At 43.4% G+C, this 144,179-nt stretch overlaps 1 protein-coding gene across 8 annotated transcripts in view; it reads left to right on the top strand.

Annotated features, from left to right (window-relative positions):
* The first annotated feature begins 143,616 nt into the window (after positions 1-143,616).
* Positions 143,617-144,179, top strand: part of ZNF507 (zinc finger protein 507) — a 51,853-nt gene continuing 51,290 nt past the window's right edge. For all 8 annotated transcript variants that reach the window (XR_001854902.3, XR_005062202.2, XR_012126978.1 and 5 more), the window contains exon 1: positions 143,617-143,778. The gene's annotated coding sequence lies outside the window, so the exon portion shown is untranslated. The remainder of the gene's footprint in view (positions 143,779-144,179) is intronic.

Below are 144,179 nucleotides of genomic sequence, written 5' to 3'. Positions count from 1 at the left end.
TGCTGGAAACCTACTCAGGGATACCCAGGTGGCAGAATACAGGTCTGAACCCAGGGAATCCACTTCAAAATCACCCAGAACATGAATCAATAACCTGCTGTCTCACAACACACCTATATGCACATCAGTGAAAAATACACAGATATCTTATGTTGCAACCTACTTATTTTTCAAACATCAATATTTCTTGGTCTAATTCCACAGGTCCTTCCACATCAACTCATATAAATCAACTTCAGTTTTTTAACTGTTATATAATATAATTTACTGTAATTTAACTTTTTATTTATGTGTATATTTTGGTTGCTTCCAGCCTTTCACTATCTATAAGGATACAAAGAACATCTTTAACACAATTCCCTACACATTTTTGTGAGTTTCTCCTGTTTTTTCTTGATCATATGACCAGTGCATTTTTTATTTCAACAGGTACTTCCAATTCTAAATTATCTTCAAAATCTCTGGGCTAATTTATACTGAAGCAAAGTATGAGAGTGCTTGGTTCTTTGTATCCTCTCCACAACTGATACTATCAGGTTTTCTTTTTCAGTGTAGGTGAAAGATTATTTGTCCTTGAGTAATTGTTTTGGATGTCCTTCACAGCTAGTGAAATTGAGCAACTTTTTACTTTCTTTTACAGTTCCTCATCTATGAATCGCCTTTTTAAATTTTTTATTATTTTCCTTTTGATTTAATAGTCTTTTCTTACTGATTTGTAAATTGCTAACATTTATTTTGGAGTAATCCTTTGTCTATTACAAATGTTGCAAATATTTTCTACCGTCAGGAGCTCTTATGTGCTCTTTTCATTTGTTTACAGTGTCCTTTATCATATAGAAGCCTTGTTTTATCTGCACAAGCTTATAATATTTTCCTTGGCAGATTATGTACTATTTTTCTTTCACTACATATCTAGGTTTTGTTTTTGTGTAACATCTAGCCCTTTAGTCCCTCTGGAATTTACTTGAATAATGCAAAGTATGATTTTACTTTTTTCCAAATATTGACTAATTTTTTCACGTGATTTATCAAATAGTCTACTCTTTCTCCCGCTAATATGAGATGCCAATTTTTTCACAAACAGACACAAAGGGATCTGATTCTGTACTCTTGTACCATTGTTCTAGTTAAACCTTTAGCACCAGTGCCATTCAATTTTGGTTAATAACAGATTTACAATGTGTTTTGATATTTAGTAAGGCAAGTGCACTTGGGTTTTTTTTCCTACATTGTCTTGGTTCTTCTCATCCATTTCCTCTTCCATACAAATTTTATAATCATCTTGACAAGTTCCATAAAAATGTTGTAGGATATTGAATTTATAGATTAATTTATGGAGAACATATAACTTTGCAATGTTAAGCTTTCTTATCCAAAAATAAGACACACAGTTAACCTTTAAACAATGCAGGGGTTAGGCATGCCAACCCCAACACAGTTGAAAATCTGTGCATAATGTATAATTTTTGACTCCTCAAAAACTTAACTACTGTTAGCCTACTGTTGAATTTATCATAGTACATGATAAAAAAGAAACTAGTATCTCCATATATTTTATGCATTTATGACATAACTTTATCTTATTTTTTTCACTATTTCTAGACTATGTGGTTCATCTGCAAGTTTCTTCAAATTGTCACAAATCTCTAAAATTTTTTCCAATATCTTTATTGAAAATATCCACATATAAGTGGACTTATGCACCCATGTTGTTCAAGGGTCAAGTGTACATAATCTATTTATTCAGTTCTATTATGCCCCTCAATAATATGATTTTATTCCTAGATATTTTATAGTTTTATAGTTTTCATTATTGTGTGAATTGGGTAAATTGTTTTCTACTATATTTTCTAATGAGATAATACTGATATATCAAAGCTATTGGTTTTTATATGTTTATTTTGTATTAGACCGCATGTAGTACTTTATTATGAGCTCTAATGATTTCTCAACTGATTACCTTGCACTTTCTAGGGAGCTTGAATGCAAAAATCCAAAATAACACTATCATCTCTTCCTTTTCAAGATTCACATGCCTTCTGAATTTTTTCTTGTACAGCATTAGCTAGGATACAAGAATGAATTCTATACAATATTGAAAACGGAAGTGTTAAGAATCCTTGTGTTCCTTATGTTTTGAATGGAAGTATTTCTGATAATTTTACCATTGCTATAGATTTGTGGTAGATATCTTACCTTGATAGTAGAAGTTTTCTTCTATTTCTCATACACAAGAATAATTGGGGGACTGTCATAAAAGACTAATTTTTTAAAAACTACATTGACTTCTGTTATGATTTTAATATCGAAGATATACTGCAATTGAAGAATTAGTTGAGTATCTTCTCAATTTATAACATTAGAATTGTCTTATTTCTCAAGTATATGATAGAACTAAACAGTAAACCCCTCTGGCTTGATATTCTTTACAAAAGTATTATATTTGACAAACTTTCTAATCTCTTTAATAGAAATTGGTATATGACTATATATATATATATATATATATATACATAGAAATTTTCTATGACTTCTAGAGCTAATTTTGGTAATTTTTTAAATAAAATCATACATTTCATCTACTTTTTCAAAGGTTTTTATATTAATTTTATATTAATATAAAATATTATAAAATTTCATTCCCTCTGTATCTCATTCATGATGCTGTTAATACTATTTTCTTAATAAAACTTGAAGGTTTTTATTGATCAATTCTAATGGCTTTGTTGTTCTTGTTTATTGTATTAATGTCAGTTTTTATCTTTATTACTTTCTTCTACTTTCTGGAGATTTGTATTTTGTTGTTGTTGTTGTTCTTTTTCTAGTATCCCAAGTATTATGCTTGGTCCATTTGATTTCAATTTCCCTCATTTTCTAATGTATGCATTTAAGTCCATAAATTTTCCTCTGATTTCTGCTTTAGCCACATCTCACAGGTTTTAATATTTAATGCCCCATTGATTATTTCTAAATAGATTGTAATTTCCACTTTTGATTTCCTTATTAACACAAGCTTTCTGTAAGTGCTTTTATATTTATGAGTAGAGAGATTTATTTTCTCTCTCCTTTAGTTGTTATTTTCTCATGGTCAGTGAATGAAGCCTATATGATCTCTGTTTCACAGAATTTGCTCAGACTTGCTTTGTCCTAATACATTATCGATGTGTGTGAATAGTTTACATATGTTTGAAAATACTCTGTATTATAAGTTTGCTAGTACCAGGTTTCTCATTATGTCATTTAAATTCCACATGTCATTATATTTGTCTATCTGAGTTACTTCTTCAAAAGATGTGAAATTTTTCTTGCTATGATTACAGGTTTTTCAGTTCATCTTTGTATTTCTATTTGTTTTTGTTTAATGTTTACTAAAGCTACATTTTTTATGTCACTAGGTGACAATTACTACACCATCTTGGTGGATTTTGTTAACAATATGAATTCCTCTGAATACTCTTTAATGTGTCCCTCTGACTTAAAAAGGTGCCAAAATCACATTACAAAATTTTAATGCATTTAGTCTTATTTCTTGACTCTGTTTCTCTCCATTGATTTAAGTTATTATTTTGGAGCCAGTATCACACTTTTGTCCATTGTGGCTTTGAAAGTTAATTTGTTGCTAGATAGATAAACTACCGGTTGCTCGAGCATGTTCATTCATCCATATTAACTTTAGATTTGTCAAATTCCCAATAAAATCCAATTTAAATATTTTCTAAAATAGAATTATTTATAAAGCAGTTTGGGAATATCTTTATGTACTTAAGTCTTTCACATGAGCCTCATGAAAATCTTATTTCTTTCACATGTATCTAACCCACTTCTTAAGTTCTTTTGTTTTATATTTTTTATCCTCTCTATAAATAGAGTATTTTTCTTTCCCTCTCATCTCTGTTCTTATTAGTTTGATATATAGGACATTTTATTGATTTCTATGTATGTTTTATACCTGGACATATTACTTGAACTCCTTTATGTGATATAGGAGCCTTTCAGATGATGTTCTTGGGTTTTTTCAAATTATCCTAAGATAACAATAATTTTGATGTTTAATTCCAATGTTTATTCCCCAATTCCTTTTATTATTTTGACTATAATGGTCATTGTGTAATTGCTTTAGACTTTGTTTTGTTATTATAATAAGAAAATTTTCCATTTTGAGTATGGTACAAGCTGTCATTTTTCAGATAATCTTTTTCATGTAAACCAGGATTTCTCAGACTTGGCACTATTGCTATTTTGAGCTAGATAATTCTTTGTTGGGGGTTGAGAAGAGAGACTGTCCTGTGCATCATAAGTTATGTGACAGCATCCCTGACCTGTACCCACCAGATACTAGTAGCATCACTCACCAAGTCATGACAATCAAAATTGCATCCAGGCATTGCGAACCATCTCAGAGGTGACAAAATGCCCCTGGTTGAGAAACACTAGTGTAACAAAGTTTCCTTCTATTCCTGTTTTAATTATAACCTTTGGTAGGACTCAATGATGAACTTTACCAAATATCTTTTGGGCATATGGTTATATATTTTCCTCCAAAGAGCTACACATGTGATAAATCTTTAATTACATATTTCCTAATATGCTGCCATCTCTACAACAGTGGAATAAGGCCCTGATGATCAAGGCATAACATCTTTTAATACAAGTTTAATGTTCTTTCTCAAGACACCTTCTATTATTTGGAGTCTTTTGTGGTACCATATTAATTTTAGGATTTTTTTCTATTTCTGTAAAAACATGTGTCATTGGAATTTTTATAGAGATTGCATTGAATCTGTAGATAACTTTGGGTAATATAGACATTTTAACAATACTAATTCTTCCAGTCCATGAACACCAGATGTCTTTCCATTTATTTGTGTCTTCTTTAACTTCTTTCATCAGAATTTTATAGTTTTCAATGTACAAGTCTCTCACCTCCTTGGTTAAGTTTATTTCTAAATGCTTTATCTTTTTTGCTGTTAATGTAAATTAGACTGTTTTCTTAATTTCCTTTTAGATGGTGACTTTTTAGTGTATAGAAACACAACCAATTTTTGTATGTTGGTTCTTTACCCCACAGCTCTGCTGAATTTATTTATTAGTTCTAACAGTTTGTGGAGTCATTAGGTAGGTTTTCTATATATAAGATCATGTCATCTGCAAACTGGGACAATTTTACTTCCTTTCTGATTTAGGTGTCCTTTATTTCTTTTTCTTACCTAATTGCTCTGTCTACAACTTCTAGTACTATGTTGACTAGAAGTGACAAGAGTAGGAATCCTTGTCTTGCTCTTGATCTTATAGGGAAAGCTTTCAGTTTTCCTCTGTTGAGCATTATCTTAGCTTCAAATTTGTCATATATATCCTTTATATGGGGTATATTTCTACTTTGCCTAGTTTTATCATGAGAGTATGCTAAAATTTGTCAAATGTTTTTACTGCATCTATGAGATGATCATTTAAAATTCACACTTTGTTCTATTGATGTGGTGTATCACACTGACTGGCTTGTGTATGTAAACCATCCTGTTTCCCAGGGATAAATCCCACTTGATTATGGTGTGTGATCTTTTTAACATGCTGGTGTATTTTGTTTGCTAGAATTTCACTGAGGAACTTCATATCTATGTTCATTGTGGATATTGGCCTATACATGCTGGAGGCATCACACTTTCTGATTACAAAATATATTACAAAACTTCAGTATTAAAGCAATGTGATATAGGCATGAAGACAGATATATATACCAATGGAACAGAATAGAGAACCCAGAAATGAACCCACATATATACAGCCAACTGATTTTGATAAAAGTGCCAAAACTCCAAAATGGCGAAGAAATAGTCTCTTCAACAAATAGTGATGGAAAAATTGGATATCCACATGCAGATGAATGAAATTTGACCACCTTTTTTACACCACACATAAAAATCAACTCAAGCTGGGATAAAAATTTAAACATAAGACCTGAAACTACAGAACTCCTTGAAGAAAACATAGAGGATAAGTTTCATGACATTGGTTTTGGCAGTGATTTCTTGGATTTGAAACCAAAAGAACAGGCCACAAAACCAAAAAATAGAAAACTGGGACTACAACAAACTACAAAGCTTCTGCATAGCAAAGGAAACAATCAACAGAGTGAAAAGATAACCTACAAAATAGGAGAAAAAAACTGAAAACCATCTATTTGGTAAGAGGTTAAGAATCTGCTATAGCTCAATAGCAAAAAAAAAAAAACAACCCAACTGAAAAACATACGAAGGACTTAAATAGACATTTCTTCAAAGAAGACATACAAATGGCCACAAAGTATATAAAAATGTACTCAATATCACTAATCATCAAGGAAACAGATGAGTTGGTACCACAGTGAGATATCACCTCACACCTGTTAGGATGGCTATTATCCAAAAAACAGATATGTTAGTGAGGATATAAAGAAACTGCAACTTTTATATACTGTTGGTGGGAATGTAGAGTGATGCAGCCACTTTGGAAACAGTTTAAAAACTAAAAATAGAACTACCACGTGATCTAGCAATCCCACTTCTGGGTATTTACCCAAAAGAATTAAAATCCAGATCTCAAGGAGCTATCTGTACCTCCATGTTCCTTGCAACACCATTCACAATAGCCAAGATATGGAAACAACCCCAATGCAGTCAATAGATGTATGGATAAAGAAAATGTAAAACATACATACTATGGTATATTACTCAGCCTTTAAAAGAAAGAAAACCTGCCATTTGTGATAACATGGATAAACCTAGAGGACAGTATGCTGAGTGAAATATGCCAGATATAGGAGGACAAATAACTACATGATTCCACTTATATGACGTATCTAAAATCATCAAACTCATAGAGGCAGAGAATATAATGGTGGTTGCCAGGCACTGGGGAGGAGAAAATGGGGATTGCTGTTAAATGAATATAAAGTTTCAGTTATGCCAGATGAATAAGTTCTAGAGACCTGCTGTACAACATAGTACATATACTTAACAATACTGTACTTTAAAATATATTAAGAGAATACAACTCATCTTAAATGCTCTTAACCACCAAACACACACACACACACAAAAGAACACAAGGAAATTTTTGGACCTGATGGAAATGTTTAATACCTTCGTTGTGATGATTTTATCATATACATATGACCAATCTCATCAATATGTATACATTAAATGTATGTAACGTTTTATATCATTTATATCTCAATAAAGCTGAGATAGAGACAGAGACAGAGATGATAGCAATACAGTCAGTATGCTCATTTTTTTAAGACTTTTACATCTATGTTTACATGTGAGGTTGACCTGTAGGTTTTATTTGTTTACTGCTTGTGTTGGGTTTGGTATAAAATTATGCTTGTTTTATAAGGTGAATTGGGAAGTTTCCCATCTAGGATTATTAGCATGAACATCCTCTATCCCTTAAGAGAGTAAATGGTTTCCTATACAGTCATATGTTTTAACATTTTCACTTCCTTGTCATTCAACTATTCCACAATTAAAATTCATAATTTAAAATTTTCTAGAAAACTTATCTAATTCAAAAAATTTTGTTAATAGATACTATATTTTTTACCATTTTAAAACATTTTAAATAAATGAACACTTCTCCTTTTGTATTTCGAATGTTGTTACATGTGCTTTCTCACTCTGTCTTACTTGAATAACCTCTCAAATGTCCTTCTCCAGTTCTCATTCTTAGGTTTGTCTCTCTGCTATTTGTTTTCAATTCACTCAGTTATGTTTTATCTTTCTATGTATATTTTGTTGTTGTCTTTATGGTTTATTATGAGTTTTATGCTTAATCACTTATTTTTATTCTATGTTAATAATGCTGGTATTTAAGGCTATGTGTTTTCCTCTAAGTACAGCTTTAACCAAATACCATGAGTTTTTTAATATATGGTGTTCCCATTGTGATTATTTTCTAATTGGTCCCTAAATATAGATTTGACTTCCTTCTGGACCAATAGTTATTTCTGAGAGGTTTTAGTAATTTTCAAAAATTGCTAATCAAGGTTTTTAATTACCCTTTTTTGTTCCTTTTGAAAAACAAGATACCTGTCTACTTTTTGTGGATTGGAATGTATTCATTTTTTCTTTATAGTCAATATACACTATGCATTTTGTGAATATGTCATGGGCTATAATATAATCTCTCATTTTTAAAAAAATCTGAATTTAAGAAATCACTTTATTATTTAAAATCATCTACATCCTTAGAATCTTTGACTACAGGATCTGCTAAATACCAAAGAAAATGTCTTAAATTTTTTTGGTACAACTGTGACTGTCTCCATGTACTCTAACAATTTGCTTACCATATTTCACTATAATGTTATTTGTTGTAGATGGAGATGACTGGCTCCATCTACCAGACTGTAAGCCCAATGAAGACGGGAATCAAATCTGCCTTCTTTAACTTTGAAGTACCAGCTTCTGACCCAATATTTTTTAAACAAATAAGAATAACTTAAGTTAGAGTTTCAGAGCAATGTATACGCCCTTCATCAGTAAAAATAGTTTTTCTGCTATAACTAACATTTTTACCCTCAGTTCTACTTTGATGCCAATATTCTGTTTCCAAATTGTCCTGGTTTGTTTTACCTGATATATCTTGTATATCTTATTTTTGCAGGTTTTTTAATTGTTTTTTTGTGTTTCATTTTCTTCCTTACAGTTGAGTTATGAAATCTGTTTTCTTTGTGATGGTCATCAATAAACAGTGATCCAGTTTAGAATTCAAGTAGTAAATGGTTTTAAAAACATTTTTTAGAAGCATTTTTTAATCCCTATATTTAACTCCTGTATTTTTCTAATTTTTAAAGTCAGAAAGGAAATTGAGTCCTCCGGTTCTCCCTCTTAGCACATTGTGGTTGACACATTTTTATTCTCTTCCTCCAGATTCCATGACACTGTTTCTTCTCCAAGTCCTCCTTAGACATTTATTAAATAAACTGGGATTTTATATTTGGATTATTATTAATTTTTGCATAATGTGACTTATCTTCACAAGTTAATTTTTAATATTTGAATTTAGTTTTTCAAACACATCTCAATTATTTAGACCAGCACTTCCTAAAGCATAAATTATGCCTTGAAGCTTATCCCGCCTCTTCCAGGCAAATAGCTGCGCCTTTATCTTCCTACCCCCACAGTCCCTGGGCCACACTGGGTGCTGTGAGAAAGACAGAAATCCCCCAGGCAGTTCCAATTTTCCTTACAGGTCAGGTGGCTCCAGTGCCAAAAAAGCAGCCCTCTGAGAATCATGCTGTGTTGGGGCTGAGAACAAAGCACACAGGGACTGGTGAAAACATGGGAGGGGTCTGGGCAGAGCCAATGGTGTCTGCTCCATCAACACCCCAGGGGCAGCACCAGGCAGGGGCAGCGGCCCTCAGGAGCCCTGGCTGGGCTAGGCAGAATGAGCCAGCTTCCCCTGGTTCCAACAGCACACCCCATCCTCCTCACATGGCCTTTGCATTGTTTCTTGTGCAGGAAGTGAAAGCGCTGAAAAGGCCACACTTGGACTTACTGTCTTTGCTGGACTTTGCATCAATTGTATCTCCATTAATGGGCTATTAGATCACCTGCACAACACAGGAAAGGAGACCTCTTCTAAAATTTGCACATGAAAAGTGAGCGTGTCAGACGCAGGATGTGTGGGTACTGCAACCACGGAGTTCACCACTTTATTAAAATTGTGATTGTTCACGTAAAGACTCAACCAGGTCACATATTAATAATTATCACTGACAATCTTTAACATCAGCCCAAGCCCACAAGTGAGGCAATATTACATCTCCCGCTCTCATTTATCTTACTGCTTATGGCCCCTCTGTGGTCAGCACACTGCAAGCTTCACGCACATTTAATTACGTGCACATCATAAATGTAGCTGACAAGGCAGAGACTGCCTGGGGATGCTCCTGGCAAGGGGGTCGCTGTGGAAAGTACAGAGTTGATGCACCCCACAATAATGTGGGGTGGAGACCACTTCTCCACATTGTCTCTCTGCAGCTTCCGTGGCCCACCCACTGGAGAGGGACAGGTGGGTTGGTGCTTGGTCCCGGGAGCCCCTTTACCTCTTAGGGGCATCAGCCATGTCATCTTAAAACCTAAGACCAGCCCATCTTCTCTCCTGTCCGCTCAGCTCTGAGAGTACCTTAGTTAATCTCTGCCATGTATTCACCTGCTCCAGGTGGAGGCAGTGAGCCTCCACCTCAGAATCCAGGGGTCCAGGAAGCCCACCCTGGTCCAGCCACCAACCCCAGAGTCCCCAACCCAAACCCCTCAGTTCAGCAGGGGCAAAAGACAGTGAGGGTGCCAAGGACACCCCAGCACTGGACTCTTCTCAGGCAGTAGCTTTCCACTAAATCAGAAAAGAAGAGCCCTCCAAAGCCAGGACTCTGCCTTTGCTTCCTGTTAGCCACCATCCTGATGTGATGGCCACTGCATGGCACTTTTTAGACCTTGCCTCTGTGCGTGGGGACCTGACCATAACACGTGTCAGAGCAACCATCCTCAGAGGGGCTGAAGTGGTTTTCTCTACTGCCCCAGCAGGCTCAGGTGGAGAAGACAAAGCGTATAATAAGGGGTGAGCAGTGAAGGAGCTCTGAGGAGGAGGCTGAAAAGTAGCTATCATGTTGGCAGATAAATTCTACACACAATTATTCATTCCTAGCCTCTTGACATGTAGATTAATGAGTTTGATAACCCAGGCTTCTAAGAAGTAGATTCCACTCTGTTCCCCGGCTTTCTCCCCCTTACCTACAAACAGCACACAGGTCTATGGAGAAAAAAACAAATCGATACATTTGCAGTAGCCGTCACTGCTTTTTGTGATTGGAGCCCTATGTCAAAAATATGATGTGTATTCTCAAAACTGCCTCTCCTTCCCAGCCTAGGAGAAGCCAGTAGTGGCGGGCAGACGCTGCAGTGCTCCGCGGGCCTCAGACCTTGGCCTTTGTTTGCATCCGGGACATTCTAGGTGGGCTGGGCATGGAGCATTTCCAGCTTCGACCCCTAGGGGAAGGCCTGGCCTGTTTGTTGACTGATAGGACGCTAACCCACAGGCCACTGCACGCTGGACTGGAGTCCTGCTGGATGTAGCACTATCTGTCCCCACGTGGCACCTAGACAAACTCACCAGTAGAGTACGGTGGGAGGAGAGAGCGCACCGGAGTGAAACACACACACTTGCAGCCACTCCAGGCGCTTTCTTCAGGACTGGTGAATGGCACGGAACACTGGGTTTTATTCCTCCAACCCAGATGAGTTCAAATTCTTGCAAAAGGAAGTGGGTCCACTGTATGCATTTATCATCATGATTTGGGTCTAATGCCGTGACTGTGCCACCCCCAACCAGGAGTGGGTAAAAGCTTGGAAGATGTATTTGAATTGTCGAAAATATGTTCTTTTGCTGTCCTCATTACCCATCTGGCAAAAACATGTCTAGATCCTAGCACATTTTATTTACTCTTCATCATCATAGGTGTTTATATTCTAAAAATAACACGTGCTTTTTGCAACAAATTCAAACAATACCGGAGGAAGCAAAATAACAAAGCTAAGTGTTTCTCCATGCACCTAGGATCCCAGTGGCCAGGGACACTCATGGCTAAGTTCTGCCTGGGTACCAGCTGAGCACATTCAACATCTGTGGGATCTTTCTGGATGACATCGGGGAAGGCGGTTTGGGGGAGGGGGAAACATTAGCACAGGCATTCTTCAAGGCGCTTTCTTTTATCCTACAGGTATGGGACTGAAAGGAGTAGGAATTCACCCAGCTGGGAAAATCCACAGAGATCCTTGATTAGCGACATGAACTAGCTTAAGCATCTATGGAGAGGCAATTGAATGTCAGCATAGCTTCCATCCTGTTTCTAAAGAGGCAGAGAGAAGCTGTGTGAAGAGGGTCAAGTCCCTGTCCCTATTCAAGCAGCCTTTGAGGGGCAGGCTCAAGGTCTCTCAAGAGCACAGAGGCTTGGGGTTAGCATCACCAGGTCTAGCAAATAAAGACTCAGGATGCCTGGTGAAATTTGAATTTCAGATAAATAGCAAATTAGATTTTAGTATAAATATGTCCCAAATATGCATGAGACATACTTAAACTTTTTTAAAAGTACTATTACTAAATAGTATACTAAATAGTAATAGTATACTAAAATAATAATTTTTGTTACCATATCCCATGTAAATTTGAGACCTATTTATGCTAAAAAATGTTTAGTTACCTGAAATTCAAATTTCACTGGACATCCTAAATGTCATCTGGCAGTCCTATTCAGGATGTCCACACGAAGCTGCTCAGGGCAGACCGAGAATGTGACCGGGGAGAAAAGAGCAGAAACAGGCTCCAGACTGAGAGCAGACCCACATAGGAGGGAGCGCCCTCCACCCTCTGCCCAGCCTTGCCTCCCTGTGAGCCCAGAGCCCAAATCTCTGCAGGCAAACATGGATCCTGACCCTGGGTGGATCATAATCCCCCAGGCTGGATTCTGGGACATGAAATATGAGAGCCTAACCTCACAGGGACGGGATTCTCAGGTTGGATACTAGGGCAGGGCCACGAGAGACCAGGGTCCCCCCAGAATTCTCCTGAAAAATCCCTTCTTGCTCCCAGAACACCAGAATACAGAACCTCAGCACCTCACCACAACCTGGCTGGAGCTTTTTCTAGAAGCCAGAGAGGCTGGGAGGCCCTACTCTCTCACTTGGCCTGGCAGCAATCCCAGAACAGAACAATGTAATGTGCTTGGTGCAGGGAGGGTTGGGGAGAAAAGCCAGCACTGCTTCCTTTTTCAGATCAGTTATGGCCACACTGACTCATCTTGCTTCATAGACCAGAAAGTCTCACATCTTGTTGCTTCTTAATCATATGGAAATCTAAATATAGACATGTCTACAGAAGGACAAGCCTGAGAAAACGGGTGTCCTCATTCTCCCAAGGGAATGCTTGCTTTTCAATATTTCCTTCTAAGTTGTGAGTGCTAGGCTGCCAGCAGGAACAGGTTCAGGACAGTGTCCTGGGCAGTGACCTTATCAGGGTGGACAGTGGCTGCCTAGCAGGGCCACAGTGGCAGCTCAGATGTGGCTCCAAGTTGGTGGCTGCCCTGGGTCCCATACACTCTACTTACTCCCTACTGGACAAATACCCAGCATGCATCCCACTGTGATAGTGGCTTGGTGACAAGGACACAAGGCATCTTGGCTGCATTACTGCAGAACTCTCTGGCCAAATAAGCTTTTTCACTGCCTTCGGCCCCCGAGCATCAGCCTAAGGCTGCAGGCTCCAGAGACTGTTCCTGCTGGAAGTCCTGCTGAGCCCAGCTGCCAGTAGGGTGTGTAAGGCACCAGTGTAGCCTGCCACTAGGGAGCCAACAGAACCCCGGCAGCAATGGGCTCTCCCGCATTCTGCATCTGCATTCTCCCTCCCTTCACTCAAGTATGGGAAAGAGCATGAAAGAGGCCTCCTGTTAAGAAATACTCAAAATCCTCCAGGAAGGGTCTCAAGGCCCAAAGGTTCCAAAGCTGGAGCAAAGTCACAAATGGAGCTGTGCTGAAGAGAGCACAGATGCAGACGGGACGACCATTTAAACAGTCCCAACAGACGGCAATGTGCCCGTGAGAAAACTTTTAGAGGAGATCAAAGTCTAGCCACTAAACGCCTTTCCAAAGCACAATGGTCAAACTGCGCAGTGAGAATAACAAGACCAGGGAGATGGACCAACGCCAGGCCTTCCGCAGAGCAACACGAATGAGGGCACAACCAGGACTTCACTGCCCAGCAACTGCCTGGCCCGGTGAAGCAGGCAACCTGAGCAGCAGGACCTGACAGAGCCATCCCTGTGTCCGTGTCATGCCCAGAACATGCTACAGGTGGCCTTCTGGCCTCCTGCAACTACACACCAAAACTCGGCAGCGCACAAGCCTCACAGCCCACAGGCTTACTTAGTTTGTACAGTTTAAACTAATTGCCAATATTTAAATATCCAGATTTCCCATTTCCCTTGAAAAATCAGATCTTGCAATACCGAGCCTGTATCCCTCCAAGAACATTTGTTCCCTTAGACGGGGCATGTGCCTGACAGGTCCCTGTGGTCCCCAAATTCCCAATCGCCTAACACCTGTTCTGTGGGGCACCAGGACAGCTCTGCCTTTGGCCCCCAAGGACCACAACAGGAACCAGGCAACCTCTGCCCTCCCCAGTGGTCTCTCCTACCTCTCAGAAGAACCATCATTCCAGGCCATAGTCACAGGCTGGCTTCTCCGTACAGCCCTCAAGGCCTGGGGTTTACCAATGACAACCCCAATAGTAGCATCAATTAATAAGGCAAATGACTCCAGAGTCTTGGAAAACATCTAAAAAATAATTTAAGTGGAAGAAGCGCTTTAGACAAAACTGGAACAACGTCATGCTCAGGGCCCAAGGCAACAGTGAAGGCATGAATTACAGGCCCATTTCACAGACAGTCACTTCCCCAGACTCTGTTCTTCTTAGCTTCCAGGATGAATGGTCTGCCATCAGGGGTGGAAGGAGGGACGTTTCATCAATGTGTTAAGTGCTGAAGGGGGAAAAAGTTGTGATTGGCTGATTTAGGAATTGGGATTCTGGGCAGAGCTTTACAAAAGGATAATGTATCTTTAAGCCTAGGTGCCCTTCAGGGAATGTATTGGATAAATGTCTTCTGAAAAGCCTGTAAATATTCCATCGCCTCACTGTCATTACTACCATGAAATGATAATGAAGCATGAAAGAAATATAATTCCATATTCAGATGACAGCATTAGCCTCCATAAGCAAACTGAAATATTTATTAGTAAAATGTTCGGTATCTACGCCTGTAATCTAAAAAAAGGACAAAAATGTTTTATAATAAAAAAAAGATTGAATGCAGAGGTAAAATCTGGTTGGCTGATTTTATTGCTTATTATTAAATCCTGGCAAAACAATTATTTTTTTCTTTTCATTAGTAAGACACCCAAATTAAAACTATGCCCTCAGGCTGCAAGGTTTACAGTAGTGATTAAAAACAAGGAATTGTGATGCATGGGGCTTTTGACAATGGCATAATCAAATTCATTCATATTGTTCAATCTTTCACTGACAAATATTTTTACAGTGAAATATACCAAACAAAGAATCACACACAACAACTATCAATACAGAGAAATTAGGAAACCTTGTTATTATTTAAATAGTGAAGTGATACAACATTGCCATAATCTTGAATACAAATATTATAGTGTAGTTAATTAGGGTAATTATTGCCTAAATTGTGCTTAATTGTCTTATACTGAATAGGATGTGTGAATGAAGCTTTTTGAGCTTTTCATAACACGTAAGTGCCACTGAACTATTTAGTTATAATTTAATAAGTTTTGATAGTATTTCCTATAAGTCAGGAAATGCATCTGAATACAAGCTAAGAGATAAATGGGAACCATAGGCCTTGACCTCTGTTTGACCTTATTGAAAAAGAGGCATAAGAGAATCATTTAGTATATCAGCATCACAGAGCATTCCCATACCCTGAGCACATTCCTTTAGGGAAGGGGGAAAGGAAAAACACAGGGTCTTTGAAGTGAATGAAAAATTAGAAATTCAAGTGACCACGATCAATTCTGAAACACTGCACAAAATTAATTACAGTTTTGCATCAGAAGCAAGAATGTAGATTTCAGACAGTCAGTGTCATTTATCTCAAGCTACACAATATACAAGGCGATTAAAAAGCCAAATCTGTCCCCACCTCCCAAGTCTAAGGCCTCTCAGAGGCTGTGAAGTACAAATGATTAACTCCAAATTATGCAAGGGATTGTGCGGACGCTTCAGCTTGAATGGAGTGTGTGGCAGAGGCTGAAGAGATCCAGATTTGCAGCTCCTTATCAAAATCCAGTGTGGCCACCACTGACGAAATCCAGATAAATTTCACAGGGATCTGACAGTGACTATAGGAAACTTGCCTGGCAAAATCCAGATCTCTAATTTCTATGTTTTTAATTGCTTGCCTTAAATTTGCATTTTTATACAATTGATTTAAAGGATTTACTCCATTCTATAGGCTACTCTGACCAAATTGTTTCCTGTTTCAGATGGAGTTGCAGGACCCTGTCTTGGGAGTGGGTGGAAGATCTGGCTTTTTAATCGCTTTTAACAAGCAAGCTCAAGGTCCAGAATACACCTCAGCTAAGGAGATCTGCCCTCTCTGGCTTTCAGGACTAGCCCAAAAGTCATTGGCATCCAGGTGGCCCACAGATGCCACCTGGATGCCCATGACTGCCCACAGATGCCCTCCCTGAGCCTTTGTCCCCAGAAGAAGCTCAATGATCAAACACCCCACAAAGAGACTCAAACACCCCCTCCTTCTGTCTGGGGCCCATTCTCATTAGCCCCCCTTGGAAAAGGCAGAACTTGAATGTGCTCAAAATACATCTTATTCTGTTGTCAAAACTAACTCAGTATTAGAAAGGCTGACAGATTTTCCCCGACTCTAAGAAACCACACATGGTGTGTCACACACACACACACACACACACTCGCACACATGCATGCAAGCTGGGTGCCTGCTTCATTTAACTCTGCATTTGTAACCAACTTATTAACACAAGAGTTTGCCAAGTGCAAAACTGTCATTTTAAGATGTGTAAATTGGGCCCCACCTAATGAACTCTTGGATTCTCAGCAACTGGCCTGGGTCCTGATGAAACACTGACTGTCCCCAACCAGCTATACCTTAATAAGCTGCTCCTGACTTAACCCAGGCCCTCACCCACCTGCTCCTGGGGATCCCCTCAATCCTTTCCCTGAGGATTTCTTAAACACATCTGGAGATGTCAAATCACAGAAGCTTCTCTTCATTCTACTTTTTTATCTAAGAAAGTCTGTTTATCCCAAAGATCTTAACTGCAAATGACTGCTGGGCCCAGGGACTCTCCCAGGAGGCAGGAAGACTGTTTCCTACCTTCCCTCTTTGGGTGGAGACATGGAAACAGAGAGTTCTTCATCTATAGGGAAAATAACTATGTGACCACAGCATAAACAGCAACTGACCCTCTGCCCCAATGGCAGGAACACTGGGGACTGGTGGGGACTGTGGCTAACTTTAAAAGCATGATCCCTCTGATGGGGGAAGCAGCTCTTTTGCTCAAACAGATATTGCTATAAAGAAAAGCTGTTCTATGTGGCCAGGTATTCTGGATTTTTTATGAAAACCAGCAATCTGGATTGTTTCAGAGAATTCCTTCATTTTTCAAAATGCCAACTTACATATTTAAAGTAAATAAAAGAACTGCTCTGCTGGCTAAATAAAAATATTGCTGATGGCCAAATCCAACCTGGGGCCCCACCTTGTGACTTTAGGTCCATACCTTTGGTGGATATAAGCACTCTCATTGTTTAATGGTTGTGAAGGAGACATCTCAGGATTCTAAAGGGCAGATTACCCTCCTTGCCCCGCTATGATAGTCAGAAGGAGGCTGTAGAAACAAGTCCCCAATGCCTCCGCATCTTGCACTAGCCACGCGCTAACAGCCCCACCCTAGAGTGACCAGAGAGCTCACAGCCTTGAAGATTCCTGTGGGCTTTGGCCCAGCTCGGGCTCCATCCCCACACTGCTTTCAGGTACTAGAATCAGCCTTGATTCACCCTTTTTTCCTTCCAATTAAATAAATTCCTGAAAGCTGTGAATCCAACACTTGCCCTCAAGTGCACTGGCCCGGCCCAGCCCTGCTCCCTGCTGCCCCAGGCTGGGCTCTCCCCTGTCACGTGCAAACCTCAGCATCCACCCCTCTGCTTCCGCTGGCTGGGCTGCGTTCCCTCTCTACACAGACTTTCCCATTGCCATGAGCAGCTAAGTGACACCTCTCAGAAAGATGTGCTCAGCTACTGTGGGGTGCCCTCTAGCTGCCTCCTGCCAGGGCCCATCAGGAAAGAGGGAAAGCACCACGCTGGGTCTGCAACCAGATGCCTCCCAAAGCAACTGGTAACTCACTTGCTGGTTGCTGGCAGAGAAAACACTCAGTGCCCACCCCTGACCTCTCCCTGGCCTGGCTCCCCTGCCCACCCAGGCCTAGAGTCTGGAGAGCACCCTGTTGTAGCATTAAATTATTTTTGCTCTACCCTGTGGCTGAGGAAGTGTGGCACAAACATGGCATCAGAAGCACATAGTAGCCTTAGTGCCTTAGGCAGATCGTGTGAGCTCAGAGCTTCTGCTGGTACTTCTAGAAAGAAAGCTTATATCACCCGCCTTCCAAGTGCTGGGAAAATTGAATGTGCTAATCACAGGTGTCAAATCGCCATGTAAACACCAAGGGTAAGTCCTTCTTTTTTAGGGTTATGTGACCATACGAACAATACATGTTCATGTGACTGGGTCAGCCTGCCATCACAAAACACACTCCAGGACCGCAATGCAATGCCCTTTGAAATGAAATTGGTGGAAATATGTTTTTCTAAGAAACTCACTCTGTAATAGTTTCAAGATGCACTTAGGGAACCAGGGCAGGGGCAGGGGGGTGGGGGAAAGACATAGGAAAATAAGTGAATGGCCCTACCTCCAAGGAGCTGCTTATCTATTTGCAGTGCAGAGGTGTGGCCGGGATAAAGTGGCTGTGAGGTCCGGACACCTGAAAATCAAGCCCCACAAGCTAGGACCTTGGTCCTTACTTTCCCAACTTGGGGTAGATTCCCAAAGGCTCATACCAGAACCCAAAAGGGAGAGCTATTACTTTTGATGCTTATACAGTTTGAAACTCCTGGGTGGAGAAGGAGTCCAGGTGAGTTCACTACTCCAAGTAGAGTCCACCACCAGGGTTGCTGTGCCAATCAAAAGATGACACTTGAGAAAGGGTCCTGTGAATTATTCTAGTCTTATAAAATTCTAGTATTGTCTTCATCAAAGGGATTATATTCTATAAGCTCAAAGTATTAAAGAGGAAACAGAAGGGTTAGCTTGGGAATCTAGAATTAGAGAGCTTAAGGTTTAACAACTTAGGAATCATTTTTTTAAACATCACAGGTTTGAATGAGTTCAGGAAAGACTTATCTATAATATTTTTTTCACTGTGCACCATGATTTAAACTGCAAGAATTCACTGTGTCCATAACAAAAGTCTGTCTTGCTGTTGATTACACAAAATTAGAACCACAGACGTTCACATTAAAGCCTCCAAATTGCCACTCCTGATGGGCCAGGAAGCTGCCAATTAACTTGAATAACCAATTTCTCTTCCAGGCAAGAAAAGAGAGCCTTTTCCTGCCACAGGCAAGACTGCAGCCCAGTTCACCCTCTCAAGAAAAACCCTTAGTAGTTTTCAGGGTCAGGGTATAACCTTACAGTGAGGAAATGAAGGATCAGAGAGGTGGGGTGACTTAGAGAAAGACTCACAGCAAGTTAGTGACCAACCTGAGACTAGGATGCCAATCTAGGGCTCACTCTCTGCTTCCCCATTGTAGGGAAACCCCTCTGCTGACATGTGACTACTTCCATCTTCACAGAGTGTTGTTCTAGACCTTGGAGAAGGGAAAGGCCAGCTGTCTTTAGGCCTGAGGACAGTCCTTGTCCCCTAAGATTCCTGAGCTCTCCATGGGCTTCATTCCATGGGTGGGTATTGTTCAAGGGGAACTGCTTGTCACAGGCAGCCCAAGTCATCAGCAGGGCTAGAAGGAGTAAACTCATACGGAATGTTCTCAAGGTGTTCAGGGATATGTGAGTAAAGCAAGTCTCAAATTACAGGAGAATTTTCCTGAGCATAGCTGTTTACAGGGTTTATGTGCAGTCATCTTTGAAAAACTTCAAAAGAAGGGAGACTCCATTTACATTAGAAAGAGAGGTCCAGAGATAAAGTTCCCATTGTATTTGTCATTGACCTGGCCCTTGGCAGTGTACGTCACACAGGTACTGACTCTAACAGGGCAAACAGAATGATTTTCACTGCAAATTAAATACTGAATACCTAGCAACCCAAAGCTTAATCTTCTGGAGAACATCTGTAGCCAAAAGCAATGCATCATATTCTTAAATAAGAGCCAAATAAGTTTCATTAGAAAAAAGAATGATCCAGGGGTCATAGTGGGCCACTACTGATGAGGAGTAAGGATTGTGAGGCAAAGTAGAGAGGAAATCAGCCCTAGAGTCAGAATTAACCTTGAACAATCCCCAATTTAGGTGTCAGTTTATTCAGCCATAAAATGGGGATTAAACAATACATCTTCTATCTTTGTCACAAGATTTGTCTGGGGACACAAAAGAGAGAACACAGGTGACAGTACTTGGAAAGCCCAAGGCCCTACACGTGCCTCAAGCATCATTGCTGACAAGGTTGCCTTGGGGACTAACAATGTTATGGGCTTGAACCCCTTTAACATGATTTTTGACACTTGTTTTAATAAAATAGTAGCTCTTATTACTATTAGAGAGCTCACTCCCAACCCACACATGGAGAGAGAGAACTTCCACAAGTCAGGGTAAATTAAAGGGTTAGATGAGGAGCCCAGCCAATGGCAGAAGTGGAGAAAGGTCTGTCTGACCCACTGTCCTCACTGTCACTGGGGGATGGGAGCCCACAAAGAGGACACATAAGGTGTCCCAGCTGACATACAAGTGAGCCCAAGCTAGACCATCAGCTGCCCAGTGACCTGCCAGCTCACAGCAGATGAATGAGGAAGCCCAGCAGAAACCTTTAGACCAGCCCAGACAGGAGAATGGCCCACAGCCCATCGAATGGTAGTTCCTTTAAGCCACAGTTTTGAGGTGGTTTGTCACAAGCAATAACTGAGATGCCAAACAGTCACATTCACTGCACAGATGAAGAGGCAAGGGCCCAGAAAACCTTCCTCCTCTCCCCTCTGCAGCCCCAGCCCCTCTGATCCAGCCCTCTCGCAGCCTCCAGGATGGCAGTTCCAAATGCAAGCCTTACCGTGTCTCTGCCTCCCAGGAACCCTGCATGGCTCTTCTGTATCCCACAGAATCGCTAACCACCTCCTCACCTGGCAGCCCTGGGCCCAACCGTCCACCCGTGCCTTCCCAGCCGAATTCTCCAGCAGAGGCCCTCAGCCTTTCTGTGTTCCCTGAGGATGGAGCTCCAAGCCTGGTGCTGTCCAGGGGCAACTGTCCCTACTCCATGCTGGCCAGGTCCCCCTGCTGGGACGGGCATGTTTGTCCTCTGTCCTCCCTGGCGGGGCTCTTGCTGCTTCTTGTATTGTCGCTCAGCATCTGCTCTGTCCTTGGAGCTCGTGCCCTGAGGTCAGGGCCTCTTCCTCACCTTGGAACACCCTGCAGAGCCTGGCATGGGGTCTGGGAGTCCACAGGCACTAGTAGGCTGATTGTGGCTGCTGCAACTGCTGATGGCAGTGCCTACTATCCCTGGGAGGTGTCATGCAGGGAGGATTTGGAATGTGTGATGAAATGGAAAAGGCACTGGATTCAAGTTATGCCCCCTTTACTTGCCCCTTCATGATCAAAGGGCAGGTTGCCCAGGAGCTCAGCGTCCTGGTGGTTTCCTCAACTACAGAAGGAAGCTGATGAATCTTGCCCAATCCCCAAAGGTACACTCACCTCAGGAAGTGAAAGTAACTGCAGGTTCATCTACACCACAGCTCACGTGGCCGGCTGACCTCTTGCACGCTCACCATACTCTCACTGAATAACAGCAGTGTCCAACCTCCACATACCTGCCCAGGGCCACTCCACACCCGCCAGTGTGCAAATTGCGCTGGGCACGCCCATGCACTCCCTACCCCACAGTCTTCCTCTACTTCCCTCCCCACTGGGAAAGGCCACCCCAGTATCTTTGGTGGGGAAAGAACCTGTCTCTCTGCTTCTTTGATTTTATTTCAGAAATCTGCAGGAGGCAGCCCCTTCTCTTACCCACCACATTTTGTGAAAACACCCCTACCCCCACCCCAAGCAGAGGGTCTGGCGGAATCAGAGGTTCAAAAGACTGGCCCATTTCACAGAACTCAGCAATCCCTAAAGCACACCTCTGGTCACTGGGAACATGCATAGCACTCCCTTAAAAAGAAGGACTATCCTAGACCCAGCCTGCTGACCTGGGTGGCACAGGATGCACCACTCCCTAGAAAATGGGGGCTAAAGCAGATGCCCCCAGCCCTGCCTGCATCATGCAGCAGCCCCTGCTCCCAAGCTTCACTTCCCAGACCTTCCACCACGTGCGTGGTGGTGTCACAGGGACCACAAGAGCTGCTTTAGAAAAATGAAAATGCAATTGTCTGACCAATAAAAAGCATTCCTGTATGTAATCCCTGTAATAGATTTTTAAATTCTCAGTGCTGACACACTGTTATGTGTTCACGGTTATTATCTGTCCACTTCCAAACCTTAAGAGGTTAGATTGTTTAAAGATTTGTTAGCTATGAACTGCTTAAAGAAGGCAAAGTATAAACTCCTGGCTAATTGAAAAATAGCATTTTATCAGATTCTTCTCTGATATTATATTGTAATGGTCGTACTTAGAGTATTCTCAATACTACCCTAAGTGGTGAAATTAAAAAAATAACATCTTCAGGGCTTTGCAGAAAATGTGGCTGTTACCAATTTATACTGCTTTTTTAACCATTATTTTCTTATATTTCCCACAATGCCTTGGATCAGATGCAAACAGAAACTGAGTGATTACCCCAAAGTGTGCTAGATGAACTGGAAAAAGTCTATTCAAACAAAGCTCATTAGTTCTGATACCTCCAGGGCTATGACAAATTAAGCGGCTGGTGAGTGTGCTTGCAGACAAAAGGATGATGCCAAAAACGAGGGCTGAGCTAGGCACTGTGTCAATAAATTCCCCTGAAAAAGGTAAAAATTACAATTGGAGCTAAAATGGAATCCCTTTAAGGAGCATGTACAGAATAGATCATCCCTTCCTTCTTAAGTACATTTGTGAGCCTGCCTGTGATGAATTAGTGCAGCCGGGGAAGTGTCCACTCCAGAGGGGCTGCCGGACCAGGCGCACAGCCAAGTCAAGGGCTGCTCCGGCACAGCCACCCCTGTGCCTCTGTGAAGACTTGGCGCTGCCAGGAGGGGAGCGCGGCCAGACTCAACAAGCCAAGAGCGCGCCTTTGGAGCCAAGCGGCCGGAGATCCCGATTTTCTGCCTGCCTCCAGGCCTGCAGACGCCTGGCTTCAGAGAGCTCCATGCCCTTAAGATGACCTTGTGTCCCCCCAGAAAGGAGAGTGCAGGTTACCATGGCTTTCTTCTTCCTGGCTTGGGAATCCATTTACATGTAGAATCTTAGAAAATTCCAAAAAGCACTTGTACCCATAACAAATGTGGCACAAAGAGGCTTTAATAATTGTTTGTTTGGAGAAATGAAGATGAAAGGACCAGGCCTTCGGGTAGGACCACCCTCCCAGGGGGGTGGGGAGGTCAGGACGGCCCAGATTCCCAAGACTGCCCTTGGGTTTTCTGGAACATGTGGTGGCCACATATGCCTCCCCCAGCCCCAGCTAGGCGTTTGTGGGTGCCTCACAACACACTTGACCTCATTGGCAGGATTTCCGCACCCCAGAGAATCACCAGCTTAACAGTAATTCCCAGACAGACAAAATGGGGAACACCCTCCAGGAACTCCAGTCCCTGGGTCAAAAGCGAGAAGAACCAGCACCAAATTGGGCCCATAGACTTTTGGCCCAGACAGTGTTGCTTTTGGTTTTTACTTGAGATACTAAGCACTTAAAAATTCACAGATATCTCAACAAATGTTAAAATTCCCAGTTTCTGGCCAAACAGGGCCCCTGTTGCCACATGGCACATATGGCCAGACGGAATTGCAGATGCCCCTCTTATCAAGGATAACTACTCCAGTGTGCCAGCCCCTCCCAGCCCCAGCACCCAGGGATTTTACCAACCTGGCCCCTGAAGACATCTGAGTTCAGTCTCTGGGCTAGCTGACCATCAGTCTAGTAGATGTGGGAAAGTAGGACCCAGAGACAGGGTGGCTTGCACAGCCCAGAGTGTGCCCATGAACTCTCCATCCTTAGTTTTTACATCTATGCCTTGTTCATCTTTCTTTCCACATCCTGTCCAGCCAGCCAGCCATGCAGGCGAGGCGTCAGGCTCTGGGCCAGATGCTTTCATGCAATCACCAGACTATGACACCTTGCGGGCAGGAGGACTATGGCCTTTGTCTCCGTCTGCAGTGCCTGGTGCACAGAACACCTCAGCAAGATATCTTGTTTCCCTTTCATCACACAGTCTCACTGCAGCCTTCAGGTTCTGGGTCCCAAATCTTCAATATATGTAGCAGCTAAGCCCAAGGTCACTATGAACACCAGTCTCTTCTTCAGCACTTGCTATTAACTCACTTGAAGCCCCACTTCTGATATTCAGGGTTTCCTGAGGTCCACTGAGGCTACCAAGAGAAATACTTAGTCACCCAGAAGATTCATTCCATGTCTGTAGGCAGGGAACTTACTTGCTTCTTTGTGAGCCTTCTGCTTTATTTACATTTTACTTACGTTTCCAGAACCAAAGACATTGAAGGGTAATGCTTCTTCTCAAGCTGATGCACGCTCTCATTAACATATGAACTTGCTATTACCTTTTGCAATCCTGCCTCAGCATGGCGTGGCTGCAGCATGAAGACATGTGCTCATAGGGCCTGCGGACCACAGGGGAAGTGCGGAGCAGGAGCTGCAGGCGCCTGTGGTGTGGAAATACCAATACCAAGAAGTGTGAGACTGTGTCCCCCCCGCCATAGCACCTTCCATTGTACAGGCGATGTGATGCAACTCATCTGTTGTTGTAGGAAAGTTAAAAAAAAAAAGAACCTGATAGCGTCAAATTTTTTACTTTTGTTTCAAAAGCCGAGAAATAGGTGGGGGGTAAAACTCAGAGTAATAGGCAACCCACATGTTCCCATCACCTAGTCAAAACTGGTCTGGGGACAGGAGAGAGTCAGTGGGGACAGCGCTACAGAGCATGAGGCCATGGGGATGTCTGAGCAGAACCCTCAGTGCCACTGAACACAGTCTTCGTGTGCTCCAACATGCTGCAGAACTCCCTGCGGCACCGACCGAGGACAGGACACAGACGGTATGCGGGGCTGAGGCAGGAAGGTTCCCAGAAGCTCCAGCACAGAAAGGCCACCAACCTTTGCTTTCAGCCAGGAAGAAGGTGCAACTAGCTGGCCTAGAAAGCATGAAGAGCTGGAGCACGTGGCTGTGGATGAAGTGCCGGCAGGTGCACACACATCACAGATCAGTGGAAAGCTGCTGGGCAGCAGCTTCAAAGGATATGTGGCTGGCCCTCATGCCTGTGTGCAAGCCCCCCCTCCATCTCAGGAATAAGTAGGTGAGGAGTCCCTGACTCCACTGAGGAACTCCAAATTAACTGTGTTTCCCTGGAATTAGATTGATTTTCTACCACTGGCACAATGTTTATGGAAACATGAAGAAACTTACAATATTTCTCCCCTTCGGTACATCTGACCTGTTGGGCTGAGAATCTGTCCCCAGCACCCACTGGTTCATCAACATTTACTCTTGCTTCCACCACAAAATATGCTGGAAAACGTCTCTTCCAGGAGGAAATCCCCAGGGCCTGGGGCAGTTTGCCACCCATGCTAAGGCAGGACCGCAAAGGGCAACAGCAAGTTCATGTGTAGGTGACAGCATGCATAAGCTTGAGGAGAGCAAGTCCAGGGGCGCGCAGTGATGCTAGGCAGGCAGAGATCTGTGCAAGAGGAGAAGTGGGCGGCCCGAGGGCAGGGCAGGGGGGCATCCAAGTTAAACAGGGAGAGGGTGTTTTCAGCTCCCCTGCAGATGAAGCAGAAAGACTCTAGAGGCTGAGGCCAGCCAGCAGGGCTTTTGCAAGTGGCTGGGCTGGTGGCCTGGGTGTTAGGCTAGTGGAGGGCTCTCTGCAGAGGACCCAAATATCACTTGTCCCAGAAGGGCAGAGTCCACAGACCAGAGACACAGGGGGAGAGGGCCTGGCATGCCACCCCAACCTGCTGCTCGTTGCTGACATTCTCGGAGCGTCTCCCCACAAAGAGCCACAGGGCAGAGGACAAACCTGTCGCATGTGTGCTCTGTCCGTGCAGCTCCACTGGTCTCCCCCAGGGCTGTCCCAGGCTGTAGGGAGCAGGCAGACACACAAGCAACCGGAGGCTCCTGTCCTTGTGTCCGCAGGCCCTTCTCCTCCCCGTCCCCAACACCCACCTCGGCCCCTAGCCGTCTCAGTTCTCCTGCTCTTTGGGTTTGTAGGGTCCTTCTCCCCTGCTTCACCCTGCTTCTCCCACTCCTCCCTGACCACCCCTTCTCAGGCCTCCTAAATGTAAGAACTGCCTGAGATTCTGGCATCAACCCTCCTTTCTCACATCTCCCTGGTGGCCTCATGTCACACTCTGTGGGAGTGACCTCCACGTGCTCTGCTCCTGCCCCAGCCTGTCTCCCAGACCCAGCGTCCCATCCCCACCCACTGGACATGCCCACTCAGGGGTTCCACCCACACTCATACAGAGTCAGTTTCTCTAATCTACTTCCAAGGATAACCTATTTCTGCGAGGGCACCCCCGCTCTCCCCCAGGTACAATGACAGGTGAGAGCCAGACCAGCAGGGCCAGGTAGGCAGGAAAGGAGGTACCTGCCTCCCGCATCACTGTCAGCCTTCCCTGAACATCTCGCCATGGCATTTTCCACGACATAATGTTTCCTCGGTGAGTATCACCATTTCCACATAGCACCCTTAAAAAGCCTGCGAGCAAGGTCTCTTCTGCAGGATGTGCTCAGGGAGAATATTCACCCCCATTGGCCCACCACATCGTACTCACTTCTCCTTCCTCACACATCTGCTGAAATGCCATGCCCTCTGGAGTGCCTGCCCTGACCCCCAAGACAGGCGAGTCTCCCCTCTTTGTGCTCTCTTTCTTCAAAATGTGTATCATGATTCTGGTCAATAATGACCTTGCAATAATTAATGTGTGCCTCTCCTTGCTCAACCTCAGGCTTCACTGCAGAAGCAGTGGGTGATCTCTTGCCCACATGGTGCCTGTATACAATAAGCACTCGATAAATGCTTGAATAACAGAGAGACAAGCACATTTGTTCACTCAAGCATGTACTTGAATTAAATGCTTGGTGAATACTGGCCACATGCCATGGAAATTTTTATTATATGTTTTTGTGATAATTTCGTACCAAATCACCTGTTCAGTAATCTAGCTGCTTAGAATATGTCCCACTTCTTCCAGAAAGATGGCCCAGCCCTTCCTCAAAGAAGGAAATTAAGCCCTCGCCATGCCAACCCTAACACTCAAAGAATAGCGTCTGGGGCCAAACTTCCTAATCCAGTTTAAGCTCTGGTCCTCAAAACAAACACTAGTGAATAGCCCAGCCCAGCACCGCTGAACTTCAAAATAGCTGAGGGCTTCAGAAATTCAGTAAACCCACCCAAGAGCCCATCACTGGCACAATGCAGGCAGAGGAGCAGCCAGGCTGGCCCCAGGAGCCCCAGCATAGCCAGGACCAAGCACTTCTTTTTTTTTTTTTTATTAAGGAACCATTGATAAACACTCTTACAAAGGTTTCACAGGAAAAACATTGTGGATACTACATTCACCCATATTATCAAGTCCCCCAAACAACCCATTGCAGTCACTGTCCATCAAGTAATAAGCCACAGAATCACTGCATGTGCTCTCTGTGCTAAACTGTCTTCCCTGTGACTCCCCACACAGCATGTGTGCCAGTCATGATGCCCTTCAATGCCCTTCTCCCTCCCTTCCCACCTACCCATCCCCATCCCTTCCCTTTGGTAACCTCTAATCCCTTCTTGGGGTCTGTGAGTCTGCTGCTGTTCTGTTCCTTCAGTTTTTGCTTCATTGTTATACTCTACAAATGAGTGAAATCATTTGGTACTTGTCTTTCTCCACCTGGCTTATTTCACTGAGGATAATACCCTCTAGCTCCATCCATGTTGTTGCAAATGGTAGGATTTGTTTTCTACTTATGGCTGAGTAATATTCCATTGTGTATATGTACCACCTCTTCTTTATCCATTCATCTACCGATGGACACTTAGGTTGCTTCCATATTTTGGCTATTGTAACTAGTGCTGCAATAAACATACAGGTGCATATATCATTTTGGATTAGGAATATTGATTTCTTTGGGTAAATTCCTAGGAGTGGTAAGGAGGCACTCAAGATGGCGGAGTGAGTAGGGTGGTGGAAATCTCCTCCCAAAACCATACACATTTTGAAAATACAGCAAATACAACTATTCCTAAAAGACAGACCAGAAGATACAGTACAACAGCCAGGCTACATCTACATCTGCGAGAACTCAGCATCTCACGAAAAGGGTAAGATACAAACTGTGGCCCAGCAGGACCCGAGCACTCCGCCCACCCCAGCTCACTGGTGGGTGGAAAAGAATCAGAGTGGGGAGGGAGGGGAAGCACAAGACTGCTAAATAACTAGGCCTAGTAATCTGCACCAGGAGCACAGACACACATCACACGGTGTACTGGATATTAGAGAAATGGAAAAGTAATATCTGAGATAGAGACTGTGAGTGGGTCCCTACAGCCGGCTCCCCTGGGACAAAAGAAAAGTGGGCACTATAAAAGTCTTAAAGGGGCAAGGGCTTAGCAGGTGGACAAAATCGTCCTGGCACACTCAGACCAGCAGGCTGGGAATCTTAAGAAACCTCAGACAACACAGCTCCAAAGCCCCTCATGGAGATAAGCACCCTGCCATTCATTCCCCCTGCACGCACTGCGAACAAATCAGCTGACCCACCATTACTGCAGACCAGCCAGGGAGCAGGCCTGCCCACAGCAACCACACAGAGTCTTCTCCCAGCATGCAGCTAACTGGGGCCGGACCAAGAGGCTGCTGCCAGCAAGCAGCTGCCCAGCACAGACAGAGGAAGCTGGCACAAAGTCCAGAGGCACAAAGGGGCACCATTCTTACAGGAAAACACATGCTATGCACCTGCGACCCCCAGCAGTGCCCTAGTCTATTCAGAGGGCCACCCTGCCCATGGCAGCTCAGGGGATTAACCCAGAGACTGCTCCCTGTGTGTGGTTAACCAGCACAGGCAGCAGAGAAGGGCAAGGTGACCAGCAAGCAGGAAAGAACTTTGCTCTCCCAGCTGACAAATGCGCCACCTGCCTACAACCACCTCTATCATCATGAAAAGGCAGAAGAACTGGCCCAGTCAGGAATCACTCAGACAACCCCAGAGGGAGGGCCCTGAGGAGATAGATATAGCCAATCTTCCTGAAAAAGAACTCAAAATAAAAGTCATAACCATGCTGATGGACCTGCAGAGAAATATGCAAGAGCTAAGGGATGAAGTTCAGAGGAAGATAACAGAAATGAAACAATCAATAAAACAACTTAAGAGCAGACTGGATGAGATGCAAGAGACTGTTAATGGAATAGAAATCAGAGAAAAGGAATACATAGAAGCTAAGGCAGAGAGAGATAAATGGATCTCTAGGAATGAAAGAATATTAAGAGAACTGTGTGACCAATCCAAACAGAACAATATTCGCATTATAGGGGTACCAGAAGAAGAAGAGAGAGAAAAAGAGATAGAAAATGTCTTTGAAGAAATAATTCCTGAAAACTTCCCCAAGCTGGGGAAGGAAATAGTCTCTCAGACCATGGAAGCCCACAGATCTCCCAACACAAGGAACCCAAGGAGGACAACATCAAGACATATAATAATTAAAATGGCAAAGATCAAAGACAAGGACAGGGTATTAAAGGCAGACAAAGAGAAAAAAAAGATCATCTACAAAGGAATACCCATCAGGCTATCATCAGACTTCTCAACAGAAACTTTACATGCCAGAAAAGAATGGCATGATATATTTGATGCAATGAAACAGAAGGGCCTTGAACCAAGAATACTGTATCCAGCAAGGTTATCATTTAAATTTGAAGGAGGGATTAAACAATTTCCAGATAAGCAAAAGTTGAGGGAATTTGCCTCCCACAAACCACCTCTACAGGGTATTTTAAAGGGACTGCTCTAGATGGAAGCACTCCTAAGGCTAAATAGATGCACCAGAGAAAATAAAATCACAGCAAAGAAAGCAGACCAACCAAATACTAACTAAAGAAAAAAAATAAAATCAGCTATCCACAAAAGCAGTGAAGGGAAACACAAAAGAGTATAGAATAAAACACCCAACATATAAAGAGTGGAGGAGGAATAATAAAAGGGAGATAATAAAAAATCATCAGACTGTGTTTATAATAGCATAATAAGTGAGTGAAAGTTAGATAGCTAGATAGTAAAGAAGCTACCCTGGAACCTTTGGTAACCACGAAGCCAAAACCTGCAATGACAATAAGTACATATCTATTGATAATCACCCTAAATGTAAATGGACTGAATGCACCAATCAAAAGACACAGAGTAATAGAATGGATAAAAAAGCAAGAGCAATCTACATGCTGCTTAAAAGAAACTAACCTCAAACCCAAAGACATACAGAGACTAAAAGTGAAGGGATGGAGAAAGATATTTCATGCAAACAATAGGGAGAAAAAAAGCAAGTGTTACCATACTTGTATAAGATGAAATAGACTTCAAAACAAAGAAAGTAACAAGAGATAAAGAAAGACATTACATAATGATAAAGGGCTTAGTCCAACAAGAGGATATAACCATTATAAATATCTATGCACCCAACACAGGAACACTGACATAGGTGAAACAAATACTAATAGAATAAAAGGAGGACATAGAATGCAATGCATTCATTTTAGGAGACTTCAATGCATAACTCACTCCAAAGGACAGATCAACCAGACAGAAAATAAATAAGGACACAGGGGCACTGAACAAACACACTACAACAGATGGACATAACAGACATCTACAGAACTCTACACCCAAAAACACCAGGATACACATTCTTCTCAAGTGCACATGGAACATTTTCCAGAATAAACCACATACTAGGCCACAAAAAGAACCTCAGTAAATTCAGAAACATTGAAATTCTACCAACAAACTTCTCAGATCACAAAGGTATAAAACTAGAAATAAATTGTACAATGAAAACAAAAAGGCTCACAAACACATGGGGGCTTAACAATAAGCTCCCCCAGGCCAGATGGATTTACCACTGATTTTTATCATGCATTTAGAGAAGACATAATACCCATTCTCCTTAAAGTTTACCAAAAAATAGAAGAGGAGGGAATACTTCCAAACTCATTCTATGAATCCAGCATCACTCTAATACCAAAAGAAGACAAAGACACCACAAAAAAAGAAAATTACAGACCAATAACCCTAATGAACATAGATGCAAAAATACTCAACAAAATGTTAGCAAACGGAATTCAAAAATAAATTTAAAAAATCATCCACCATGATCAAGAGGGATTAATCTCAGGGATGCAAGGATGGTACAACATTTGAAAATCTGTCAACATCATCCACTACATCAAGAAAAAGAAGGATAAAAACCCCATGATCATCTCCATAGATGCTGAAAAAGCATTTGACAAAATTTAACTTCAATTCATGATAAAAACTCTCAACAAAATGGGTATAGAGGGCAAGTACCTCAACATAATGAAGGCCATATATGACAAACCCACAGCCAACATCATTCTTAACAGTGAAAAGCTGAAAGCTTTTCCTCTAAGATCAGGAAGAAGACAAGGGTTCCCACTCCCCCTACTTTTATTCAACATAGTACTGGAGGTCCTAGCCACAGCAATCAGACAACACAAAGAAATAGAAGCCATCCAGACTGGCAAGGAAGAAGTCAAACTGACCCTGTTTGCAGATGACATGACATTGTACATAAAAACCCCTAAAGAATCCACTCCAAAACTACTAGATCTAATATCTGAATACAGCAAAGTTGTGGGATACAAAATTAATATGCAGAAATTGGTTGCATTCCTATACACTAACAATGAACTAACAGAAAGAGAAATCAGAAAAACAATTCCACTCACAATTGCATCAAAAAGAATAAAATACCTAGGAATAAACCTAACCAAGGAATTGAAAGACTTATACTCTGAAAACTACAAGACACTCATGAGAGAAATTAAGGAAGAAACCAGTAAATGGAAACACATCCCATGCTCATGGATAGGAAAAATAAATATTGTCAATATGGCCATCCTGTCTAAAGCAATCTACAGATTCAGTGCAATCCTTATCAAAATACCAACAGCATTCTTCAATGAACTAGAGCAAGTAGTTCTAAAATTCATACAGAACCACAAAAGACTCTAAACAGCTAAAGCAATCCTGAAAAGGAAGAATAAAGTAGGAGGAATTATGCTCTCTGACTTCAAGCTCTACTACAAAGCCACAGTAATCAAGACAATTCGGTACTGGCACAAGAACAGACCCATAGACCAATGGAACAGACTAGAGAGCCCAACCATATATGGTCAATTAATATACAATGAAGGAGCCATGGATATACAATGGGGAAGTGACAGCCTCTTCAACAGCTGGTGTTGGCAAAACTGGACAGCTACATGTTAGAGAATGAAACTGGATTACTGTCTAACTTTATATACAAACGTAAACTCAAAATGGATCAAAGACCTGAATGTAAGTCATGAAACCATAAAACTCTTAGAAAAAAACATAGGCAAAAATCTCTTGGACATAAACATGAGCAACTTCTTCATGTACATATCTCCCCCAGCAAGGGAAACAAAACCAAAAATGAGGAAGTGGGACTATACCAAACTAAAAGGCTTCTGTACACCAAAGGACACCATCAGTAGAACAAAAAGACATCCTACACTATGGGAGAATATATTCATAAATGAGATATCTGATAAAGGGTTGACATCCAAATTATATAAAGAGCTCATGCACCTCAACAAACAAAAAGCAAATAATCCAATTAAAAAATGGGCAGAGGATCTGAACAGACACTTCTCCAAAGAAGAAATTCAGATGGCCAACAGGCACATGAAAAGATGCTCCACAATGCTAATCATCAGGGAAATGCAAATTAAAACCACAATGACATATCACCTCACACCAGTTAGGATGGCCAACATCCAAACGACAAACAGCAACAAATGTTGGCAAGGATGTGGAGAAAGGGGAACCCTCCTACACTGCTGGTGGAATGTAAGCTAGTTCAACCATTGTGAAAAGCAGTATGGAGGTTCCTCAAAAAGCTCAACATAGAAATACCATTTGACCCAGGAATTCCACTTCTTTGTGATCTGAGAAGTTTGTTGGTAGAATTTCAATGTTTCTGAATTTACTGAGGTTCTTTCTGTGGCCTAGTATGTGGTCTATTCTGGAAAATGTTCCATGTGCACTTGAGAAGAATGTGTATCCTGCTGCTTTTGGATGCAGAGTTCTATAGATGTCTATTAGGTCCATCTATTCTAGTGTGTTGTTCGGTGCCTCTGTCTCCTTACTTATTTTCGGTCTAGTTGATCTGTCCTTTGAGTGAGTGGTGTGTTGGAGTCTCCTAAAATGAATGCATTGCATTCTATTTCCCCTTTTCATTCTGTTAGTATTCATTTCACATATGTAGGTGCTCCTGTGTTGGGTGCATAGATATTTATAATAGTTATATCCTCTTGTTGGACTGACCCCTTTATCATTATGTAATGCCCTTCTTTGTTTCTTGTTACTTTCTTTATTTTGAAGGCTATTTTGTCTGATACAAGTATTGCAACGCCTGCTTTTTTTTCCCATTAGTTGTATGAAATATCTTTTTCATCCCTTCACGTTTAGTCTGTTTATGTCTTTGGGTTTGAAGTGAGTCTCTTGTAGGCACTATATAGATGGGTCTTATTTTTTTATCATTTCAGTGACTCTGTGTCTTTTGATTGATGCATTCAGACCATTAACATTTACGTTGACTATCAATAGATATGTACTTATTGCCATTGCAGGCTTTAGGTATGCGGTTACCAAAGGCTCAAGGGTAGCTTCTTTACTATCTAACAGTCTAACTTAACTCATTTAGTACACTATTGCAAACACAATCTAAAGGATTTTTTTCTCCTTTTTCTTCCTCCTCCATTCTTTATATATTAGGTATCATGTTCTTTACTCTTTGTGTATCCCTTGACTGACTTTGGGCATAGTTGATTTTTACCTTTGATAGGTAATTAATTGGTCTACTTCCTTTAGTGTGGTTTTATTTTCTCTGGTCACAGCTATTTAGCCTTAGGGGCACTTTCATCTATAGCAGTCCCTCAAAAATACGCTGTAGAGATGGTTTGTGGAAGGAAAATTCTCTCAATTTTTGATAATCTGGAAATTATTTAATTCCTCCTTCAAATTTAAATGATAATCTTGCCAGATAGAGTATTCTTGGTTTGAGGCTTTTCTGTTTCATTGCATTAAATATATCATGCCGCTCCCTTCTGGCCTGTAAGGTTTCTGTTGAGGAATGTGATGATAGCCTGGTGGGCTTTCCTTTGTATGTTACCTTTTTTCTCTCTGTGGCTTCTTTTAGTACTCTGTCCTTATCCTTGATCTTTGCCACTTTAATTGTTATATATCTTGGTGTTGTCTTCCTTGGGTCCCTTGTGTTGTGAGATATGTGCACCTGCATGGCCTGAGAGACTATCTCCTTCCCAAGATTGGGGAAGTTTTCAACAATTACTTCCTCAAAGACACTCCCTATCCCTTTTTCTCTCTCTTCTTCTTCTGGTACCCTTATAATATAAATACTGTTCCATTTTAATTGGTCATACAGTTCTCTCAGTATTCTTTCATTCCTAGAGATCCTTTTTTCTCTCTATGCCACAGCTTCTTTGTATTCCTGTTCTCTAATTTCTGTTTCTCTTACCGTCTCCTCTACTTTACCTAATCTGCTTTCAAATCCCACCATTGTATGTTTCATTTCAGATAATGTATTTTTCAAAGTTTCTATCTCTTTCTTGCATTCCTTCCTGAGTTCTTGAATATTTTTCTGTAGCTCCATAAGCATGTTTGTGATTTTTACTTTGAAATCTTTTTCAGGAAGATTGGTGAGTTCAATTTCAATTGGCCTTTTTTCTGGTGTTTGCAGGATTTTGGTTTGTATCAGGTTCTTTTGATGTTTCATATTTGTAGTAATGACTTGGTGCAGGTAGTGCCCTGTAGTGCACAGAAGCTCTATTCTCTGGAGCTGCTTAGCCCCTGGAGCAATGGCAGGGTTCACAGACAAGTGGCGTTGGTGCCTGCTGGGAGGAGAAATCTCTTTCCTGCTTCCCAGTCATAGTGCCTGCCTCCACTGTCAGGGACAGTGAGTCACGTGCTCAGGGAGCAGCCTCTTGGATACACCCCTCTGGCTGCCATAGGCAGGGCTGTCCTCCGGCTGGCCTGGAGTGATGGCGGGGGTCACAAGCAAGCCATGCTGGTGCCTGCCAGGAAAAAAGAGCTCTTTCCTGCTTCCCAGCTGCTGTGCCTGCCTCCACTGCCAGGACCAGTGGACCAAGCACACAGGGAGGAGCCTCTATGCTATGCCCTTGTAGCTGCCATAGGTAGGGCCACCCTCTGGCTGGCCTAGCACAATGGCAGGGGCAGTAGGTGTGTGAGCTGGTACCAGCCAGGAGAAAGGAGCAGCAGGCTGTGTATCACAGTGCAGGCCTCAGAGCTGCATTGCCAGGCAGGCAGATGGAGCACCTGAAACTTCTGAAAGTTCCCAACCTGCTGGGATGAGTGCACTGGGACAATTTTATCCACCTGTCCTTTCTCCTCAGTAGCAAACTCCATGAAATCCTTGCCCCTTTAGCAGCTCTCTCTCTGTTGGGAAGTCTCTCAGAGTACCTGCCTTTCTTTTGTCCCAGAGTGGCCAGTTGTGGGTATCTGTCCTCCACAAGCAGCTGAAATCTCAGTCTCTCCAAGAATTCTGCCTGTCTTAGCTTCCCAACCCCACTAATCTCCAGAGGACCATGTAATGTAGGTTCCTGCTCCAAGAGCAGATCTCCACGGCGTGGTGTTTGGCAGTCCTAGGCCTCCACCCCCTCCCCATGCCATTTCCCACCAGATTGTGGCTTTGGTACTTTACCCTTTTCCATGAGGTCTGCTCTTTTCCCCAGATGTAGGAAGCCTTCTTTCCTGTTGCTCTTTCAGGATTAGTTGTATTTGCTACATTTTCATATTATATGTGGTTTGAGGAGGAGGTTTCTGTCTCACCTCTCACACTGCCATCCTTAAGCCAATTCCCAAGCACTTCTTAAGAAACTATTTCCTTTTTTTTATCAACTCCTCCTCTGCACATCCACCCATTGATGTGACAGTATCTTGGAAATGTGGAGAGATTTTTCATTGCACAAGTAATAGATGGTCATTCTTAAGAAATGTGCAAATATGGACAAGCAAAATGAAACTACTCATGATTCCATCATCCTCCTAAACCACCACCACTGTTGGTGTTTGTGTGTGATGCTTCCACACTTTCATCATCTGCAGCTCCTTGGCTGGTTCCTTTGTAGTAAGCCCTATGGTTGGGGGCTCAGTCCTTGGGCCTCATTGCCTCTCCAGTTACACTCCCAGCCTGGGTACTCCTGGTGCTTCCTGCAGCCTCACAGCCCCAAATACCCACTGTCAGCCATCTGCTCCAAGGAGTGCATCTCAGCACAGCCTTCCTCCCCAGCTCCAGGCTCCAAGCTCCCACTGCCAGGCATCACCACTAGGATGTCTATCCCATGTCTCAAACTTAGCAAGTCCAAAATGTCCCTCCAAACCTCCATAAGCAAGGGCAGGACCCACCTCTACACTGGTACTCACTCACATCACCTGGATCCCAGCCCTTCCCGATCACTATACTAGAAATATTGATATTCTGCTCATCACAAGTTTTTGCATTAATTTTGACTTTTAAATACTGCATTAAAATATATTTAGTTTGATTGCCTACTCTTTGGTGCTCACTTAAATTTTGCTCCTAATGTTAGCAACCTCACTCACTGGACCCTTGTTCCTGACCACCCCCACCCCTTAGTCACCCCTGTGTAACCAGCAGCCTAGCCATACACCTCATGTTCCTGGCATCTCTGTACACTTCTAGACTTGTGGGAAATATCTCACACTGGGTACAAGGCTAGGGTGGTCAGAAGATGCGATGCAGAAATATGGGGGAGATACCACCCACAGGATGAACTTCAACCAGGGGGAAATAGGAGATGGGTGGGAGCCAAGCACACAAATTTCTTCTTCCCTCTCACCCACCAACTACTCTGAGACAGAGTTTCTGCACACAGCCCATCTGGAGAAGACCATGGAGCCAAGCAAAGCCACCTGCTGAGCCACCTGCTGTGTCTGTCCTCGTCCAGCTCAGCACAGCACAGTGCAGGACCACACACGTGACTTACCGTCTCTCCTTGCCTCACTTCCCTCTTCCTTACTCTCTCTGCCCACGGTTTGTCCCTCCCAAATAAGCATCCCAAATAAAGCATCCCAAATTAATCCTTGCCTTAAGCTCTATTTTCCAGAGGGTCTGGATCATGGCAGGTCTGCTTCTGGATTTTGTGTTTTATTATCTTGAATTGTCTATTTTGTGGCTTTAAAATGCATGTTAATATCTAATACAAATTCCCTATCCCTCTTTTTTCCCCAAAAAAATGTCCTTGCCTATCATTACTCAGTTAATCATTCAAATGAATTTTCCCAGAAGTTAAATTCTGGGGAAATGTCTTTCTATTTTTCAAATCATCTTCCCATTTACTATCTTTTTCCAAATCCAACACAAATATTTATCAACAGCTTGGACCTAAGCAGAGTCCTGAGCTCTATGTGACCCCACGGGAATTATAATCTAACCGAGGAATGAAAGAGAATAATAAACAACCTCTACATAAGCCTTCAGGGTAGATGGCAGTATCCCGATTTACACAGAGCTGGATTCAGAAGTTCCATAGCTGTCTGACAACAGCAACTAGGGAGAGCCCTGGTCAAGGTCAGAGCCCCGTCCATGGGCCCCCGGGGCCCTCCTCTGTGCACTCACCATCCTGGAGCAGCAACGACTGCAAAAGCAGTGAGTTGCCAAGAGGGAAGGGGGATGTCAGGGGAGGCTTCATGGAGAACAAACAAGCTTCAAGGGAATGAGGAACCAGGACATCACTCCAAGGAAAAGAAACATCTGTGGGAGATCCCACAAGCAATTGGAATTGGATTCCAGGAAGGATCCTAAAGCGTCCAGACCTCAGTGGTCAGGGAGAACATACAGCAGGCACTCCTAAGTGCTGGGGGTGGACTGCTGGTGGTCAGCCATGACTTCCTCATCCTATGAATGATCACTTGTGTCCCCTGAGAATTTTGCTCTAAACACCCCATGTGGCCCAGAATGGGCAGAGTCCTCAGCTTGTCCCACACTCTTTCCTCAGTGGCCTGTGTCTCCCAGCCAAAGAGTTCTGGGGGAGTGGCCTCAGGCCAAGTCAACAATGCTCCACCCTTGTTTTGCAGGACTTTTTAATTATCTTCAAATGTTCAATTTTCTTGAACTTCTCAAAACTAAACTTGACTTGGAAATAATATCTCTGCCTATGGCAGGGTCTGTGTGCCTTTTAAAAAATACGTCAATCAAATCAGTTCAAACAACCTTATGTGTCATTCACCTAGCACTACGCATGAGACTCCACGAGTTCCTTCGAGAACCACACGACCATTTCCCCTTTGTGGGCAGGGATGTTCTCCCTGCATCCTGAGCAGGCATCACAGGACCTGGAACCTCAGGATGCTTTAGTGAATGAATGAATGAGTAAATTAATATGAACACCGAGCAGACTCTAAGACAGCGATGGCTGTGTGAACAAAGTGCTATGAAAATGCAGGACAAGGAGCCGGTGGCATCACTGAGGCAGAAGAAGGGGAGAGCTGCTCTTAAAGCACTAGCCTCTTCACCCAATCCTGCTCAGCTGCCAGGGAACTGGGACTGCCTGTCTCGTCCAAGGACCAGAGTGAAATGATGAAACGGACTCCTCAGAAGACAAATGCCGCTTTGGCAGGGATGTGTTGATGGGGGCTGTGTCTGGGGGAGAAGGCACCCTCTGGAAAATCCTGATCTGGATAATTCAGGGAGTTGGGAGTGTGAATTGAGCTGGCAAAGTGGTCTCATATACTGGAGCCACTGACCACAAGGCCTGGGGCAGAAAGAGGAGAGCAAGGAGGAAGGCCAGGGAGGAAGAACGGATGGCCTTGAATGCTTGCAGGGGGCAGGGGTGGGGCCTCTGAAGATAGTCTGAGTGCCTCCACACTACCCCCTGAAAAGGACCAGAGAAGTACACTCATCCACCAGATGCTGACAGCACACTTCCCTCATGCTGGGTGCTGATAGGCATGCGGCAGGGGCTGCCATTCGGACAGGAGAGATGACGTGCCTGTCCTCCTGGAGCTGACATTCTAACAGGGAGAAAGCCTCCTGGCCTTAAAAGCTATGAAGAAATACACAGTTGTGATGTGACCAAGCGACAGAGGAGCCATGGAAGCTGTGCCATCAGGAAGCCAGGACCCGAATAACAAAATGCATTTTGCAAGCAGAGGGGGGGGCAAACACTAAGGCCTAGATTTAAGGAAAGGTCAGTAGCCCTGGAGCATCAGGGAAAGTGACTTAGGATCAGAGGTCAGGCAGGCCCCATATCACAGAGGGCCTCAGGGGTCGTGATGCAAGGTTAGGGATTTATTCTTATGAAATAGGGAGCCACTGGAGGGTTTTAGGAAGGGTGGCAGGGCCAGATTTCTGCGTAAAAAATCACTTTCTCTCCCATGCAAAAACATAGTGGTAAGGCACCTGTCTGCAAGCCAGTCAGAAGGCTCTCACCAGAGCCGACCATGCTGGCACCCTCATCTTGGACTTCTAGCCTCCAGGACTGCAAGAAAATTCATTTCTGTTGTTTCAGCCACTTTGTGGTACTTTGTTACAGCAGCTCAGGCAGACCAAGAGGAGCCTTACTGCTCTATTGCACTTTGCCCTGCTCTACCCGCTCTATAGCAGGCCCTGGAGTGTTGGGAGCAGAGAGGAGTCAGATTGTAATAGAGCATCAAACTCGGCAGAAGCTGACAGCCCTGGCCTGCGCTCAACACCCTGCAGAGGCGACCTTCTCACCCTTCCCGGCTCTAGTGCCAGACCATCCATGTGTTTCATTCTAATCCCCATCATTATGGACACAAAGCATCAAAAGCTCCCACAAGCATCCTCTCTAAACAAAGGAAAAAGAAAACACCCCCACCAAACATCTCAGAGGAAGGTACAAGCAGCCTCAGGTACTCCAAACAAGCCCAAGAAGGAGGTAACAGGACTGTGACCCCTGCCACATTGAGTCATCATAAGATCTGACCATACCCACCACACAGATGCTGGGCTGTCGTTTTTGTCCTCTGATGTGGCTGTCCACCAACATTTACACCCACAAATACAAATACAAAGCATGCAAATACAAGGTGAAAGACAAAACAATGGTGTCAGAGAACAAATCTGCTTCAGCATTTAGGTGAATTTAGCATCCAAAAGGTGGACCTGCTGTGACTCACTCAGCCGATTCCACAAATATTCTCCCGTCTTTTCCAGGTCTCTGTCAGGGGACCTTGCTACCTGGGTCTCGGACCCCTTTGTCCCAGCTGGGCATATGGAGTTCCCCAGATGTCCAATGAGGGAGATCGGCCAGCTGAACCCAGGAGCAACCCCACCTTTGTCTCCCTTCCCCTCTGAGTCCTCGCCAGCTCCTGAGAGCAAGAATCACGGTTGGCTCAGGCACTGCCTTGCCTACAAGGAGCCTCCCAGTTATGTGAGGACAGATGGCAAGATGAAGCACCAGCCAAACGGAGGAGCAAGAAGTCTGAGGACCCAGACGATGACATGAAGAGCAGGGGAAACGCAAGAAGGCCTCGCGGAGGGGAGAGCTTGTGCACTGGCTCCTGAAGCTCCAGCTGGTTTTCTGCAGACGGGGAATTATGCTCTGTCCTTTTTCTTTGCCCCGTGTCTTGCTCCACTGCCTAGAGGGCTCTGGCTCTGCCTAATGGACAGTGGCTGTGGTCACTTGGATTCCTCAGCTTTCTCAAGGCGTTTGGAGGTGTCATGTCACGTGCTGTGCACACAAATCCCTGGGCGCTCCTCTCCACACTTAAGTCCCTGTTTCTGCTCCCAGGAGCCTCCTTCCTGCCCAGCCAACTCTCCAGAAGCTTTGTGCAAGTACCATACCAGCCTCATCCACACTGTGCCGCTGGACTCTGGGTACCAGTGTCCACACACGCCCCTGTGAGGAAGCACAGCAGAGACTGAAAAGTGGGGTATCCAGGCTGCCCCCCCCACATGCCCACGGGAAAGGACATTGCTGGACGGGGCCTGCTGGCATAGAGGTGGGCATAGCTGACTAACTTGTGTGGAAACCTGGAGCTGCACTGGCTCAGAGCCTCAGGAGAACTCTGTGAGGCAGGTGTGGTTTCACTTTTACCATTTTACCAGGAGGAAACCATAACTCAAAAGGACAGCATAGATCCCCAAATGGGTCACACAGCTATTGTGTGTCTAAACCTACACTTGACCGCCAGCTCTTCATGGTTTCCAGGCACTCAGGGAGGAAGAGAGGCCAGGTGGGCTCCATGTGCAGACCTCAACACTGGGCCAGCACATGGGCACTGAGCACCCCACTGTGCCAGGGTGAGCCGGGGGGGAGAGATGCATCCCATCTTGGTCACCCACTCAGAAGTGAGGGTGAGCAGAGGGCACTGCAGGGGGACAAGTTGCCAGCACAAGATGATGAACCACTCCACTGCCCACAGCTTCCAAAAGCAGCACCTGTCACTGGTTTCCCATAAGGTGGAGAGGTTATCACACAGGCTGACAGGCCGGCTCCCAGTCCCAGCTGCACACCTCCTGACCTGGGGCAAGTACCAGTCCAGTTTGCTCCTCGGGGGAGTGAGGTGAATAAGGGTCCCCCACTCCAGGGGTGACGAGAGGTTGACTTAGTTATCAGAGCAAACTAGGCAGAGTGTCCAGGACACCCTGCATATTCAACATTAGCCACTACTGTGTTTGGAAGAAATGGCTGTTGTCACATGAATATGTCACGTACATGTTATGGGTCATGTGTGCATCTGTACAACGATGGCACACTGTTGCCTAGGCTGGAAAAGCATGCGAAATGCATGAAACATCAGTCAAAGTGTGACCACTGCTGCATGAGCTTGCTCCTCACACCCAGACCACCACCTCCTCCACTGTCCTAGAATTTATACCTTGATCACCCCTCTGGCTCCGGGCAAGGAGACCAACCATCCAGTTTGCCCAGAACTCAGGGAGTTACCAGGATGTGAATTCTCAGGGTTAAAACCAAGAAAGCCCTGGGTAAATGGGGACAACTACCAATGCACAAATGCCTGGAAGAGCAGCAGCCCACCTCGAAACCCAGGTCCCACTGGGACAGAGTGGAGCCTGCCTCCCCCTGCCAGCTGCCACTCTTCCTTGCAGCTTGGTGGCAAGTGCCAAGCATGCTCTAGAGAGCTGCTCTCAGCTTCACAGGATGTCTCAGCCTCCCTGGGGACCTCTTTCTGCCTGGAAGGTTGCTCAAACTGTCAAAGAGCTCACTTTCCAGATGGCCTCCACTTATAGCCCCCTGAGGTGGGCAGGTGCAGGCAGTCATTTCTTACAGGCTCTGACTTACGAGGGAAAGGGGCCTGCCCGGGAGAGGCAGGCAGGTGTTGCCACTGGAATTTCCAATTTCTCTCCCCTCAGAGGCTTAGAAGAGGGTCGCCACAACTCCAAGGTCTACAGGAGAGGCATGAAGGACCCCTGGGTCTGCCAAAGCATTTTGCTCTTGGAAACTCAAGCCCTGACCATGGACAAAACTCACAGTCCCCAGAGTCTGGGGGGAAAGGATCCAAGACCCATATGGCTGGCATTTCAAGGCCAATGCTGTCCTTCACCAGGAGGCTACCTGCTTGCCTCCCCAGTCCGCTAGACCTTGAGGTGAAATGGCATTTAACATCAGCCTAGTTTTCCATATCGCAACCTTTCTGAGAATCACAAAAGTTCTCTGAAGGAAATGATATAACAGATCAGAAGACTTTCTCCTCAGAGAGATGAGGACCCTTCCAGAGTTTGACCCCATTTTCCAGCTGAGAACCCCGGGAGTTTACCCACAGGGCACCCACGGTGATGCAGCCACTTGGCGGTTAAAGCCTGTTTGAGATGCTGTCCCCACTCCTCAGACCTCCCCCCACCCCAAGGGCCACAAGCAGGTCCCAGACCGGAGCACTACACTCGTCCCCTTGAGACAGACAGCCACAGTGCATAGAGGGAGCCTTCGGCAAACTGTGCAGCGGAACGCCAGTCCACCTCAGAGCCAGGGGTCTTTCTGGACAGCAGACATTCAACCTGATGCTACAGAATGCCATGTTTCCACTACTACATACATCACCCTTTATTTCATTCAGCTGGACTCCAACCTTCTGATGGACGACCAGCTAATGCGATAGCATTTGAAAGGTAGGCTGTTCCCTTACCCCCTCCATCCTGGTAGCTAGTTTGCATTCGCCACTTCTCTGTGAATGAGAAAACTTGATCCCTGCTTCTCCAGAATGTCAAGGCAAGTCAACTCCTGCTAGGGAAAGGAGACTGCACCATGTAGAACGGCATGAGAGACAAAGTGAGTCTGTGGGAGGATGGCCTTCTCCGGGGGCCCAAGGAGGAACAGCCGCCACTGGCAAGAGGCCTCTCAGGAGAAGGGGGGGGGTAGGGTGGAGCCTGTGGAGCATAGGTCCTGCCTGTGGCCGACAGAGCAGCCAGCTCAGCTGATCTTTTCAGTGGCGGTCACTCAGAAAACACCCCTGCCCTGTCGGCCTGCCTCCAGAACAATCACAGCCGTCTCTGTCCTTCCAGCCTCCCCAGCCAGGAGGCAGGTGGAAGGCAGAGTGCAAGCTGGATCCGGGAAGGTGCTGCCCTGTAGAGCTGAGGCTTCGACCCCTTTGAAGGGTTCAGGAGTGCCCCTGAGGAGCTGCTCCAGCTATCAATCATGGGCGCAGCCTTTCCAGAGGGGGAAAAACACAGTGTAGGGAGTCTGCTTCTCATAGATAAGATCATAATGGTGCAAGTTCATGCTTCAGCAAGTAGGGGCAGAGGGTCGCAGGCAAAAGCCACATGACCTCTACTTCTGCCACAGCTCCCTGTCTCCTACTCCTTCTGGCTTTGCCCAGTGTGACATAATGCTCCCATTATAAACTCAATAAGCAGTAAGAAATCTCCAACCCAAAACTTGATCATTAAATCAACTTATATTCACAGAGTGCAGAGACAGGTGGGAATAGACAGTGTGGGCACTTCCTCCCCATCTACACCCTTTTGTGTCTCCTGACACTGGGCCATCCACAATATGCAAAGTGCCAGAGGGAATTTCTAAATGAAAAGAAAAGGGTCAAATTGCCTATGGGATCCAGGGAGGCAACCTAAATGAGAGATGCCAGTCTGGTGTAAGAAATAATCAGTGCATATCAAAGTCCATAGGAACAGCCACTCATCGCAGGGCTTGGAGAGGGCATGGAACAGTGGGGAGCAGGGCCAACTACAGAGCCCAGTCTTGTTTAAAAGGAGCAGGTCTGTGGCACCCTGATCATGGTCATGCGGGAATTTACAGATTTTTCCAAGAAAAGCCAGAATGTTGGTTTTTTTATGTGCAATATTCAGATTTTTAAAGGCTGGCATCTAATTCAGGTTTTGTTGTAACAATGTACAGGCACAAAAGAGAAAAGAAAAACCCACCTGGACCTGAAGACAGCCCGTGGACCATCTGTTTACAACCTCTGTAGTGCCTGGGAAAGCCGACTTGTCTGAAAGGGTCCCAGGCAGCGTGAGACCCCAGTGCGGACCCTGACCCCAGGGTCTGCCCTCCCAGGAGTTTACCTGCTCTGCCCCCCCCCCGCCCGTCTGGTTTGTGGGTGATGCTGGGACATGATCTTGGAGCACAGTGGAGAGATCAGAGAAAGAGGGCCTTGTCCAGCATGCCTGCCCAGGCCCTTCCACAGTGGCCTCTGTGCACACTCAATACAGTGACCTCCGAGGGGCAGTGGCCCAGCCACACACCATGGGAGCAGGCGGAGGAGAGTGTGGGCCCTCTGCTCCATGGCTCTGCTGTCACCCCAGTTGAAAAAGGTGTTTGAATAAATTAAACTCCATGAAAGAGTTCTGTTTCCCTGTCAAGTCAGCACCTATTTCCAAGTGTCTGTGATTGACACAACTCTTAATATGCATTTTTAAATGTGAGACCATTTCGTGTGCAAATATTGCAGGAACAAGAATTCCTTGGTCCGCCAATCTCAGGGCTTCCTCTCCTGCTCAGACACCCAGAGATGAAATTGCCTTTGACTGTTATACTTTTCTTCTATTATTTTTATGCTAGATTCCAGGGCACAAGTGAAGCACATGCGGAAGTAAGATTCTGTGGCTGCTTCTGGGAGTCTGCTGAGGTGCTTGCATCCTAGCTGACCCAGTGTACTGGCCAGAGCTGAGGTAGAAGAGAGCCCAGTGCTGTCCCCAGGAGGACACCAGCTCCAAATCTGGGTCGTTCCTCTGACCCTGGACAGGGCCAGTGATGCTCAGGATCCCTCACTCAGAAGAGCCCTTCCCTGGGTTTAAGGCTTTGCTGTTGTGTCTTGAAATTTTATTGATTTTTTTATCAAGGGGCCCTGTACTTTCCTTTGACCCAGGGCCATGTGAATCATACAGCCAGCCCTGCCCAGACGCTGCTATGGGGCTCAGCTCTTGAAGGAATTTTCCACCCCAGGAGACACCGGGTGAAGGCATGCTGACTCGAACTTGGAGCCACCTTCACAGCCAATCTAAAGCCGCTTGCAGGTGGTAGCACAGTGCCCAGCCAGGGCCAGGAGGCCGCAGGGAGCCCAGGAGCCTGCAAGGAGGGAGAAAGGTATACACAGACACAGAACTGGAAGAGCAGTGCAGTAAGGATGCTGTCAGCTTCCTGGAGGAGGGGCCCCAAAGCTGGGACTGGACAGGATGGAGAGGCAGGCTCTGCAGAAGCCACAAGAATAGAAGGGTGGTTATGAGGAGGACAGGAAGCAGAAGTGGAGTCAGCAGGTTGGGGGGTCTCTAATTAGGGAGAACTCCAGGACCCCTTTCTCTGGCCACCCCAACCACTGCATAATGACTTTACTCATCCATCCAGGGTCATGGCACCTGCCACCTTCCTGGCACCCCCAGCCCCTCATCTCCCTGCACAGAGGCTGCTGTATTCCCCTTGCAGCCCTGGTGAGAAGCAGTCAGGGAACAATGCTATCTGTGCATGGTGGCGCCCAAAATACGACTGTCATTTATTTCATTATATGAAATTAGAGTACACCTTGTAGCCATAATGAATCATTTCCTTCTTGCCTGGACCACGGTGTCAGGCAGGAGCCCAGCATCCCCCATTCAGGGCCTTTCACTTCATTGCAAGCTAATAATAACCCACAGGGGTGAGCACACATCTGCCGGAGACAATGCAGGGCCTGGAAGGGCATCCTGAGCAGAACTTCAGTGCCTGTGGGGGGAGGGGGAGAAAGAGCCAGGGTGGAGGCCTGGGTGAGGCGTCATGGCAGAAGGAAGACAATGCCCATGTAGAGGGTAGAGAGAGTACCAGGGTGGGGCCTAGGCGGGAACCTGGGATCCCCGGCTCCCTTTTCCAGCTGCTCCACCTGACTGGGCAGGAAATAGGGCTCATTCATAAGCTGCTCATCTACCAGGATTTTTTTCCAGTCAGTGCCCAGGTCCAGGCCAGAAACCTCCTCTGTGAGGAAGCCATATCCTGATCTCCCACCACTACTTGCGCCCACACTCTCCATTCAAGGTAGAGTTTTTAAGGCACTGACTATTTCCAAAGCCTTGTTCAAGCTCCACCTGGCCTGGAGCTGCCAAAAGCTGGCCCCGTCTCTCTTAACCCACATGCCTGCCCAGGGCAGGATCTGCAGTAGCAGGTGCTCAGCAGGTGAGCAAATGTGTCCTGATGAAGCAAAGCCCCCAGAAATCTCCCACCAGGGCTATGACCAGGAGCCCCATCTCCTTCTGGGCAGGAGGAGCCAGCCCAGGACATGCCCTTTGGAGTCTCCTCCACCAGGACAAGGTAAGGCCAGCCCAGGGGGAACTATCACAGACCCTGTGATTATTGTTTGTCTCTTCCACTAAGTATAATTCATAAGGCCTTTAAGCAACATATCCACAGGAGCAAGTACACAACCAATTTCACTGACTGAAAGAATAAATGAATGAATAAATGAATAAGAGACAAAGGCCATGTGCTAAATAGCATGGAACAAACCTCAAGGGAGAGTAATCAGGGAAGGAAGGCTGCTCATTGGCCCCAGAGGAGGTAGAAAGACAAAGTCAGACTGGCCTTGAGACCCAGGAAATGATGTAGTCGTCAATTCCCTTGGTTTTCTTTTTGCTTCCTATATGCTAGGCTTGGGACTGAAAAAGCCAGAAATCTGGAAACTACAACAGACACAGACAAAAAAGCCCCAGCAAAAGCCTGATCTTTCCAGCCAAAGAACAAGGAAAGAAGCAGCTGAGCAAGCAGAAAACTTTTAGATAATAACCACTCTACTCCAGCAAAACACCACAAAAAAGAGAGAGAGAGAGAGAGAGAGAGAGAGAGACTGTGCCCTGCAGGTCCCTTTTCCAGCTGCTCCACGTGATTGGGCAGGAAGTAGGGCTTACTACCCATGAATACACCAGCAAAGGCCAAATGGGAGTGTAAACTGCACGCTCAAGAGGCTATAAAAATGAACCCCAGTATCCCCAGGGAGATAAGCCCGCTCTCTCCCAACAGTGTTAGTAGAGACACTGGGGAGTCTGGACTTCACTTCCCACCTGACAGTAATGAAAACACCCCTCCTCTCCCTGATGGAGTCAGAGTAGTCCTAGTGGAGAGTCAGGACTTTTACCTCCACCTGGCACTAGCAATGACACCTCCATCACCATGTCAATGGTGCCTACATGAAGAGCCAGCACTCCAACCCACATGCAAAAGTAGTAAGGCTCCTACTCCCTCTGTGTCAACAGAGGCAAGCGGAGAACCTGGAAGTAGATTATATTTGTATCAGATAAAATAGACTTCAGAGAAAAGAAAATTACCAGAGACAGAGAGGAACATTACATAATGATAAAGAGGTTAATCTACCAAGAAGACATATCAATCCTAAATGTGTATGTATTAAATTAAAAAACTGCAAAAAGTGTGAAACAAAAATTGATAGGCAGCACCCCTTTTCCCCTACTAGAGCAGTGTCAGAGAACACCATCTAAGACAAAAAAGCTTAATTAAGATCCAGAGCCTCATAATATAACACAAATTCCAAGTTTTCAGTTTAAAAAATCATTGTCATACCACAAAAAACAATGCCTCAAACTGAATGAAAAAGACAGTTAGATGCCAACACCAATATTACAGATGTTAAAATTATTTGACAGAGTTTAAAGCAGTCATCATTTTTAAATGCTTCAATGAGCAATTAAAAACACATTTGGAACAAATGGGAAAAAAGAGACTCTCAATAAAGAAATAGAAGACATGCAGAATAATCAAATGGAAATTTTTGAACTAAAAAGTATAATAATCAAAGTGAAAACTGAGTAGATGGGCTTAAGAGCAGAACAGAGAGGAAGAAGGAAAGAATCAGTGACCTAGATGAGAGCTATAGATACAAACCAATCTGAACAACAGAGAGAAAACATAGACTTAAAAATAATAGAGCCTGTGGGACTATAACAAAAGACCTAACATTAACTTCATCAGTGTCCTGGAAGGAGAAATGATAAAGAATGGGACTAGAAAGTATTCAAAGAAGTATTTCCCATATTTGACAAACAGATTCAAGGAGCTAAGTTTACACAAACAGTATAAATATCAAAAAAAAATGCCAACATACATCATAAGTAAACCTGAAAACTAAAAACAAAGACAAAACCTTGAAAACAACCAGAATAAAAAAAAAGACATGTTAATACATGGGGAAAACAACTAGAATAATAGTGATTTCTCATCAGAAACTATGGAGGTGGAAGTGGCAAATGTTCTTCAAGTGCTGAAAGAAAAGAATTGCTAGAATACTATACCCAGCAAAAATAACCTTCAGAAATTAAAGGGAAATCAAAATATTCTCCAGTGAAGAAAAACTAAGAGAATTTTTCCCTAGCAGACCTACCCTAAAAGATGGCTAAAGGAAGTTCTTTAAGGGGAAAGTAAACTTAAAAAGAAAAAAAATACATGGAACTCAGGAAGAAAGAGAGTACAATAAGCAAAAATATAGGTAACACAATAGGCTCCCCTTTTCTTGTGTTTTCCAAATTATGTTTAATGATGAAGCAAAGATAACATTGTTTAATGTGGTTCTGAACATATGTAAAAAAATATTTAGAACAATGATATTATAAGTGGAGAAGATAAAAGTATTTAAAGGGAGGTAATGTTTTTGTACTTCATTCAAATGGGTGAAATAACATCAGGAGACTCTATGTAAGTTATGTTAAGAATGCAATACCTAGAGCAACCACTAAAAAGGGTTATACAAAGAGATACACTCAGAAATATTACAGATAAATCAAGGTGGAATTCTAAAAGATGTTCAAGTAACTCACAGTAAGACAGGAAAAAAAAACAAATAAACCATGTGGAGGGGGTTGGGGGACAAACAATGGCAGAATTGAACTCTAATACAACAATAGGTATATTAAATGTAAATGGTCTGAATATACCAATTAAAACAGATGGCAGAGATGGATTAAAAATATGACCGACATGCTGTCAACAAGAAACTCACTTCAAATGCAACAATATAGGTAGGTTGAAAGCAGAAGGATGGAAAAGATATATCATGCAACTATTAATCAAAGGAAATAGTAATTATATTAATATCGGATAAAATAGACTACAAAGAAAACTACCATAGACAAAGAAAGATAAAATGTAATGATAAAATTTATATTTTATCATGTAAAGATATTCTCTTCACTGGAGAATATCTTGATTCCACCAAGAATGTGGACACATTCACATATACTTATACACCAGTGTATACATACTGTGTATACACCAAACAAAAAAGCTGCCATATCTAAGAAGCAAAAACTAACAGCACTGAAATGCAAAAGAGGCAAATCCACAATTAAAGTTGAGCACTTTAAGTCCCCTTTCTCAGCAACTAAACAGAAAACCAACAAAAATACAGAACTCAATAACACCATCAATAAACAAGAATTAATTGACATCTGTAGAACAATCCACTCAACAACAGCAGAATACACATTATTTTTAAGTGTCTATGGAACACATATAAAAATAGATTATATCTTGGGCCACAAAACTAACCTATAAATTTGAAGGAATTTAAGTCCTACAGAGTATGCTAAATACACTGAAACCAAATGGAAATCAATAACAGAAAGATAACAGGAAATTTCCCAAACACTTGGAAATGGAACGACACACTTCTAAATAACCTGTGGGTTGAGGAGGTAGTCTCATGGGAAATTTTTGTAAAACATTAAACTGAATGAAAAATGAAAATACAACTATCAGGCCTTGTTGGACACAGCTAAAGCAGTATTGAAAGGGAAATGTATAGTACTAAAATCATCCATTAGAAAAAAGGAAAGGTCTCAAATCAATAATCTCAGCTCCCCAAGAACTTAAAAAAGAAGTGAAAAATAAACCCAAAGAAAGCAGAAGAAAGGAAATAAAGACAACAGCAGAAATAGATATCATTGAAAACAAAAACAATAAAGAAAAATCAATGAAACAAAGAGCTACTTCTTTTGAAAGATCAATAAACTTGAATAATCTCCAGCAAAACTGACAGAGAAAGAAGAGGAAAATATAAATTATCAATATTAGGAATAAAACAGAGGATATCACCATAAACTCTGCAGACATAAAGAAGATAAGGGATTACAATGAATAATTCTACATGTGTAGATTTGACAACTGAAATAAAATGGACTGATTCCTCAAAAAACACAAGCTACCATCATTTACCCAATATGAAAAAGACAATGTAAATAGCCCTATAATAATGAAGAGATTTGAATCTGTAATTTTAAAACTCCCCAAAAGTAAACTTCTTGGCCAGATAGTGTCACTGGTGAATTCTATCAAATATTTAAAGAAGAATTAACACCATTCTACACAATCTCTTAAAGAAAATAAAGAAAAAGGAAGAATTCCCAATTTCTATTATGAAGCTTGTATTGATATGAAAACCAGACAAAACTGTGGAGGAAGGAGCAAATGAAGAAATGAGGAAAACTACATGAATATAGATGACAAATTCCTCAACAAATATCAGCAAGCAAACAGAGTTCAGCAATGTATAAAAAGAAGTATACACAATAACAAATGGGATGTATTCAATGGATGCAAGTCTGGTTCAAAATTAGATAATCAACCCATGTAATCCACCAGATCAGCAGGCTAAAAAGTAAAAATATGATGATATTAATTGATGCAAAAAGAGCATTTGACAAAATTCAGACCTATTCATGACATTTTTTTAAAAAGAAATAAGCTCTCAGGAAACTAGTAATAGTGAAGAAAGCCCTAAACTTGGTAAAGGACATCTATAAACAACCTATAACTAACATTGCACTTAATGGTGAAAGACTAGATGTTTTCCCCTGAAATCAGGGACAAGGCAAGGTGTCACTCTTAGCACATTTATTCAATATATTGCTGGATATTCTACCTAGTGCAATAATGAGAGAAAAGTAAATAAAAGGCATGCAAATCAGAAGAGAAGAAACAAAACTATTCCTATTTGCAGATGACATGATTATCTAGGTAGAAACCTATTTTTAAAAAATCTCCTTGAACTAATAAGTGAGTTCAGCAAGTTTGCAGAATACAAGATAAACACATAAAAATCAATCACTAGCAGGGAACTTGTGAACACCAAAATATTGCATTTATAATTGTTCAGGAAAATGAGATCTTAAAATGTAAGTCTAACAGAACAAGTGTAAGACTTCTACAGGCACACCTGGAGATGACTGCAAGTTTGACTCCAGACCACTGCCATAAAGCAAGTACCACAATAAAGCAAGTCAGGTGAAATTTCTGGTTTCCTAGTGCATATAAAAGTTATATTCACACTATACTGTAGTCTATTGAGTGTGCAAAACTATGATGTCTAACAAAACAACATACAAACCTCAATTTAAAAATACATTGTTAGAAAATGCTAACCATCATCTGAGCTTTCAGTGAGTCGTCATCTTTTTTGCTGAAGGAAGGTCTTGACTCAATGTTGATGGCTGCTGACTGATCAGGTTGGTGGTTTCTGAAGGTTGGAGTGGCTGTGGCAATTTCTTAAAAATAAGACAACAATGAAGTTCATTGCATCAGTTGACTCTTCCTTCCACAAATGATTTCTCTGTAGCATGTGATACTGTTTGATGGCATTTCACCCATAACAGAACTTCTTTCAAATTCAGAGTTAATCCTCTCAAACCCTGCCACTGCTTTATCAACTAAGTTTATGTAATAGCCTAAATCCTTTGTTGTCATTTCAACAGTCTTCATGGCATCTTTACCAGGAATGGATTCCATCTCAATAAACTACTTTCTTTGTTCATCTTTAAGAAGCAACTCATCTGTTTAGATTTGATCATGAGATTGCAGCAATCTAGTTAAATCGTCAGGCTCCACTTCTAATTCTAGTTCTTTTGATATTTCTACCACTTCTGCAATTTCTCCCTCCACTTGAAGACTTGAACCCCTCAAAGTCATCCATAAGGATTGATATCAACTTCCTCCAAATTCCTGTCAGTGCTGATCTTTTGACCTCTTCCCATGAATCTCAAATGTTCTTAATGGTGCCTAGAATGCTGACTCCTTTCCAGAAGGTATTCAGTTTACTTTGTCCAGATGCATCAGAGTATTCACTGTCTATTGTAGCTAGAGCCTTATGAAATGTATCTCAAATAGTAAGACTTGAAAGTCAAAATTACTCCTTGATCCATGGACTGTAGAATGGATTGTGTTAGCAGGCATGGGAACAACATTAATCCAGCTGTACATCTCTGTCAGAGCTCTTGGGTGACCAGGTATATTGTCAATTAGCAGTAATATTTTGAAATGAATCTTTTTTTCTGAGCAGTGTCAATAGTGGACTTAAAATACTCAGTAAACAATGTTGTAAACAGATGTGCTGTTATCCAAACTTTGTTGTTCCATTTATAGAGCACTTGGCTGTTTAGCATAATGCTCAAAGGCTCTAGGAGTTTCAGAATGGTAAATGATCACTGGTTTCAACTTAAAGTCACCAGCTGCATTAGCCCCTCACAAGAGAGTTAGCCTGTCCTTTGAGGCTTTAAAACCAGGTATCAACTTCTCTCTAGCTTGAAAGTCCTGGATTGTATCTTCTTCCAACAGAAGGTTGTTTCGTCTACATTGATAATCTGTTGTTTAGTGTAGCCACCTTCATTAATTATCTTAGCTAGATCTTCTGGATAACTTGTTGAAGCCTCTACATCGGCACTGCTGATTCCCCTTGTACTTGTACTCTACGGAGGTGGCTTCTTACCTTAAACCTAAAGAACCAACCTCTGCTAGCTTCAGGCTTTTTTCTTCTGCAGTTTTCTCACCTCTCTCAGCCTTCACAGAACTGAAGAGAGTCAGGGCCTTGCTCTGGATTCGGCTTTGGCCGAAGGGAATGTTGTGGCTAGTTTGACCTTCTACCCAGACCACTCAAACTTTTTCCATATCAGCAATAAGACTATTTTGCCTTCCTATCATTTGTGTATTCACTAGAGTAGCGCTTTTAATTTCCTTCAAGAACTTTTCCTTTGCATTCACAACTTGGCTAACCATTTGGCACAAAAGGCCTAGCTTTCAGCCTATCTCAGATTTGGATTTGCCTTCCTCACCTAGATTAATCAGTTCTAGCTTTTGGTTTAAATTGAGAGACATGTGATTCTTCCTTTCACTTGAACACTTAGAGGCCGTTGTAAGGTTTTTAATTGGCCTAATTTACTTATCACTGTGTCTCAGGGAATAGGGAGCTCCAAGCAGAGGAAGTGGCTGGGGCAACAGCTCATTGGTGGAGCAGTCAGAACACATACAAAGCTTATTAATTAAGTTCACTGTCTTATATCAGCACAGTTTGTGCACACTGAAACAATTATAATAGTAACATCAAAAATCACTGATCATATAGCATCATAACAAATATAATAGTAATATAATAATAAAGTTTGAAATATTGTGAAAATTACCAAAATGTGACAAAAAGGCATGAAGTAAGCAAATACCATTGGAAAATGGCTCCAATAGACTTGCTTGATGGGGTTGTCACAAATTGAAGGGTAACTTCAATTTGTAAAAAACATAGTATCTGTGAAGCATAATAAATTGAAGCACAATAAAACAGGTGTGCCTGTACAGACAACTACACATACTGATGAAATAAATCAAGGAAGATCTAAATAAATAGGGCACATACAATGTTCATGGACTAGAATACTCAATGTAATAAACAGATCAACTCTTCACAAATGGACATATAGGTTTAATGCAATTATACCAAAATCCCAGAAAGCCTTTTGTATTGACAATATTTTTCTAAAATTTATTTGCAAAGCAAACGAACTAGCATAGCCAAAACAATTTCAGATAAAGAGGGCAAAGTGAAAGTAATCCGCCTACCCAAGTTCAAGACTTCTATGTAACTACCTATAGTGAACAAGACTGTGTGGTATTGGCAGAGGGATAGAAATATTCAACAATGTAACAGAATAGTGAGCCCAGAAATAGACACACACAAATACGCTCAAATCATTTTTGACAAAAGCATGAAAGCCATCTAATGAAGGAAAAATACAGCCTTTTAAACCAATGGCTCTGGAGCAATTGGATATCCATAGGCAGAAAAATTAATGAACCTTGATCTAAGATTCACACATTGTAAAAGAATTAACTCAAATTGATCATAGACTTAAATGTAAAATGTAAAACTATAAAATTTTACCAAAAAAACAGACATTTTCAGAATCTAGGGGTAGGCAAAGAGTCCTTAGACTTGACTGCAAAAGCATGATCCATAAAAGGAAAAATTGATAAATGTACTTCATCAAAATTAAAAGCATATGCTTTTCAAAAGAACATGTGAAGATGAAAGGCAACTTACAGACAAAAAAATATTTGCAATACAGACCTGGAAAAGAACTAGTGTTTAGACTATAGAAACAACCCTCAATGCTTAATAGTTTTTTTTTAAATCAGTCTAATTAGAAAATGGGCAGACAATGAAGAGACATTTCACCAAAGAAGATACATAGTAGGTAAATAAACACAAGATGTTCAACATCATTAGCCACTGGGGAGATATAAAACCACAATAGATACTGCTCTACACATGTCAGAACGTCTTCTGAGTGACCACACCAAATGTTGATGAGGATGCAGAGAAACTGGATCACTCATACATTGTTTCAGGGAAAGTAAATTGGTAAGCCACTCTGGAAAATAGTTTGACAATTTCTTTAAAAATTAAACATGCAACTCCCACACAACCCAACCCAGTGATTACACTCCTGGGGACCTATCTTAGAGAAATGAAAACTTACGTTCACACAAAAACCTGTACACAGATGTTTGTATCAGCTTTCACCATATTCATGATAGAGAAAAACTGGAAACAAACCATATGTCCCTCAAAGGTTGAATCTTTTGATGAACTATGGTACACCGTACTGCAGAATACTACCCAGCAATGAAAGCATTAAGCTGAATGAGTCTGCAGAGAATTATGCTGCATGAAAAAGCCTATCCCCAAAGGTTACATGCTGTAAGGTTCCATTTATATAACATTTTGGTAATGTCAAAAATTACAAAAATGAAGAACAGAGCAGCAGTGGTGGGGTGGGGGTGCTCAGTTTAAGGAGTGGGTGGGAATGAGCAAGAAGTCGGTATGGCTGAAAAAAGCACAACATGAGGTGTTCTGTGGGGATAGAACTGTTGTATGTTGAATACGTTTGCATCACTCTCCTGATGGTACGAATGTACTGTAGTTGTACAAAACATTACCATTATGGGGAACTGGTAAGGAGTTCATGGAATCTTTCTGTACTATTTCTTACAACGAGCGTGAATTTACAATTATCTTAAAATAAAAAGTTTCATTTTTTTTAAGATCCCTAAAAATCAAGGCAACCAAATAGTTGATAGATATTTCTCCTTTTAATGTATTCCAGCTAATGAATTAAGAAGACGTGATAGAATTAGAATGTAACCATTTTTGCAGCCTGAATGAAATAATGGAAGGTATTAGCTTTTGGGGCCATTGGTCCCTCTGGGCGTCTGGGTAAAGAGTATGGGCCCCTTCTCAGGACAATGAAATCTTTATATGAAAAAAAAGTTTGTGACATAAAAATAAATGTGGACCTTCATTCACTTATGAAATAACAAGGTCTAGTGACAGGTCCAGTAATTTCAGAGTGGAGATGAGCACAAATTATGTTGTGGGACACCCGCAATAGTTATAATGCTATATGAAGGTATCTGTGATTTCTGTTTGTGATGGTCACAGGATATACAAGAGACAAAGGAACATGTCAACTGACACAAAAACAAAGAAATCAACATAATCAGTCTGTGGGAAACAGTAGAATTCACCGAGTTCCTACAACAAATTCTAAGAGAAAAAGAGAGAGAGAGAGATAAGGAACAGACTTACTTTGTATGAGATGAAGTATGTCAGTAGTTGCAATGTTTGGACCTTGTCTGATTCAAAGAAACAAGCAAAAGAAAAAAGAAAGGTTATGAGACAAGTAGGGAAAACTGACCATCACCTAGATATTTGGCAATATGAAGGATTTTTTGTTACTTTTAAAGTGAAATAAAGGTATTGTGCTTATTTTTTTTAAGGAGTTCTTAATCTTTTAGAAATGCATTCTGAATTAATGGCAGATTAAATAACATGATATCTGGGATTTGCTTCAATAAACCTGGGGACATGACAGGGCCCAGGAGTTGGATCTGGAGAGAAGGTGTGTGAGGGTCTATTTATGTTCATGCTACTTTTATACACTTTTTTAAGTTTTCTATAGTAAACAGTGAAAAATAAAGGTGCAATGAATGTCACTGTGCAGAATTCTTTGTTTTCATCAAGGATTATTCCCTGCAGACAATTGTTAAAGTGGAATTGTGGGGCTAAATGGGGTGCCCATTGGAAGGCTTTTGAAATGCATTGCCGCGTTGACTAGTGAGACACAAAAGCACAGAGCAGCCAGGATGGCTCCTGGCAGGGAACTGGGGAACTTTTTCAGGGGGGGGGCTTGCCCTCCTCCTCCCCATTGCTTCTCCTTGCTCAGATGTGTCGTTCCTCCATGAAAGAAACCAAATTTCAGCAAACACTCAAACCCTGGCTCTCAGAATTCAAATTTCTCTGGTTCTTGCTTCCACCTGTGAACATAAAACCATTTATTTTCCTAATCTTGGTGGCTGGACATATGCATTTTTTCCTTTACATAAGGTGCTGTAAAAACATGGCTATAGTAACTCACTGTGTTCATTTGTAATAATGTCCTCAGGAAAAATTTCTAGGGGAGCCAAGCTAGGTCAAAAGAAAGAGGACTTTGCCCTTCTGTAAACTGCTCCCCTTACCCCCAGCAGCAGCCAGCAAGCAGTCCTGCTGGTTGCTTGCCTTGGACTAGATACCATCAAATCTACAAACTAACTCTGGCCAATTTGGTGGGTTAAAATAAGGTCATTTTGCTGTTAACATTAGCATCTTTTATCACTGGGAGGTTGAATATTTTAATGGGGTAAACTCTTAGGAGCACATGAGCAAGTTTAATTTATTGGACCCCCTAAGAAAATAAGGTCTAGCACTTAACTTTCCTCAAGAGAGCAGGTTCTCAGATTGCCAACCCCTCCACAGCCAAACCCCCAGCCTCACCGAGCTGTGATTCCCAGTGTGAGACCCCAGCCCCTGGCAGGGGAACCATCTGGAGAGGAAGTCCCGGGAAGACTTCCAGAAACCAAATCTCTGGGAGTAGAGATGGGACATCATGGCAGAATTCTCACAAAGACAGTGGACCCAGAGAGAACTATCTCAGCTCCTCATCCATAAACATGGGGCTGGAGCACAGCTGGAGCTCTTTCCCAGGACACAGCCATAAACCCGTAGCTGCTGAATGAACCACCAACGAATAAGTGAATGAATGAATGAACAGAAGAAGGAATGAATTGCTTAATTAACTGACCAAAAAATTCATTAATGAACACATGAGTTAATTTGTTAACACCAAGCTGGAGTGTGGGGACACGGCAGAGATGGGAGCCTGCCGGACGCCATCTGTCCACCTGTCGCCCTGGCTGGAGGAGCTCAGAACCCCCAGTCCATACTCACCCCTACTCTGCCAGCCCGGATACTGACTGGTGCAGCTCACACAGAAGCACCCAACAGCACCCGCGAGGTTTCCAGCCACAAAATAGCAGGTTTACATTTTCTACACACTTTTCAAAGAATTTCTGTAAAGGTCTTATGCTCCAGATAAAATAATTGTTGCTGGGAGAGGAAAGCTCTCAACATCTGAGATAAAATAACACAGACTGCCAAGTACATGAGTGTTTACCTTCTGAGTAAGCAGAACAGATCTTCAAATTTCCACCAGTGAACAGAAATCTGCACAGCTGGGGAACTGGAAGCTCCCTGCTCCCTTCTTGCCTCCCCGGCCCCCACCATTCACCTATTCCTCCTTGTCTTCCTAAGAAGGGTTCAAGTCCAAGTCACATGGGAGGTAAAGAAAGTTGCTCACTGCCCTCTAAGGCAGCCAACCCACTCCACACAGTGTGCAGGAGGCAAGCCGGCACCCGCTCGCGAATCCTTGCCCAGAGGTGAGAGGAATGGTGACATGTCTGGGGTATTCAGCAGCTGCACAGGGACTGTGGGGGTCTGTGCTGTCTGGAAACCATTGTAACCCTGTCCCCCAGCTTCTTCAGGGTCCCACGGGCAGTGAGAATAGAATGAGACCCCAGACTCAGGAGTCAGTACCCAATTGGTGGAGAGAGTATTTTCCAGTAAGTTGATGCCCCTGGCCAGGGAAAGGCAGGGGACATATTGCTGCGTGTGAGCAGTGTTTCATCTACTCAGCAGCCCTTGGCTACAGAAACATGTCTCCACAGAAAACCCAGGAATTACTCATTTTCATAATTCATTTCTAAAACATTCATGAAATGAGTGGCCCAGACTTGGGCAGGTTTTCCCGAAGGATTTCTTTTGTTCTGCTCCAACTGCCTTCTGCAACTCCCCTCCCCATCCTACCAGAGCAGCCATGGCCTCTGAAGCCACGTGAAGCACGAAGCGCTCAGCCAGTGCCTTGCTTCTGTTTTAATGGTCTGTGCACCACCACCTTTGTGTGTATCATTTTCTAATTCTGTGGCAAAGAAACAGCTCTGGCTACACCTGCCCCATCTCCACCCCGGGAGGCGAGCCAGGATGGTGAAGATGAGAACCTGCCCACCAGACCCCTGGCTGCTCGCTGCCACTCACTGAAGGCGCTCTGTGGGCCTTTGCTGCCACGACTCCTGCCCCTTCACCTTCGGGGACCCGTTTGGCCAGACTCCCGCCAATGTTACTTCAACTTCTCATCATAAAAGGAAATGATTCTGCTGTTTATGCTGTTAGCTACATTTATCTTTAAGAGCAAGATGTTGAGTTTAGTTTTAATGATGAAAAAAGCCTTTCAAAGGATAACTCATTGGAACTCATTATGTACTATAAAGGCCACTATTTAAAGATTCGGTAATTTCAGTGATGATCTTTTTAAAGCAGATTTATAGCAGAAAATAGTTAGATTCTTTGACTTTGGTTATAATTTTCCATTTTATAATTTAATACTCCTTTAGTTTATATTTGCACATTAAAAATATAGCATCTAAAAGTCCATCATTAAATACTTTTAATAAGTGCAATAAATAAGTTTTACAGTGTGCATAAATCTAAAAACAAAACCCAACATAAATTGTTAATCTTACACTTTTTCTCATTAATTGCAATACATAAACATATGTTTTATACAAAGATATTTGCTACAAAATAAGCATAATAAATACAGTTTACCACATGTATTAATCTTAATAGTTACAAGCTGTTAATCTTATATATTAGGTAATAATTTGCAATAAATAATTGTTTATTATCTTGATGTTTGCTTGTCTTGGGTTTTTGCAATATGCAATAAAGAAATGCAATTTTGAATAATTTGATTGTAAGACTGCTGGGGAAATACTGTATGTTATAATTAGCTGAGAAAGGATTCTGTTTACAAGAAGAATCATGGAGATGGGGTGAAATAACCAAGCCATAGGTTAGCGAGTCCATAAATAATTTTAAAAGTTCAATTCAGCTTCAAATACACAATTTTTAAAACTTAAGTGCAAATGCAATTAGCGAAACATGTCACATTCTTCAGGGCTTTCATCATTACATATTCAAAGGAGACGAAGAAAGTGGAGAGCCCCATCGAAACTGCCCAGTTCCAAGCTGACGTGGGAATTGGGCTGCCTTTGGTGGAAAGAATGGACCACTTGCCCCTCAGCCAGAGGCTGCCCCCAGCCCGTACATCCCCTGGAGCAGCCAGCATGAGTGTGCACAGACACAGGGCCTCCAGACCCAACCTGCAGCCAGCACTTGCTAAATTCCACATGAAAACTGCATGCCCGTTTTTCCAGGAGGGGTTGTCACCTCTACAGAACTTAATAGAAACTGTTCGTCTTATATGTAAAAGTAATAATTTGTCATAAATAATTGTTCATTATCTAGGTATTTGCTTGTCTTAGAGTTTAGCAGTATGCAATAAAGCAGTGCAATTTTGAGTAATTTGATTGTAAGACTTCTGGGAAAAGGCAGTGGATTGTAATGAGCTAAGGGAAGGTCCTGTGGGCCAGAGACAGCAAGGCAGAACCAGACCACTGTCTACCAACAAATGTCAAACCAGGGTCCTTTCTAGTGATAACATGGTAACATGGGGTCTTTAAATATTCACTTAAAGACAAAGAGTGAATGAATGAGTCTCCCTTTCATCTGTTCCTGACAGTGAAAACCTCACTCGGAGGAAACCAGCTTTCGATGAACTCAGACTTGATCCCTCAGTGACGCTGAGGTAGCCCCATGGAAGCTCCCTTCCTATGTGTGGGTGGTGGGAGTGCAGCTGCAGACTGGGGTCTTGGCCAACACCCCACAGCGCCCTTGTGCCGGCCAGTTGGTGTGGTGCACCTTGCGCTCTTTGCCGGACACTTATCACCGCAGCTGCCACACCCAGCCACATCCCTGCACGCAGAGTTGGAGCGGTCCCAGCCGAGATGAGGCTACTGTCAAAGAGCAAGAACCCTGTGTGTTTTGTCTTCATGAGACCCAAAGGGACACTCACTTTAGGAAAACCTCCCCCAGGCAAGAAGGGAAAGGAGGGAGAAAATAAAGGAAGAGGGGAAGGAGGGAGGGAGGAAGGAAGGGAGGGATGAAGGGAGGAAAAAAGGAGGGAAGGGGGGAGGAGAGGAAGGAAGGAGGTAGGAAAAGAGGGGATGGAGGGAGGGAAAAAGGAGAATCCCAGACCCACTACAGCATGAACAGCTTTCCCTGGTGTAGACAATATCAGCACCCCCACAAAAGCACACACATACTGACATGCATCAAGTGATGCAAAAGTCTCCACATCAAAGCACACTAGCAATGTATTCATGTCTGTAATTCCTGTGGTTTTAGCTTCTCCTCTATGCTTCCGTATTCCGTACCCCCAGTATAGCCAGCCTGGCTTCCCCTTTTCACTCACAGCTCCTTGGACAACCTCCCGGCCTCACCTGGAGTATCAGCCCCAGCGGCCCTCTGCCCAGGCAGGGGTGTGGCCCAGTTCACTGCCTGGAAGGGGGCTGTTCACCAGAGCAGCAGGACAGCTCAGTTCTTGAGTGCACGCCTTGGGCCAGGCTTCAGGCAGAGCTGGTTCCAGGTTCCTGGGAGCCAGTTCCCTGAGCCTGAGGCCCCTGGGGTCTGAAGACCTCGAGGGCTCGCAGACTTGTCCTCTCCTCAGGCACACCCAGCAACTCCCATCCTTCTGCCCTGTTGTCTGCCAGGCTGGGAAAGCCTGGCTGGCCGGGCATGGAAGCCCCCACCCTGCCCCAGGTATGCATCTCCAACAAAGCCCTCAGCTCTCAGGGGCCCCTACCCAGTCTCCCCAGCCAAACCCCAGACCTGGGACAACAGACCTGGGCGTGCTGCCAGACCCTCAGAAGGAGGGACGTGCCCACACGCCCCCGCCCCCCTACCATGGCCCTGGAGAGGCTTTGAGGCCCTGAGAGGTGGGCGCACACCGCCCCACCGCCCAGCTCACTGAGGGGGAGAAACCATAGGGCATCGCTGGGTAGTCAGGAGACCCGGGCTAGTCCAGACTCCTGGTGGGGGGCCTGCGAGAAGCGGGGACCACTCTGACACCCCAGAAAATGATGTGAAAGCGCCACGGCGGAGACCGTGGGCTCATCTCAAGCTCAAGGAGAAGGAAAAAAAGTCTGGGAAAGTCTGCTGTTCAGAAGCAACTGCCACAAAAACCCATGGTGACGAATACTCAAGAGCCATTCAGGCAGATGGAAAAGCGCCTTCCCACTCGCCTGAAGATGCAAAAAGCAATCCGAGTCCCTGGGCGGCGTGGGGCAACCGAGGAAATCTCGCAGCCAGATGAAGCTCATAAATTTCCCCTATGAACAATTGTTTTCATTTCCCTCCCATGCCACTAGATATTATAAGTGGAAAGCAAAACACAAGTAAATATGTTCATTCCACTCTTGTGATCAGTGATAAACGAGAGACTGCGGAGGCTGACAAAGGTCAGCGGGGCGCGCACGGTGGGTCTGCGAGCGGACACTGCCACCCTCCGGCCGCGCGCGGGACTGCACCGAACGGAGCCGCCCGCCTAGCCGGCCCGCCGGGGCGGCAAGAGCAGTCTGCAGGCTCACGTGCCGTACACGTTCGCTTTACTCCAGTTAAGACGGCTATACGTACAAATAGCGGAAAAGTCAGGAAGTACAGAAAACCCCAAATTAAAAATATCCATTATTCATAACCCTCTCCCAAATGTAGTCACTTTTACTAAAAATTTGGTGTATTTTTCTGGTCTTATCCTATAAGCATCTATGATGGGTACAGAATGTGTGCACAGAAAATATAAAAGTGTTCATACAATGCTCAATCATAATGTAACATTTAAACTGATTTCCATAAATATCTCATAAATATCTTTTTAAGGGCTGCATAATATTTCAACTTGTGTCTGTATTAAAAGTTATTTAACCATCCCCAATTATTGTTCATTTAAAATATTTTTAATGTTTAAATCATTGTAGATAATACTGTAACTAAAATCTTTATGCATAGACTTTTGTTCACATTGTTAAGATAGACCATCAGAGATGATATTACTAAAGGAATTAACATTTTTAAGGCTCTTAATGACATTACTATTTTCTATATTTGTAATCCTATATGAAGAATATTACAGGAAATGATGGGAGGACATAAAACAGGGTTCAACAAATCATGAAAAGTGGCTTCTGAATGGGAAGGCTCTGAATTTAACATGCCAGTCCTCCCCCATCTAGTCTTTCACCTTAATGCAAGTCCAATCAAAATTCCATTCAACACTTTTTGATATTTTGTCACAATTATCTCAAATTTCACTTGAAAGCATAAATAAGTAAAAAATGTCCAAGAAACTTTTTTTTGTAACAAAGGAAGACACAGAGAAATGGGAGGGATTTGCTTAACCCGACATTAACATATATTGCAGAAAGCAACAATAATTAAACAGTGAGAATGACAGTGCGCAGAAACAGACTCAAATACACATACTTTTATATTTTAACATAAAGGCATTTCCTATCAATGGGGAAAGGATAACAAATAAATAAAGATGTAGGTACAATCTGCCAGTTATTCAGAAAACAAAATAGTGCCCTACTTTATACCACATATTCAAACAAGTCCTATAGGAATTAAAGATGTAAAATTTTAAGTGAAACTATAGAAGTACCACTATATAAACTGTAATGGAGAAGCTCATTCTAAGTCCAATTCCAAAGGCAGGAATGAGAAAGAAAAAAAGATAGCTAGATTGGAATTGTACAAATTTAAAATATCCATATGTGAAAAATGCAATTTTGAGGTTGAAAGGTACACCAAAACCATGAAAAATACTTTAAAAATATGTAACAGAGAGAAGACTAATGCCTTTAATGTATAAAGCTTTCTTACAAATAGCAGACAACTATTTCAACAGGAGAAAAATGTATTTAGAACATGAAGAGCAATTCACAAAAGAATAAATGCAAATAATAAACATATAAAAGATAGTAATCAAAGACATGCAAATCAAAACAAAAATGAGAGATCATTTTTTCCCTATTTTGGTAAAGATAAAAGTAGTGACAATAGGTGATGGTGTCAAGGAGTAGAGAAATGAATCCTTTCAACACTACCGGTGAGAGGGTAAATTGGATAACCTTTATGAAGGGTAATTTCATCATATTCACAAAATCCTTAAAAATGTATGATCCAAAGATTCTACTTCCAAAGGAATCGATCATGGATGTGTATAAAGATTTAGCTGTATGTGTTCATTGCTATTGGAAACAAATCAAATGCCCAGCAATACAAGAGTAGACAATTATACATATATATGTACATAAAGAAATTCTCCATACAATAAAGTTGTTATAGAAATGTATCTAATAACACTTAAGGATTTATCATTACACACTGCTAAGTCATAAACAATGTAACCGTGCTTTCCACACACCTAAAAAACACTGTAAGGGTAAACCTCCAAATAATAACAGTGGGTGACGTGACAAGTAGTTTTGAATATTCTTTTTACTGATTGGTATTTTCTAGCTTTCTAGATTTAACAATTTCTTACCAATTGTTAAAGAGAAAAAATAGTTTTTAGTTGTTTTCTAGAAATGCACATTCCCACCAGCAGGGCATTCCCGTGTTCACATATTCATGGAAAGCTGTCAGAACACATATTCAGAGCAAGACATTCCAGAAGCTGAGCTACAAGCATGTACCCTCATGGAGTTCCAGGGTTAGGGAGACCTAGAACAAAGCATAAAGGCAGCCCTGGGATGATATGCTGGTATGTGCTGGGGAGGAAGGCAGGGTGAACAGATATCAGGAGCTGGGGAAGGGAGCTGTCTCAGGGAGGGGCTGGGGAGAGCTGCTCTGAGGAGGTGGGCAAAGAGGAAAAGCCTGGCTGCGGAGAGAAGCAGGTCACTGCAGACCTGGGCCAGCGTTCCTGGCAGGAGCAGCAGGACAGAGGCCCGGGTATTTATATGGCATGTGTGGGAACAGCAGGAAGGCTTATGAGGCTAGAGGAGAGGAAGCAAAGGCGAGATGGCAGGAGGTCGGATCCGGGACACTGAAGGAGGGGATGGGTGGCGACATGCTGGAGAACCTTCGGTGCCACTGTAGGGAGTTTGGGTTTTCTGCATGTAATGGGAGTCCTTGGACGATTTTGTGCAGAATGACATGATCCAATGTCAATTTCCGAGGATACAACTACTCTGGGCTGAGAATGGAGCACAGTGGGCAAGGACAGAAGCAGGGAGGCTGGTCAGGAGGGTGCCGCAGGTGCCAGCCTTGGGCTGGAGCAGCCTGGCTCCTGAGAATCTGTCGGCACTGGCCATCTCTTGCTAAGTTGGTAAGCAACCATGAGAGCATAGTGGGGTTAGAATCTTAATGCATTTTGGGGGAGGAACCCTGGTTGCTGAGGGTGCTCAGGACCCCATCCCTCAGTAGATCTGGATGTTCCTGAGAAGAGAGAACCAGGCTGAGAGCGTTGACTACAGGCATGTTGGTTCCATCCCTCCCCAGTCCAGAAATCAGCCTTGAGCCTAACCAAAACCCTAAACAGAGAAAGGAGAACATGAGTGGTCGAATCACAGTGGCCATCATGTCCATCACCACATGGGCCAGCATGGAAGTCACACTTTCCCCAAAAATACGAATTCAAAGCTTCCTGTGCCCAATGCCCATGTTAGGGAAGGGAGAATATATGTGAGCTTACACATTTTTTTCAGGGTTAGGAGATCACTAATGGATTTCCATGACTTATTTCCTCCTGTGTCTCAGTGTGAGCCCACTGTCTTTATACCGGGAAAAAACTCCATTTTCCTTACCAAATTATTTAAAAATCATTATCATCACTTTACGATAAAAATTAACCAAGATTTTTTCTTAAAGTTATTCTTTTAAAAGCAAGCTTGTTCCTAGAGCTATGCATCTTGTATACCAGCAATTCCAGTAAGTCTTTGCCTCTCCTGGTGCCATCTTCCCATTTCCCTGTGCACAGGGTCTCCAGTTTCTGAAGAGGTCTGTGTGACCTTTCTCGGGGAAGTTCTCCTTTGTACCCAGAGAGCCGCCTTGGAGTGCTGGGGTAGATGAGCTGGGGGCTGGGCCCTGGAGACAGGCTGAGGTTAAGTCTGCTGCCTTCTTGGGGCTCAGGCACTAGGGTCCACCATCTCCGCTTACGTACATCAGAGATGAATCCAAAGGCACCAGGGGAGGTATCTGTGTGGATATACATCCCGGGACTCTGGTTTGAGGTCCTCGCAGCCACTGAACTGAAAATCCACTTGTCCCAAATAAGGTATGTAGTAACAGAGGGGCACCCCCAGAAAGAGTCTCCTGGGCACAGGAGACTAGAAAGGCTGACCCAGGAGCTGACCCAGGTGTGGGGGCCTCACCAGGAGTGACACGCAGGGCTGACCACACGTATCTTGGCACTAGTCATCTCTGATGCCCCAGGCCCCCGAGGTATCACCACTGGCCAAAAGCTGCAGCCCAGCCTGAGACAACAGCACACCAAGTCAGGCACAGCATAAGGTCAGGAGACCTCTCCTTACCAATGACAATGGAGCTGAGCTACAGGAAACAGAACACACATGGCAGCATTTGTGTGCTCGCACACCTGTGAGCATCTCAACTTTGGACTTGAACTCCACTGCTGCTTTCTGGTGCTTGGCACAATACCTGGCATATAGTAGACATGTAACAAGTGTTTGCTAAATACAGGAGGGCTCGGGGAATCATGGAGGCAATGTGTAGACGCATCCAAAGGCTTCGTTCTCTACCAGTTTTGTATCCAAAGGCAACACGGCATTTCTGGGTAGAGCTCAAGTGCTGTCATCAATCCCATACTGAGCATCTGCTGTCCGGGAGAAGAAGGCCACGCCCTCAGTCTGGGAGGGTTTTACTTCTGTAACAAATCACCTTCCAAAAGACACTGCACACGTGCTGCTGAGGAAGGAGTCAGCAGGGTCAGAACTGTCTGAGGCCAGTGAGCTGGAATCACTACCTACTTGGCATCAGGGAAACTTGGACAGAGATGTGTCTCTGCTTCCCCACCTGTGTGATGGTGCTAATGGCCCAGGCTTGTCCCAGGACTCTGAAGACATAATGAGCACAAACGCCCCTCTGTCACCAGGGGACTAAAAGCATCCCTGTGCCGTGTATAAGAGAAGCTGCGTTTGCTACTGGCCAGAGTGGGGGCGGGGGGGAGGGGGCGGGCAGGGAAGAGGGGGTGAGTGTGCCTACCAGTATCACACCTGAGGCTGGGATTTTAGCTCTCAGACGCCTGCCCCTTCCCTTGTGGGTAGGAACTGCCTGGTGGATGAGTCCCTGTGGAAGGCTCAGGCATTGGTGGCTCTGCAGGGCAAAGGAGAGCTGTAGACACTCAGCAATGGACAGCCCCTGGAGTAAGGGGAAAGCTCATGGCTGGGGGACAGGGGCAGGCAGCCCCAAATTTAAGAGTTTGTGTTCCAAGTGACTTCCTTTCCCTTAGTGTAGGGAGATGATAGGGGGAGAGGTGGGTGGCAAGGCTGTCCCAGTTCAAAACGCCATTCACAGCTCAGCTGCGCCTTGTCCAGGGTCCTCGCGGGAACCCAGTGGGTCTGTCCCTGCGGCACTGAGGCTGCTCCACCACCACGGGGCATGGCGGTGGGTGCTCCAACGGGGGCTCCTCAGGACGTCAGAGCTTCCTCTGGCAGCCACTGGCATGTTGGGGGGCTTGCCCATCCCCGCTGAGGGTGTCCCCATCACGACCTTCACCACACTCAGGCTCACCAAAGAGACACAGCGCAGTTTGGTCAGAATGCTCTCCCTCAAGCTATTCCATTAAGGGACCCAACGACAAAGCCATGAAGTTGGAGATGGGCAGGCATGTGCTGAGAGGCTGTCGCACGCCTGCCCCACTCAGGCCTGAGGTCACCGCCAGAAGAGGAAAGAGCTCACGGTGAGTGTGGAGAAAGAAGACCCAGCTGTGAGGGAGCCCCCGAGCAGGCGGCAAGCAGGGCATTGCCCTGTGCTGTGAGGCCCCACAAAGCCCAGCAGAGCCCAGGGCAGCAGGAGTCCACACCGCTGGGCAGTCAGGGGCACGCCCCATGGGTAGGCCATGAGTTTCCAGCCTGTAGAATATGCCCTTTATCAAGCAGTGCTTTGGATTCACGTGGTCTTGGAAGATTGTGCCCGACTGGACTCTGACCTGGACTGAGCCTGGTGGCCCAGAGCAGCTGGCTTGGCCCTTCCAGGTCACTCCTTGAAGAAGAGCATGTAAACCAGCACTGGAACCCATTCTGCGTGGGAGATGCCACAGGAGCAAGGCCCTAGGACTGCCCCAGGGTGCCTCCTGCAAGGCGACCCTTGCTGCCTGGCATTCCACTCTTGCCTCTGAAAACAAGGCCAGTGGCAAAGTGACAAGGGACAGGGTGCTGCTCACAGGAAGCTGCAGATAGAGGTGAGGGGGCATTTTGCTGGACATGATTAAATCTGAAAGTTAACTACCCTGAAAGTCTGGGGGTTCACCCAGCCCCCACTCCGTACCTCTCCCACCTCACAGTGAGCACACCAAGCCCTCTTCTTCATCTACAGCTGAATGCATTCTGTCCCTTCTCTCCAGAATTTTCTCCCTGGTTACCTGATTGTCATGCATCTGGTCACAAATCAATCCCCCTTTTCCCAGGGGCATCTTCTCCACCCACCCCAGACCTGGTCCTATCTCTATGATTCACAAGGACAGGTCCAGGGTGAGGAGAGTAAGGCAGTCACCTCAAAATCCAAAGGGACACCAAAAAACTTGACAATCAAGGTAACTGCAATATATTTAAAAATTAAAATTAATGCAAAAAAATCCCTATGAGCAAAATCTGAAATTTTAGATGAAAACAGGCTCTGTCTTGGCACAGTCCCACCCTGCCTCAGCTGCCTTGCCCTAACCAGCCCTGCCATCCCACACCCTTGTAGACCTGAGCACCGTGAACTCTCTGCATTTACCACATCACTGGGGTGACAGCTAGATTAATCTTTGACCCCACGAGGCCAAGGGCAGCATGTTCCACTAGCCCTTTTGTGCCTGGCACCCAGCTGAGAGCTTGGCACATGGTAATGAGGTGCCCAGAAACTCAGAATGAATGTCACAGGTGGGAAGGAGCCCTGAGAGCTGTGCTGGGAGCTGTTCTTGCTGCTCAGACGCCACAACAGGCTAGAGGCTCCCACACCTAGCCCAGGGGGTGCCCCAACTGGACCGATGACTGCCACCCAACAAGCCCCTATCTTCCCACAGGTAGTTGCCAGGACTGGGCTCTGATGACCCCTTTGCTGTCGTTCATGACATTATATATTAAGTGCACAGACAGGATTCCGTAAAGACTCGCACATCAACCAGGCAGCTCCTGAGAAAGCGTGTGACCAGTTTCCTGTGGATCCTGTGACTTTTCTCCACCTTCCTCACAAGGGCCACTGCCAAATGGCCCTGGGAGGATGGTGCCTGGGCTTCCACCACTGGGGAGCCAGGCTGGATCCATTCCAAGGCCGTTGCTCTCTGTCCGCTTCTTCACAGAGAACATTTCTATTTTGAGGAAGTGTAATTTGAGGCTGGTCAGAATCACAGTGAATAGGTTTGCCTGAAACATGCTAAAATGCAGGGAACTGCTAAAAAAAATAATGCGAAATAAAAATCCCCCAAATAACCATGCTTTATTTTTTGTTTTATAAGTTCTTTGAAAGGAAAAAGAGAAAAAGACAGAATTTTTCCACTTGCTTACCTGATGTCCCAGTTGCAACAGATTAAGGAATGGGGGTGGTGAGCAAGAGGGAATCCCACACAGGCAGCCCGCTAGTGCCAGCTGCCTCTGCCCAGCCTATGCTCCTGCTCTGTGGGTGGGCACTGTCCAGCCCTCCGGATGCACCTGCCTTTCTCTCTGGCTTGGAGGGGCAACTGCTTTTCTGCCTCAGGGGATGAAATGGGCTTTTTTATTTTCAAAATATTTTGTACATTTGGAATTGAATTCCCCAATTTCTACCATTCACTCCCCCAGCTTCTGAAGGATGCCCAGCTGGAAAAGTGGCCATGCACAGCCCCAGATGCCAGCAGCCCAGTGCTACAGCCCTTAGGGGCCCAGGCCAAGCCAGAGACCAGCCTGGGCTCATTGTTGAGAGGAGATGGATGAGGAGGGAGAAGCAACACGCTGTTTTGATTCTTTGTTAAAAACTCACAGGCCCTGCTAAAGGGTCAGTCTCTTTTTTAGAAAGGACACTAAGTGCCGTTTTCCTCCTGGAAACCCCATAAATCCTCATGTCTCCTCGATATACAATTCAAAAAAGAGCCTCAAAATTGCCATTGCTGTCATGCTAAGCACTGGAAAGTTCTGCTTGACCTTTTATTAACATTTTTCTAAACCAATATGCTTTTTTTTGCTACAAGCACCCTGAGGAATTATGAAAAATACTTTTTTCTGTAGTTTATCCCATATGCACTTAATAGGCTCACAAATATAATACCATTATAAAAAAGAAAAACTGCCAACTCTGCTAAAAAAATTGTCATAACACTAAATTATTATATAAATATAAAAGGAGTGTGTCTGTAAAATATTCACTCAATGAACATCCCAAGGTGATGGTTTTGCTATGTTGTTTTTATTCCTGAGAGATCCATAATGCATTTGGATATGCCACATGTCACCACATGAATCAGGCAGTTAATGCATGTGCTTTTTAGAAGCAGGGATGTCTTCCCAATAGAATGTGCTATAAAAAAATGTAGAGATCCGGCTGCTTTGTCTGATAGGCATAATTTAATGTCTTGCTTATAATACTGCATCTTAAGGAAAAATACACACTGTCCTATGTAGTTATTTACAATATATTGCTAAGTCTATGCAAATATGTTTCCCCGAGCCCAGGATTATATAACAAAGGTCAACAATGTTTGAAATATTTTGAAGCATATTCCCAATATGCTTAGTGTATGGTGCTAATGTCCAATATATGCACATATATCTTAATATATTTCCAGATATTTCTGTTCATTGTTCTCCCCATAGCTTCCCACAGAATACTATTAGAAGAATGTTTTCTTCTGAAGAAAGCCAAATATTGCCTATCCATCTTGGAAAAATTTATTAAGGTGGCTAATTATGCAGTCCTTAATATTGCATTAATATGGAGGTTGCAGAAGAGAAAAAAATAGAAGCCAGTTCAATACCAAAACCAGAGATTCAACATTTGCAAAAATAAGCACACACACCTTTGTGATCTTATTTTCTGTCACAGATTTCCAACTCAGACAATTACACTTTGGCATTACACATGTACATACACACACACACACACACACACACACACACACATGCACACACACAGTTTGTGATTTGGTGCATGTAAAACAAAGATTACAAGCCACACATTCTACTTCTCAATTCCAAATATTGCAAATTTGTCCTTGTTTTTCTGAGAGGAGTTTTCTGATCACATATGAATTTCATTCAGGTCACTTGCTTAAGAAAAGGTTTGGCCAGTTACACAAGGATGAGGGAAAGGGTCGTGACCCCCAGTATCCAAGCCAGGCCCTGAAGAGAGTGCAAAAGAGAGATTCATTTGTATCAAAGTTATCTGAGATCTGAGTCCTCCCCTCCATCCCCTATTACAAACCATGGTTTCTTGTCATCTCCACTCACTGGGTTGGACCTCATGTCAACTACACAGACACCAAAAGGAGCAGCCAATGACTTTGAGAAGAGGTCCAGTCTAGGCAAGGAAAGTCATTTCCAGCGTGTGGACCAAACCGGAAGGGCCACTTGCTTTTCACTGCAGTGCTCTTGTGACATGCAACCACCACCAACTCTGGGCCACAGCATCACTCCAGAGGCCCATTCTGCTGGCTTCAGGCCACCCTTCATCTTTAGAGTCCTCAAAAGCTCAAGACAAACCCTTTCAAACAATCTACTTTTTAAGTCACTACAAAATCACCCACTTCCAAGGACTCAGGAAGTATGTCTAGATGTCTAAATCAGTACAGTTATTAGAATCCCTCTCCGTATTACCAACCCAGCCAACCACACAGTCCACCTGATGAAGTTGAAAAGACCAAAGCTGTGAAATCAGCTTTTCTCCAACTAATGCTTTGCATGCCCATCACCAGCAGAAGTCAGTTATCCAATGCCACCCTGAACACAGAGATCGCCCAGGAGAGTCGTCACAGACCCAGAATGCAGGTCTGAGAAGGCAATTTCTCCTTTGTCTTCAGAAAGGAACTTGGGTAACAGTTTATGTTCCAGATGACCTTCTTGTTTGACTCTAGCCAGAGGATCCCCTGAACCCCAGGAATGATCCTCCATGTAGGGGAGATGGGAAGACAGATAACGTGCATACACACGTGCACTGAAGGCAGACCCTATTTCCTGCTAAACCAAATCCTGGCTTTGTGGAGTATTCCAGGTTTTCAGGAAGGGTTTTCACAAAGGCCAAGAGAGCTGTGAGCATCTTTGTTCTCTCACTGGAAATTCAATTGTATATAAGGAAAAGCAAATGTTAAATCATTTAAAGAAAGCTATTTTTCATAGTTTCCAGTACATAAATGTGTTTCAGTACATGTTATTGTAAAATAGTGTTTCTACTTACGTTCTTATGCATCTGTTGTGGTGTTTACTCATGCTCTAGTTCTGACTTTTAGAAATAGCAATAAATCTATTTTTTAATCCCCTCTCCTGATGACTGATTATTCATTGCTAAAAAGGGTGGAGGGAAGTCCATGTGAGGAGTGATCCACTCTCTAGGGCAAGCTCCACATTCATAAGATAAACAGGGTCCAGGGAGATTCCTCTTCTGTCCTGGGTAGTTTATGCAAACTAAGTAAGGACTCAAATAAATATGAATTGCCTCCCAGTGGAGACTCTGACCGCTTGTTATAGTCAGTTTCAGGAAAGAGGAGCCAATGGTGAGATCTGCACAAACAATACAATTCATTTTTATACTGACTCCCTAATACAAAGATCACAGATACCACTGAGCTAAACCAAAGAAGATGGAAAGCCAACGAGGTGGAAGGAGGAGGAAGATGAGCCTCCACCTCTGGGCCCTGGGAAGGCAGGAAACATACCAAAGTAGTGGCTAGAGATGTGTAGAAGCCAGGGTAGGCCCGCGCTGCTGGAACAAACCACCCCAGGATCTCAGGCGCTTAGCACAGCAGTGTTATTTTCCTGCTCTCAGGAAACTGCTGAGAGGCTGGAGGTTCACAGGACAGCTGTGCTACGTTTCACAGGACTCGGTCTTGGTCTTGGGGCTCCCACATCTCACCATAGGCCTCGATGAGCAGAGGAAGGGAGAGAGAGGGATGGTTCATCACACATAGTTTCTTCTATGCCTTCATCTGGAAGCAGCCCTTGGGCCAGAAGAAGGCACGCCCCCTGTATCTGCAAGGGAGCTGGGAAATGTGAGAGAACAGAAGGGAATGTTTGGTGACTATCACCATATCTGCTGCTGGTGACACAGCCTTTCACAGAGAGTCAGTCATTGCAGAAGGAAGACAATTTCAAGCACAACACATAATAAAGGACATCCAAGCATTTTCCTAAAAGGTGTTTTCTTCCTTTGTCTCCAGCTAAACTACACTCTGTTTAACTGGGTTCTTTGGGCTGTGAGATGAAGGAAATGTCATTTCCTCATCTATAAAATGGGGGTACCGATGACAGTGTAACAGGATACTATAAAGATCTAAGACTTTATGCATTTTAAACTGCACTCTGTCAGTGCACACATATGGGTTAGTAGAAATAACTACAGCCACTTGGCCAGCATTTCAGCATGTTGGGACACGCCTTGGTTCAATGACTAGAACTGTGGCATCTAGAGGGGCCACATAATGGTGATACCCATCCAGTTCTATGTGCTATTTAGCTGGTTGCTTTGGAAACCGTTTTTGCTTTTAATGCCTTTCATCTTTATGTTTGTTTTAACATTTCTGCCAGTGATATGCATGTCCACATTTTTTATATACAAAGTCTTATTAAGTTTCAGAAGCTCTGGGTTTCATATACTTGATTCCAAAGCAGAATACCTAGATTATCAACAAGATTTTGGGGTTTTTTTTAATGAATTCCACCTCTGTCCCAGGATATCTTGCAGCTGAGATTCCCTATCGGGTTCTTAAGTTTGCTCTTAACACATGGTTAATCTTATTAGTTTTCCCACACTGTTAAGTTAATTCTAATGGGGTATATGAGAGGGACATGAAATCCAACTATTTTCCACTGGTCTAATGCTGATTTTCTTGGTTTTGTGCTGGTTTTTTATTTGGTTTTAGTTTCGGTTTTGGTTAGCCCTGTAATGTATTGCAAACTATTCTTCCTAAAAGCTTCTTGACACCTTATCATCTCTGGATCACAATAGAAAGGAACAATTGCAAACAAAACTACCCTGAGACTTGATAAAAGGAAAGGATGAGCCAGTACCTTTCTCACTGATTCAGTGGCGATGGCATGGTGTGGCACAGTGGAAGACTCATGGCTTGGAACTTGGGTACCAACCTCAACTCTGCCATGGGCTAACTTGGTCTTGAGCAGATAGTGCCCTCTTTTTGGCTTCTCCAGGCAGCAGAGGAGGACAATACAGGGAGGTTTCTATAAACAACATGCCAAAGACTGTGCTTGGTGAGTACTGAGCACTGAGGCTCTCTTACTTAAACCACTGGTGACACACTCGTCACTGGGCATCAAGTGGAATAAGACTATGCCCACATATGTGTCATGGGCACACTCGTTCAGCATGAGCATGTGAGTCGTCTCCTCTTTATAACTCTCCGTTGGAAAAATGGAACCACTTTCAGAAAGGCGCCCGAGACTTGACTGGGACCCCCAGAAGCACCCAACCATGGGGCCATCCACCCATGGCTTTTTCTGCTCATTCCTCACAAGTCAGAGTCCGGCCTTGGCCATGGTGCCTTCTCCAACATTACGGATTGGAATGTTTAGTATGGTCACTGGTCCATTCCCAGAGTACACTGACCTGTACCCAGTTCAGCTTCTTAAGCAGTCTATTGGCTATTTCAACCAAATTACAAAAACACAAAGACAAAATACTTAGAAATGTTCATTTGTCACAGAAAATATGACAAGGAGGTTCTGTATTTTGAGAGCCATTTTAATATTATACTTTTGTGCTTTCCTAAACTAATTTAGCCTACTAATTTTCTATAATTACCTGAACGCTCTTAGCTTCCATTGGTCAGATGAGTTCTGAGACACTTATATAACCAGCATTAAAAAGATGCATTTAGCAGCTCGGATTGTTAAAGTAAAGCCTATAGAATCCAGAGGTTATTGTATTCTCCCAAAAGTACTTAAATAATAGCCTAAAATCTGAAGAATTACTTTAATACTTCAATAAAAATAACCCAATTCAAAACATTTTCAAGGAAACAGAGTTCTTTGCTCTAGGCTACCGAGTAATGGCTGAGAGAAAGTATATAGCCTGTCACTTCTGATTAGAGAGCTGTGCCTCTGTGCTTTGAATGAGGGGCATGTCTGGTAATAGGAAGTGCAGATATTAAAGTTAATAAAATAATGTGGAATACGATATATATGAAACTTGGCCAAGTATAGCACAGAATATAACATACATTACCCTGTTCAGTCAACTCCTGTGGCCCGGCATCTAATGACAAGCTTAATTTCTGTTTCCAATGAGAGTACAGCTAAAAATACAATTTCCAGATTAGACAAATATTTTATCCGACTCCCTAACAAATGTAACCAAGAATGGCTGACATGTCTACACAGATGCCCAGCAACCATGAGAGGGAATTACTAGGATTGCAAACTGCTCAGCCTGAAAAGTCCATGAAACCTCATCATCTTTGAGGTCATTATAAATAATTAGTTGCAACCACGGTGATGTTGAGGCTTCACTACTGAAAAAGGACAGGGGCACCTCCATTTCTCTCCTGCCCTGAGAGGCTCTGGGTTCCCTCTTGGCACAATTAGGCCTCCCCAAACAATTCAGCATCAAGGCCCCTGCACACCCATTATTGCATCTTTAATCTAAAACCCCAACGCCAACTGTAATGGTTTTGTTTTTCGATACATTAACCTTCAACTTGTATTTTCACTGTTAAATAACCAGCTTGAGAACCTCCTAGAATTTTTTTTTTCCCAGTCACCTACATGAAACCGTACGGTACCCATGATGTGACCCTCTTAAGGGATTTAAAAGCAATTCAATGAGCTAATCTCAGTAAACCTAGAATTAAAGTTCTTGTTTCCATATTTCACTTTCAAAATATTTAGAACTTTGACAGATATGACATTATGTTTTCATTAAAACAGCTGATTTCAAAATGCTGCACTGTGCAGAAACGCCATAAACAGTTTATGATGAACTGCCACGCTCTTAATTAAAACAATAAATCCAGCACACAATATTTGCGCAGCCTCCGGTCTGACCTTTGCCTCTTGCTATCCACCACCAAGCCGCGGCTGCGTTCCCAACGCCAGACGTGGAAGGTTTTAAAACATGATCTGAAAGGCACTAAAGATAAAATAAGAGAAAACGTACCATTAGTCTTCGCAGTTATGATTAATTCAGTTCATATTTTACAATCTGGTTATGGAGTAAAACTGCAGACCTTACATCAAGTATTTGCCATTCACTATACCTAATGTATAAAAATGCTTGATATTTTAGAAATTGGCACCAAGCTAATTCACCACAACCCCGTGAAGGACAGGAATTGAAATCATAAACACGGAGAGTGATTAGTCATCCATCCGAAGTGACGAACAGAACTCACTCATTGGATGGTCAGCCTCAGACGATAAATATGCCAGTTGCAGCACAGTCTCACCACACCACTCTTATCTCTGTGCTGCTAGATTTCAGATTAAAATATTTCCTTAAATATATCACATCTGCTGCTGAAACAGGCAGTAAGGGTGTTAATTACCAGGCAGGGGTAACAGCAAATTGGTTGTACTGGCCTGGCATTGCCAAGTTAACCTCGGGCCCCACCAGCTCCAGGGCCAGAAACTGTTCTGCACTGGGTCTCACATATACCCTGAATATTGAGAGGGCAGCAGGGTGGCTGGGGAAGCCCATTCTGCAGCTGACTCTGACTCAATGGATGGACAGACAGACAGCAACTAGGATGCAGAAGAAAATGGCCCCAGCCATGGGAGGAGCAGAGACATCCTGCAGGAAGGTGAGGCGTTGTCCAAGCTAATTTGGGGAAATGGGGATTAACCCCATGGTTCCTGCAGCAGGCTGGTCCCCAAGAATCTCCCATCACACTTGATATGAGCATATGCATCCAGGCTCACACACACACCAGGGCACATAAAACAAACACATGTGCCCAGCACATGGGCGTGTTCAGAGCTGGGAACAGCAGAGCCTGAGGATGGGGGACAGGAGGGTGACAATGAGATGGACCCCCTCTGCAGGCCCTTGTTGGAGCTGCAGGCAGAGCCCACCAGAGTTCCAGAAAAACAGAGGAGAAGAAAGCAATGTTAGCCACAGGAGGCCATGCAGGCTCTCAGTCTAGGACCTACACCCATTCTACCCACACCGGGAGGAGTGGAATGCCAGGTGGGCCACCTCCTGCTGTGAAGGCAACACCACCACCTTAGCCTAGCTGGCCCTGGCCTTCACTCACCTCGCAGCCTAATCTCTCTCCAGACATTTGACTTCTCCCCAAGGGCCCCTCCCAACCCCAGCAGCATTGTGGACTCACAGCTCCCACCTGTGTCTGGCCCTGAAGGGGACAAATGCTGCTTACCCCTGCTCATGGGGTCTCTAAAGGTGGCCCCCAGGGAAAGATGCCTAGCTGAACTCCCAGAGCCTTCCTCCACCCAGCCCAAAAGACATGCCTCAGCCCATGTGTGTTCAGGTAATTCAGTCCCAGGTTTCCTAGCAGAGGAAGGGCCCTGCAGGAAGGCTGGACTCTCAGGGCGCCTGAGCACCATATAGGGTTCCTACACCCACCCAGCCTTGCCCCAGGACTGGCATGGTCCTCTGCAGGAGATTTCACTCAGTGCCTTTGCCCTTTGAGCCAAACATTGTAGTTGGAGTGGATCCCACCCACCTCGCCCTCTCACAGAAGAGTGTGCCCCAACTCCTAACAGGAGTCAAACCCCCTGTGCCCACCAGCTGCCCCCATGCCCAGACACTGGGACCAGGAAGATCAGAACAGCCCCAGACACAGGACACCCACAGTCCCCTCCACCAGTGCCATGCACCACGCCATCCATTGTGCAGCCACCTGGCTGACCAAAGACACACTACAAGTATCCTTGTGATCACACTGGGTACCTGCCACCACCTTATGGATACTTTTTTTTTTCCAGAAAACTGAGACCCAGAGGAATGAAGCCTCCATCATAAAGTCACCCAGCTTATGATTGGCACCACAGAATGAAAACCCACCCCCTCTGCCCCTGGAGTCTGTGCTCCTTCGTGGACTGCTCTGTCCTTTGGATAGACTCTGAGGCTCTCAAACTGAGGCCCATGGATATATTCTCTGGGGTCCACAACAGCTTTTGATAATTCTTAATTTTTTTGAGTTTTTTCACATCAGTGAAAACCCATCTGAAGACACAATGAATACAAACATAACCTTCCTGGGGGTGTTAAAGCACACTCTTTTAAAATCATCAAAGTTGTTGGGGGGAGGCATGCCAGTGTATGATCCCTGGGACCAAGGGAAGGCCAGATAGAATTCTAGAATTCTGTTCACGGAAGTATAAGTCCTGAGTTTCTCCAGACTCAGAGTGGGGAGAGTAGGGGGGACGTGGACGTTGAAAGACTGACCAGAGACCCATCAGGAGAAAGCAGAGAACAGCATAAAACATGTCCATGCATTTCTCTGTTGAGTCACCCCTGAGTCCACAGGGAGTCTCTGCTCAGCTGGACACCTGGAATCTTTGCTGGCTATTCTTCATGCCTTCCGTGGCTTTCTCGGGCTCTTTCCATCCTCTGCCTCCCCTCCAGATCCATGCCCCACGCCACAGGGGCAGGGGCAGATCTTTCACATCCTGTATTACCTTGAGATTTTAGATAGCTCAGATTTTTCAGATTATATCAGTGGCCTTTTCTCACTAATCCTCACAGTTCTTAGAGCATAACTTTCATGTGTTCTTATGCTAATAAATTTTCTTCTCTTTCTTGGTTCTGCAGCAAAGAGTCAAGGAAGTAAAGAAAGAAGGGGTCAAGGAAAGAAGAAACCCCTGTGCTACCACCAGTGATGGTTCAAACCAAAGACAAGTGGTGGAAAAACTGGGTCAACACGCCTCCATCCAACCACCCTCACAACATGTCATCTTCCAGACCTGGAAAGAACCCACGTCACATTTCTCAGTGCCAGAAAGCTGCAATTTAGTGCCCACAAAACAGTGTCACCCTTTCCACTAAATGAATGTTATTTTAAATGTTATTGGTTTCATAATTTTGTTTGTATCTGATTTGTATAAGAGGCCTGCCTGGTTTTAGAGTTGTCTAAAAGTTATAAGCATAAGGAATATTTAAATCTACTTCTGTAAGAGCTGTACAAAGAACATCTTCATCTTTCTCCATTGAGTGGTTGTAAGGATGAAATGAAGTCATGCAGGGAAAGTGTTTAGCAGTGTCTAGCACAAGGGAAGACTCAGGAAATGTTATTAAATCTTGTTATTTTATGATAATAAGTATTATAGCAAAAATCATTCAAGTTACTATTTAGTGTCTGCAAAATTTTTTTCTTAGTAGTTTACATTAATCAAGTCCCCCCAAAATTCATACATTGAAGTCCTTACCTCCCAGACCCTCAGAATGTGACTGTACCTGGAATGTGACTGTAGCAGGGCCTTTAAAGAGGTAAAATGATCTTGGGTGGGTGGGTGGGTCATCTTGGATTGAACCAGTGATAGTCCAAACTGAAGACAAGTGATGGAAAAAATGAGTCAGCAATGCCTCCACCCCAGCCACCCCCAAGACATGTCATCTTACCAACCTGGAAAGGACCCAAGTCACATTTGTTAGTTCCAGGATCCAATACGACTACTGTCCTTGTAAGAGGAGATTAGGACACAGACACATGCAAAGGGAAGACCATGTGAATACACAGGGAGAGGGTGGCCAAAGAGAGAAGCCTCGGAAGAAACCAGCCCTGCAGACACCTTGACCTCAGACTTCCAGCCTCCAGGACTGTGAAGAAATAAATTTCTGTTGATTAAGTCCCCAAATCTGTGTTATTTTGGTAAGACAGACCAAGTTAACTAATATATCTTTGAACCCCAAGAGTTAAGAACTGACTTGCATTTTCCTGTGTTCTGTATCATCCCCTCCACATGGTGAATCCTGTCTAGTGAGCATGGGGAAGGTGGAGCAAACAATGGATATGAGATCTGCAGCCCACCCCGCAGCCACCGTCCTACCCATGGGCTTGCTCACCAGGCTGCACCATACCTTATCTACCAGAGTCTGCCCCTCAATGCTGGTGTCAGCAGGAGAGACCTGGTGAACAGCCCATGCATCTGGCCTGGTCGGGCACTTCCTGGCATGGATCTCCCTGTAGGTGCGCCTTCACAGCATGATGCGGGGTGCTGACTGCTGCTCCTGGGGGTGCCAGTTCACACAGAGTGACCAGCTCAGACCCTGGAGCCCCAGAGCAGCCTGACGTGCTCCACACACTCACACTGCTGCCCATCCATCCCAGGGGCACCCGCCCCCGCGCCAGCTACCACACTGCTGTGCCCAGCCCTCTGCACAGCCGGATGGCCAGAAGCACAGGCAGAATCATAGAGATCCCAGCACTCAGCTCGGCTTTACAAGGGGACAAATGGACCATTTCATTTCCCAAATAGCCTTCCAGGAACTCTCTCACGTGGGGCCATAAAAAAAGGTTTAGAACCGGGAACTTTTATAGGGGTTTTTATTTGTGTGAATGTCTATTGAGTTTTACACCTCATCAGGGTATCCATCGTCTGTGGGCAAAGAAGGAAAAGGCCTTTCATTAATTTCGGGAAGGAAGGAACAACCAGAAATGTGTTTTGGACTCTTCATCCTCTGGTTTTAAGGTCATTCTTTTGAAGCCCATGTTCACACCTGCTTTCCCACGTGAGAGCAGTCAGCAGACTGAAGGGTGGTACCTCTGACTGTTGATGGCACTCTGAGTCCTAGCCTGAGCCCCAGCCACAGCCAAGGTTTAGCTCACTGCACAGGCCTCCTGAGGGCTGCAAGGGGCAAGGATAACGAGAGACAGCTGAGCCACCAGACCAAGTGTGCCCAGGGACCCATGTCCACAGGGCTCTGGAGCCAGCTACACAATATGCTAAAGAAGCCCCATGACCTCCACATCTCATCACCTGCCTCAAGACATGCCATCCCACCCTCGGGAATCTCACCACCTTTGTACCTTAAAGACAAGCCATGGGCTCCAAGGCCACAGGTGCAAGAGGCAAGGTAAGAGAGGCCAAGGAGTCACCAGGGCTGAGGCTGCCCATCAGCACCCATTAGAGCAAGGTATGTTCCAGAACAAGGTATAGCAGTGTGTTAGCAACAGGGCTTGGGAGGTCTTATCCAGCTCCAGCATTACTGGCTTACTGAATCTAAGCCTGTACAGTGGGAGGTAACATAGACCTTGTAAGGGTAAATGACGCACTGCACAAAAAGGGCCCAGCACCCTTCCTGGCCCGGGGCATGGCTCTTAGTGTAAACCAATGTCACGTCTACTCCAACCATGGCCATTACTTTCTTACACATGCTATGTATCCTACTCAATATTAAAAAATGGTCCAGAAACCCACAAAAGGCCCAAATATTCTCCAGAAACAAATAATTTACACTTTCCATGAACTTGCAGGAAAAGGCAGAAACATTGGCCTAGGATTGCCCGCATATCCCCCGCCCAGGACCCAAGCAGCCTCAGCACCAGCCCTGGCTTGGCCCTGGCTGTTGGTGAGTCTTACCCAGTTCTTTCTCTCCCTCCAAGTCCCAGGCTGTGGAGCTGCACTGCCAGATAATCATGGAAGCCAAGACAGCCAGAGCTGAAATGAGGACTAGTTCAGTGGTGACTAGGAAGGACACTGGAATCCCCCAGCCCATTTCCATCTCAAGATTCTAAAACTCTGCAGACGCCCTTTGCTCTGCGGAGGGAGCAGGTTCCTGCCAGAACTGCACCCACACCCACTGCTTCCGAACCCCACATCCAGAGCACGCAGCAAACACAGGTTGTAACTTTGAAAGCATGAAAATCAGGAAACAGAACATTGCTAATTCTCACGGCGGCATTAACTCATTCGCTTGCACATATGGGGTATTTGGATCCCAGTAGGTCTTCTATATATATAACTTATTATACAGTAGGTGCAACTTGGGAGAATTAATGTTGCTATAGGAACATTCAGATCAAGTCTGGCTTCCAGAATGAAGAGAGAAAAAATAAGTTTTCCTCCTCAGTGTACTTCTCTGTTTTGAGTTTCAAAGAGGAAGAAGCAATGTAATCGAGTCAAATGATGCAAGGAGGGGCTTCCCCTGGTGGTTTGGGGAAGGTGAGAATTCCTGGAAACAGCTCCCTGGGGAGAAGAGAGGGAAGCTCGAGCCTGAGCCTGGTGCCTACGTGGCCCGGAGGGCTGGAAGGAGGGACTGTGTGGGTCAAAGCCCTGCCCCAGCCAGGAGCAAGGGCCAGGGTGCCAAGGCTGGAGGCTAGCCTTGGGGTGCCTCCATCTTCCCTAAGGTTGAAAACCCCATAAACTCTATAGTATTGAAGTGCCCACCTTCCCCAGCCCCATGCCCCTGTGTCTTATTCTTACAATCTTCTATTCATCCTAGGTGAAGGAAAGGGGGAGATCGAGGGGGGTTCAGGGCTCTGCATTGGTCCCTGGATAGAGACACCCTGTGGGAAGCCATCTCTGGCTGAGGCACTGGAACAGGAGACATTTTGGAAGTCTGTTCCAACCACGGCATTATAACTCAGCTCTCTTTTTGAGACCAATGATTTTGTGTCCACCTGTGAGTCCCCAGCCTAAACAGAATTGTTAAAAATCTGAGCCTTTGACTCACCCATTGACAGTTCTTCTGTCTAGTAAATCTGGACGTGCATAAATCCCCCAAGTGGTCTGAAATGCAGAAGGCTACTGCCTCCTTTCAGGAGAGGTGGGGATTCTAAATCTCCCTCCCCACTGACTCTCCTACCCTATCTTTAGGATCTTGGCAGACCGCAGCTGCTGTGACAGTCACAGCACAGCCAGACATTTTACCCATGGTGAGGAGAGCCCCAGGTTGAACACATCGCCCAGCCTTAGCACCTGGCAACGTGCTCAGGACAGCTGGCTGAGGGGGTAAATGTTGAGTCCAGGATGGCAGCAAAGCAAAGAGGAAAAAGAGAAAGGAGAAAGGTCGACATTCCTAACATCATTCCCAACTCAGTGTTCACCAGGTGTCCCATTTGTGCCAGACGTTATATTTTGCCCACGGGATACGTAGATAAATTGGACATTACCTCTCCCCTCAAGATGCTCACAGCCCTCCTAGGGGAGAGAGAAGAGGAGGCATGGAAATGAATAAGCAAGAACCACATCTTGCTTCTGATCTCCCCAGGAACCAAAAGCCCAGGCAGGTCCAGAACAGGTACCGACAAATGCCCATGGAAGGAACATGGAGATGGTAGGGTGGCAGGGTCCTGCCCAAGGAGCTGTGTCAAGTGTCAAAAGGAGCACAGAGTGGGTGACATTTCTTAATGGACGAGAGGGCGATATCCTAAAGGTGATGGCCCACGCTCCCACCCAGTTGATAAAAGGAAATTCTCTAAGTCCACTGGTGACTAAGGCCTCCCCTTCCATTAGGTATTTCAGACACATTCCAAGCACTGTGACCAGGAACAGGGTGATACTGTTCTGCATTTCATTTGAAGCTATATCTATTTTTAATAAATATATATATATAATATAAAGTGGAATATCTAAATGCTTCCCAGTCCCGCCTGCTCAGAGTTGCATGTGATCATCCTAGCCACTGGGAGGGGCTAAGTTCCAGAGCTGGCGAGTGAACATAGGCATCCCCTCCTGGAGGAAGGCAGCACGGAGGGCACCAGCACTCCCCTCCGTCCCATCTTCTCATTTCCACTACACAGTTAAAATAGAGGTGCATTTGCCGCATCCGTGAGTCAACAATTTGCCATATCTCCCATGACAGACCAGCAAGGGAGAAGATGAGTCAAATATACCCATAGATACTGGCTGTTCTAAGAAGGGGGTAGGCAAGTGGTTAAGGGTTATCTTTGTTTAACAGACCTCCCGGGCATTGTGCAAGGAGACCCTCTTCTCAGGCTGCCAGGTACCTCAGAGCATCCTGCACATTGTCACTGCTCTGTGTGGGAAATTATTCTCTTTGTTACTCTAGCTCACTGTAACTCAAGTGTGGTGTTTTTAATTCTGTCTGTGGCATGATTTTGAAATTAAGCAGTTTGTGTGCTGACAGCTGGTGTTACAACTGGCCTATTCCCTTCCGCCCCAACAAGGAGCCAGCTCAGTGGGTGTACAGCCTTGGAGTTCACACACATGTTCCAGTACCCACCATCTCCTTGTGGGGGCGCTTCAGAGGCATGCGAGGGCACATGAGGGCCTCCACAGCCCTGGGGCCATCCAAGGGTGGCACTGGAAGCACCCCCAAAACATTATCCTCCACTTTCCAACCCACCTTCAGGGACACTGCCAAGGCCCCAAACACTTTTTGTGCCATGGGGATGCTTTCCTGCCCTCACAGATGAGGCCGCACTTGCCTTCATCCTAGGCTAAGTGCCAATGCCACAAAGGAGGAGGCCCATGGTGCATGTGTGTCCCATGGGCATTACAAATGAGAATTCTGGGCACCGTGTATGCCTCAGAGCTGTCTATAGTCTTTACTCTTGTCCATTTGTCTGACAGCCCTCAGACTGCTATTAGCCTGGCAAACCTAGATGAGGGAGGATGGTCAGTCTCCCAGGGAGCGGGCATTTCCAGATCACTGCTCAGTCCATGATACTAAGAAATGGTCCCTAAACACAGAAGCAAATTTGAGAAGGCAACCCCACAAAGACCTAGCAACCGTGTGTACTTCCAAGCTTTACGCATGCCACGCAGTTAGCCACAGGCAGGCCCTTTCCCCGCTCAGAAAGTAACAAACAGAGGCAGTTCAATCCCTGATCTGTATGCCCACCAAACCTCAGGCCCCTGCGATCCTTGACATCATCCGACTTACCACACCATGCTTGTTTCTTATTTTCCTTTAGGCATTTGTGTCCCTCCTCAAAATTCATAGACCATTTTGCATATCCAGTACATAAAGTGGAAGTTTCTAAAATGACTTTTTTTTTAAGTACAGAGTATTCTAGATCTCATAATCTATAAATAAGTCAACTAATCTAGGTATCTAACTTCCTATGCACATGAGTGCAGAGCTGAGATTTCTGTATAACAAAGGACATGACAGTATCCTTTGCAAAGTTCAGTAAGTGGTTCACAAGACCCTTCATCCAATGAACCCTTTCACTGGCTCCTGTTGGTCTCCAGATAAAGTCCCAACTCCCTCCAAGGCCTACAGGGCCTGTCTGCTTGGCCTGTGCCTCCCACCAGCCATGTCCCCAGGTCATCCCATGCCTCAAACTCTCCAAGCTCCTTCCATGCCAAGGATGGGCCCCCGCCCCCTTCTCTTTCTCTGCTTGCCCAGTTCTTCCTCCTTCTTCTCATTCTGCACACATGATGCCTCTTCAAGCTGGCCTTTTCCTGCTCTCAGAACCCTTACTCTTCTCCTTGAGAGCATTTTTCACCAGTATAGTCACATAATTTCTCATGAAGTTGTATTTTTACTCTCACCTAACTTTACATAGGCAAGAGGTGTATATTTTCTCACCATGGTATCTCCCACCATAAACAAGTGCTTGGCGCTTAATAGGGCCTCAGGAAACACCTTTTTTAATGAAGCCTGATTCTTACTATTAAATCTTGAACACAGTTAGACCTAAAAGAAAACTATATGAAATTGCTACATTGGACTTCACCAAAATTAAAAACTTGTACTGTGCAATGGCTGTGTAGGAGAAAACAGTCACAAAACCCACACACAACAAAGGACTAGTATCTAAAATATATGAAGGACCAGGCATCTCAAAACTTAACACTCAAAAAATCACCAACACAACCTATTTATATACTGGGCAAAAACCATTTACAGGCATGTGATTGACGAGGACATACAGATGACAGATAATCACATGAAAAGTAAAATGGGCATGTCAACAGTTTTTGAAAGGCACATATTTCTATGTCTGGAGATTCTACTTCTAGAGATTTCTCTGAAGAAAACAGAAATGTGCAAAAAAAGATGTCAGGATCCAGAACATCAATTGCAGCATTATTGACTTACAATAACAAAATGCTGAACCCTCTGTCACCAACCACAAGGGATTAGCTGAGTGACTGTGTCCCATCCGGGTGTACCCAGAATGTGAATTCCTCCAGGCCAGGTTCTTTGTTTGGGCACCAGTGTATCCCCAGTGCCTAGAAAGAACTTTCAGTAAATGGTATCAGACTGGTTTGAACTCAATGATGAAACACCAGGCACTACAGACAATCGTGGCACAGAAAAATGTTCACAATACAGTAAGTGAGAAAAGAGAAACAGATTTCAAGACTGTATGTGCATTGCAACCACAGTTTTGTTTAAAGGAGAAGAAATGTATGTATGTTTACATATTAAAGGACTAAAAGAAAATAAAACAAGATACTAGTGCTGGTTACCTCCCACAAATTAGGGGTTTTTTTTCCTTTCTTTTCCTTTCTTTCAATTCCTTTGTATTTGTGTTTTGCATGTATTCCAAATTCCTACAAAGAACATTTATTCCTTTTCCAAACAGAAAACAAGACTGTGGTATCTTTAAAGTAGTTTGGAATCTGCGCTAAGTCGCAGTAATTTCTAGTGCAGTAATGGAGTCCTGGGAAAAGCTCCCACCCTCTTGGCCCCGCCCCTCACGGCAGCAGGGCTTCCACCCAGGCTCCAGCCCCTCACACAGCACCCTCAGGGTCTTCCCCATAAACTGGAACCACTTGTGCCCTGTTTACTTAGTATCACTCTTAGATTGATACTTTTTATTTAAAGAAATTTATTTAGAAGGAATGTTTATCACTACCATAAAGGGAAATCAATGATCATTTGTCACAAATAAAATGTAACTATAAAACAAATACCACTTTTTTAAAGTAGCATTTTTTAGCGATAGCTGGGTACTAGATACAGAAGGTCCTGAGTCCAAGGCCTGCTCTCACTTTTTTAATAAAGAGAGTTAACAAATGTAAGAGAGGCAGGTGTTAAAGATATAATTGCACCAAATAATCCTTTCTCTTAGACATAGTCAGAAGGCTTGAAAGTGGATTGAAGAAGAAATCATATTTCTTCAATGTCCTTTATTGCCATGCCCTTCAAACACCCACAGATAATAATATGCCACTAGTAGAACACATCTGGTGCTCTGGAGCTCACTAGGCTTCACAGTGAGCCCAAGGGAAGCCCTGGAGTAAGCGAACTGCTGCCATTCCTTTGAGCTCCAAACCAGCCCTCCCCTGGTGTGGGACAGTGCAGAGAGGGTCAGAGGAAGGCCCAGAGACTATGGAGGTACACTGGCCTTCATCAGGCCCTGGGGGACTCTTCAGGTCATTCTTTGACCTTAGGGGGTATCTTCTCCCACCAGGGAAGAGCCGTGGGTAGGGGAAGCAGGAGAGGTCATACCTCCCTCTAGTTCAGCAAAGGTGTGCTCTATACTCTTCTGGGATGCTGGACAGGAAGAACTGGAGTGAACGATTTGCAATCAGGTTTGCCAGTTACAGAACTAGGAAAAATGATCCTTTTCTGCCCAGAGCATTATCAAGTGAACTGCACCAGTTCCATTAGCGCTGGAAGCATCCATATGAAATTATGGAACTTATGATGGCTTTGTCTGGGAAACTGTTCATTTCTGATCGGAAGTTCTATTACACATGAATTTAATTCTAAACAGTGTTACCAACAGATCCAAATGATTTACATTTTAAGCAATCTTCTTTCATTATCTCATACCTTGTCGAGTAGCAAAAGATGGATTTTTATAGGCCCCTGTGATGAGAAATGATCAATGCCCCATCGGAGTCTTTCCTACTCCAGCTGTTCTGGCGTGGGATCCCATCCCTCAGTCCTGCTTCAGTGGCCACATTTGAGAGCTGAGATCAAAGAAAGGGCATGAGAAAAGAGCAATCCAAACGTTTTGTAAGTAGGAACTAAAATGGGTAAATGTTTCCAGGTAGGGCATTGAATACCGTTTGGTACCATGCATTCTCTTCAGCCAGAGAGAAGGAACGAGAGGAAAAGGGAGAGAGGGGTTATCCACTAATAATGTCAAAAACTACTACAAAAGCTTAAAAATGTATAAGGGAAATGAGCTGGTTTTACCCTGCCAGAACATAGTTGTGTGAGTGGGGAAAATGGACACGGATCCCCAAACAGAAGCAAATCTGGAATTTTGAATACCATTAGTGCTTGAAGGTGTCATCTCAAAGCTAGGGGCAAAGGAGACAAGCTGGGTCTCTCACTTGTTTTGTATTTGCCTTTGGGTTCATTCTTTCCAAAGGACACCTGGATAAGCAGTCCAGAAACACCATGAAGATATGTTTGCTGGATCAGTTGCTAAAAGGATACTTCCTGGAAATGTGTGCCACACAGCAGGTTCAGATGAGATATCCCATGAGGGAGGGGCAGATTCACCTGCCAGTTTCCTGCAGTTAATTCTTTCTGAACCTTTGGCCAAAGGAAGGGTTCTCTGGTTCGGAATGGTCTGAGTGAGCCCTTTGGATTGAATGGCTGCGCTGGAGACTGAGTCATCTGGAACGCAAACAATGAGATGTGTCCCACACATACATGGCAACCTTAGACTTCACCCAAATCACTGCACAAGTCCCCAAGCCAAAAGTTGAAAAAGGCAACAAAATAGAATGTGAGCAACTCAAGTGCTCTGATTTCCAAAGTTTGGAAAATGTGCAAAAATTGTCTCAGAGAAATCATCTTCGCAGCATTGGGAATCCTGCTGCCCTCTAGGATTCTGTGTCTTGGGTAGCCTTGGAGGCATAGCCCAAAATAACCAACAGCAAGCAGACGGATGGGACAGCAAATTACACTGCAGAACGTGAACTGTCCTCCACTCTGGAAAGGGAGGTCATGTCCTTGAAGCAGGGCCCACGGTTACCCTGAGCTCCCTAGAAAGCCTCTCCCTCCCCCTACCGTTCATGGTATCTTTAGAATCAAGGCTACAAACTGCATGAATAGCGAGTAATTCAATTAACTCTATAGTCTGAGATGAAAAAAGGGCCATTTTGCTAGCTCGAGTGGAGCACTAGTTTAACCCTGGTGCTCAGGAAATTCCCAGGCCAGACAGCATATTAAACCAGCTCTTCAACTTAAGAACAATTACTGTCATTTATCAGCCTGAATAGCAATAATGCACAAATCGACAGCTTTCAGGAGGCAAAAAGCTAGCTAGGTGTAATGATATGCAAAGCCACAGCGCTCTACATTCTGAACTGTCTCCATCCCATCAATACATCTCCTACTACCTACAATTTATCAATACAAATGTGGTACCCAATGAAGGCAAGACCAAGAAGATAAATATGAACGGGGTGAGGGGAAAAAAGGCTCAGGAATGTTTGAATTTTAAAATGATGAAGTACAGATCACATTCTTAAAGCATTTTACATGCAATGACCCGATCACATCAAGTTCTCTTCTGAAAAAGGAAACAGAATAAGGGGATTTTTCTACTCCAAGGTTGCAGGTAGATGCAGCTTTTATTTCTTTTTCTGTTCCCAGATCGTGTCTTTAACAGAAGTCTGTGATCATTTACGGTCTGACTAAAAGTAATCACATAATGCTAATCACGGTGATGAATTTGTGTAGAGCCTTTTTCCTAGTTACTTTCACATCTGTAGTTTCATTTTAATTTCATAATATCCATAAGAAGTAAAGAGATAAATGCTATTATACCCATTTTGAAAGAAGGGGAAACTGAGGCATGGTGTGAGTTTGAGACCTTCCATTCAGACAGGGCTTGACCTGAGGCTTGGACTCCCAGCCCACCCCTGTGAAGTCACAGCACAACCTGGGCCAACACACCCAGGACAAGGCCAGGCTGCAGAAGTGCTCTGGAGAAGCAAGGGTTTGAGAACCACAGTACCCAAAGGGAGCAGATGCTGGGCAAAGCAGGAGTCACTGGGATGGGGCAGGGTGGAGACAAGTAGAGTTTCAAATTTCAAAACCTGACAAAAGGAATTCCAGGGCTGCAGCACAGAGTGGTTGAGTCCCTACTGTGTGCCAGGTGTTTGGGGACATGGGGACAATGCCACTGACCCAGGTACCCTGAGTGCAGTCCCCACTGCCTGCCTACCTACCACACCCTGCCATTATGCTGAGCAGCATCAGTCAGCCTGATATAATAAATTTACTTTATGACAAGGGAAGCTAAGGAGGGTGGTATCCAAAGTGGAAAGCATTCCTACAAAGGTATGGGGTCATTATCCGGAAGCTCTGATGCAAGCCAGGCAAACAAGGAACGCCCAGCCCAGTGCCAGGGGAATCGTGGGGCTGTTTATCACTGTAGCCATTTTCATTTTTCACCTTCCAATCACTGCTGCAGCCCCAGTCAGGCCCTCCCCAGTGCTCATCATCTCTGCCCTAACATTTTAGGCCTCTGCAATGGCCTCTAACTCTGATATGCAAACTCTTCGCCATTAGGTAATATTTTCAACCAATTTAAAAAAGAAAACAGTGATTGTATAAGATTTAGGGGATTCGTTTGCTTGGTTGGTTGTTTGAAACACTGGGTTGATTTTTTTTTTCTTTTTCATTCTGCTTATCTTTATTTCCTAACATAATACCTACCTAAGTTAAAATCACACACGCACACAAATAAAAAGATCAGAGTTTATGAAATACTGAGATAACCATTTGGTGCAATGACATTCTACATCTTAATTTTTAAGTGGGTGGGGAAAAGCCTTGAACGAGCTTATTTTCTGACATCAAATCAGCTTGCGGGTGCATTTCCCTCCCTTTATAATAAATTACACCTTGTTCTTACTATTAAATTAGAATATCCTCTCCTCTCTCTGAAATTTGGCTGCTTTACAATAAATACATAAATCAAAGAGGCACGGGATCCAGAAGCCAATTGGCAGACGGCTCTATGAAATAAGCACCGGGACACTGGCGTGCGGAAGTGTTACAACCTGTTCCAATCTGCTCCCTGTTCTCCCTCATAACAAAAGAGGAAGAGAGTCCAAACCCTCCCACACACACACACACACACACACGCACACACACACACACACACACACACGCACACACATACACGCACATACAGAGCAAAGTTTGAGAGGTTTAAATAGAGCTTAAGCTGCTAGGCAGAAGAGCCACCCAACTGCTCGGGACATGGGTTTCTCACTCTTACCGCTGAGCTGCAATATTTGCTATGTCTTGCCAACAGAAGATGGTGTGAACTTGCCATGAGACTGCTGAGAAGTTTGGAAAAACCTGGAGTCTTGCCAGTATTGTTATCACTATTATTGTTGTCATCGGGCCAAAGAAATTTTCCAAGCACTTGTACTTAGGATTTTTATCAACAGCCATGAGAGGGTAGTCATTTGAATTCCTCCATCATTCAGATGAAAAAAACAGATCCAGAGATACAAGTGAGGCAGAGAACAGGTGAGCGTAGCAATTAGGATGCTTCTGGCTATCAGAGATAGAAAAATCTAACCCAAAACGAGAGGTGAAAGAGAGTGGATTGGCTCACGTAAGTGGGGGTCCAAAAGGGGAGCTGGCTTCACGCCCAACCTCATCTTCTGCTTCTTGGAGTAACTCTCTTCCCCAGCTTGATGGGGTACACTGGCAGTCTGAGGCCCATGTCTACATAACACTTTGGCCACCAGAGAATCCAGTCCAAAGCTCAGAATGAAACTGATTGGCCCTGACTGCACTGACTTGGGTTATGTGCACATGCCTAAGCCAATCACTGCAGCCAGGAAGATGGAGGGTGCTAACTGGTTTAGTTGGGGTCTCATGCCCCTCCCTGAGCAAAAGCTTCACCAAAGTAAGTGGACTCACAGAAGTGAAGTGTGAACTCTACCAAGTAAAACCAGAAGTGGATGTTGGAAGGTAAAATGCTATAAAGGCCCAATTCAAAGCATCACAAGACTCAGTCTTCTTTGGAACCAAAAATTTCCGATTCCATTGACCAAGTGTACTGTGTTCAGAGTTCATTCACAGTTCAATTAGAGAATATAACCACTAACTTGTGTTGAACGCAGCATCCAGACTGCATATGGTTCCTGCCATCTTCGGAATCTGATGGGTTCACAAAAATGATTCCTTGAGGGGAGCTTTTCAATCATTAGTGTTCAGAACTTTAATAGCTGCCACTCTCAAGCTATAAAGCTTAGGCCAGATGATTTAAAACTCCCTGGTCAAGAACTAGAGCAATGACATGAACTATGGGACCAAGTCACTTGTGCTCTATATATTTTCTAAAATTTTAATTAAGATTACAAGTCAGATTAAGTAATTGCTTTCTATAAGATAGATAAACCCAGGAAGACAGTTATACCAAGATTTTTTAAAGAAACTACTTAGTTACAACTTTGATATCTTCTTTTTTTTTATTCACTAAACTTTGTTGAAATACAACATATATATGGACAAATGCACAAGTTATAAGTTATACACATCAATTCATTATCCCAAAGTAAACACACTCAAGTAACTACTTGGAATCAATCAGCTACATTTCAACTTTCTAAAAAGTGAAAAAGAAAAAGAAATCCCCAGAAGCCCATTTTGGGCCCCCTACCAATATTACCCTCATTCTCACAAAGATAACTACTGTCCTGACTTCTACCAACATAGATGAATTCTGCCTATTTTTGGAAATTTATATAGAGTCACATAGTGTGTACATTTTGTGACTATATTCTTTCTTTCAACAAAGGGCAACCCAAGTTGTTGCATGAAGTAGTAGTTCATTCATTTTCCTTATTTAATTAACCATTATGTGAATATTTCACAATCTATAATGTTTATGTCCCCTCAAAATTCATATATGAAAGCCTTAACTCCCAATGTGATGGCATTAGGAGGCAGGGCCTTTGGGAGGTAATTAGAGGATGAGGATGGAGCCCTATGAACAGGACTAGTGTCCTTATAGAAAGGACCCCTGAGAGCTCCATCACCCTCTTTCTTGTGTGAGGAACAAGAAGTCAGCAGTCTTCAACCTGGAAGAGGGCCTTCACCTGAATCTGATCATGCTGGTGTCCAGGGGACTGCTCCATGTGTGTGGCTCACTGGCCCTGAGAGTGGAGGCAGGCACTGTGGCCAGGACACAGGAAAGAGTTCTGTCTTTAGGGTAGGAACTGGCACTGCTCCCCTGTGACCACTACCATCACTCAAGGCACTGGGAAGCTCCAAAGAGCAGAGCTTCTGGGCACTAGAGGGCACTGCCTACACAGACGTAATACTTCTCAGTATCCAGTATGATTATGAAAAGGCAAAAGAACCTTGTTCAATCCAAAATCCCTCAAACAGCAGAAGGAGGGATCAGTGAAACTGAAATCACCAATCTTCCTGAAAAAGAATTCAAAATAAAAGTTATAAGCATCCTAATGGAGCTAAAGAAAAAATATTCAAGAGCTAAGGGATGAATTCAGGAAGGAGATAGACACCATGAAAAATACAGTAGCTGGAATGAAACATACAATGGAGGGATTTAAAAGCATATTAGATGAGGTAGAGGAAACAGTAAATGGAACAGAAATTATAGAACAGGAATACAAAGAAGCTGAGGCAGAGAGAGGAAAAAGAATCTCTAAGAATGAAAGAATATTAAGAGAACTGTATGAACAATCCAAATGGAAAAGTATTTGCATTATTGTACAAGAAGAAGAGAGAGAAAAAGGGATAGAAAGATTCTTTGAAGAAATAATTGCTGAAAACTTCCCCAATCTGGGGAAGAAAATAGTCTCTCAAGCCATGGAAGTGCATAGATTTCCCAACACAAGGGACCCAAGGAAGAAAACACCAAGAAATATAATAATTAAAATGGCATATGAGAAGCTGAAAGCTTTTCATTTAAGATCAGGAACAAGACAAGGATGCTGACTCTTCCCACTTTTATTCAACATAATACTGGAGGTCTTAGCCATGGCAATCAGAAAAATCAAAGAAGGAAAAGGCATCTAGATTGGTAAGGAAGAAGGTAAATTGTCACTGTTTGCAGATGACATGATATTGTACATAAAAAAAAACCCTAAAGAATCCACTCAAAAATGACTAGAACTAATATCTGAATTCAGCAAAGTTGCAGAATACAAAATTAATACACAGAAACCTGTTGTATTCCTATACACTAATGATGAACAAGCAGAAAGAGAAATCAGGAAAATAATTCCATTCACAACTTCCTCAAAAAGAATAAAATACCTAGGAATAAACCTAACCAAGGAGATGAAAGACCTATACCCTGAAAACTACAAGACACTCATGAGAGAAATTAAAGGAGATACCAATAAATGGAAATACATCCCATGCTCATCTATAGGAAGAATAAATATTGTCAAAATGGCCATCCTGCCTAAAGCAATATACAAATTCAATGCAATCTCTATTAAAATACAAACAGCATTCCTCAACGAACTAGAGCAAATAGTTCTAAAATTCATATGGAACCACAAAAGACCCCGAATAGCCAAAGAAATTCTGAGAAGGAACAATAAAGCTGGGAGGATTATGCTCCCTGACTTCAAGCTCTACTACAAAGCCACAGTAATCCAGACAATTTAGTAATGGCACATGAACAGACCCATAGACCAGTGGAACAGAATAAAGAGTCCAGATATAAACCCAAGCATATATGGCCAATTAATATACAATAAAGGAGCCATGGACATACAATGGGGAAATGACAGCTTCTTCAACAACTGGTGTTGGCAAAACTGGACAGCTACATGCAAGAGAATAGAACTGGATTATTGTTTAACCCCATACACAAAAGTAAATTCAAAATGGATCAAAGACCTGAATGTAAGTCATGAAACCATAAAACTCTTGGAAGAAAAGATAGGCAAAAACTTCTTGAATATAAACATAAGCAATTTTTTCATGAACATATCTCCTCTGGCAAGGAAAACAAAAGCAAAAATGAACAAGTAGGACTACATCACACTAAAAAGCTTCTGTACAGCAAAGGACACCATCATAAGAACAAAAAGGCATCCTACAGTATGGGAGAATATATTCATAAATGACATATCCAATAAGGAGAAAACATTCAAAATATATAAAGAGCTCACACTCCTCAAAACCCAAAAAGTAAATAACCCAATTAAAAAATGGCAGAGGATCTAAATAGACTCTTCTCCAAAGAAGAAATTCAGATAGCCAACAGGCACATGAAAAGGTGCTCCGCATCACTAATCATCAGGGAAATGCAAATTAAAACCACAATGAGATACCACCTCACACCAGTTAGGATGGCCACCATCCAAAAGACCAGCAACAATAAATTCTGGTGAGGATGCAGAGAAAGGTGTATGCTCCTACACTGCTGGTGGGAGTGTAAATTAGTTCAACCATTGTGGAAAGCAATAGGGAGGTTCCTCAAAAAACTAAAAATAGAAGTACCATTTGACCCAGGAATTCCACTCCTAGGAATTTACACAAAGAAATCAAGATCCCAGATTCAAGAAGACATATGCACCCCTGTTTATCACAGCACTAGTTATAATAGCCAAGAAATGGAAGCAACCTAAGTGTCCATCAGTAGATGAATAAATAAAGAAGAGGTGGTACATATACACAATGGAATATTATTCAGCCATAAGAAGAAAACAAATCCTACCATTTGCAACAACATGGATGGAGCTAGAGGGTATTATGCTCAGTGAAAAAAGCCAGGTGGAGAAAGACAAGTATCAAATGATTTCCCCTGTTTGCGGAGTATAACAATAAAGGAAAAACTGAGGGAACAAAATAGCAGCAGAACTCACAGAACCCAGGAATAGACTAGTGGTTACTAAAGGGAAAGGGGTTACAAAGGGTGGGTGAGAAGGGAGGGACAAGGGGATTAAGGGGTATTATGCTTAGCACACATTACAAGGGGGGATGGGGAAACCAGTATAGTACAGGGAAGACAAGTAGTGACCCTATAGCATCTTACTATGCTGACGGACAGTGACTGTAATGGGGTATGTGGTGGGGACTTGGTAATAGAAGTGAATGTAGTAACCACAATGTTGCTCCTGTGAAACCTGAGCATAAGACTGTGTATCAGTGATACCATAATAAAAAAATCAAATTGGATTTTATACACAAAAGTGCTTTGCAAACTGAAAAAATTTATGCCCATGTTGGGGATTAGAAAAAAACAGTGGGTCCTTTTAGATAATATTACAGTCACCTGGTGACTAAGATAGAAATCTCCCAGTAGTATTAGGAGTGCAATGGATAGTAAGTTAGAAAACCCTGGGTTAAAATCCTGTCCACAACACTTACTACATAACCTTCAAGGAATCACTAAATCTCCCTGATCCTTAGCTTTTTAATCTGTGAAATAAGAATAGTACAATTTCTCTGATAGTTGCTGTAAGGAGATAGTGACATAATGTGTCAAAAAAAAGTGAGAGTAATAGCAAGAGAGAAAGAGAGAGAGAGAGAGAGAGAGAGAGAATCTAAGTATTGATTCCAGTACCTGGGACACAACAGGTGATCAAAAAACTATTACCATCATTAGTAAAGGTCTAGAAAATATGTTATATAATTGCTTCCATGAATCCTATTTACTGATAATCTTGTCTCTTATAATGAAGGTTAGTTTATACAAAACTGTCAATTGATAAAATTGATTTTTTCCCTCAAGATCCCCCTTTTTTTGTTTTCTGCCTGTTCCAAATATTCAAGGGCTCAGCATACCCAGGATCTGTGCCATCCACCCCTCTAAGAAAAGCTTGCTATCAGGAAAGAGTGAAATGTCAGAATTTGGTATGACAGCCCCAGATTGTCAGAACTAGAAGGGACCTGAGGGCATACAACTCATTCAATTCATTTTACATATAATGAAGCTGAGACCAGAAATCTAAGGTAATACTTCTGGTTGGTGGCAGAGCCAGGGCTAGGGCCCAACTCTCCTGACAACTAACCGAGGATACATTCTTTAGTATCACAGTACAAATGTTAATCTGTATCTCCAATAGTAAATAAAAGAGTTGGTTCTTTATTAAAGGCCTTTCAAGCAACAGAGAAAGAGTTAAATCACATCAAATCTATCCATAAATTAAACAACCCCTGCTCAAATGTAAAGAACTGACATAGACAAAACCAACAGCATTTATATTTTACATCTTCTCTTTTAAAAAAATATTGGAGAACTTCTGCTTCCAGCCGTGGCAGAATAACTTACATGAGACTTGCCCTCCTGCCAAAAACAGCTATAAAACTAGACAAATTTATGAGGCAACTGTTTTCAGACATTGAACAACAGACAGTGCAGGACTGTAATTTTGAAAGAAGGCATACACATGTAGTGAACCCCATTATTTCTCTGGCTTTCTGCCTGGGGGCACCTTTCTTCCATGACATGAGGGTGAGGAATCCAAATGGAGCAATAGTTGCACTAAAATAAAGAGGTAGAAATCAGAGTTCTAAGCTGTTGAAGTGGCTTAATTTTGTGGAGCAGGATAACACAATAGAGGAGCTTCAAAAAGAGTGGCCTTATAAATCTAGTTAGGGGTTCACCATGGGACCTTGGCTGAGGGATATATGTGCAGGTTAAGGTTACAGGAAGCCTAGCAGATACCTCCTGCTATGGAGCTGAGAGCAGTATGATGATACCAGAGAATGTGCAGTGCTGGGAGACATAGCAGTTTCAGCCAAACTAAGGTAAAGAAACTACATTCAATGCTCCAAGCCTCCAACTGACTACTCAAAAAGGCCATACCTTCAGATTTAAGGACAGTAGTCCAAAGTAAAAGAAAGTTCAAAACTAAAATAGATGTTAACAACAAATAAAGACAACTTTAACAAGACAGAAATTACCCCCTAGTAATGCTACTGCCTGACAGAACAAAGTTAAAACCCTTTAAAGAAAGATGCATAATATGGAATCCCCACAAAGCTTCATTGACAATGTCCACTAGCCACTCAAAAATTCCTAGACATGAAAACAAGTATCAAAATACGACCCATAATTTTAAAATAATCATTTTTCAATAGAAACTGACCCCAAGATGATTCACATGTTGAGATTAGCAGTTAAAGGACTTTAAAGAAGATTTATAAATATGTGTTCCAGGACTTAAAAGAAAGGATAATTATAATGAGTAAACAGAACAGACATCAAAAATTTATATACATATGCAAAAAAAGAACCAGTTGGTAATTCTGGAACTGAAAAATACAATACCTGAAATGAAAGCTCTGTATATATGTATGCTTTACAGAAAATTAGAGGGTGAAGATGAAAGTTACTGAACTTGAAGACAGATCAACAGAAATTCAAGGGCTCAGCATACCCAGGATCTGTGCCATCCACCCCTCTAAGAAAACAGAGAGAAAAATGCTGGGGGGAAAATTAACAGAGTCGCAGGCACTTGTGGGGAAATGTCAAGCAGTCTAATATATATGTAATTGGAGTCCAGGATGGAAAGAAGAGAGAAAACAGAAAATACGTGAAGGATAACAAACAAACATTTTACAATTTTGTGGAAAATATGAGTCTATAGAGCCAAGTAGCTCAGTGAATTCTAAATGACATAAATACATACTACACTTAGATCATATCAAAATCAAACTGTTGACAACTAAAAATAAAGAAACAATCTTAAAATTAGCCATTTAATAAGGCTCATAGTACATAGAGGAGTGATGATACAACTGACAGCCAATTTCTCATCAGATTGGAGTTCAGATCTATGAGACAGAATGAACAATGATAGAATGGTAAGTATGTAAGTAAATATAAAAGGATTTTTGTTGATACAAAAGGATATTTTATTGATACAAAAACCATGTGAACAAAAATTAGTGACATAAAATTGTGGGGTTTATTAAATATTATTTTTTAAATGACACTAATAGCAAAAAGGATGGGGAGGTAAATGGACTTTACTGTTGTAAAGATGTTATATTTGTGTGAAGTGGCACAATATTAATATCAATACCTATTTGACAATAGATGGTGATGAGTTAAGAAAACACACTATAATCCCTTGCACGATCAACTGAAAAAAGACAACAAAAAGGTAGTCTTCTGTATATTAAAATGTATGCAAAGAAGCATTAAAATTAAATGCTTAAAAAAGTACAATAATGCAAAAGTACTCAGAAAAGGAAAAACAATAGACACAAATCCAATTCAACAACAGAAAACAAACTGAAAAATAGTAGACTTTTAGACTGTCGATTATTAAAATAAATATAATGGACTAAAGCCCCCAATTAAAAAGTACAGATAGTTAGATGAGAGTCAAAAAGCAATGTTCAACTATATGCTATCCATAAGAGACATTTTAAATGAAAAGAAATGAATAGGTTAAATGTAAAGGAGTGGGGAAAAAACAATAAGTAAACAAGAAAGAGAATTTGAGTGTATTAACATTGGTCAAATAGTTTTCAGAATAAAGAATGTAACAACAGATAAAGAACAACATTCCTAGTGATAAACAGAAAATTTATTAGGAACACATAACAATCCAAAATATGTGGGCAGTAAACAAGAAAGCATCAAAATCCATGAAGCAAAACAACCAAACTGAAAGGAAGAAAGACAAATCCACAACCATTGTTGGAGATTTTAACATCCGTCTCTTGTGAATTGATAAACAACTACATAAAAACAATCTAAATATACGGAATATTTGAAGAATATTATCAAGGGACTTAACCTAGCTGGCATTTTTAGAAAACTATGTCCAACAACCACAGAATGTACACTGTTTTCAAATGCACCTGGAATGTTCACTAAGATAAATCATATGTTGGGCCAAATTCACATAATAATAAATTTCAAAATATTGAAATTTTAAGTAATGTATTCTCTGACCACAGTGGAAAAGCTGAAAATATTTAGAAATTCACAACACATGTCTAAATAATCCATGGGTCATAAAAGCAATTATGAAAGAAATTGCAAAATATTTTAAGCTGAATGATAATAAAGACACAACATGTCAAAATTTATGGGAGGCAGCTTGAGCAGTAATTAAAGAGAATTTATAACTTTTGGATATGTTAGAAAATGAGAAAGATTTAAATTATGATCAAAGTTTCTACTTTAAGAAGCTAGAAAAAGTAAATTAAAATTAGCCTAATGTAAGTATAAGAAAGACAGTAACAAAGATAAGGAGAGAAATCAGTGAAATATGAAAACAAATAACTGAGAAAATTAACAAAACCAAATTTTATATTTTAAAATATTAACAAAGTTGCTATAGAATGACTAAGAATGAAAAAAGAGAATAAACACAAATTATCAACATTAGAAATGAAAAGCAGAGCATCATTACAGATTTTAAAGACATTATAAGGATAACAAGACAACACTATGAGTCATTTTATTGCCAGTAAATTTGACAGCTTCTATGACATGGACAAATTCCTTAAAGATTTCAATTTACCAAAACTAACTAGAAGAAAATCAGGAAAGTCTTAACTCCATTAGAGAAGTTGAATTCATAATAAAAAAACAAACCATTTAAGGCCCAAATGGTTTCACTGGTAAATTCTACCAAATATTTAAGAAAAGGACAATACCAACCTTACATAACCCATAAAATACAAGATGAGAGAACATTTCTCAACTAGTTTTGCAAAGCCAGGAAAACACTGATTCCAAGCCTGACAAAGAAATTACAAGGAAAGAAGGTTACCAATAAATATCCCTTATGAACATAGGCACAAAAATTGTTCACTAAATATTAGCAAATAAAATCTAGTAACATATAAAAAAAATAATACATCATGACAAAGAAGAGCTTTTCACAGAATGCAGGTTGGTTTAACAGTCATAAATAAATCCGTGTAATGCACTATATTAACAAAAAAAGGGTGTGAAAAATTGCCTGACTACATACCAGAAAAACATCTAACAAGATTCAACACCCATTCATAGAAAAAAATTCAAACTAAGAATAAAAAAGAACTTCATCAATCTGATAAAAGGTCTCTAAGATAAATTTACAGCTAACATCGTACTAACTGGTAGAATATTAAACAATCTCCTCCTAAGATTGGAAACAAGGCAAGGAAGTCCTCTCTCACCAGGTCTATTAAAGATTGTCCTGGAGAGATCCTAGCCAGTGAAGTAAGACAACAACAACAAAAAGACATAGATTGAAAAAAAAATTACACGAATTTACAGATAGTATGGTAGTTTATACAGAAAATCCTAAATAATCTAATAAAAATTTCTAGAACATAAGAAAATTTAGCAATGGTGCAATATAAGTCAATATACAAAAATAAATGGTGTTGCTATCAGGGACAGAAACAAAAATTTGGAAATAAAATTTTAAAGCAATGCTATTTATGAAAGCATCAAAAAATACAAAACACTCAGAAATACAGTAACAAAACATATGCAAGATCTTTTCTCTGAAAATATCAACAAGAGAAAATTTTTAAAACCCACGTAAATGGAAAGGTATACCATGTTCATGGATTGGAAGAGACAATATTGATTGATTTCTAATAACAGAAAGCTCAATATTGAAGACTCATTAATAATCTATAGATTCAGTACAATCCAAATCAAGACCTATACTTTTTTACAAGAATTTATAAATAAATTCTAAAATTTTTATGGGAATGAAAAGAACTTATTAAAGCCAAACCTATATCGAAAAAAAACAACATTGGAAAACTCATGTTACCTAATTAATTACTAAGCTACAGTAATCAAGATAGTATGGTATTAGGATTAAAACAGAAAAACAATCAATGAAACAAAATTGAGTCCAGAAATAAACACATCCTTTCTTTCAACAAAGGTACCAAGGTAATCTAATGGGGGAAATAAAAGCCTTTCAACAGATAATGCTGGAAGAACTGAAATAAACATATAGGGGGAAATGAACCCCAACTCCTACCTCACACTATATGCAAAAAATCAACTCCATATAGATCATAGAAAACCATACTATAGAGTACACATAGAAAAAATACTCTAAAGCTCCTAGAAGAAAACAGGAAAATATCTTCATGACCTCTGGTAGGAAAAATCTCTTACAGAAGATTTTTAAAAAACACTAACTTTAAAAGGAAAATGATGGATAAATTGGGCTTCATCAAAGTTAAAATTTTCCACTCATTAAAAGTCACTGCTAAGAAAATGAAAAAATAAGCCACACACTGGGAGAAAATATTCATAATTCATACATCTGAAAAAGTACTTGTAATCAAAATGCATAAGGAACTTATATAAATCAATAATGAAAAGGTAAATAATTCAATGTTTTAAATGAACAAAAGGCTTGAACAAACTTTTCACAAAGATATATGAATGACCAATAAGCATATGAGAGGTGCTCAACATCATTAATCATCTGGGAACTATAAATTAGAATCCCAATGAAATACCGCTTCACAACCACTAGAATGGCTGAAATAAAAAAGGTTGACAATCCAAATGTTGACAAGGATTTAAAACAACTGGAACTCTCATACATTGACACAGGAGAGGGGTGTGAAAAAGGCACAACCACTTCTGAAAACTAGCAATTTCCTAGGAATTGAAATATATACTACATGACCCAGAAATTCCACTTTTATATATTTACCCAAGAGAAATGAAAATGTATGTCCACATAAAACGTGTCCACAAATGTTCAAAGTAGCTTTATTAATAATAGCAAAAAGGTACAACTTCAAATGGCATCAACAGAACAGATAAAGAAACTGTTATGTATTCATACTATGGAATACAGCTCAGCTGATAGATGAAATAACATGGATGAATTTCAAAAATATGTTGAATGAAAGATTTCAGACACAAAAGAGTACATGCTACATAATCTTATCTGTTTGAAGTTCAAGTTCAGATCAAACTAATCTATAGGGATAGAAATCAGAGCCATAGTTGGCTATGGGTGGTGGGCATTCACTGGAATGGGGCACAAGGGAGATTTTAGGGTGATGGAAATGTTCCGTATCTTGATTGAGGTGTTGATTACAGCTGTATACTTTTGTCCAAACTCAGGACACTCTACACTTAAGACATGTATATTTCACCATATGCAAATCTTACCCCAATTTTTAAAAATGTAATGCACATATTTTCCTTGAATCTTGCTGACATAGGACTCTAGAACCTCCCCAATTTTTTCTGAAGTTCCCACAGAATATACTGTGTGCACTCATGAATACGTCCATTTGACTTCCTCACATCTGCTGCCACTGTGGTTGCTGCAGGCTCTGGGGCCCCACAAACATCCCTAAACATCCCTACCTTCCCTGGCTTCCCTCTGCCTCCCTTCCCCTGCATCTCTCACCGTGTTGGATCCCCCGACGTTGTCCTGACCCCTCGAGCTGTGAAAGCTGCATGGTCATTGGTGATGATGTGCCCCTGTCGAGTAACTCAGTGGGCAAGTCTCCAGAGCAGCACTGCCACAACGTCCTATCAGGTTTCTTTGTTGTTTGGCCCCAGTGTCTTGCTTTCTTATAGGTTTTTCTTTAGTGCTGATTTCCTGGGAAACTGTTCTATCAATTTTTACCTAGATCCACCTTCCTTCTTAGCACATGTGGGAGCTGGACCAGGACCAGATGTGAGCAGAAGAGCACAGTTCATGTAACTTTGTCCTCAGCCTTCCAAGGTCTCCCTTCACTATGCTGTCCTTGCCCTGTCCCATCTCATGAGAAGACAGGCAATCCTAGATCCTCCCCTTCCCCCATTTTGGGCCGTGGACGTCCAGGGAGAGCTGGCGTGTTATTATCTGGTGCTTGCCCTCCCTACTGACCACTGCCATGAGCTTCTCTGTTCTTGCCTAAGAAAATCTCATATTCCCTCCTATTACCCCCAGTTGTTAGTAACATTTGGTACATTGTTTAGTTCAGCCTAGTAAGGCTTCAGGAAATGAGAGGAGGGCTGCAGTCACCAACCTGGCAGTCCACTCTGCCCTGCGTGTGAACTCCAGCCTTCTCATTTCCTAAAGCCCTGCTAACCTGAACTTAGTGTTTAACAAGCTTTACTAAAGATTGGAGATAATGGGAGGAAATATAAAGCAGAAAAGGAAGATTTTTAAACTAAATACCACCATATCTCTTGACTCCGTCAGCCCTTTGAGCCCCTGCCTCCCAGACTGATGGGACTCTCTGTTTAATCCTCTCTCGCTCCTGTTCCCAAGCCCTGTCAGAGAGATCCAAAATTAATTAAACAAAACAAAACAAAATAGAAGCCAGTTAATGGCATGTAATCTCAGTGAGAGGAGGCCCAGTCTGAAGTCTATGCATCTCAGCTACACCCAGTGCTTAGGACCACCTCCAGGACAAACCGGATGCAAGCTACTGGGAGTTCTAAGTGGGCACACCAAGTCTCCTCCCGACTTCTTCAACTCCTTACCTCCAGCCATCAGCAGGGTAGGAAAACTGTGATCCTCTCAGACTGTCCACCTCCTGCCTGCACTTAATTCCCAAGTCAGGGAGGCAGGCACAGCCGACCCCTCTCCCCTTGCCCTGAGTCCTCTCCAGGGATGCCTCTCACTCCACAGTGCCCAGCACATCTCAGGACACATACAACTCGAGCTTAACTTTGGATACCCAATGCCCAATTGCAATAACTGGTCTGTTGGTTATTTGTGATGCTTTTGCCATTTTCATTCCACCCCTCAGTCCACCCAGATGATTGCAGCAACAGAACCAAAGCTAATGGTTTGAACCAGACTCAGAGCTGGAAACTTGGTTTGGGTTCTGGGATCAGTAGAGTTTCTGCTTACTAGCTGGGTGACCTCAGGCAAGTTACTGCTCTGTGCCTCATTTTCCTCATCTGAAAAGTAGGCATAATAACAGGACCTGGCTCATGGGGTGGTGTGAGGCTTAAACGAGTTTCTAAACAGAGGAAGTGCTATCTAAATGTTTGTTAAAATCTGTTATAAACATTATATAAAATTGCCTTCATGGACTTCAAAGGAGGACATTACCTAGGGGAGAAAATTAGTTGAAGGCAAAATTCAGGCATATTCCTTGAAATGCATCACTTGAGTGAACATTTTTAATTCAGCTGAAAATCATATATATAAATACACAAAGATGTTTTTAGCTTAGTCAACATGAGCAGGATCTTGGACGTGGCCACATAAAATAACATCAAAGACAATTTTGAAGGAGAGGTGAATGGTAAAATTGGGGTCAAGCAGTCTTAAATTGAGGGCAATATCTCAGCTCTACTTCCCCTCAGCTCTACTTCTCCATACTCTGGAGAGGGAACGTGTGGAAGGATGCGAGCCCAGGAGCTGCCCAGGGGTTCCGAGCAGAGACTGCCAATGCCGGCAGATGGGCAGGTGCTCTGCACTCTGGTCTAGGGGAGGACCCGTCCTCAGCATCGCCTCATGAGGCAGAGGGGACCAGACCATCAATCACAGAATGACAATGCTTAGGCAGCATGAAGCCATAAAGCCAGCTGCTGCAGCCCTGCTCACCCTCTCTCTACTTAACCCAGTCTCTCCCCAACCCCAGGTGGAGGCAGGAGGCCCTGACCCTTCAGCTCTGTCACTAACTCCTGAGGATGGCAAGGAGACAAGGGCCCAGGGAAGGCAGTATTGTTTGCTTTTTCATTCATTCAATAAATATTTACTGAGTGCCCACCATGAGCCAGGCCCTGACCTGGGCAACGCAGACAGAGAATCAAACCAAGAAAGATGCCTGCCATGGGGTGTTGACTTCCCAGTAAAGGGAGTCAAACAACAGTCGCATAATAAACAATTGTATTTTATAGTATGTGAAACAGTGCGGAGTGCTTTGAAAACAGAGCAGAGGAAGGGAAGTGGGACCATTGGGTGGGAGAGAGAAGGGGTTGCAGAATTGGAAAGGGTGACAGTGAAGTGGGGCGGGAACCAAGGTGAGGAGAGTGAGGAGGTGCCCAGGTGTGACATGTGAGGAGGGGCTCCTGCCAGGACCGTGCAGGGCAGCATCTGCACCTGAGAGTGACTGTCTCCTACTGCTCATGCCCTGGGCACTCCTCACTCACTTCACCTAGTTCAGGCCCTGAGTACAGGCCTCTTGAGAAGGTGAGATTTTGGCCAAAACAAGCCTGAAAAGAAGAGCGAAGTCAGAGGTCTCATATTTCCTGATTTCAAAACTTAGTACACAGCTACAGTAATCAAAAGACTGTGATGCTGGCAGCATAAAGACAGTACCATACAGACCAATGGACACACACACCAATGGAACAGAAGAGAGCCCAGAAAAACCTCTCACATATATGGTCAAACGATTTTCGACAAGGATGCCAAGATCACTCAATGGGAAAAGGACAGTCTTTTCAACAAATGGTGTTGAGAAAATTGAATATCCACATGCAAAGGAATGAAATTGAACCCTTACCTTGTACCATATACAAAAATTAACTCAAAATGGATTAAATACCTAAACATAAGACTAAAACTTTTTAAATCTTAGGAGAAAACATAGGAGAAAGTTTTATGACATTAGATTTGACAGTGACGTATTGGATATGACATCAAACCACAGACACCAAAAAAAAAAAAAAAACAGACTAATTGGACTACAGCAGAATTAACACCTTCAGCTAACCAAAGATCACAATCAACAGAATGAAAAGGCAACCCACAGAATGGGAGAAAATATTTGCTAATCATATATCCAATAAGGGATTAATATAGAGAATAAATAAAAAACTACTACAACTCAACAATAAAAAAATCAAATTTAAAACTGGGCAAAGGACTCAAGTAGACATTTCTCTAAAGAAATCATAAAAATGGCCAATAAGCACATGAAAATATGCTCAATCTCATTAATCATTAGAGAAATGCAAATCAAAACCACAGTGAGATACTGCCTCATACCCATTAGCATGGCTGCTATCAAAAAACAAAAACAGGAAAAAGTGTTGGCAAGCATATGTGGAGACGAGGCACTCTTGTGTGCTGTCAGGGAGAATGTATAATGGTGCAGCCACTATGGAAGACAATATGGAGATTCCTCAAAAAATTAAAAATAAAATTACCATATGATCCAGCAATTCCACGTGTTTGATTCCACTTATACGAGATACTGAGAGTAGTCAAATTCATAGAGACAGAAAGTAGAAGAGTGGTTATCAGGGGCTGGGTTAAGGGGAAGTAGAGAAATACTGTTTAATAGGTACAGAGTTTCAGTTTTGCAAGATGAAAGGAGTTCTGGAGATGAGGATGGTGAAGGGTGCCCAATGTGTGTGTACATAGTGCCCCAGAAACGTATATTTAAAAGAGGTTAAGAGGGAATTTGTGTGTATTTTGCCACAATTAAAAATAAGAATTACAAAAAAGAAAGTGAAGTTTGAGCAAGCACTGGAAATTGATAAGGAAGTTAACCAAGTGAACAGCTGGTGGAAGAGCAGATGATCTGGCAGAGGGTAGCACAGAGGCAAAAGCCCTGGAGTGAGTGTGCTTGGTGTGGTTGAGTAACAGTCTCCTCCCAGAACTCATGCCCATGGGTGACATTGCATGTCACAGGCAGGCCTCAAGTTACTGTCTACTTGATTAACCCCCAGCTGGTCAGGTTTTGGGGCATAAGCATCTTGCAAAGTGCATTCTTTCGGGCCACACATGTGTCTGCACATGATGTCATAGACCACAGTTCCAGCGAGGGGCCCTGGGATTGCCATGCTGGCCCTGAACTGAGGCACCCTCAGCTGCTTGCCAGTGAGCAATGTGCCGGAGACAAGAGCACCAGGAGAGGGAGAGAGAATGGCATTTCATGCTTCACAAAGGAATAAAGTTCTTGAGATATAAGGCCCCAGAGGCTTAATGGGCTATGTTGATTCACCAGCTTTGACGATAAATAAACTTCATTCCCCAGTCTGCTGATAATTAGTTCTCAGACAAATCAGTGATCAAACTTAGAAAGATGGTATGTGAACCACTAATCTCACAGAAGAACAATCGGACAAAAGTTTACTGTAGTCATATGAAGGGAGTTTTTATGAATCTTTTAAATCTGCTGATATACTTGGGGAGTGAGCGCATCAGTGGTGCATTTAAAAGTCTATGCGGAAGTAAACATTTTACTGCATGTTTGGGAAGGAGGGAGAAGTTAGCCAAGATTCGTATTTTTCTAGGGCAAACGAGGTCATGCATTGGTTTGCAGCTGGTTTTCTCTCCCACAGGGTCCTGTAAAGATTCGTGAAGGCCCCAAACACTGCTGCTTTGTTACTCCTAGAGATTTATGGGGTTTGGGTTAAATGCAATAGAAAGCGTTCTCCCGAAGACAGACCAGGAGGCAACAGCTGGAAGATGGCATCATAGCTCCACAAGCCAAGACAACGGTGTGCTCCCACACCACCCCAAAGCCTGAGGACTGGGCACCCAGGAAACAGGGCAGGACATGGCTGGGTCTATACCCTGACCTGGGCTGCATGGGAGGGCAAAGAGAGGTGCCTTCTGCTCCGGCTCCCCAGACCTATCTGGAGCTCACAGCAGGGGTGTGATGGGGGTACCAGGGTGGTTCTATGTTCCCATGTGGTTTCATCAGGACAGAGCCCTTGTTCAAAGGCATGTTTGCTACTGTGGCTGCTCAGCATCCAGTCCCCCTTCTTCTCAGGCCCCCAGTTTTCTATGAGGGACTTCTCTCCCCTTCAAGTGTTTTGCCCTCTCCCAGCCAAGAGATATCAACTTGGCCAAACAGGCTGTTTTACCCAGGCCCTGAGCCTTGAGGGAAAGGCAGGAAGGGAGCCCTTTGCCTGGACTTGCAGGAGCCACCACACTACCCAGAGGTCTTGAGCCAACTCACTTCCCACACCTTTCCCAAGCCTTGTTCTCCAGCCTTGTCTCTGGACCTCTCTGGACCTCTCTGGAGCTTTCTACGAAACTCCTAAAGGCTGATATTTGCTGGAATTAGTAGTTTCAGTTGCTTGTCAGCAAAGAATCCTGATGGGTACAGATGGGCATCATCCCAGGGCATGCTACCAAGACAGACATAACAAATGCTCACCCCACTTATCTTTAGGCAAACACTCACTACCTTAGCAGGACAGTATGCTTCTCTACAGGTTCAAGTAAACACCTGAGTAGCTCTTGAGTTCATTATTTCAACAACCAGAAATAAGCCTTGGAACTAATAATCTTCACAGAGGCAGAAATATGCTTCATGCTCTCTCGAGGACCCTTTCCTAGGCATGATTCTCAGGTTAGAAGTCAGGAGCCATCACAAATCAAGATGCTCCAGTGAGGAATCTTGAGTTTACTTACTTTTTATTGTGATAAAATACACACAACACAAATGTACCATTTTAACCATTTTTAAGTGTTCGGTGGCATTAAGTATATTCAGGTTGATGCACAACCGTCACCACCATCCACCTCCAGAATTTTTTCATCTTCTGCAAATGAAACTGTACCCATTAAATAATAACTCCCTTCCCTTTCCCCCAGCCCCTAGAACCCATCCTTCTACTTTCTGTCTATGAGTTCGACTACTCTAGATAGCTCCTGCAAGTGGGATCAGACAGTACTTGTCTTTTTGTGACTGGCTTGTTACACTTAGCATAATCCATGCTAGCATAACCACATAGCATAATTCCTCAGGCATCATCCATGTTGTAGCATGTGTCCAAATTTCCTTCCTTCTTAAGGCTGAATACTATTCCATTATAAGTATATAGCATGTTTTGTTTATCTATTCATCCATTGATGGACACTGGATTGCTTCCACATTTTGACTATCATGAATAATGCTGCTATGCATACAGGTGTGTAAATACCTGTTCAAGTCCCTGCTTTCACTTATTTTGGCTGAATTTATTTTTGAATACTGCCACATGTGGGTTGCATGGCTTTGCGTTTTTATTCAATTGATTTACATGAATACAGTCTGGAGCATTTGCTATGTGCAGAATGCTAGGCCAGGTTCAAGGGACACAAAGATGGATAAGCTGGGACCCTTTTCCAACACCCACCAGAAAGAGAAGAGTCTCCAACACAGAAAAGTCAGGTAGGTCTGTGTCACTCACACGAGTCTAGAAGGGAGTCCCAATAACTCCTCTAGAAGGTCTGAGGAGGGAAAGGCCAGCAGGGGCAGGTGGCACACTGGAGATGGGCCATGAAGGGTGCCAGGATATAGAACAGTGGCAGAGACCGTCACTGCTGGGACCACCCACACTGTGGTAAGAGCCTGTTGGTGCTCCATCCGACAAGGCCCGAGACAAGCCTTTCAAGGGCTCTATACCTGGGGTGGCAAACAAAATTCCTGCCCCACACTCATATGGGCAAGGACGTCAAGTGAGTTCTCAAAGGAAGGCAGTGAGCCATCACTGGATGTGATCTTGAGTAAACTACCTATCTCAGCATAAGGTATCTGAGCCTCTGTTACCTATTCAAAAACTCACCGAGCTGTTGTGAGAACTAGATGGGATCATTCATGTAAATACTTAGCTCAGTACCTGGCCAGGGGAATGCACTCACAGTATAGACTTTTCTCCCTAGCCTATTTGTGCCATCTGAAAAGAATTCTGTTTTACTCACCACTGCATCTCCAGGGTGCCTGACACTTAGTAGGTATATAGTAAATTTTCTAATCTTTGCATTTTAAGCCACAAAGAAAAACAAGTCAGGCATCAGTGAACATGCAACACAGTGAGTGCTGTTTCTCTGCAGAAGTCACCCTTCTGGCACACTTCTCCAGCATGTGGGGACTTCTGTGCTCGCTGGCTGATCCCAGCTAGGTTCCACTATTAGGAAGCACTGGAACAGAAGTGGAAGGCATGAGGAAGGCAGGAGCTGTTTTCCCAGCTTTTGAGTGTCCTCCAACAAAGTAGCAGCAGCAAAGCAAACAGCCAGCAGGGAGGGACTGTGGCCAAGGCAATAACCACAGTGGCAGCAGGAGGCCAGAATGCACAGCCACATGTCTCCACCTGCCCCAGTGACACGAAAGCATGGGTGCTGGCTAACCCCACTTTCCTGGCTATTCCTCAAGACCCGGGGGCAGCAGTGTCCTGTAGTTGTTACTCATTGGGCAACTTTATCGTACTCTTTTTTCTCCTCCTATTCTTCCAACACCTTTGTAACCAGTTCCCATTAATAAATTCCCTATCTGGGAGTGCTCTATTGATTGGATTCTTTAAGCAATGTCTTGGGGGTCAGGGCAACCCTTCTCCCAAGACCGCTGTAGATATGGTGCCACCTCTTCATCTCTGCACTGAAAAGGCTGTTACAAGGGAGCCCCATCACCTTCCTGGCCCCACCTGAAACACAGGCCACCTTATACAGTTGTGAGGGTTGTTCACTGCACAAGAGTGACCTGTTAAGTGTGCACATGCAGCTGAGAGATCTGCTTTCCAAGGCTTGTGTCCAGAGGGCTGTGCTCACCTGGAGGAGGCCTTTTCCTAAGTTATACAAGGGCTGGTAATAATCCTGCTGAAATGCTTCAAGACCTCAGCCTGGTTGGGGCTAACTTACCTGTAAGTTCAAAGCCCCTAGCCTCCTCCCAAGTATTCCCTAGGGCTGACTTCAGGGCTGACTGGGGCATTTCAGAGGAGAAGCGTTTCGGTCAGGATTGATGAGCATTTCCATTGAGGTAGAGGCCAGGCCAGCACAAAACAGACTCAAAACTCAACAGAGCTTCTGCAAGGTCCTGAACCTGCAATGCTCCACACATCCCCATGCTTCCATCCCATGTCATGAGGCTCTGGGCTGGGTGCAGAAAGCAAGCACAAAGCTGAGCCACCCCTACCCTCATGGAGCTCCCAGATGTCAGAACCCCAAGAGCCACAAATCTTTCTCCATGGCTCTCTTACTACATGAAGAACCTGGAAGCCTGCTCCAAGTCCTCCCCAAATCATGTGCTCCCAGGCCAGGCCTTGGTACTACCAATGCTTTGCAGGCATCTGAGCCAAAACTACATTTTTTTAAGGGTTTCAGGTACTCCAATGAATTCAATAATAAACTGAAGCAAGCTACCCTCTTTGGGCTCCCTAATCCTTGCAAAGCTCACCGCTTCTTTCCTGTTTTTCAGGAGAAGCAGGGGGAGCTGGGAGACCATACCACCCACTGGAGTTCACTGAAGCTGAGGCATTCCTATTCCTGAAGGAGAGTGCATGTATATGCTTGAAACCCTTAAACAACCCCTCACCATATGTGTCGATTTAAATGGAAACCAAACGGGAAAAGATTCTGATGACAGTCTGTCACTGACAGCACTACTTCCTCCAGTTAATTTATGTCTTCCGTAATCAAGTGGGTGCTTTTTAAAAGGCTCCACCTGTGATGGCACTTTTTTGCCCATACATTCACATTCAAAGGTCCCCAGCCCATGCGCTAATAGCCATTTTAAGGCAGTGCACTCTGGTAGCACTTTATCTTCCTCGCTCTTTACCTGTATTAATTAATTAGTGCTATAAATACAACCAGCACATGACTATTCTAGAGCTAATCAGTCACTGACTCAGCTCAGTACCTGGAGGGAAATTGGGAAAATTGAATCTTTCAAAAGTTGGGCCCATGCAAGGTAACTTCGTCGATTCTGTCCTGAGGGTCAGTGGGGACTGGCTGATTTGGGCTCTAACTGGGTAGACAAGCAATTTCCTTAACAGCAAGCAAGCCAGAAACCCTAGTTAAGGTGATACTGACCTATTCCAAGTAAAACATGGACAACGTTTTCTCTCAGGTTGAGTGTCCTGGCATATCGAGGGCCTACTATATGCTTCACAACAGGCTTAGGTCCTTCCTACATTGTGTTTTGATGGGGTTAAGCAAAGCCAGGATACAGTCCAGGGTCAGAAACACCAAACTCCAGTATTAAACAAAGGAAATCAGGGGCTTGCAGTTGATGTAAAAAAAATATTATAGATTCAAAAAAATATTTATTGAACATACACTCTGTGCTGCATGCCAAAGAGACTAGGAATACGACCTGCTCTCCATTCTCAAAGGGCTTACAGCCACCAAGGAAGACAGACACGAAAACTACAGAAAACATACTGAGGAATCCGTGATCACGGGGGATGGGGTGTGGAAAGTGCAACAAGAGGATATTCTGAACTGCCCGAGTCACCTAGTCTTTGCTGTGGCCAGAAAGCAGGCTGAAGAAAGCAAGTTCTGCTGATTCAACTATGGGCCTCCAGGACGGTTACTACTGCTGATGAACTTCTGCTTACTTTGGACCTCACTTCTGAGTTTCTAGGTACAAATTTGCTTCTGATTCCAGGCTTGGCCCATTGGTCCTATACACCGGGCCTTGGCCCCATGCTGGCCTGCAGGCTTCTGCCCTGAGTTTGGCTTCCATCTTGCATCACAGACAGATAGGGCCACAGGAGGTGAGGTGAGGAAGGAGCCTACTGAACCCTCACGGCCAACCCAGAAGGTCGTTCCTCCAGCTCAGTGTTCTTCTGTTAATTGCGCAGTAAAGACCCACCCAGGATCTCTCCCTGAGTCAAGAGCCACAGACCTGTGTTTACATCTGTCAGCAGAAGCACCTCTTTGGTTTCCCCTAATTTGCCTTTGTCTTTGCCTCCTCACCAATTAAATCCAGCAGTGCTGCTACACACAGGCTCTGGGCTGGGTCCTGAGGGACTTGGGATACAAAAGCCCTGACAGAGGGGATAGGCTGCCTGGGGCTCTGTCTGGGAGCTCAGGACCTAGGGGGCACTGAGGATTAGCAGCGGTGTCAAGTTCACTAGCAGCTCTGAAGATCCAGGGTGGGAGAGATGAGCCCTGCCTGCTTCACGTGGGGAAAGGATGAAGTAGGTAGGAGGTCAAGAGGCATTTTGGAAGAGGACCCCTCCTAACAGGGAGGGTTAAGCACCGTGAAGGGAGAAAAGCTTTGCAGGACAAGGGAAGGTCCAGGGCATGCTGAGGAGTGATCACTGAGAGCCCTCTTTAAACACACATCCTGAAAACACCCTCAGACTTCCCCAGTTGTAGATTTCATTTCCTCCTTCAGTGACCCAGTCCCTCACTCCCTGCCCATCAGGCAGCAAGAGCAGGGACTGTTTCCCCTCAGAGCCAGCCTGTAGGGAAGTGATCTTGTGTCTCCCATGCCTTCCCACCGCCTCCTGCAAGCCCCTGATCAGCCTTTGCCAGATGCAGCCCCCTGCACAGAAAAAAAAGTGATTTTCCTTCTTCCTCCCTTGGCGGAACAAACCACCCCCAGATATTTTGTTTCCGCTCCTCACTGAAGAGTCCAAAAGGTCCAAACACAGATGCTTTGCCTGCCCACATAGGAAGGGGAAAGTCCCGTGCTGGGCAAAGTCATTACAAGCAGCTACAGGTTGGAGACTATGAAACTGACAAAGGCAGGCACAGATCCCCATTTTCTTAAGATTTTTCACTCAACAATAACCATAACCTCTTGGGCTGTAGGGGGGGGCTGGATGCCATCTGGAGCGCATGAGACCCTTGTCCTGAGACTGCCAGTGAACGCTTCTTCATATTTTACCTGCCTGGTGCGAACCAGAGTCTTGCTGGTGCCCAGCCAAGGCCACCTCTGCTTTCAGGAAGGTCATCCTGTGAGGAATCTTCAGGAGCACCAAGCCCCTGCCCTGGCCACGCATGGAGACCCGCATCTGCCAGCAAATGAAAATCCTCATACCTCCTAGCCACTTCCTTTCCCAGCTAAAATCTCCTATGTGCTCCAAGAGTGCCTCTGACCTAGTCCCTTCTCTGAACTCCTACCACGGAGGGGTTTCCCCAAGACCACCCACGGAATAGTGTTAGAACCCAACAGCTTTCCAAATGAATGAATGAATGAATGACTCATCACATGATATGCCTCATTCTGTGGTCTCAGAACAGGAGACCAATAAGAATAATAGACACACAAGACTTAAGCCCAGGATCCAGTACCACTTTGGTAACATTCAGATCTTTCAACTTAGGAAAGCTAATTATCCACACCCACTCTTGCATGAAATGGCAACATTCAAAATGGGAGTGAACCACTCATCTCCAGAGATGTATAAGCAGAGGTGCAAGGAATATCTGTTCTGAACCATATTCTAGCCTTGTGCTACTTCCATGGACTGGCTGCATCAGCTTTATCTGGGACCTGTTAGAAATGCAGAACCTTGTTGGAAACTCCCACCCCAGATCTACTACATCAGACTTTGCACTTTAATCAAGATCCCCAAGTGATTTATGTGCACATTAAAGTTTGAGGAGTGTTGGTTCCCAGCCGCAGCTGCATATTAGAATCACACAGGGCAAATTTAGTTTTTAAATACCAACACTCAGGCCCATCTACAAGCAAGTGAATCAGAATCAATAGGGGTGGGGCCAGGGCACCTGTACTTTTTAAAGTACTCCAAGGGATTCTAATGTGCATGAGAACTGCTACCCCAGAAGACTCCTGCACTTCATATCCAGCTCGACTTGAGATATTTTTTTTCTCTTCCCTATTGCTATTTTTTAAATAGGCAATACACGCACATAGCTGTTTAAAAGTCAAAGACTAGAAACTAGTATACAGTGAAAAGTAAGTCTCTCTTCATTCCTTACCTTCTCTGCCCAAATTTCCCTCTCCAAATGCAACCACTGTTGCAGATTTTATGTCCTTCCAAAGCTTTCCAGTGCATGGCTGAACACATCCATGTACAGACACCCTTCTTCTTTGTATATACAGTGGTATTAAACTAAACATGCTGTTCTGCATCTTGCTCTTTCCACTTTACAGTATATCTTAGAGATTGTTCCATAACAGTAAACATAATTCTGTCTTTCTTTTTGAAAGCTACATAGTATTCTAGTTCATGAAAATAACATGATTTATTAGCCTTTCCAACTGAAGGGCTTTCAGGTTGTTTCTACTCTTTTGCTTCTGCAAAGTATCTGCAATGAGTAAAACAGTACCCACTGCAGTCACTCTTGTTCTTTCTCCTTTATTTTTTTTTATAGCACTTAGCACCGTATCAGGGTGATCACTTCATATATTTTGCTGCCTAAGACACTTCTGAGAACAGAAAGGGGAGCTATTGACAGTTAAGACTAGATACAATTGTGACTGTCCCACGGACTCCCTGCATGTATTTGTTTTTCATCCACCTCCCCGACTAGAACATGAGCTCCCTGAACCATTTCGTTCGCTGTCTTTCCAGAGCCTAGAACAGTGCCTGAAATGTAGCAGAAGCACATTAAATATTTGATGAATGATTAAGTGAATTAATAATGAATATCTTTGAATATTCATCATTGGCACACGTGAGTATATCTTTAGGATAAATTCCTAGAAGTTGTAGGGCTGCATCAAAGGGCATGTGCATCTTTTGATAGATATGGCTATATTATACTCCATGGAGTGTGTGCAAAGTAAGTCCCAGCAACAGTGTGTGATTTCTGTCCCCTTTTAACCCTTCTGGCTGCATCTGTGTCTGTGGGTAGGCACAAATATGCTTGTGTGTACACATCCGTACTCAGTGTGCCCCCAACACAGTGCTCTGCCACAGCACTGCCATGACCAGACATTGAACTTCTGACCTCCCAGGGGTACATGTCTTGGTGCACGGATGGGTAAGGATGAGGCCCTCATCACAGCAGCTTACTAGGGTGTGTGGCGCATCCTCTCCTTCCCAGAACCCCTCACAGGCAGAATCAACATTTGCAAATTACTTTCCAGGCCTCTGACTATCAGACACAGCATGGCAGCACCTAGTGCAGGCCAGGCTCAATAAATGTTTAATTAATTAATCAATCAAACCAAATCAAAGATTAGGTTGATTATCTAGATCTTCTTATCTATACAACACTAGGCAACTGTTTAATTGCTTTTTCTTCTTTTTAATTTTGTACTGAAATGACAATATGTTTTAGAATCGCATAGATATACCCTTAGAGGTCAAAAATCTGATAAGTATGAAATATTCCCAGGGTGTCCTTAAGAGCAGATTGCTGCAGAAGCAATAGTCATTATCCTAGAAGTCAATGCCTTAATGTTACCATAATGCTGAGGTATATAATACCCTGGCTTATGATAGGATAACTAAAATCCCCAAATATGGTTCTGCAAAAATAAAAAGCCAAACTCAAAGAACCTACATCAGCACTATTTCCCCCACTGTGGATGTCCATACATATGCGGATCATAAGGACAAAGGAATGTGTTACTGCATAAGATTCTTAATTGTGCCTTTCCCTGTGGGATTCTGCTGGAATCTCGGCAAGGCACAGCCCTGTAAGAAAATACGATGTTGGGTAAAATGCAGGAAAGTGAAAACCTGGTAATCAAATCACCACAGTAAAGAGAAATGCTATGTGGTTCCTATGTTTAATCAACTTCCCATAGGTAGTGGAGATTTCTAGGAAACCCCATCCAATAGCTTCATGGAGCCTCGTATTGGGTTCCATAAGTGTCTTCATATATTCACATAAGAGTCATAAATTATCTGCCTTAGTTTCACTCACAGGTCACAAAAGATTTTTGTGCTGTTTATTTCTAGCTATAAATATTAGACTAGGCATTTCTGGATATTAATCTGGTGGCACTGTGCTCTTGGTATATTTGGGGCAGAAGAAAGTAACAATGTCCCTCTGCACATTCTACAATCAGGCACCCAGGGCAGACACATCCAGAACCTGCCACTTCTTGTCACTGGCAGCAGCTTGGCTCAAAAAGGCCCAGGACCTCAGGAAGGTGCTGTACATGGAACAGGAAATCCTAGCAGGGTCAATGCAACTGGAAATTTCAGGTAACTTCCAGGAGCTGAAAAAAATAATTCACAAATGCCTCTTTCCCTTAATTTCTGAAGATTTGCCTTCGATTTTTCAAAAGCTCTTTAGGGTTGAGTTAGAGCACTCACTCACACATTCGTCTGGGAGCGGTGATCTGGCAACAGCCCCAGGCCTCCGAGACTGCCAGGAGGACTCCAGTGGCTCAGTGAGGCCTCCGATTCCCAGCAGCCTGAGCCGGAGCGCAGAGACGCGTGATCCCGACCATAAGCGCTGCCTTCACAGGCTGTCGGGGAGTGTGAACCTGGGACAGCAGAGCTGGCTGGCAGCCCTGCGGTAGCCACTTCCTCCTCCACTCTCAGTGTTGCAAACAGTAGGAAAGATCAATAGCTGTTGCTGCAGAATTTCCCTCTTTTCCACATTGTCAATACATGTTCAGTCACTCATTGTGTAGATGTAAGTCCATAAATACACACGCTAAGGCACGTTTGTCACGTTGATCTTCATTGTCAACTCAACACCTTTAAATGGTGCAACACTCCTCAGGAGTGGCACACTTGGGCCTGGCTAAAGGACTAATGCCCACTGACCCTCCAGGGTTCCAAGGCCAAGGTTCAAGGACAACCAAGGCTTTGGGGACTGTGATCTGGGGACCTTGCAACCATGCAGGGACATTTGTGACCTCTCAAGCCTGGATCGTCTGTGAGGGGCATGTGACCAGGGTCCAAAACAATTGATCACACTTTGATCACCCAAACAATCAAGGGGCAGCTACTTGAGGCATGAGCCCCAGAACAGACACTGCTCCTACTGGGAGACCCACTTTTGCATCCACAACCCATCTTCTATCAAGTGCCATGGTACAACCTTGTAACAGATGGCAGCTCTGGGACAACTCAGTTCCAAATTGCCTGTGTCTGTCTGTTTTAAAAAGAGAAGAGCTGTCTTTCCTGAGGATTCTTACCAAGAGCCCTGCAAGGTGTTATGGAAAGATCTCAACTTTGGCAACAGGCAGGTTTGGTTCAACCTCTGGCTCTGCCATCAATGGCTGGTTGACCTCAAGCCAGTTTCACAACCTTTCAGACCTTTGGTTTCTTAATCTTTAGAAGAGGGATAAGAGCATCCACTCTCTCAAGTTTGTTATGAGCATCAAGGATAGTATACATATAATACTTAGCACCCAATAGGAATGTGGCACATGGAAGGGGAGGAAGAGGCTGCTGGTCACCCACAGAGTAAGAAAACTCAATCTACTTGCAGTGTTTCCTCTGCTTTAGGGTAACCTTCCCCAAGACCCACTGGGAAGCAGAGGTGAGACCAGTGTACTTCTTGAAAGGATCGTAGCTTTGGGATCAACCACAGAAAAAAAGGGTCAGGGATGTTTGAAATGGGAGCAGGTTATAAAGTGGTACGTAGGCAGGAATAGAGATCCGGAGTCTGCTAAGTGTGCACCTCTGACACTCCCAGCTAGAAGAGAGAGGAATTGGAAGTGCCCACCTTGAGGGATGCTGTTGAGGCACTGAGGAGCCTCAGGGGACAGAGTCTTCCCCAGCAGGTCTCCCCACCCCTGATCTTTATTCCTATATGGTGGGCCTTCAGCAGCAGACCCAACACACAACCAGTCACCGAGTGGATGGGGACCAGGCCCGTGCAAGTCATCATCCAGCACCCTCTAACAAGCAACTCCCTGCAGTATCTCGTAAGACTACTGTAAATCCACACCTGGATACCTAGTGGTGTCATGGGAGGAGCCCCACACCTGCATGGGGGTGCACTGCGAGGACTTTGGTGTCCCAAGGTGGTAGACTCACAGAGGCATTTGAGAATGTTGTCTATCATTATCCCCATTCTGGTCCAGGAGGTTGGGTCACACATTTAGTGGGGAAGTTGCCAGTCAGGTTCCCAGAGGAGAAAAGAAAGATGGAACGAGGCCCCTGGGAAGCTAATTTAGGCATCTACATGATGTGATGGGAATATAGGACAAGAGGGACATTTTTCATTTCAGACTTCCTCCTGGAGAAAAACTTTATCTGTTTAGAGGAAATATTTTGATAAGCTGCCTGTGGTAGGAGGGTAGAACTCCAGGAGCATGCTCATATAACAACAATGGCAAGCAAGCCACCTTCTAAAGAGTGTATTTTTAACTGAAGGATGCTTTGAGTGTTTGAGAGTAAAACTAAGGAAAAAGCTGAGCAGTTTGGCATAGAGAAGAAAGAGATTTTGTATCCTGACATGATGAAGAGGTAGGTGGCTGGGCACTGCATAGAGGACAGTCGGGAATGATCAACAGTGGTCACTGGTAATTGGCAATTTCTTTTGAAGATGCTATAGGGTCTTTGTGCTATGACCCTCTCTGCCATTGCAGTGCTCATGAGTGCCTTTGTGGGTAAGGACTTTCAGGGTATAAGGGCAATGTCTAAACTGACATGTGAGCAGAACACATACAACAGGCCCAGACATAGGAGCCAGAGAATGAACACAGATCTGGCATCTGAGTTGGAGAAAGAACACAGAGCAGGAGACAGAGGCTTGGATGCAGGCCCAGCTCTGCAGCTAATGATTCTGAGACCCTGGAAAAGCACCTTTCCCCCATGGGCTTTATTTACTGAACCCTAAAATGGGCTTATGGCTTTCCAACCTTAACATTTCATGACTCTGATTTTACTTTAATACTCGCCACAACACAACATGGGATAGTGATGGTTATAAGCAGAGCATTTGTGCACTTATATGGAACGTGTTTGCTGCCACCACAAAATCATGAATTTTTTCACAAATTACACTTGCAAAGAACTACTCAGATTGAACTGTAAGATCACTTCATATGCACTATTGATTTTCATTATCTTAGTTTTCTCCATACTTGAGTTCCCTACAACCATTGTCCAATTTGATTTTACCCAGTAGAATGATCTCTGCCTCCTCTTTGTAGTAATCAGTTCATAAAATCTCAGATCTTGGGAGTCTGAGGAAGCAGGCTGGTTTGGATCGAATCTTTATCCTTCCAGAGGGATGACTGTTTCTAACCTCCTAAAGCCAGCAGGAATTCCTCTGGAGAGAGCAGTAGGTGTCTTTCAATGACAATGTAAGGGACCAGTCATGCAAGCATACCCACTATATAATAAGAAAGCAACTTCTGTTATGAAAAATTACCCTGCTAAAGCCCAAATGCTTTTTGCCACTACCTTAGCTATCCACTGGGGCATGCTAAGCACTCCTTCTCCTTGAAGGCTCTTCCAGTACCCACTTTCCCATCCATTTTGCCTTTTCACCCTGCTTCCTGGCAGTGACTGAGCTATGCAACTTCTAGGCAGCACCAGTTCCCCAGAAGAGCAAGTAAGCTGGTTTTCCAACAAACTAGCTCTCCTGACTTTGTAAGGGCTGCCCAGGGGACTGAGATCCCTCAAGTGTCCTTTTCAGTATTTTTCCTCTGTTTCACTGTCATCCTAGGACAGATTAGCCCTGCACATAAACACTGGAGTATTAACACTGGGCACTGCTCTACGTCTAATATTGGAGAACAGTCACAGATGGCTTTGCATGGAATGACTTCTGTAACAGAAGAACTAGATGTACAGCTCCCAGGCTATTTTTCTACAAGGAAAAAAAGTAAAACTGGAAGGACTGGCTTGCCTAAAAACTTTCAGCAGACCAGGAAATAAGTCAAGGGGCCATTGTGGAGAAAAAGACCATAAGGAGAGAGGCCTCAAGAGCTTCAAGTGTTCACCTTGAGGATTTAGGATGACTCAGTCATTCATTGGTAGCAGAGAGCTACAGGTGCTGTCCTAGGTGCTGAATCTCACGCGGCCAAGAGTAGTCTCTGCTCCTCTGGCCCTCATATTCTAATAACAGGAACCAAGAATTAAGTTGTGAACATATCACAAACAAGACAACTCTGAAAACTGTAAATGCTATGAAGAAACTGAAACAGGATGTAGTGACTGAAGAGACATTGGCAGGGTCAGGAGCCTGTAGTATAGCCTGGATGGTCAGGGAAGGCCTCTCTGAGGAGGTGACATTTAAATAAAGACTTTCCAGCTGACATAAAGCTAGCAATGCAAATAGCAGGGAAGAAGCATTCTAAGCATTTATAACAGCCTGTACAAAGGCCCATCAGTGACTTCCAGGGCAGAAGGGGTAGGAGGAGGGGAGTATAAAATGAGATTGTAAAGAGGCAGGAGCCTTGGCAAGGAGTTTGGATTTTATCCTAAGGGCATCAGGAAACCCTGAGGGATTTCCAAGCAGAGCAATGACACAATCTGACTTAGGAGTTTTAAAGATGACTCTGACCACTGTCTGGAGAGTGGATTGCAAGGGCAAGATGTGGCAGTAGGAACACCAGGGAAGAGGTTCTCACAGGTACCAGGTAAGTAATGATGGTGACCTGGTATGATGGTAATGAGGTGGAAAGACATCACTGGACTGGGAACTTTTTTAGTTTTAAGATGAGGCCAACAAGAGCTGTTATTGCATTAAGTAGGGAGAAGAAACTCAGGGAGACTTCTGCAGTTTTTTGACTTGAATAATTTGATGGAAATGAGTTATCAGTATGTCAAGATTAATGATAAACCCTTTCCCATCATTTTTGAGAGGGTTTTCTCATTTATTTGTTTGTTTTTGTTGTTTTAGGATTTAGAGCCAACTTTTAAGAAATAAAAGTGCTGGTAACACTCAACTCTGCAACATGAGAAATTTTTTAGCTTTTGTTGTATGTGATGATTTTTTCCCCTACTTCTTCAGAAAAATAAATGCTGAGCAGAGGTTAGAAACAAATCTTGGCAGAAGTGTAAACATTCACTCTGTGGAGACTCAACCAAAGACAGGTCCTTTCTCTGCCAGAACTGTGTTTGTTTCTAATCTGCAAAGGGCAAGAGAGGCCTTAACTCAACTGTTTGGTGGGGGAGCCAGACTTTACACTTACCCCAGCAGGTTTTGAAGCCAATTTAATAGAGTGTCTTCGTTGAGGGTTCTAGTATGTTTCATACAAGCAAGTGGGCAAAAGCAGACTGAGGGTGTAGGGGAGGGATGATATTTTAGAAGAGGCAGAATATCAAAGAAGAGAAACTGCAATAGATTCAAGGGAATTGATTGGCTACCCAGCAGCAAATATCGCTTCTGTGCCTCCTGGGAAGGAATCACATGACTATTGCCAAGTGCATTCGCTTGCTGCGTGGATGGCCTCTAATGAGGCACAGTTTCTACCCAGTTGGATTTCACATTGCTCAGTGCCATCTTGGCATTCTGTTTTCCAGTCAACACTGCAGCCTGTTAACCTGGTGAGTCATGGTTCTGTGTTGGCAGCCAGAAGCCCTCCTGACACTTCAAACACCTTTTTCTTAAAATAAAAAGATGATGGCAATGGTGATGATGATGACGGTGATGGTGTTGATAAAGAAAATGAGTTCAATCAAGTTACCATCTTGAAATCTTGAACTCATTGAGCTAAAATGACCCAGATAATGGGCCTTTTTTTAATCTTTTCTGGATCATTCCAGGGATGAGCTCAATTTATTTTTCCACCTTTCTCTGTCCTCTGCTCTTATTGGAAGAAGTAGGGCTTTCCATTTCTTTTCTTTCAGATTCAGGATAATTTAGAGCTCTGGACTGAGCTGGACACTTTGGGATTCTGGCTTAGGGGCAGACTGAGGAGGTGGTACCAGGAACAGAGGACAAGAATTTAGGGGAAAAGGCATCAGACTTCATTAATCTCTATATTATAGAGTATAAAAGTCATTCTGTTTGTTAACACCAGCAGGAAAGTAGGAATTTTCTTCAGTAGGAGTCAGAAAATCCATGGGCTTTTCAAGACAGAAAAAAAGTCTATGGACTCTCTCTTGTTGGTCCAAATGATCTCAAAACTGTGGGACAAGCCAAGAGTTTGATTACTGAATAGGCTCACTGAAGCTCCATTAGAGCCTGCCATTTACCTTGAAAAGTCTGTGCTATGTCTCTCCACATTCCTCCTACCTCTTTCCAGAGCAGAAGGGAAAAGGGCCCATTAGCTTTGATATCAGAAAGTATTCAGTAATGTATGTCACTGCTCCTTTTACAATGCAACACTTGCTGGCTAAAATAGCTCACTTTCAAACCTCCTTCCCACAAGGTCAGGGCAAGGCCACTACAGTGACCACAGTCTCTGTGGAAGGTGAATCTTGGTTTTCTGAGTTTCAGCTGCAACTTCTGCTTCAGTGAAAACCACACAGAGCTCATCAGAACTATTGGGCTGCTAAAAGGAAATGATGAAAGCTATGTTCCATCAATGTGTGAAACCTAAATGACAATAATAAAAGGTTTAGGTGGCAATAATAACAAATGTTTTTACTTCCGATGAAAATGAAAGGCCTTAGAGATAGTCTTTAGCTTAGAGGAGGCAGGAAAGAATGTGTGCACACCATATGCACACATTTGTGAGTGTTATGTGCATAAATGTACATAAGTGTGAGTGTGTGTGTGTGTGTGTGTGTGTGTGCATCCGTGTACACCTTCAAAGTATCAGAAACCAAACTGTCCATTGATTTTCTGACAAGCTGCATGGTCTCTTTCAAACACCAAAAACAGAAAGATGACTGTGAACAGACAAATATTGTCAGTAAGCTCAGGAAGTGCACACCCTGCCACCCTAAGCACCTAATTCAACTCACATTGGCAATTGATCACAGTGGAATTTCTGCTCTCAGCACAACAAAACAATCCTCCCAGCACTGTGGCCCCACAGGCCAAGCCCAGGAGTTGCAGAGTTCACTGGTTTTACCCCCAGCACATGCACACTGAAAAGCTGTACCCTGGAGAGCTATGAATTGCTTTTACATGTTTTGTAGTCTAATATTTGTGATCCAATACTTCAAGCAAATACAGTCATTTCCAAAAGGGGGTACTTCCCCTATGCCTCTCTCAAAGAACCCTGTCTTAGCAAGTCATTTGGGACTTATCTTTGGTTTGGAGATGTGTTTGTGAGATGGTTCCATAACATACAAAATAAGCTTTATCAAGGTAATATGTGGCTCTGTGAAAACGAACACACAAGAGCTGCTTTAGGATCCAATACAGGCAGAGAACTGGGTTATGGCCAGACACCCCATTCCAAGAGGGTGGAACACATATCAGCACACAAAGGAGCAGCCAGAGGGTGGGTCAGTCCCAAAATATATAAATACCTGCATCTGTTAGTTCAATTCCAAGAACTTGTCTTGTTAGATCATTTTATGCAAATATTTTCCAACATATTCAATCAGCTCCCTCAAATTGACATTGTCATCAAAAATAAATCAATACTTCTTGTGAAAAAGGAATAAGTATCTTATCCAGTAATCAACTTACTTGAGATACGCAATGCTGGTTGCTATTACCAAAAGGCATTTCTCAATTATTTACATTTAACTATACATTACTTTGATCTTTGTATCAGTCACATTCAGATAAAATGTGAACTTGTACTTTAATTTTGTTTGGAATTTCTTATGACATAACTATCTATACCAATTGCTCAGGAGCAAAAAACCTTCAGTAATAATAACAATTATGAAATTACTTATTGAGCACTTCCAACATGCCAGACTCTGGGCTCCAGCCATCACTGGGATTGTCTACTTTACTCTTCAGGCGAGTCTACAAGGAAGCCATGGTTGGTATCCCCATTTTAGGGATGAAGAACCAGGGCTGAGACATTAAGTGTCCTATCCCTGGAATTTGACCCAGGCAGCTTGGTGTTAGAGCCCTGCTCCTAACCGCTGCACGGCTCCACTTCTTACATCTGTGAGTAGTTCCAAGGGGAGATGTCCATAAAATTCCTTCCACTCTGCGTTTGCAAATAGCCAGAGGGCCATGCCAGAATGGACTTGACAAATGACCCAGTCCCTGAATGAGGTCAAAGTCTCTTCTGTTCACCATTCTCTGTGCTTTGGTTTCTTCTGTCTAGGATGTTTGGTCTTTTCTAGCAGTGCTGGCCACAAGATGGAGCAGCAATCCCTTACATTCTTTAGACAAAGGGTATTTTCTGAATGAGAATATAAGGGATGGAAAGGAACACTGGATGCAGCATGGCACGTGAATAAAGAGTGCCTGTGTTAAAATCCCAGCTTATGATCTATTAACTATGTGTTCCTGATGAAGGTCAATTCTCCAGACCTCAGTTTTTCCATCTATATCATGGGGATGGTGCTAATTCCTCTGTGACGTGGGGCTAGGGGAGGATTATAAGAAACAATACATGTAAAGCCCTCACCATGCACCTGGTACAGAGTACATGCTCAGTTCTGTTACATGAGCTGTGATCACTCACCAGGACCCCCACCATTACTCCCTGCATGACTCCTGCTATGAGGCTTTGCTTATGCACCTTCTTTCTCCACTGTACTGTGAATCCCTCACAGCCTGGGTTGTGTGTCACATTCATCTCAGGATCCTCAACCCCCAACAGTTTCCAACCCATAGTTGGCATTCATTAACATAGTGATTGAATGACGGCCTCTCTGCACTTACTCCAGTGCCTGCTCACTGTACAGATGAAGTAACTAAAGCTCAGAGAGGCCAAGCCACTGGCTGAGGTCATGGAACTGGATGATGGCAGAGCTGGAAGGAGCACCCAAGCCCCTCAACTTCAAGTTCAATGCCTGAACACTAAGAAGAGGGCCGCAACTGCACTTTCAAAGGCCAAGATCAAAGAGATAACCAGAACATTATTAATATTATCAAAATAGGGACACATTCAGAATCTATTTTTCCAACTTCCTATAACTTACATGTCAGCAATCCATCACATAAAATGCAAAAAAAAAAACTGGAAAAATACAGGCCTGAACATATTTAGTATGTTGCTTCTAAAGTAATTACACAGTAATACTACAATAATCTAATAGCAATTGACAAGACAAAATTGCATAATAATCATGTATTGTACCTGATAGAGGCAATATTACATCACCTAAATATCCTACCTTTTACACAACTATTTCATTACTTGGAAACTCCCTGTTAATGAATATGCTATTTTAAGTCTGGTGAGAGGAAATCCCGGGGCAAAATACTTCTAAAAACCGAAATCAGTCAAAAGGAGAAATAAAGTTTAAAAATCATTTATTCTTACAAACTGCAGTCTAGGCCCTTCTCTCTTTCCTGCTCCATCAGAAGCAAAATCAGCCCTCCCGTCACCTTTCAGGTACAGATAAGCCCTCGGTTGCCCAGGTAATTACCCACTGATATGGAGATGAACTCTCCACCCCTGAGGAATGATGCAAATGAACTAAAGTCATACTTCTCTCCCCCCTTGAGTGCCTGTTGATAAGCAGATGTAGTAAAGCCAGGCGAGATATTCTGGAAATGTTACAAGTTTACCCACAGCTATTAAGCAGGTTTCTTTTTAATTTGCATGTTTCTCTTATAGTGATTCTTCAATAAATTTTTCTGATTTCCTTCATAAATAAGTTTCATTATTCCTCATTATTAAAAAAAAAACCATAGTCTCCTTTCCTGAAGGGATACCGTATTTTAGCTGACCTTCCTATGTAAAATCATAAATGAAAAGGGCCAGACAACCTACAGGAAAATAAGTAATCAGACAATAGGGCACTAAATACAGTTGGGTAGACATTAAAGCATCATGGTATAGTTAAAAGTCTGCAAAAAAAATACTTTTCAATTCAAACAATCAAAACAGAATTTAGTTTTACTACAGTGTGAGACAAATCCCAGCTTTCTGCACAATTTATCACCCATTTCTTCATTTTGTTGTTTTAAACATGCTTTTAAGACATAGTGGATAACTAGTAAAAATTGTATACAATGCAAATGACATTTCAGATAAGTTTATTGACTTAATGCCTTGATAATAAAATTATAACAATCAGTATTATTCTGATTCATTGCAATTTTTACTTTCACTTTGTAATGGACTTGGTGCATCACAGAATTGAATGTAATGTTGCTGCCACCTCAAGGTCACTCACAGAAAATGAGATGGCTCACTTCCATCTAACGCACTAAAGCAAGTAACTAAGGACTTTACGGATGAAAAATCACACTTGTGGTCATGTCACAGTAAATCTAAACTCTTATTTACAATTAAACAATGGTTTTTATATGCAATTTGCAATGAAAACATACACTAGTCGTGCTGGGATGGCATTGTGAGTACCAGGTCTGGGAGAGGAAAGGCTCTTACCACAGTCCAGGGGAAGAAATGTCGATTCATCAAACTGCAGAGCCATCTGTGCATAACTGGCATATTGACAGGGCATAATCCAGATACAGTGGTGTCTTTAGGAAAAGAAATAGTCTTTGAGTTTATTTTTCTTTTACAATACTCACTTGGCTCTTTACCTCTCCTTCTTAAATCTTTCCCAGTTTGGTGACCTCGGTGAACCTAATTCTCTTCTAAATGGATTTATCAAAACTATCCCTAACATGAACAAACAGTTTACATAAAGGGACATGACAGTGAGCCGACTCACTCAAAGAGATACATGTTTTGCCTAACAGATTGTCAAAGATCGACTTTTGATCACACTGGTTTGGCAAGGTGGTACTAAAAATTAGGAAAGAGGGAAATATGGTGATATTTTCCAGTTTTAAAATGCATGTACCCTCTGACCAGCAATCCCAGTTCTAAGAATTTATTTTTCAGTTATATACGTACATATGCACAAAGATGTCTGTACATGGGAATTTATTACTGCAAGAGATTGGAAACAAAAAGTATCCTTCAACAGAAGATTTGCAAAGTAAACTATAGTAAATCTATAAAATGGAATATTGTGCAGCCTTTAAAATCAACAAGGCAGATCTATACATACCAATATGGCACAATTTCCAGGATCATATGGTTAAGTGGGAGAAAAAAGCAATGTGCAAAGCAGTGTGTATCATATGCTTTCTGTGTATGTATTTGCATAGAATCTCTTTGAAAAAATCCTATAAGCCATGAACAATGATTCCTTTGTAGAAGAACTGGGAGAATAGTAACAGGTGGGGGAGCCTTTAATTTTCACTGTATACCCATATTTTGTCTTGAATCTTATACTCTGTATTTTATTAAGTACTTGAAATGTATAAATAAAAATAAAACATTTTAAAAACTGCTTCGGATTGTAATTCAAAGTAAAAGTCAAAATTATGAAGAAAAGACAAAGGAGGCTCCCAGGGGGAAGAGAGGGAGAGAGGAAAAAAGAGTGGGCAAGGGAAGATGCCCCAGAGGCCAGGAGCTTGCTAGGGGCCCTGCATCCCCCGGGAGGGTTCCTCTGCGCTGATCCAGAGGGTTCCTCTGCTCTGTATGTCTTCCCTGGTCTCCTCATTCCGTTCATTCTCCTCTGATTCCATCAATTCTCATTTCAATTTCTCTGCAATTCCTTGTGTTCTGTCTCTCTCTGGGGAGATCCTCTCCCCCTGTTGACCCCAACATGAGGAGCATGTTGCCAGTGTGTGGCCGGGCTTGCCAGGGACACACTGTGCACACTCTGCACGTACACCCTATGAAGCAGCATTGCTGTTAACAGGCCCATCAGCCATCTGCCCTCTACTGGAACTCGAAGCTCAGCAGAGAGTCGTGTGCATTTAGCTTCTTCTCTGAGATCAGATACCACAACAATAAACACTGTATCTGCCCATTGAACAGCGCTGGCCAAGAAGATGCAAAAGAAACACAGTTGGAACAGAATCTAGAAGCCCAGAGAAATTCCAGTTTGAGAGAAGGCATTGGGGTGGGGAGTCCACCCACCATTTCACCATACGGACCAGGATCACTCAGTACTAACTGGCTGTCTGTGTTGAATACCTCACAGGAGGTGGCGAGGAGCACCAGCACAGAGAGAAAAGGGGGGCAAAGAAATGAAGTGGGTGCCTCCGACTGCTCAGCTTCATGTGCTTACTGGATTTAATTTACCCTTCCCTTTTCTCTCTTTTATTAAAACAAATCTCTTGCTATTTTTATAGCTCATTTCGATGACACATCATTAACAGTGAAGCCAAAATTCTATTGACATAGCTTAATCATTCCAATTCCACCAGAATACTACGCCACTGACAGGCAGCATTTTAAAAGCATGTGCATTTCCCATCTGAACTCACCTGTGGTTGGTTTTCTCTCGTTCTTAATCTGAAATGTTACAGTTCAAAAGATGGGGAATGTTCCTGCACTGTCCCAGGGAATTTTACAAACTTTAGCCATTTTGAAAACAGATTCTGTCATTTTTATTAAATTTGGGGATTATTGAAAAACTTGGAGTCAAACAATAAACAGGGGTTATTTTGTCTTAAAGGGTTGCCTTCATAGATTTCTGGCATATGGAAATTCCTCTCCATTTTTCTCACAGAGATGTGCTGAGAGAAGGTAAATGTGCTAAGCCCTGCCTCATCATGTGAGAGAGAGGGATCCCCCAGAAAGGAATGGGGGGCAGAAACTGGGCCCATGGCAGGACCACTAAGTCCTCACCTATACATTTTGGGCCCCACAGTCCCTCCAGCTCTGTCCTTCCCACCCTGAGATCCTTCCAGTTCTAAAATTCTCTAACATTCATTCTGAGATAAACAGTGATAGAGGGAAGGAAAGCAAAAACAGAGTGCAATGAAAACAGGTTTGAGAAGTTTAAATCAAGGCTTGGGCCTGGCCAGATTCAGAAAACAAGCCTCCCTTGTCTTCCCATTTGTTTTGTTTTTTTTCCTGGGCTTTTACACAGATATGAATTAAGAGAGACTATTTACTGAGCATTTTTGCTCCAGATCCCTTCTTCTACCTTCTGTATAATTACCTGCAATCATCTCAAATGTATAAATAGACACATTTAAAAATACCCCCACCTCATTAGGTTTTCCCAACTTGGTTCTGAGATGGCATTCTGGAACCCAAGATCTCCTGAGGACACAAGGCATGAAATGAGTTGAGGAGGAAAAAGGGCAGATCTGGTCTCTGAAGTACCAGCTAGAGCCTCAGGAATCTGAGCCCTTAACTAGACAAGCCAGCATGATGGCTGCAGAATAATGCCCCACATGAGAAGACAGAACTTGGGGTCTGCAGAAGGAATTTTCTAGAATACCATAATTGAAGACAAGGATTCCATGGTGAGGCACTGACCTGGTCAGCCAGGGAATATTAAGTGAGGCCTGCCATGAATAATGCTGGGACTACATCCCAGCATTGTACAAAAGTGGATTGGACAGGATTAATTAGTACAACTGTTGACGTTACAGGGTTTTGAAGACTTTTATTCAGCATTTAAGAGATTTACAGGAAATATCCGGCCAGTTAGGGCAAGGGACTGAGCTTGTCTTTTAGCTGGCTCAATGCCAATCATTTGGAGGGTAACTTTAATTCCTGGGATGTGGAGTCATACAGTCAGGAAGCAGGCCTGACCCCAGTAAGGTCGGTGTCATGGCCAACTACCCTGGGCTCAATTTAGAGACATAACTATGGCAACGACTGTGCCCAATCGGTTATTAGAGGAGATTTATTGACGGATATGCTTGAATAGCACAGCCATTAATTGCAATTACCAGACAAGACACTTTGTTCATCTCAGGGAACTGGATGCCAAAATGCCCTAACAACTTTAAAACCCCATTTGCTCTTGGGGTCTCAGCTGGCGTCACTGCACCTGCTTCAGCTTCCCAGTACTGAGAGGGAGAGGAGAAGGGGTTTAGCTTGACATGGCACCAGCTGCAGAAAATGGCAAGTGCAGGGCACTGGGGCCCGAGCTGCAAGAACCTCATGCAGCCTCCACAATACCTTCGCAAAAGTGAAGGAGGAATAAACACCCTGCTCCTCCTGATACCCCTTCTCTGGGTCTCTCCAACAGAGTAATGAAATGCCTTCCTACTTTGTGCTGCCAATCCACCCGTGATTTTCTTTAAGACTCTCGGTCACCTCTTGGCCTTTCTGTGCTTGGTGTAGCTCAGACCAGGCTCTGGTCACCTTGCAGTCCCCGATTGCATTCCTCTGGGTTTCTTCAGGGCAGCCTCTCTGAACAGCCCATTTCTCTAAAACAATGACTGACGCCCACCTCCCCTGGACCTCCTATCCTGTCACTCTGCTCTCATTTCTTCCTAGCATTGCAATCATGCTATGTATTAGTTGGCCTATCTACCCATCCATTTTTATCAACATCACCAGATTCTAAGGGCAGAGGTTTGGTCTGCCCTTTCCACTGCCGTATTCCTAGTGCCTTGCACAGCCCCTGGCACACAGTAGGTGCTCAAGAAATCATTGTTGAATAAATGAATGAATGGATTCAGTACCTTCTGCAGTTGTAGTTAGAGGACCCTTCTCTCTCCAATTAGATCATAATTTTCCTGAAAGCAGGGACACTTCTCATAGCATCTTATTCAGCACCATGCATACCTTAGGTACTTTAAAACTTGAACAAGTGAATGAGAGAGTAGCAAACCACAAATCCTATCCATGTATTGGAATAGGCAAAAGCATATCTTCCACCACTTTTCAAGGATTAAAAAATAGCCAACACTGAAATAATGATTTTCTACAGGGCACTATTCAAAACACTCTCCAAGGTATCATTCATGAAACCCACAGGATAGGACTGTAAGGTCTGGGATGCTTTTCTCTGCATGTTAAAGGTAGAAAGCTGAGGGTGCAGAGAGATGAAGTGATATGCCCAGTGTTACACAGCTGGTATGTGATGGAGCCAGGAAATAGACCCTGGCAGTCTAGTCCAGAATCTGTGTCCTTAAACTCTATGTTATGCTATTACTCATGACTCTGAAATTTAGGATAAACAAAAAACAATTAGAAGAACACCACGAGAGAGGTCTTTGGGCACTAACACTATGTCCCTTTGAATTTACTACTATTTTTTCTTTCAGAGTGGATTACAAATTATCTATCTCTGCTCCAAATTAAGATGTCGCTTGATAATCTTTCCCTATAGATAGAACATCAAGACCACATTTAACCTGAGGATAGTGACACAAACAGTTTTTAGAAAATTCTTTCCAAGAGAGGGTGAAACACAGTTCTTCCTGCAAGCTGTGAGAGTGCAACCCCATTCTTGAACTCTGCTTGGGTTTGCATTACAGGATTTCTCAGCTAACACAGATGAACCTCTCCATTGATGCAAAACTGGTCATTCCAGGGGCCCCTTTATTCCACATCATTTCAGTGTTAATATGCAGGAGGACTTTTGAATAATGAGACTACTCAAGTAACCAGAATTTTCTATACTCAACACTGAGGTCCAGGAAATGTTAAATATTTAAATAAAAATGTCCTCACTGGGTCTTAGAATCCACATAAATGTAATTCATGTTGTCTGTTGTCTAGTTCTCTACTTCACACTGTCAAATGGAATGCTGCAGACTTGTTGTCTCCCCTTAAAATTCATGTGTAAAAACCCATCCCCAAGGTGATGGTGTTAGGAGGTGGGATCTTTGGGAAGTAGTTAGGTCATAAGGGTGGAACCCTCATGTATGGGGTTGGTACCCTGGTAACCAAAACCTCCAGGGAGCTCCCTTGACCTTTCAGTCATGTAGGACACAGCAAGAAGATGACCATATATGACCAGGAAGTGGGCTCTCACCAGACTCAGTTAAGCACCTTCATCTCGGGCTTCCCAGCCTCCAGAACTGTGAGGAATAAATGTCTCTTGTCTATAAGCCACTCAGTCTGTGGTTTCCTGTTACAGCAGCTGGAAGGGACTAAGTCACAGTGTGATTTTTTTCTTTTTCATTTGATGTTGTTTGAATATATATATTTTTTATTTTGGCATCATTAATATACAGTTACATGAGCAACGTTGTGGTTACTAGATTCCCCCCATTATCAAGTCCCCACCACGTACCCCATTATAGTCACTGTCCATCAGCGTAGTAAGATGCTATAGAGTCATGACTTGTCTTCTCTGTGTTATACTGCCTTCCCCATGCCCACCCCCCTACATTATGTGTGCTACTCATAATGCCCCTTATTCCCCTTATCCCTCCCTTCCCACCCTTCCTCCCCAGTCCCTTTCCCTTTGGTAACTGTTAGTCCATTCTTGGGTTCTGTGAGTCTGCTGCTATTTTGTTCCTTCAGTTTTTGCTTTGTTTTTATACTCCTCAGATGAGTAAAATCATTTGATACTTGTCTTTCTCCACCTGGCTTATTTCACTGAGCATAATACCCTCTAACTCCATCCATGTTGTTGCAAATGGTAGGATTTGTTTTCTTCTTATAGCTGAATAATATTCCATTGTGTATATGTACCACCTCTTCTTTATCAATTCATCTACTGATGGACACTTAGGTTGCTTTCATTTCTTGGCTATTGTAAGTAGTGCTGTGATAAACATAGGGATGCATATGTCTTTTTCAAACTGAGCTCTTGCATTCGTAGGGTAAATTCCTAGGAGTGGAATTCCTGGGTCAAATGGCATTTCTATTTTTAGTTTTTTGAGGAACCTTCATACTGCTTTCCACAATGGTTGAACTAATTTACATTCCCACCAGCAGTGTAGGAGGGTTCCCCTTTCTTCACATCCTCCCCAGCATTTGTCGTTGTTTGTCTTTTGGACGTTGGCCATCCCAACTGGTGTGAGGTGGTATCTCATTGTGGTTTTAATTTGCATTTCTCTGATGATTAGTGATGTGGAGCATCTTTTCATGTGACTATTGGCCATCTGAATTTCTTCCACATAGTGATTTGATATTGGTTGATGAACCTGAGCAGGGGTTGTAGAATCTTAGTCACCTAAGAAAAATGCCATTGTAAGTATCATTCAGTTGTTCATTCATTCATTCATTGTTTGTTTCTTCATTAGCATCTGCTAGTGCCACACACTACACTGACACATGTTGGCTGACCTCATAGAACCCACCACTGACAGAGGGAGGTCGACATTAATGCAATAACCACACAGCTGAACTGCAGCTCTGGGAGGAGCTCTGACCAAAAAGGGCAAGGCACTGAGAGGACATAGAGATTTAACCTGATCCAGAGATTCAGAGAGGGCCTCCCTAGGAAAACGGCTCTTGTGAGCCATCAATGACCTGATAAGGAGTGGGAAGCAGCAAGAGGACACAGGTTTGGTGCAGCTGGGAAACCAAAAAAGCACACCTGAGAGTGGACCCGTGTGACAGGGCCGATGCTGGAGCAGCAGCCAGGAACATCAGGCCAGACCTCAAAAGCCAGATAAAGGTCTGGATATTTACAAGAAGCTTTTGGAGACTTTCAGACACCACCAGAAAGGGAAGATCTGAGGACTATTCAAAGGATGAAACTGGCAGCCTGATGATACATCAGTTGTACACACTGTACCTGTTCAGGCAGGGAACTGAACAAACAAGCTAACAAGAGAAAAGGAAAGGTCAACAGCAGAGCGGAAACAAAAAGGATTTCCTGGCCTATGGCAAGGTAATCAGAAAGTTAAATCATCAGGCATACTGCCCAGAGTGGTACAGTTAGGCCAGGCCTCCTTACTCTTGGCTCACCCTGTAGTTCTGCAAACCAGAAATGACCCTCATGGCTTGATAGCATTGAAGGTCATCTCATATTCTCCTATGGAGACAGGTTTCGTTTTGCCTTGCTCTCCCTAGAATGTAAAAAAATTTATAATTCTTGTGCTGACACCAACATTATTATGCATCAGTATAACAGGGTACAAATTTTAATCTGCACAAAAATTACAGCATTTTCATGCTGAGAGGAACTTTAAACATCATCTGAATATTTGTGAATTTTTTCTAGTATGTATAACTTATTTCCTATTAACATGCATGCTTGATGTCTTCTAAATAAACCATGTTTTTCATGGGTTTAACCCATACATATTGCCTTTCTATTTCCTCTCATTCCCGCCTGAACCCCAGTGGGATACACACACACACACACACACACACACACACACACACACAAACTGCACCCAGAAGCTACTCAATCACTGTTAGTTGACTGACTGACTGACTGACAGTAGACTAAAGGCTGCCTCTGAATCTGACAATCAAAGCCACAAAGTCAAGAGAATGATCCAGACCCCATTTAAAAGAATCTGATAAAAACATAGAGTAGAGTGAGGTGAGTTGTCAAAGGCTCCCTCCACTGGCTCATCAAAGAATGGAAAAAACTGGAAGGAGTGAAAACCTGATGCCCCAGCCCCTCTCCATGCAGGGAAGAGAGTTCTGTCATCCAAAGGAAGAATGGGAGGTGATCAAACAGGAGAGCTGAGAAGCATGGCACATCTCTGGCTAAAAGATCAGGACAGAAATGAGTATATTAAGCAAACTGAGAGGTGTTGTGATTTTAGAAGGAAAGTAGCTTTTAGATGACAGCAAAACCACTTCCAGCTTTTCCTTTTCTTTGATCCATCAGTGTTGCCCTGGCCACCAATCAAGTTCACACGGTCCAGACATTAGAGATTGAATCAATATGTTAGCACCCCTATTTTTCAAAATGTAGAGAATATATATGCATAAGATTAAACCTGTAGAAACCAACCCCTAGATGTCATTGTTGCTGCTGAAATATCAAATCTCAAGTCTTTGAAATTTTAAATCTGAAGAGTTAGCAGTGTTAATCTGAATACGCCACTTAAATCATGCAAATTCAATTCACTTTTAATTTTTCAAAACCAAGTCCAAAGTCTTCTGGACTTCGTAACCAAAATGTAACTAAATCTTAGGGTGTTAGCACGCATTCAGTTGCCAACAAAATTCACATTTAGGAAAAATAGGCTGAAAACCCACATAAATCATATGTGACATGACTAACAGAGCTCACATCAAATTCCACAACTGATGAGCTGATTTTAGAGTAGCGGGATCATTCTGGCCCCTTCTTTTCCATGTGTCCTCTGACTTCTGTTCTTGTTTCTGTCATTGGTGTGAGAGCCCAGCACTGTCTGTGCTTCCCATCAAGGGTACACTAAAGGAACAAAGATGCTCACTGGCCCTCCATTTAACACCCCATTTCCAATTAGCCTTAGATGCTACCTGTTCTTTGTCCACAGCGTCCCTCATCTCCATCTCTTCCTTCCATTTCATATCATTCTTTTGCAATAATAAGAAGCTTTATTATATGTATAATAGTAATGAACTTTTGCAATAATAAAACTCATTGTTCGTTGATCATTTACTATGAGTCTGGCACATCATAGGCATTATGTCCTCTAAACTTTCAACAGCCTTATGAGAGAGATATTACTATTGCTATTTTACAAATTAGGTAGCAGAAGCACAGAGAGGTTGTTAACTTGCCCTATATCACACAGCTAGTCAGTGCTAATAAGTTTGGAACTCAGAGTAAAACCCAGTACACTGCCTGGATTCTTAGGGCCTCTCTGAGGCCAACTCTTGGGTCTCTAACTAGACACCATCTTTATTCTCTCTCCCAAGCCCCCAGCTCTCAATTGGATACTCTATTTTCCCAAAAGACTGCTTTCAACTAAGGCCCAAGCCTAGGAGTGTGTCTGCTGAATGAAATCACTTCTTCAATCAATGAGTCTTAGTACTGAGTAGCAACATTCCAGACCCTATTCTAGCCAGAGGGATTATCAGTGAACAAGACTGACAACCTCCCTGGGCTCCTGAAGCTCATTCTCCACCAAGGTAGACAGATGCTGAGCAGGGATTACACATGTAATTAATGATCACAGAGTTAAATACACACAGATGTGTGGAATAAACAAGCAGAGCCCCTTCACCAGTGCCCTACCCCAGGAAGGCATTCAACAGATGCTTTCCGCCTGTCTCTGCCTGGGTTAGCCACCACCACCCCCCAACATGCCTTCCTGGCTGCAGCTCTTCCTGCTCCCCGCTCTAAGCCCTCCACACCAGGCAGAGGTGTCTCTAAGATCCAGACAGTGCCCTGTATCCACTCACACTTCATACCTCCATTCAAGTTGGTCCACTTTCTTCCATATACCAAGCTGATCCATTCATGAGCTTTGCTTGGGCTTTTCTCCTCCCATCAGTTGGTCATAGGGATCTCCCTCCATGTGTCCCAGAGGTGTGAGCTGAGGGAGAAGTATTGGTGCAAGAGGGTGGATGATGTGGGAGCCTGGCCACCTGCTCATGAAGCTCACATGTGCCTTTAAGTCCAACTTATGCCTGATTGTGGATGTGCCACTTCCATCTCACAACAGGTTGCTGCTGGGCCCTTCCAGCTTTACGGCTTGCTGGAACTTGGTGATGAGCAACTCTGACTTCATGGCCAGAAAGGCCACAAAAATTGCAATGTGGACTGTCTCTGGATGCCATATGCATTTTCCCTTCTCTTTCTCACTTATGTCTCTTTCTCAATGAAACAAACATCTCAGAAGGTCAGAAACTAAACAATGTTTCTTATGTCTAGTCTTCCACAGTATATGAGCAGCTCAGAACTGGGGGACCCTAGAAGGTACATGACTTGCTGCCTCTGGTTATCCATTTCCTTATGTCTTGAAGCAAAAACTGGAACTCCCAGCCAGCTGATGATGATGCTACTGCCTTCTCCTAGTCTATCACCTCTAGACGAGCTGTCAAAATAACAAATGACACATTTTTAGGTCCCAGGATTACCCCTTAGCAGGCCCTCTTGGTTTGATGAGAAGTTATTTTTCCTCTTAGTGTCTTTCTTCATCTTCTTCTCCTCCTTTTCATTTTCTTCCTCTGTCCCTCTCATCAATAAGGTCTCTGCGTTAAGGAAACTGCTTCTCTGAGAAGAATTTAACAGTATGCTATTATAATCACATTGTCGTGTTCAGAAGCAGGTGGTATTACCTGTCAACAGGGTTTTGGACATAGCAAATAGCTGCCACCCAACTCAGCTGAGGCTCCCAACCAGATAAAGTGGCCAAAGGACACAGCCCTCTGGAGGCCTCAAAATCTCATTTTCATTCCCCTTGTGGAAAAGAGACTGACTTTATTGACAAAGACGACTGAAAATTGCTTGAGCGTTCCAATAACCAGTTTGCGTTGAAGCAGAGAGACACTCTGGCGGAGGCGAGCTCCCTGCTCCGTCACATAGCTCCTCTGAGCCATGCTTTGCCACAGCACAAGTCTGTGGCGTATGCAGACCAGACTGAAAGGAGCCTCCTGATGTCCTCCAAAGCAGCCCCTCTCCACCTCCACTCCCAGCCTGCTGAAGCCTTTCCTGGATCCCAACCATGCATCAACATGAATTCAGGGAATCTCTGCCAGGAACCAAACTATCAGACTGAGTCAGGGGTCTGGGGGTCAGGCCTGGGTTAGCTTGAGGCAAATGTCCTGCTTACCCCTGGCACACTGTGGCCTGAATGCACATGCCAGGTAGGCCACTAGATGTCACCACCATTGATTCCTGTCCTTAACTCCAGGTCCCGGTATAGGACAGAGTCCCAGGGACTATGGGGACTCTATACAGACACAAACAGGAATGCAGGGACTGCTTCAGATGCTATGACAATCTGAGCTCCTTGGCGAGTCTCTTATAAATCAGTTAGTGGCTAAGCCCCAAAACAACTTTGCTGAAAGTTATGCAAGACAATGTTAGCTAGAGCAAACCCCAGCTCACAATAGGTGGCCCCTGCTCTCTCTCCAATCTTCCTACTCATCTTTGGTGTTGTGCATCCTTCTGGTTTATTCAGATCCTCAATGAGAAATAAATTAATATGTGTGCCTCGTAGCACCAGAGATTTTAGATGTCGACGTGCTGCTGAAATAATGTAGGTCTGTGGCTTTTAGCAGAGAATGAATGACAGATGGATAATTTATGATGATTCTTGAGACCTGAACTATAATTATGAAGAATTTCTAGGTGTATATTCAGGATGCAAAGTGTAAAGAACCTAGAGCTAATGTTAATTTATTACTGACAGCTGTATATATATAATAATATATCATGTCTTTTAATCTTACATTCCTTCTGACTTACATCAAGCAATCTTTTCATTCATTAATAAAATCAAGCCTTGCCATTATTCTTAATGATGAAGTCCTATTTTGAACCCAGAGGACTCCTATAATTAAACTCCATACTTCCATATTCCAGACATCTGAAGCTCAAAAAAAAGATAAATTGAACTTCTTGTTTTACAGGCAGGATGAAAACGTCAGAAAGACAGAGCCCACCTGCTCACAGTCCCATGGGAGCTAAATAGAAAGTCAGGGAAAATGTTTGTGTTTATCTTCTCAGCTCAGATCACCACATCTTTTTTGTCCCCCTTTTAGCCCTTCTGTCTTCTCCCACCCTTCCACAATCTTTCCTTTCTTAAGGCAGTATATTCAAAAAATATTTCTAAAGGTCATGATAAAAATTATAATTAAAAGAAATACAGGCTACTATTTACAATAGCCAAGATATGGAGGGAACCTAAGTGTTCATCAATAGATGAATGGATAAAGAAGATGTGGTACATATACACAATGGAATATTATTCAGCCATAAGAAAGAAACAAATCCTACCATTTGCAACAACATGGACGGAGCTAGAGGGTATTATGCTCAATGAAATAAGTCAGGCAGAGAAAGACAAGTACCAAATGATTTCCCTTATTTGTGGAGTGTAACAACCAGGCAAAACTGAAGGAACAAAACAGCAGCCCACTCAACAGGCTCCAAGAAGGGAACAGTGGTTACCAAAGAGGAAGGGTGGGGGCGGGCAGGTGGGGAGGGAGGGAGAAGGGGATTGAGGAGTATTATGATTAGTACACATGGTGTGGGTGTGGGGGTCATGGGAAGACAGTGTACCACAGAGAAGACAAGTAGTGATTCTGCGGCATCTTACTAACACTGATGGACAGTGACTTCAATGGGGTATGGTGGGGGGACTTGATAATATGGGTGAATGTAGTAACCACAATGTTTTTCATGTGAAACCTTCATAAGAGTGTATATCAGTGATACCATAATTTAAAAAATGGAAAAAATAAAGAAAGAAATACAGGCTATCATGTCTCCTCTAATTTTCTGTGCTGTGCCAAAGACTTACATGATTAATCTCTTCCAAAGAAATCTAACCTAATCTTACTACAACAAAGATAAGGTGTCCTTCATAAGTATCATGGCTGGGAACAAGTCAGTCCTCTCCTCAAGTTTCAACTGTTTCAGTGTCTCATTCAATTTAAAACAATCATTGCCTTGGCAACTGATTCACTGCACTGCCCTTAGTGTCCCCAAAATTGAAACAGTGCTCTGGTTTAAGTTGCCAAGCACATACCATGTATTTATTATCAGACTCCCTGGTCACTTTAGAATATATAGAACCATTGTACTTGTAGAAGCAAAAACTTTAACCTCATCAAGTAACTAATGATCCAAAGTGGAATAATGGGATGTGTGAAGATAAGGATTCAGTGATCTGGGTCATCTCTCATCTGGAGACAGAATCAGATTCCACTGAGCAGGTGTCAGATAACAAAGTAAGCAAGTTTCCTATCTATAACACTAAAGCCAACTATGATCAGTTAATTAAATCATGATAAATAACAATCTGTGGAAAGTGGAAAGTGCTTAGAAGACTTTCAGTGAGATGTCCATAAGTTCACTGAACTACAACTGAATGTTTTTGCATTCCTCTGACTTAAAAATATTTACTGTAATTTTCTGGAGGGCTCTCGTATAACAAAGAGAAATAAACACTAGAGTTTTGCTCCACGGGGTTGTTAAAGTTGCCTAGGTTTTTCTACTGGATTCTGTGTTTTATACCTTCTCTTTTCAGGCCTGAAGGTTCTAATTCTTTCATTAACATTCCCAGCTGCTTAGAATGGTTTCTCCTATTGGTTCTGCATCTTCCAGTTACTTCAGCATTGGGAGGAGGAGTGTCAGTCGGCAGTGGCTCTGCCATGCTGCAGTGAGAGGCAGCTCCAAAACCTCAGTGACTTCCTCACCCTACATATCCACCATAGCTCAGCTGGGGGCTCAGCTCATCACTGACACTCTGAAATGTTGGCCGACAGGATGACCACCACTTCGAACACTGCCAGCAGAAAAGAGTACTCTGGAGGAAACCGCACTGGCAATTAAAGGCAACTTCCACATGCAATTTATTAGGCAAAACCAGCCACAAGCCACCCCTCCAAGCTAAGAGGGCCAGGAAGTTCCAACTGAGCTGGAAGAGTGATGCTGAGCTGTAAGAGGGATACCATAAAAGACTACACGGGAAATCGGATACCATGACACTTACCTTCTTTCACTTATTTTAGAACAGCCTTATTTTCCCTAGATGATAGTTTCTCCACTCACTTTGTTTATGCAGCCTTTTTTTGTTCTTGCCACTTTCAGATTTATGGACATTACAGTTAAGACATTACTAAAGAAAAGCTTCTCTTCAGATAGTTATAAACAAGGATTGCTTGTATTACTAGCTCAAGGAAAAGAAAACATGCATAGTTTGTTCTTTTTCCCCTTTCATGTATTTGTTTTTCCTTGATTTTTTTGTCCTTCCACTCTTCCATGCTAGTCTTCTGGTCAATCTCTTCTATTGCAAAAAATAACTCAACCCTGCTTTTCCTTCTTCCTATTTGGTCCAGCTGGCAGAGGATTCTGTGGAACAGCAGAATTCTAATTTCACTGGTTTCCCAACCCCCAAATTCAGGTGAATTTGCATCCTGAGGTACAGTAAGAAGAATTACTGGCCTCTCTGAACAGTGACTTGAAGTTTTGCTGACTCTTTCTCCCACGTGATAAATCGAAAGGCCAGCCTGCTGCAATGGCATCTAAGTATATTTGGAAGTCCCCAAGAGCCATCTCAAAGAACAAGTCCAACCCATTACTAGGACTGGAATCTTTCATTTTACTTCTTTCCTAGGGCGCATGGCCCCCCTAAGTCCAGACCCAAGCACCTGCTGTGTAATTCCTAAAATACCAAAATTGTCTGACGTTTTCAATAAAATTGGGTGGAATCCTTTACTCCCTTTGTATTTTACCCTTAGCGGGGGAACCGAAATAGGGCTGCTTATAACCTTGATGTGTATGTCATGACACAGACCCAAATGACAAACACCACGGTGCCCTCAGAGGGCTGAGGCTGTATCACTGGACCAAGCTACGAAGTCTGGATCTACACCCCCTAGGATGAGTGCTTTCCCTGAATAGCCTCAATCTCTCAAGCAAATAAGATTTCCCGGGGCTAGCTCTGCCCCTCACCAGCTGGGCCCCACACCAGAGCTCCCCAAGTTTCATGGCTGGCACACCTGAAATCCAGCCACGAACCCAGCTAAAACGTCTACATGTCAGCCAAGAACCCCACCAAAAGCAGTAACATTCAGAATCACGGGGCTGAAAAGAACGCCAATGACGAGGGGATAGGGTGTAAAGCTAGCGCACAGCAGATTTTGGCGACGCGGAGACTCCAGAGTAAATTTCACATGACTTCTAGACCCAGACGACCTCTGAGAAGACGACGCAGGGGGCTTTGAGGGCCCTACAACCCATGCCCAGACCCCCCAAGGAGCAAGGGACAGAAGTCGGAGTGGGGGAGGGGAGCCCTTCGCGCCCACGCAGTCCCGGCTACGCAGGTGGCCTGTGGGCGGGGCTTGAACATCGCCCGCCCCCGCCCGCCACTCGGGTCACCTGACCTGCCCGCGGCTCACGTGATCCATCTCCAACGCCGCCATTTTGGAGCTCCGGATGAGGAGAGGAAAAGTGGGGGAAAAGAGGGAAAAGAGCCTGGGGTGGGCAAGAACAAGGGCGAGGGCACGGCCGGGCTCCTGGCCGGCCAAAGGAGGCTCGCGGAAGCAGCAGCCGCCGCCCGACCGCAGGTACCGCGCCCCGAGGCCGCCCCTCCGCCCCCTGTTAGCGCGCCGCCGGCCATGTGCGCCCTCCCCTCAGGCCTCTACCGGTGCCCGCTTCCTCCTCAGCCGGCCAACACCCGCCCGGTGCTTGCCACGAGCCCCAAGTTCCGTGTCCCCTTCAAGTTCTTTGCACCGTCCCCAAGCAAGGCCAGCGGAGCTCCGGGCTTACCCTGCAGCCGGGGTGGGGGAAACCTGCGGCTCCCCGCATACTGTCACCCGCCTGGTCCGCAGGCAGGCCCTCCGAGGCGTTGCTTCCTTCCTCTCTACAGAGGTGACGCCGCTTAGGCCAGCCCGGGATGGTGTCCTCATCTCTTGATTACCTTTCTCATCCCCTGTCGTCCCAAGCCCTTTAGTCACGGCTTGGCGTA

The sequence above is a fragment of the Manis javanica genome, chromosome 17 (assembly GCF_040802235.1).
Source record: "Manis javanica isolate MJ-LG chromosome 17, MJ_LKY, whole genome shotgun sequence".
NCBI lineage: Eukaryota > Metazoa > Chordata > Mammalia > Pholidota > Manidae > Manis > Manis javanica.
The sequence above is the reverse complement of the archived record's forward strand: the minus strand, read 5'-3'. Positions and strand labels throughout refer to the sequence as shown.